The sequence below is a fragment of the Tiliqua scincoides genome, chromosome 2 (genome assembly GCF_035046505.1).
Source record: "Tiliqua scincoides isolate rTilSci1 chromosome 2, rTilSci1.hap2, whole genome shotgun sequence".
NCBI classification, from domain to species: Eukaryota; Metazoa; Chordata; class Lepidosauria; order Squamata; family Scincidae; genus Tiliqua; species Tiliqua scincoides.
In genome coordinates, this window is record NC_089822.1 from 62,462,701 (window position 1) to 62,573,080 (window position 110,380).

At 43.6% G+C, this 110,380-nt stretch overlaps 2 protein-coding genes and 3 pseudogenes across 2 annotated transcripts; 4 read left to right on the plus strand and 1 right to left on the minus strand.

Annotated features, from left to right (window-relative positions):
- Positions 1–948: 948 nt before the first annotated feature.
- SLC35D2 (solute carrier family 35 member D2) lies at positions 949–23,532 on the plus strand. The gene is made up of 12 exons (XM_066617744.1): positions 949–1,073; positions 6,731–6,764; positions 7,627–7,713; positions 9,265–9,332; positions 11,306–11,377; positions 12,759–12,827; positions 14,500–14,602; positions 15,492–15,584; positions 16,087–16,154; positions 17,307–17,385; positions 19,253–19,335; positions 19,421–23,532. The coding sequence occupies exons 3-12, from the start codon at positions 7,627–7,629 to the stop codon at positions 19,521–19,523; spliced, it is 825 nt and encodes a 274-aa protein (XP_066473841.1). The 5' UTR covers positions 949–1,073; positions 6,731–6,764; the 3' UTR covers positions 19,524–23,532.
- On the plus strand, positions 9,368–9,484 carry LOC136642813 (5S ribosomal RNA; annotated as a pseudogene).
- Positions 23,533–31,428: 7,896 nt separating the features above from the next.
- HSD17B3 (hydroxysteroid 17-beta dehydrogenase 3) lies at positions 31,429–49,182 on the plus strand. The gene is made up of 11 exons (XM_066617944.1): positions 31,429–31,582; positions 33,245–33,291; positions 34,614–34,689; positions 37,791–37,898; positions 38,950–39,017; positions 40,711–40,746; positions 43,153–43,187; positions 46,816–46,897; positions 47,059–47,124; positions 48,064–48,213; positions 49,084–49,182. Exons 1-11 carry the CDS (start codon positions 31,429–31,431, stop codon positions 49,180–49,182), a joined length of 921 nt encoding a protein of 306 aa, XP_066474041.1.
- A 3,924-nt stretch (positions 49,183–53,106) lies between these two features.
- LOC136642544 (5S ribosomal RNA) lies at positions 53,107–53,226 on the plus strand (annotated as a pseudogene).
- A 33,866-nt stretch (positions 53,227–87,092) lies between these two features.
- LOC136642622 (5S ribosomal RNA) lies at positions 87,093–87,211 on the minus strand (annotated as a pseudogene).
- Between the last annotated feature and the right edge of the window lie 23,169 nt (positions 87,212–110,380).

Sequence of the window (110,380 nt, forward strand, 5' to 3'; positions counted from 1 at the left end):
CTGTACTGAAAAAGAAGTCTGCTGCTCTTCTAGTGTATATGTTTGAATGTTTAAATACTGTTGTATCCAAAATAGTGACTGTACTAAGCAGTCTTATACAGTGTTTCTCAAGGTTTGTCCTTCACATGGTCCACCTGTTCAAAGTACCACCAGAAGTAACTGGTGGTGACAGTTCTGGGGTGGGAGGCCCGATATGACATGACAAACACCAGTAAAAGGGTCAGGGTGGACAGGAAGACGAGCATGGAAAAGCATGCTTTGGAGTGCTGCCTGCTGAGCTGTATCTCCTACCACTGCTCTTTGCATTGTGTTCCTGGTCTTGCTGCCTGGTGGCAGCTGTCCAGTGGCCCTTCAAGTACCACCAGACCACTGCAAGAACTACTGGTGGTACCTGTACCACTGTTTGAGAAACAGTGGGTCTTACCCCAAGTCTGGCCATTGGTTCATTGAAGTTACTAGTGTTTCTGCTAACTAACTGCAGCTCGCCCCCCCCCCCAGGCTACCTGCAGATGCAGAGACAACTTGAGACCGTTGAGCACGGAAAACGTGCTCTGCCACTAGAGGCACGATACCAACTCGAACAGATGCTCCCCTCCTTGCAAGCGGTGGGCAGATCCCGCTCCCATAAGCGCAGTATCAATGAATGGTCATCAGGGGGCGCCCTAACTGAGCCGGTGTCTCTGCTTGGAAGAAGTTTCAGCGGGAGAGAGGAGGAGGGAAGGCAGGCACCCATCGCAGCCGAGTGGGTGGGGCAGGCGGCCTGGGTGCGATCTTCTTCCTGTTTGCTTTCGCTTCCTCGGCCGAGGAGGAGCTCCAGGCAGGCACTAGTCCAGTGCCGGGGAGCGGGCGCCGCGCGGTCATGCCTTGTTGCATGGCGAACAGTTTGGGACTTGCTGCGCGGGCCAAGAGATGAAAGCCACGCAGGAGGAAGAGGAGGCGGCGGCGGCGGCGGCGGCGGCTGCCACCGCCTCCGCCTCCACTGTCCCCCTGGCCAAGCCGCTTTCCGCCCTCTTCTACGGGACCTGCTCTTTCTTGATCGTCCTGGTCAACAAGACGGTGCTGACCGGTTACAGGTGAGGACAGGTGGACGGCAGCAGGGCGCGATGCCACCGGGGGTACGAAGATGAGGCAGTGGCCAGCCCGTGGACAACGATTCCTCCCAGTCCCACCATCACCAGCAAGCCTCCCAGTAGTTTCTTCTCCGAGCACCCAGCTTTGGCACCAGGGACGGGCGATGGGTGGGGAGGCAGGTGAGGCAGAGCCTCCCCACCAGAGTCCTTCGAAAAGCACCGCTGCCGTGGGAGGCACCCACAACCCACGCGCAACGGCAGCAGTGCTTTTTGAAGGGGTGGGAAGGCTCTGCCTCACCTGCCTCCCCACCCATCCCCCGTCCCTGCTTGTCACCTACTTTGCCCACTCATCTTGCTGAATCACCTGTTCAGGGCCTCATCTCTGCTCCCTCTTGGGACTGATCTTGCCATTTGTCAACACCTAGCCTTCTCTGCTTCCTGTTTCTGTTCCTGGATCATATTGAAAGACAGATGCCCTTATCCAGACTTTTCCAAAATCCAGATTTTTTTTGTCCAAGACCTTTTATTTAAACTTTCTGTAGTGTGAACACTGGAAGGTCATGTGCTCATTCTCACTTCCAGTGCAGGCTGTAAGTTCTGCCCTCTGCTCTGTGGCAGGGCCTAGGAGAGGGGGGTAAAGGGGGTAATTTGTACCCGGGCCCAGGGTCAGAAAGGGGGCCCAGGAACCTAAGGAGGGGGCCCAGAAAGTTCCTGGGATCTGAAATTTTCCTATCTCACCTGAACTTGCTGATGGGCTCTGCATCAAGAAGGCCAGTAGACCTGGGCTTCAAAGACTATTGTGTCTGTCAGCACCCTCCCCCTATCCTATTTTGCCCCCCCCCGTTCTGCTGCCCCCATTGTGCCCTCCCCCTTTGGGAAGGGGCCCAGAAAAAACTTTGTACCCCCTGATAAAATTCCTCTCATAGGCCCTGCTCTGTGGTGTGTACCTGTACAGACAATGTTGAACAATGTCCAAGAGGCCAGCAAGACACCCCTATGGGTAACACTGAAAAGAGCAAGAGGAAGCAGTTCTCATTACGTTTCTGCAATTATTCCAAAATCCAGACAAATACGAAATTCAGACACCTTCCTGTCCCAAGTGGTCCAAATAAGGAATATTCAACCTGTACTGTCATTGCACCTCCCCCACCTCCTATCATAAGGATACTCCATCTTTCCAGATCTCATATTTGCGTTTTGCAGTTGTTTTAGTGGTAAACCTTAAGGCATTCAAAAGATGGTGGTTGCAATTTATGTCAAAGTTAATTAAATTATTATTTTTAAAAATCCCCTTGATAGGAAAGTCCAAGGCAGCTTACAAGTAAATCACTGCAAAAGCAATAAACAGCAAGTTCCTACCAGTTCCTACCAATATAACAGCTACAGAGCAGCAGAAGAGTTCTCGGTCAGTATACAGTTTATGATAGCATATGCAGTAGGTTTAACCAAAAAACTAGAGTGCAGGTGCAAGAATGCACCTCAGTTGTATGTAACCAGAGTTTACCACTTTTGTGGTTCAAGAGAAAACCATCCATTCATTTAATAGGATTTTTTAAGTTCAATTGCAAATTCAAAGTTAAACAATTAAGGGAACAATCCTATCCAACTTTCCAACACTGATGCAGCTGCAATGCGGCTCTGAGATAAGGGAACAAATGCTCCCATACCCTGAGGAGGCCTTTGTGAACAGCCTCCCCACCACAGGATGCAGTGCCTGCCCCATTGGCATGGCTGCCCTGGCACTGGAAAATTGGATAGGATTGGGCCCTAAGGCTGCAATCCTAATCATATTTTCCTGAGAGTAAGCCCTGTTGAACAAAATAGACTTACTTCTGAGTAGGCCTGGTTAAGATTGTGCCCTAACAATCCTAACCAAAAGCAAAGCCTTTTTATTTCAGTGGGGATTTACTTCCAGTCAAGTATACCTCATTACTGCTGTCTAACAGCCCAATCTTAACCAACTTTCCAGTGCCAATGTAGCCACAATGCAGTCTCCAGGGAAAGGAACAAACATTCCCTTACCTTGAGGAGTCCTCCTTGACTTCTCCACCAGCATGCACCCCATTGGCCAGCTGCATTGGGGCTGGAAAGTTGGTTAGGATTGGGATGTAACAATTCTCCGTTTGTTAAAAAAAAAAAAATCTTGTGCTCATAAGAACATAAGAACAGCCCCACTGGATCAGGCCATAGGCCCATCTAGTCCAGCTTCCTATATCTCACAGCGGCCCACCAAATGCCCCAGGGAGCACACCAGATAACAAGAGACCTCATCCTGGTGCCCTCCCTTGCATCTGGCATTCTGACATAACCCATTTCTAAAATCAGGAGGTTGCGCATACACATCATGGCTTGTACCCCATAATGGATTTTTCCTCCAGAAACTTGTCCAATCCCCTTTTAAAGGCGTCTAGGCCAGACGCCAGCACCACATCCTGTGGCAAGGAGTTCCACAGACCGACCACACGCTGAGTAAAGAAATATTTTCTTTTGTCTGTCCTAACCCGCCCAACTCTCAATTTTAGTGGATGTCCCCTGGTTCTGGTATTATGTGAGAGTGTAAAGAGCATCTCCCTATCCACTCTGTCCATCCCCTGCATAATTTTGTATGTCTCAATCATGTCCCCCCTCAAGCGTCTCTTTTCTAGGCTGAAGAGGCCCAAATGCCGTAGCCTTTCCTCATAAGGAAGGTGCCCCAGCCCCGTAATCATCTTAGTCGCTCCCTTTTGCACCTTTTCCATTTCCACTATGTCTTTTTTGAGATGCGGCGACCAGAACTGGACACAATACTCCAGGTGTGGCCTTACCATAGATTTATACAACGGCATTATAATACTAGCCGTTTTGTTTTTAATACCCTTCCTAATGATTCCAAGCATAGAATTGGCCTTCTTCACTGCTGCCGCACATTGGGCCGACACTTTCATCGACCTGTCCACCACCACCCCAAGATCTCTCTCCTGATCTGTCACAGACAGCTCAGAACCCATCAGCCTATATCTAAAGTTTTGATTTTTTGCCCCAATGTGCATGACTTACTGACATTGAAGCGCATCTGCCATTTTGCTGCCCATTCTGCCAGTCTGGAGAGATCCTTCTGGAGCTCCTCACAATCACTTCTGATCTTCACCACTCGGAAAAGTTTGGTGTCGTCTGCAAACTTAGCCACTTCACTGCTCAACCCTGTCTCCAGGTCATTTATGAAGAGGTTGAAAAGCACCTGTCCCAGGACTGATCCTTCAGGCACACCGCTTTTCACCTCTCTCCATTGTGAAAATTGCCCATTGACACCCACTCTCTGCTTCCTGGCCTCCAACCAGTTCTCAATCCACGAGAGGACCTGTCCTCTAATTCCCTGACTGTGGAGTTTTTTCAGTAGCCTTTGGTGAGGGACCGTGTCAAACGCCTTCTGAAAGTCCAGATATATAATGTCCATGGGTTCTCCCACATCCACATGCCTGTTGACCTTTTCAAAGAATTCTATAAGGTTCGTGAGGCAAGACTTACTCTTACAGAAGCCATGCTCCCTCAGCAAGGCCTGTTCGTCTATGTGTTTTGAGATCCTATCTTTGATGAGGCATTCCACCATCTTACCCGGTATGGATGTTAGGCTGACCGGCCTATAGTTTCCGGGTCCCCCCTCTTTCCCTTTTTAAAAATAGGCGTGACATTTGCTATCCTCCAATCTTCTGGCACCGTGGCCGTTTTGAGGGACAAGTTGCATACCTTAGTCAAGAGGTCTGCAACTTCATTCTTCAATTCCTTAATAACTCTTGGGTGGATGCCATCAGGGCCCGGTGACTTATTGATCTTTAATTTATCAATGAGGTCTGAAACATCTTCTTTTTTAACCTCTATCTGACTTAACTCCTCAGTCAGGAGGGGCCGTTCGGGCAGCGGTATCTGCCCGAGGTCTTCTGCCGTGAAGACAGATGCAAAGAACTCATTTAATTTCTCTGCCATCTCTAAGTCTCCTTTTATCTCCCCTTTCCCTCCCTCACCATCCAGAGGGCCAACCGCTTCTCTGGCGGGTTTCCTGCTTCTAACATATTTGAAGAAGCTTTTATTATTCCCCTTAATAACAGAGCATTGCAGACAGTGTGCTACAACAAAATAGAAAAGAGATCAAAGTTTATTAGTAGATCTCTGAGTGATTTGTGGTACATTGACAAGTAGATCACTGCAATGAACTCCTGGCTTTCAGGACACAAGTTTGTCCCCTTGAAGCCAAGCTAAGACAGAGAAATATGCAGGTGAGACCTTCATGGATTGGGCTGTTAGATGGTGGTGTCAGGATTTGTGTTTCGTAGGCACTAGGGAATATTTTTGGACAACCTGAGCATGTACAGATGGGAAGGGCTCCCACTGAATCAGAGTGAAACCAGATTGCTGGTGCTTAGCAGCAAAAAGACTGCAGAGCAATATTTAACTCCTGAGGGAAAGCCAACCAAAATTGGGCAGCATATGATTTAGGGCAGTGGTTCTCACACATTTAGCACTGGGACCCATTTTTTAGAATGAGAATCTGTCAGGATCCACCAGAAGTAATATCATGACCAGAACTGACATCATCAAGCAGGAAAATTTTAACAATCCTAGGCTGTAATCCTAACCACACTTACCCAGGAGTAAGTCCCATTGACTATCATTGTTAAAAGAATATACATATTAGCCTAATAAAGTACAGATCTGTCACTTTTCCCTGAATGCAGTCACATACCATGAACATCAAGTCTATTATATTAAAATATTGAAATGAATGGGGACTCACCTAGTGGGTCCCAACCCACAGTTTGAGAAACACTGATTTACTGCCAAGCAAGCATACAGTTTGGAAATGAGTAAAGGCTGCAGGGGAAAAGAAAGTGGAAAAAATGCGTGAAGGCAAAGAGTCAGGCCACCTCTCCCCCAGTTCTGCTACTCCAATCCAAATTGGTCTTCCTTGCATCTTGTCTGCTTTGGCCATTAGGTGTTTGTTTTAGAAATAATTACATACTTCTGGAGTCAGACTAGAGTAGGATAGCCACAACCAAGAATTCCACATTGGCAGCTGCTCTGGACCCAGGTCACACTTAAGATCTAGAAGTAGAGGCAATGGGATATAGATGTGGGGGTTCAGCCATTGTGCCAAATGGGAACTTGGCGAAAGGAAACAGAGCTCAGAGATCCAGATAGCAAACAGAACAAAGGGCAAAAGCCTTGGGGTTATGCCTTGTTTCTGGTGTTGGACTTTGACCTGGAAGATCCAGGTTCAAATTTCCACTCAGCCATGAAGCTTCCTTGGTAACCTTGGGCCAGTCACTCTCTCTCAGTCTAACCTACCTCACAAGGTTGTTGTAAGGATAAATGGAAGGAAGGAATCATGTACACCACCCTGAGCTCCTTGGGCGAGTACAGCATAAAAATGTGAAAATATCTGGGGGGTTTTTAAGGAGGGGAAAAAACCAAAAGAAAGAAATAAAAAGGAAATACATTATACAGATATTTAAGCAATTTATAGTATTGCATGTGTCACTCATAATCTTGCTGATAGCAGATGTTTCTGTTTGTAATTTTATTGTGTTTTTAAATGTCTTTTTTTCTTACAAGAATGAAAACACACAAAAAACTTGTTTTTAAATTATGCATGTATGCATTTGATAGCAGTTTTGTTTTCTTCCTAGATTTCCATCTCCAGTGTTTCTTGGAATTGGACAGGTATGTTGTGCCATAGAAGGTATTAAGTGACAGGTGTACCTGATAAATGGGCTAGTTCACAAATGTGGTTTTTGCCAGTACAGGCATGCCGCCATATCCACAGGGATTCTGTTATGGGACCCCTTGTAGGTAAAGTGAAACCACAGATATGGGTGAGTGCCCCCCCCCACCATCCTGAGACGAGGGGAGCAGCTTCTACAGAGCTCAGACTGAGCCTTAGAGACAAAAGCTCGAGACTTCCAGTTTTTAAAAAAACCCACAGTGACATTTTAAATGTCTTAAAAGGCCCAGGGAAGCCCCTGAGGGCTGTCTCCTTTTCATGCTGTTCCAGTTTCTCCTTTGTCAAAGGAGAAGCCAGAATGGCATGGCATGGACATAAAAAAGCCACTGAAGCAGGAGGAAGCTGTAGGTGGTGGGTGCAGCTGGGCTTTTCAAGGACCACCAAAAAAGGTCTTGCAGTCTGCATGTTTGACTATCCTATGTTAAATAAAACATATTTCTAGAGGCAAGCCATTTGCCATAGTCATCTTAGTGGATGGAGGGGTGTGATTGACAGATGTCTACCAGTTGTTTTCCCTTGAGTACAGTCTGGTTGCTAATGCACTTTTCAAAGTGAGCTTTGTTCATAAGGTGGGGTTACAGTACGCTGTAAGGTACCAGCTCCACTTTAGAGGTTTCCTTCGCTGGTGATGTCTATAAATGGGCTTTCTGTTAGAGTGGTTGAGAAACTCCTCTTGCCATGCAGTAATACTCTGTTGGGGTGTACATGACCAACAAATAATCTATGATTTACTCTTAGCCTTATGTTTGAAATAGTATTTCAATACTTTGATTATTTCTTCTCGTTTGTTTCTCTTTTTAGATGGTTACCACTATTCTGATTTTATATATATCTAAATTAAATAAAATCATTCACTTCCCTGATTTTGACAAAGGTATCCCTAAGAAGGTAAGAACTGCATAGATCTTAATTTTAGAAAATGAAAGATCGAATCCTATACTCTGTTGCTTGCTTTTTTCCCCCTCACTTTGGCCTATTTGCCATGGAGAATACAGGGTGCCCCCGTATCTTTGGGGGTTCCATTCTGGGACACCCCGTGGATAGCTGAATCTGTGGGTATGAGGGAACACCCCCACCCTCTGGAGGTGAAGGGAGCTATGTTCCCTTCACCTTTGGAGGGTCTTCTGGCTTCTCTGGGCCTCCTAATGCCTTATAAGGCATTAAACAGTCACTTCTGGTCTCGTCAGAGGAGGCACACGCAGGGGGCGTGTGGCGGGGTTGGTTCTGCAGACCCGATTTATGGATAAATGAAACTGCAGATACAGGACCCATGGATACGGAGCTCCCCATACTGAATTTGTCTGTGCTACTGCTTCATTAGAGAGGCCTCAACTAATCACAGAGAGCCTGCAGTATTTCTTATATATTTTGTCCAGCAACATTTTCCTATGATTTATGGAATCTTCACAGTTGTGTTTTCAAACATTGTGGCTTTTCAGCTTTTGCTAAGCTAAAATGTGTGATTTTTCTGACCCTTATTAGTTCTGGAGTAAGAGATTAGGCATATCTCTTATATGCCAACCTCTGAAAAACCAAGATGAAAAATTCTGACTTTTCCTCCTGCAGTTCCCCACATGTCACTTGCGTGATCCAAAATGGAAGTCAATACCATAAAACCCCAGGGTATATGTTTCTGTATCTACCAGTGCTGGCCCATAGCCAGCATACCCCTAAGGTGCATAGCCACACACCTCTGAACTGAGCTCCAAGCAGCTCAGTTGATCCAGATGTTGGCAGTGGTGTGAAGGCCACCAGAAAGATACCACCACTTGGCTAAGCAGCATGGGAGAGCTCTGTGCAGAAGCTTGTCATAGCTTGTGGAAGAACACATGAATATGTGGTCATGTCTTCAGTGGGTCACAAAGTTCCTTCAGTCCTTGTAGAAATGATCAGTGGATCTTAGGTCTGTGTCACATTTTAAGTGGCAGATACCTATCCTGCATTGGGAACAGCATAAGTTTTGAAGCAGAAACAGGGCGAAGACACCCTGGCATGAGTTTATTAAGTTTGCTCAGCTGCTTCCCTTTGAATGTTACTGTGTTTAACATGAGATATTATAGCCCAAACCTATTGGGCTTTAGCACTGGTGGAACAAGCCAGTGCTAACTGCCTTGTGGCAGGCCAAACCGGGCTACATTGTGCATTTTGCATAACATCTAGTTTGACTATATTTCTGGACTGTGCACGATCACCATCTCTAGCCATGTTTACTGACTCTATAAAATGTGAAACAGATGCCTTCAGACCACTTTGTGTTGGGAAGGGTGGCGGAAGTGTATGTTGGTATAGAAGTTGCCCAAAGTTCAACAGGGGTAATCATTTACCTTCAGTCTCTGTGTTATTTTTCCACAGATGCTGGAGTTTAGCTGGTGGCATGAAATAGTTCAAATGTAGCTTTAAAGAGGGCCTAACCAGAATTGTACTTTAATTTTATTGCAGTTGTTTCCACTTCCCTTGATATATGTTGGAAATCATATCAGTGGATTATCAAGCACAAGCAAACTAAGGTATAATAAAATATGTTAATTTAAGATGCATATGTGTCAGCAGCTGTTACCTTGCATGTGCCCAATCTTGTCTGATCTCAGAAGCTAAGCAAGGTCAGGCCTGGTTAGTACTTGGATGGGAGACTGCCTGGGAATACCAGGTGCTGTAGGCTTATACCATAGTCTTTCGAGACTGAAGGTTGCCAACCACTAAAATATGCATCCTGGACAGTATTCACAAAATGGTTCAAGTTAAAAATTTTCAGGTTTAAAGACCGCAGTCTACAAAAAACGCTTTTTCCTAATGTTTCACTTGTTTCTTATTCTGCTTTAGTCCCCCATATTGGGGAGGTGTGTGTGTTGGTCCTTGTAAATAAGTAATTTGAGAAATCAAAACTATATTGTGTGTAGCTACACAATAATCTGAATGCAAGAGATACTGCCACACTCATTCATTGCTTTGGAAATTTCTGTGTAAAATCAGTTTATGAGCTAGGGGCTGCATTTAGGAAGGATCAGTACATTTCGTATTTAGGGAAAGTCAAAACTAGCATTCTGCTTCAACTCCACGTGTTTTATATTTATAATTTTTTTTTCCTTTACGTGGGTGCCAATCTGGGGCTGATTCACGTAGACAGAGGCCTGTGTGGGCAGCTGCTCAGGATACAAACCTTTGAGGCCAGAGTTTGACATCATGAACCGTTCATGTGAACAGTTGTGTTTGTGGAGTTAAAAACCATCTGAGTTGCCTTGGACATGTCAGTCACTTGAAGCAGTTCCAGGTTTTATAAGGCAGTTGTGCTTGATGCAGGTATATACAAATTACATGTATGTTTATTGCAGCAAACATATAAAATCTGAGTGGCAGATGTGCACTCTTCAACACATATATAAATGTGTCAGGAAGCCATAACCCAATCAGGCATACAGATATAGGTGTTCCTGACATTCATACTTCATATCAGAATACCTTGCGGAAGCAAACTGGAAGTCACAGGTGCAACCCCGAAGTAGCTTCCATTTGCTTCTGTAGGGCATTCTGGAGCCTGCAGAGGCCAGTGGAGTGGGTTGCAGGCCTGATGCAACTTGGAAACGCCGTCTCCGGTGGCTCCCAATAATGCTTTGCATCATGACAGGGAGCATCAAGTTGTGACCCACCAAGCATTGGGTCACAGACCACAGTTTGAGAAACGCTTTTTTACATCAATGCTTAAGCTGTTACTTTTTAGTTTTAGGGCCTGAGAATAGAACATGCATATAAATCAGGCACTGAATTTGAATTAAACCAGAAATCTTATATAGCTTAAGAATATAGGAGTGTAGGTTCAGAGTAATTGTTGTTGACTGATGGTGCAATTGTAAAAAAAACTTATGGCCCTATGCCATGCTATCCAACTTTCCAGTGCTGATGCAGCCATGTCAACAGGGTGTACATTGCTGTCTGCAGTGGTGGGGGGGAGCAGTGATAGTCTTCCTCAAGGAGAGATATGGGGCTGCATTGCAAGTGCATCGTCACTGGAAAGTTGGATAGGATTGGGCCCTGAAAGGGAGTAAGCTCAGCTGAGCTCAGTGAGGCTTATTTCTGAGTAAACATAGGCTTGTGCTGTTAGTTGTGGTTATTATGACCTAAACTGGCCCACAGAATCAATCCCAGTGGGTGAATGATGCATGGGAAACCACATAACAATGACTCTCAAGTTATGGAAGGGACAACCTTATCTTACCACAGTTAAGAAGAAGTTAACATATTTTTATATCGCAGAGTCCAAGTTTTAATTTTAAAAATTCTCTTCAAATGATTTTGTTGTTTCATGAGCTTTTGGTGTCAGACTGACATTTGACTATGAGACTGAGCATTTCTTCAGACAAATTATTAATGTGAATCTAATAATTTCTTCCTCAACGTAATGAAAGTAGTTAAGGACCAATAGAAGAACTTGCAGCTGACTCAACCTGAATGTTCTCTCTCTCTTTTTTTCAATTTTAAAAAAAAGTTTGCCAATGTTTACAGTCCTTAGGAAGTTTACCATTCCACTTACATTACTGCTGGAAGTCATCATACTTGGGTGAGTATTTGCCTCCCATTTTTGAAATACCTCTGCAGTCTCGCAGATTAAGTAATGTTCTTGGGGCATCTGATCAGAATGCTTGGACTGGTGCTTTCTTACTGGCTGGCTTGCTGGAATTTGAAGAAAAAATTTGATCCTCTTAGAGAGCTTGTGGGAGCAAAGTAATTCATTTAACTACAGGAGAGATATGGTTAATGATGAATGCTAGAAATGCAGCTGAGGAATGGCTGGTTAGCTCAGGTCAGCAGATGAAATTCAACCCAGCTCTCCCACCACCACCAGGGATTGTTGGTTCTAGATGCCCCCTTAAGGCTACCAGTTGGCAGTTCTAGAGTTGACAGCAGAACTGCAACTAACTCAGTGTACCTCCTGTACAAGTCCTTATGATACAGTGAGAATCTAGACCTCATACCCATGTGCCTCTGCAAATCACCTTATTTTTCCATGTCCTTATGCATAATGTCAGGTTTTGGCTCAGTACAACTTTCCTTTTAGCTCTTCTTTTGCCTCTGACCACACCACTCATTGTTTTCTGATGTCCCTGACTTGTAGCCCTGACTTTATTCCCCTTCCTTTAGGCAGTGGTCCCAAACAAGATCTTGCAATATCCAAGATGGCAGCACCTGGGAGAGCCAGGAAAGTGGGTGCCATCATCTTGGATTGTGCAAGATCTTGCAAGGATCATGTGATCCAAGATGGCAGTGTCTGGGAGAGCTGGGAAGAAGAGGCTGCCAAGGGACATCTTATGGCATCCCTGTGGGAACCACAGTTTGGGAACCATTGCTTAGTGGAAAGAACGACATGCACCAAATGAGGAGGAAGAGTTTTCACAGGAGTGAAGAAGACAATTTGTTTTCCAATGCATTTGGAGTATTAAAATTTTTCCTCTGGGTGACTTCTCTGAAAGTCAGTACTTTAAAAAACAAAAAACAGTTTTACACACCCTTGCATTTGTGGTCTGCCCTGCTCCCCTTTATATGGCTGGATCTGTCCCCTCCTTTGGAGAGAATGGGGTCATTCTTATGGGGAAGGTAGCCTCAAAAGGCCATTGGAGATGTACCTGCAACATCTCTATGGGAGGGATCAAGCATAAGTGGTGAGGGTAAAAGGAATGCAAACTGCTATGCCTTGTACCTTAAGCCTATTCTTGCTTACTCAGAAGTAAGTCCTACTGAATTAAGTGGGATTTACTCCCAAGTAAGTATATGTAGGATTTCAGCCTTGTTCTGCTATATCACAGATCTCTCTATGGTCATATGTAATACTGGTTCAGATAAATGTTTGGACTGTTGCATGTTTTATCCACATTCCTTAGTAGAATTAGAATGTTTTATCCACATTCCTCTTAGTAGAATTAATTGTATCATTGTCTTTGTAGGAAACACTATTCAATGAGTGTTATAGCCAGTATGTTTGCAATTATCCTTGGAGCTTTCATTGCAGCTGGGTAAGGTTTTTAAACTTTTCTCTTTGGTTTAAACTTTAATCTGATTTTTTAGCATAGCTCTAAACAGAACAAAATTGCTTTGCAGGAGATAGGAAACAGGTATTGCAAAATGCTCTTATTTTGCAGCGTTCTCAAAGAATTTCTGCTACATAACTTAAGTTGATGATCATGAACTGGAATTCTGCACATACTGTCCCAGATTTTTTTTTTCAATTACTGAGCACAAAGGTTAGGATTCTTTGAATGGCGGAGTCAATTCAGCTTCAACCAAATGCACAGTTAATCATGCTGAAGTCCCACTGAGGTAAAGTATTCTTAATTGTGCACTGAGTGTGGCCCCAAAATGTTGGGATAGAGGAGAGTTGTAGCAGACTGCAGGGAGAACCTTAACTTTTTTCCCCCAAATGAAAGAGTGTCATTTGTTAACCATTTGTTTTTAAGCTGCAGAATGCTGAGAACTAGAAACTTGTTGCTCTGGCTTCTAAATGAAGCATGCTTTAGGGTTCTGTAAAGCTATCCAATTTTCCATTAGGGGCCATTTGCCATAGTTCATGAAACAATTGTGATCACACTGAGATTCTAGAATACCAAGTGACTACCCTTGGTTGATTATTCTCCAGACCTTGACCTTTATTCTCACACCTTGATCCAAAGAGGTGTGTTATAGACCATGTGTGTGCCCAATGGAATTTCTGACCCACCCCATTTGCAGAGTGTTTCTCTCCCTCCCCGCACCCTGTCACAAACTGCTTATGAAATTCCCCCATCCTCAAAAGAAGTTTGCCACATGGCTTGAGGCAGGGTACTCTTTGAGAAACTCAGGGCCCTCTCTTGGAAGCACAGAACTAGCCACATATTCTTTGAACCTATTCAGATAACTTTGTAACTATTGTAATTACACTACCTGTGTGCATGGCACTCTGCAAAGAACCAGGAGACAGATCCCTGCCCCAAAGGGCTTTAGCACTTCTAGATGGATTGAGTTTGGCACTGCATTACATTTCATATACATGCAAGATATCAAAGAAAACAGTAATCTAAAAATAGGCAAGTGGTAGTTCTCTTTAGCAAAATATTTTTAAATAATTACTTATTTCACTTTCTCTCACTAGCCTCTTCAGATGTTCTGTACATGTGGTTCTCTACTCTTCCATAATGTTGGAAATGGGCTGGCTGCTGGCCTGCTCCTAGCCCTGCCTCCCAGAGAGAAAAGAGTCTTAAACATAAATGTTGTGACATGATTATCCTAGGCAGGAAATGGAGAGTCCAGTTGCAACCCACCAAGAACTGCTAAACACTCTTCATTCATTTACTTCAGTGGGACTTGCAGAGGAACCCCTACACAAGATCATCTCCTGGCATGATCTGGGGTTATTCAGCTCTGGTATTTTAGATTGTATTCCTGATAGTTTACTCTCTCCAAGTCATGGGAGAGGTTGTCAGTCATAAATCAGAAGATTCCCTGAGAAAAACACACACAGTACTGTACAAGTGTTTGTCTTGTTTTGTTTTTCACTCCTATGGACACTTTCAAACTTTCTATTTTGTGCTCAGCTGTTTATAATATTGAACTGTTTTGGGTAACTGCACAAAGTACATTTGTCATGCAAAAGAATGCCCACCCTTGGAGGGCCTCTTTTGTTTGTTCATCCCTACATATAATCTCTTCCAGATCAGATTTGGCTTTCAACCTAGGAGGCTACGCTACTGTGCTGCTGAATGATGTCTTCACAGCTGCAAATGGTGTTTACACAAAACAAAAAATCGACCCCAGGGTATGTGGATGTCCTTTATCCCTTCTTATTTCTCTCAGCAAAGGGTCTTCCTTCCAGGGTTTTGGGCATCTCTTTATAGCCAGCCTTAAGTATTTGAAAAAGTCAGATTCACATTTTGAGATGCCATCTCTGCAAAGGAAGGGCTAAAAAGTCAACATTCTTTACATTGTCACATTTTGATTCCTGGGTGACTTTTCCTAAATTCAACCTTCCCATTAGTGTCATTTGGGGACTTTTTGGTTTCTCAGAGGCCAGGAATATCTGAAGATAGCCTACAGTGGCGATCCTAGCCCCAGTGCTGCCCAGGCCATTGCCAGAAAGTACCGCCCCCTCCCCTTGGCCAGGCTACTACCCCACCACCAGTTCCTCTGTAAGCACAAGCCTAGACTTGTCTGGTCAGGAGTAAGTCCCATTTATTTCCCTGTGACCTATTCCAGGTAAGTGTGTAGATTTTCAGCCTCTGTTTGGGCTGAGGGGCAAGCATGGATGGGCTTTGCTGGAGGGTGGGCAGTCGAAACAGAGTCTTACAGCTTGTTGCCCAGCCCAGGTTTCACATAACAGATATATCCATGGTTAGCTTTCTTTGTTTTCACATTCCATGTATCTTTAATCAAATTAATTTAAGGAGCTTCTGTTTTCTGAAGGTTGACTTCACAATAGGGTGAAGCAGTTGTGCATATATTGTTTTGGACATATAATAATTGAAACTACCAAAGCGGAGGTTGGATAGAAGGTTCAGGGGTAACTCTCCTAGATCACCATTGGAGCTCCCAGTAGGTCCAGAATGACCTTATGCCCCACTCCTACTTTAGATGTTTAATACTAAGCGCTCTATGGATGTTAAATGATCCCTAGCTAGTTTGCCAGTCTGTGTGTCTGTTTTATGCAGGAGCTGGGAAAATATGGAGTCATTTTTTATAATGCCTGTTTTATGATAGTTCCAACCATTCTCATCAGCTTCTTCACGGGAGACTTCCAGCAGGTAAGCAGCATTTAAACAATTCAGGACAGTGTACTGCATTTGTTATTTCATTGCAGAAAAATACTTAGAGGATGTTTTCGGTTGAAAACATGTGGAGCTCCTCAAAGGATATAGCAGGACCACTCTAACTGGATGGGCAGCTTGCCCCATAGAGAGCTAGGTCTTAGTGTCCAAACTGCTTAAAACCTGGAGAAATGGGTGCATAGTTCCCCACAGACCCAATTGCTGAACCACAGAGGGGAACCTCACACCCTGTACTGCACGCACAGTTCCTCACATCTGACCTGGAATTGTTGCACGGAAGCCTGCTTCTGCAGGTATAGAGCCCTTGGCAGGCTTGGAGTTTCAGCCTGAAGGAAACCCTTTGTCAAAAGTGTGATTGTGAACTGTTTTCTGAATCGGTGGTTGTGTGCTCGCGTGTGTTTAAAACTCACTATCTTAAATGTAATGTTTATAGCATCTCAGGACAATTATTCTAACATCTACTTTTTCATATTTATAGGCCACCGATTTCAAGCAGTGGACAAATTTTTTGTTTCTCATTCAGTTCCTTCTGTCCTGTGTACTAGGGTAAGGAGGATTTTGCCTTTACAAAAAAAAAGCAAGGAATTGATTACACAGGCCTACAAAATTGAGGGTCAGAAAAGTTTTTCCCAAGCTTTATGGTGGTTTGATATGAATTTGGGGTATTGATTCCAAAAATGGCATCTGTTTTGCCCTATCATGTCTAGTTTTGGAGACATAGCCTCATTAGTGAATGGTTCAAGCAGCTTCTTCATGAGGAAGCCATGGTGTAGGCTTCCTCATGAGGAAGCTGCTTGAACCATTCACTAATGAGGCTATACTATATCTCCAAAACTAGATGTGATAGGGCAAAATGGATGCCATTTTTGGAATCAGCACCCCAAATATACCCAGGAATTGGTGTAACGTTTAAGGAAGCAAAATGTGTGTTGGCCTGTGACCAGTTTTTCTCATCTTTTGCATCCAGTCTTTGCCTGTCTATAGTTGGCAGAATGAGATAACTGCAGATAACCACCACAACAACCTGAGAAGAAGAAAGTAGATCCTGTGGGTTCAAACAGTGTATATTTACTGGGTTCGACTGCTAAAATAAACAGTACTTTCAGCTATTTACTGTATAACAGCTATAGAATGCCCCAGAGTATTTTGGGAAGTCTTTTTTTTTTTAACTCAAGGAACAGAGATCATTTCCACATAGTATTCTCAGGTTTTGTTTTTTTTTTGTCTTGAAAATTATTGCTCTTCCTTTTCCTTCTTTGCTGTCTGTGCCATAGTGCATGCTTGTTATGAAAGATGCCAAGTCCCAAATTTTGTCATTCATGAAGTAGCACATTAAAACCCTATGAGATGTGGCAGTTTCTGATCTCTGCCGTTCCACTTGACTGGTTGTAGAAATGTTAGGATTATTATGGGCAGAAAACTCCATGCAAGCTCAGTGCAATTTGCATAATTTTATACAAGTCTCTAAATTCAGTTTCCCTTAGATTACACTGGTGCAGTGTAGAAGTGTAAAGTACTACCTGCTTTTTAGGTAGAATATATACAGCCATGCTTAAAGGCAACAGTGAATATCACTGTGTCAATATCAATGTGGAATTATATATTAAGGCTGCAGTTCTGTGCACACTTACTTCTGAAACACACTTACTTCTGAAACAAAACGTGAAACAGGGTGTAAGTTACCTTTCTTTGTTTTAGGTTCCTTTTGATGTACTCTACAGTCCTCTGCAGCCACTATAATTCTGCGCTCACAACCGCAGTGGTTGGGGCTATAAAGGTACGTGAATTAGGAGAATTGATGATGGGTGAGAATGTGAGAATTATGGATGAAACCGTAGCTCAGTGAGAAAACACCTGTTTTGCCTACAGACAGTTCCAGGTTCAAGTTCCAGGTGGAAAATTTCTTATCTGAAACCCGGAGAGCTGTTGCCAGTCAGTGCTGAAAGTACTGTTAGATGGATCAACGGTCTGACTCAGTATAGGGCAGCTTCAGGTGTTAAGGAAGAGCTAGCCATTGTTCAGTCACCTTATGCTGTAATTACAATTTCACACTTTAAAAAAGAAGCACCATTGTCTTGATAGTGCTGCATCATTTGAAGTTAAAGAGATTTTAACTAAGAAAGTATGCCCTAGAGCAGGGCTGCTCACACTTTTTTGGCTCGAGAGCTACTTTGAAACCCAGCAAGGCCCAGAGATCTACCAGAGTTTTTTTTACAATGTTCGCGCCATCATAACATATAACATTTATGTGTACAATGTATGTTGGTGTACCTTGAGCCCCACTGAGTATAACAGGACTTACTCCTGAGTAGACATGCCTAGGATTAGGCTGTGAGGCTGCAATCCTAGCCACACTTACCTGGGAGTAAGCCCCATTTAGTACAATGGGCCTTACTCCCGGCGTTTCCTCCCAGGCACCTGAAGGGGGGGGGGTCGGCACTCCGCGATCTACTCATTTTGCCTCGCGATATACTGGTAGATCGTGATCCACCTATTGAGCACCCCTGCCCTAGAGGGTTTTTGGAGGATGGAGTATAATTTTGAAGATGAAGAGACCCAATCCCATCCTCCACCAGCCCATAGCATGCAACACTGCTGACGGAGCACATGCTATGGGGGAGCGACTAGACAGCCCAGGAGAGGTAAGTAAAGCTCTTTGGCCCAAATCCTAACTAACTTTCCAGCAGTGGCATAGCTGTGCCAATGGAATGTGTGCTGCATCCTGCAGTTGCATGGCACTCAGAGAGACCTCCTCAAAGTAAGGGAATGTTTGTTCTCTTACTTTGGAGCTGCATTGCCCTTATGTCAGTGCTGGAAAGTGAGTTAGGATTGCACCCTTTGTTACTTACTTCCTCATACTCCTGGCCTCTAATGGGTCTCCTTGAACCTATGTCAGCTGTTTAGCAGTTGTAAGTCTAAGGAGACTTGGAAGGTGGTTTGGAGCAGGGAAGGGGGGGATAGGCTGCTGCCAAGGTGCTCTCCCAAACCACCTCTGGCCATTTGCCCTGACAGCTCCACCATGCATGACAGTAGAACCGCTTTCATACTGTCAGTCACAATGATGGCAAATTATAACATCCACCACAGTGAGCCCCAGATAAGACTGGGCTATGAGAAACTGACTTTACTTGATAGGAGTGGGTGATAGGCATGTTAGATTTGTAGGGAAAAAAATGCAGAGGTGAACAAAGACAATCATAAACACCATCTTTGCCTTTTAAATCATCTCTCATGAGGGCTGGGAGCTTTTTTTCTTTTGAAAACCGTGTGGATTCTAAGATTGCTAAGAGTTGTGTGATAAAAGCCAGATACTGCCTACCCCCAAGCATCAGTGTGGCTATGCAGTTTGTTATGCGACTTGAGACCATGATTTCCTTTCCTTTAACAAGCACTTCCAGTCTGCCATTTCCCTGAGAGCACACACATTTTCAGATAGATAGAGACGGCCATATGTGTTGTTTTTTTAAATTAAATGTAGCAATCACCACTGTTCTTGAAATGGCTTATTACTATTAGAGTTATTTTCATGATTAAGTGAAGGTAGCTCAGAATAACTTTTTTGGTATTGGTAGTTCTTCTCTTGGAAGTTCGTCTAACAGCAGTGACATTATGGTGAAATAGACACTCCACTCTTTTGTCTACAGAATGTGTCCATCGCTTATATTGGAATGCTGTTTGGTGGGGATTATGTCTTTTCCTTGTTGAACTTCGTGGGACTCAACATCTGGTGAGTAGGGTTTTGAATGCACGTTAAAAATCACATGAAGAAGATCTTATGCAGGTTTCTGATGTTTCTATATCTGTGTTCTCAGCATGGCAGGAGGACTGAGATACTCATTTCTAACAATGCGGGGCCAGGATGCTCCGAAGCAACTCCCAGATGAAGAAAAGGCCATACCAGATGCCAAGAGCTAGCAGCATCCAATGGCACAAGTAACTTGTCAGGATGCCAGCTGTTGTAGATGTCAGACAAGCACACGCAGAACCGGGTACAAGAGGAGAAGGCCTCGTCTCTCATTGCGGCTCACGGCATCGGCCAAGATATATATCACTTGAGCAGAGAGTGAGAACTGGAAAACAGCTGACTGCAGCTGTTTTTGTGATTCTTCTGTACCAGGACTAATTGTGGTAGATTTTGCAGTCTCTTCAAAATCAATGGCAGGGGTTGGCAATTCTTTGTTCCCCACTGAAAATCCTTGTGCTTGACCAAATCTGATCATCTTTACTCCGTTTGACTCAGTCGAGGCTTTGGTTTGAAATACGGTGTTGATTAATTGCACTGTCTCACCTGTGGCCATGGGCACCATATAGTGCTAGCTTATGTTTTGAGAACGGCTTACCAGCTCCAAAAGGTTGGGTGCAAAAGTCAAGAAGTCTTTTGCTTATGCCTGAAAACTCAAGGGCAGGTCTCCCTAGCAGTCTAGGTTTCTGTTTCAGAGCATTAGCTGCCTGGATTGGTAGGTTGATCAGTAGGCCAGCTGATGGATGAACGGGGAGGAGCGTGGGCTTAGTAGGATTAGAGCTTTATACAGCTCTAAGATGCTACAACTGAAAGTGCAGGAAGTGTCTTGTGCAAAGGCAGGTACCTTTTCTTCTGCGTCAAGACAGAATCCACCAAGAAATTGTCCATGCAGACAGCCCAGCTTGTTATAATGTTGTGAATGCCCCCGCCACCCTCACTCAGTGTGCTGGGGCCTAGTGTGATCTACAGTGAGCCAAGGCTGTGCATTGTTAGGGATCAAATACATGGAATGTGTGTGTCTGATACCAAATATGTGACTGTACCTATGTGCCTTAAGCAAGGACTACAGGCTTGTCCTCCATGGCTTGGATCATGAATACAGTTCACAAAAAAAGAGCTTCCCCACTTCTCCTTGCCTCTCATGAAAGCATGGTATTGGGGGGGAAGCAGTGGCAAGGGGAAATCAGCGGTGCCTTCCGTCTGTGCACTGACACTCATGTTTCCAAGCCAGCATTTTTGAATAAGGGCTTTCCTTCTTATTGTGCCAATTCTGTTAATTCTTCCCACACAGCTAGTGTCTGCAGTGATAGCAAAACCTTCTCTAATCTTTTCTGTATCATAGAACAATACTGGGGTGGTTCTGCTTCCAGATTCATTGCAAGAAAGCATTGAAGAGTCAACAGAGCGTAAAATGCTATGAAAGAGACAGGGCAGTGCCTGGTTCCTACAGCACAACTCCAAAATCTTTTCCCTTTTAGAGCTGCGCAGTAGTTGTTAATGATGATGGATGAGACACTCAAGTGCAGAACATTCTTGACCAATAAAATGATAAAGGTACAGATACCCTCTAGTTTGTTGAGGATTAAACAACTGGTCAAAACTGAGCCCTTGTCATTTACACTCTAGCTAAGATTCACGAGTGCAAGATGTAGAGTGAGGAGACCTGCATTCTAGGTATAGAGAAGACATTAACTTTTCCATCACAGAGAGAATTTCTAGAACTTAGGACAGTACAGTTGCTGTCATAGGCTTCCAGTACTGAAACACAGTGTTCCTCCTTGATTATGAAAGATCCAGTTGGTCACTAGTTTTCTGTAAGGCTGCAATTTGGACTTACCTCATAACTGATTCCTCTGTCTAGGCTGTGTTTCAAGTTGTCCTCCATGGACATGATTCAAGTGCTTCCTAATACAAAGAATTCTGTTGATGTAACCAGTCACATTGCATAGGAGACTTTCCAAAAGTCATGAGAGGCTTAGAATGGGTGGGATGGGACATGAGAGACTGTGAAAGGTGGAACATGAAAAGTCACAGTGCTATTGGGGCCATTTGGACCTGGGCCCAACTTAAATCTGTCTAGTTGGGTGCAGTTTCTCTTTATTTTCCTAGCTTGAAGAAGGTAAAGACTCATAACTGTGCGTTATGGGGGATGTGTAATTGCTGCTGCCCTGTCTCCCACATCTCCCCAGTAAAATTGCCCCCATTCAGGCATCATGCAAAATCATAATTTAATCATGGCATAGCATGTTGATCCATATGAAACTGTCTATCATGGCTTCCTCACGCACTGTGGTTGGATCAAGCTGGATAGACATCATGACAGATCTCAGCTTGTTCTAAACTACCAACAGAAGTTGAAAGCAACTCCCCTTGCAAGCAAACCCAAGGTTGCCAATTGTCACACTCGATCATGGTTTTGTGTGATAAACAAGGTGTTTAGTATGACACTGCGTTTAGCATTTCCTCAGTCTCTGACCTTTTCTTTTGGAGAGCTGCTTCTTGCAGACTGGGGAAATGCTGTTTTGTCTTATCACGCACCTTATTAAACTAACCGTTCCTGGGAAGATGTGGAAGGTGCAAAGGCCGTATATCTCTCATAATACATAATTAGGCCCAAAGAAAGGAAGAACACATTGCCTTCCCTTAGGGGAGCTGGTTCAATTGCAAACCTGGTCCCTGTGCTGCCTGGGGCCAGGACTGTAAAATGCTGCCCTACCCCGCCCCAAAAATATCACTTCTGGTTTTCTCAGAAAATTATATGTGCTATTTTTCAGCTTTTTGAAGTCCTCAGAAGGCCTTTTGGGGCCATGCCTCCCCAGACCTTAAAAGGCCTTCTCTCAAAAATGGACCCAACAATGGGCCCAGTAAAAAAGAAAATGGAAAAATATAGTGGGGAGGGGAAAGAGTCATGGTGCCCACTGTGGGGTGGCACCCTGGGGCATTTGCCCCTCCTAACCTCCCCCAAGGACGCAAATGCTTTTGCTACATTCTAATTTGGGGGAAAAGTAATACTTCAGTCCTAATGAACGGAACTGTAATTTGGTGTTGTGATCAACAATTGCAGTCTTTTTGCAAGTCTTTTGGTTTTATGTTTGATTTTGGTATGGGTTTCTTTTTTACTTCTTCCTGGGCCGTTTTGCACCATCTGTTTCTTTTATCTCCACTCCTGGGGATTCCCTTGCTTGGAACTGATGCATTCAGGCAAATAGCAGAGAATAAATATATACCATATTTTATGCATGTTATGTTACAGATGCCCCCTTTTAGCTGTGGTTTTTTCTCAAGCAGATGCTGTCTGTTTACTCTCCTTGTCACATCATCTTTGTTTTTTTGCAGCTTAGCTCGTAACTGTGCAAAGCATATTTTTGTGTTGCCTTTTCAAAGGTACACTATTTCAGTTTGAAAGGGGGGGGGGAGGATCAAAGTCACAATGGACCTGCTATAGGTCCTGCTATAGGACCTGCTATAGTCCAGGTTCCTATAGACTTAAGTGACTGAGGACCAAATCTTTCTCTGCAATATTTCACCTGCCAAAAGTTTACATCAACTACATCACTGATGATTCATTACTTGATTACTAAGGATCCCAGGTTGCTTAAATGGTTCAACCTCCTGCCAACTTCCGGGAGGCTATGAATTTGTAAGGGGTATGAACAGCTGAATGAAAAGACATTGTAAGGCTGCAGCCCTATTTGCACTTTCCTGGAGTAAGTCCCATTAAATTCTGTGAGACTTACTGCTGAGCAGACATGCATAGGATTGTGCAAGCAATGTAGTTAATTTGCTGCCTACTTGGCATGCTGGAATGTGTTCAGTACACACTGCCTTCTTCAAATATCCCTCTTCAAGGGATAATGAACAACAGTTGGGTTTACTTCTTTTCAATCTCTGGATCTTTGTGCTCATATATACATCAGATGACTCAGAGAGGAGATTTTGATAATCCATCTTTATTTTTTTAAAAACTGTTCCATTGAATTGCTCCCTCTTCTTACAAACTCCTAAATTCTGGAGCTTTCGATAGGTGGCAGTCTATAAAAAAGTGGAAAGTACTGGAATGGTTTCCATTACTCTGTGTGAGACAATCAACTCTTTGATATTTATACATAAACCAGAAAATTGAAACATCCCAAAATATCCCACCATCTAATTCTGTTATCAGGAGTGTAGCAACTTTTTTTTTTTTTTGTAAATTGAAGGAATAGGTTTGACAATGTTTACACTTGTTCATATTTGAAATTAAAAAAGTTGATTCTCTTTGTGGCCTTTTCATTTTGAATGTAAAATGAATGAGAGGCATCTGTAGAACACCAGTCAAGTGGAAAAAGCCAAGAAACAGCCACAAACATTTCCTTAGATGCATCAAATTCAGGTGACCCATTTCAGGCTTCAAACACAAATCTTAAAACGGGGTCCATGACTCAGTGGTAAGGGCACTGCATGAAGGAAGGTCAATCTCTGGCACCCCCAAAAACATTTTGAGAAGAGGAATGGAAAGACTTGAAGAACTGTTGTGACTCAGAATCAATAACACAGGGTGACTCTATAAGACGTCTCTATTCACAGGAACATCCATTTGTTCCGTGATTTCTGTTCCATTGTATTGTTCTTAAAACTGAGCAAGCTACAAAATCTTGCAAAAATGTAGCAATTTAATCTCTTTTCCTGTATTAATATAAGTCAACATTCAACATGTTTAGGTAACCACTTCTGGCCTGGGCTTCTCAGGTTTTCATGCCTTCTTATGCTCAGCATTTGTCACTGCAGGTAAACACCAATCATAGAGAGGGTGGGGTGTTGGGGTGGGACTGGCACAGTGCATTCTTGTGAAATCCATGTGTATTTGCCTGTGGAGACAAACATCTAAATGGGATAGTACTGGATTGTTCTCAGTTAGTATCTAGATATTTAAAGGGAAAGCCATGGTTCACCAATAGCATCTAATTGTTGCGGAGGAGGCAGCGCAGTGGTCAGTCCCTAAAGCAGATCTCCAAACAGATTTCCTTTCAAAGCTGCACACTAAGTGATCATTTTGACTGGGACACATAAATGCTGAACGTTCAGGACCAGGGCCTGAATTGATCTGTACCAGACACAGACACAGTCACAGACACAGTCACCTCAGGCAGCAGATTGATGGAGTGTGCCCACCTGTCTGCCCCCTTGCTGTAACTGCTCCTCCTCCCCCCCCCCGGGTTGGAAAAGGAAGAGGATGTCTTCTCCACTTGTCTGCATCTACTTCAGCTCTTTCCAACCTAGGGAATTGGATCAATAGAGACTGGTGCATTGCCAGGGAAGGGGGAACCGCATTTGACCTGCTGCCCCAGGTGTCATGAGTTCTTGGGCTGGCCTTGGAGGTTCTCTCTAGTTTGCTATACATAAAATTATTGATGCAAGGCTAGCAGGATTCCCCTCCAAATTTCTAGGAGTTCTTCAAGTTGTTTCAGAATGGAGCCGTCGTTGGTGGGTGTGCTTTTTAGAACACACTTCATATGCACACAGACGAGGAATCGATTGTGTGTGCAGGGACCAAGTACAGTGGCCAATAGCACAGCTCAATAGTTTGTTACAGAAAGAAGTGGAACACAAGGATGTAGGGGTAGCAGCCAGAACTTTTATTGCGGGGATAAGAATAGCAATGCAACATTAGCTATTGGTATGACTGCACCCTAACCACCAGCAGTTTCCAGGCAAAAGAAAGAGTAAGGAAAGAGCTGGAAGTGGCTTTTTGGATGGGGATCAGATGGATCCATCTTGTGCAATGAAGGTTTAACAGTTGTGTACCTGCAGCACCTCTGAAAATCTCTGTTATTCTGTGTCTGGTGAACAAGCCCCTGTCCCAAGGACAGCATGCTGCTCTGATTGAATCACCCAGTTTTGTGACATTTCAGAGAACTCTGACTGGGATTCTCTTAGGAGGAGAAGCCAAAGTGAGAGTGGGAGCAACATGCACGCACACATCCCACGGTGTTTCTAACCATGTTTTAGAAGACGGTTTCTCTGTGCAAGGAACTGAGCGGGGGAAAGAAAAGAGAATTGCTCAGCTTGACGGATGGATACTCAGCATTTAAAGCAGACATTTTCAGCAAGAAAACCTGTGTAAATGAGAAGCAGTAGTTTGCAAGAAAAACGGTGAGTCTCTTTCCTTGCAACTTGGGCTGCAATCCTATACATTCTTGGGAGGAAGCCCCACTGGAACTTACTTCTGAGTAGGCATGCAACTTAGAAAGGTTGAAATGTGATATTCAAATGAAATGTGGCCACGATGTTATTTTCCAGGCAAGGCTTCTCTAAACTAGCCTATAAGAAGGAGGGGTGGGGGTGCCATTGCGCTGAGTGTGGCTTTCCTTCAGGCCTCTGGGGTCCAAGCTCCCTTGACATCAGTTCACTTCCAAAGTACGGCTGGTTGTGCTCTTCTGGCAGGTATCCAGCACCATGTGCACATGTAATCAAGCGTACCGCGTGTCATGCATCCAAATAAAAGAAATAAAAGGTTGTCTGGCAGAGCCAGCCAAGTGTTAATGAAACGAGAGAAGTCTATCGCATGATTAGCTCACACCTACTGGATGCAAGGGAGGGCACCAGCATGCAGGTCTCTTGTCTTGTGTGCTCCCTGAGGCATCTGGTGGGCCACTGTGAGATACAGGAAGCTGGACTAGATGGGCCTTTGACCTGATCCAACAGGGCTCTTATGTTCTTATGTTCTCCAGCCAAAAGAGAATCACATTCAGAGTTTTCCTGACTTGGCCTTGATATCAAGGGTCAGATGGAGAGAAAGGATGGTCAACCCACTTTGGATATTGGACCAGATTATACCTGACACGGTCTTACAGTGCCAGCTTGCAACATAACCAATCAGAGAAGTTGATGTCACTTTAGGGGAGGCGACAGCTTGGACTCAGCGTGAATGGAAATATTTTGTATGGAGAAACATCAGTTCATGTGAGCATGTCCACCTGTTGTCCAAAGCATTACAGCGCAGATGCTGGCTTAGCAGCACCTAAGTCTAACTTTCACTGATCAAAGTCCTTATTTGACACCCAAGTTTTCTGTGGATGGGAACATTTACTACCTGTAAATAGTGAAGTACACAGCAGGTAGTGCTTCAACTGCAGGTTATGACTAGGGTCCAAAGTACTCCTTAGCCGCACCCAAGGCCTTGGCAATGCCCAGTGGATTTTTGACATTTTCTTTTAAACAGTTCACCTTCAGCCACATCACAAACAGCCTTAGAAACCTCCTCAGTCTCAGAATAAGTTTGTGGAACGAGGTGGCAGTTGCTGTTTGAGAATGGTCAAGCCTAAAGTTCTCTTTGGATTGTGGAACTAGTTGGATAGTGAGATGGCATTCTGAGAAATTGATACACTGTAGGTAAGATGAATCTTTGTTTCTCCCCTCTGCCTCATCTCCCCATGACGTTGCTGCTTATCAGATACCAGAACTACAAGGTTCCTAATTGTTATTTTTCCCTTCTGTATAGAGAGAAAAAATAATATGAAAGGGATTTGACCGCTCTGTATTAAGAAATGTTTGCATTTCGCCTCATACTGAGCATGTTAAATGGATGTCCAGCAGAATTATATTTTGCCTTTTTTTGTTTACTTTGAAGTAAAAAGCTAATTGATACAAAAGTAGAGCCAATTCATTTGAAAGTGAAAAATGGATCCTAAATGCACTAAAAAGAGATAATGAAACCTGTCTAGATTAGATGTTGGGGCCTTTTTTTGGGTACTATACTCCTTGTTTTCATTATTATTTTTAAACAGGAGAAACAAATATATTTTTGTATCTAATACTATCAATCATATTGTATTATTTTTCAGGACATTGGTTCATTATTTCTAGTTTCATAGAGGTATTCATTTATAACTGTTCCCTCTTAAAGTAGCAACTTTATTTTATTTTTCAAAACTTGAGTTCTCATTTGTGTAAAATGGGGTGTTCAAACTTTTTGGCAGGAGGGCCACATTATCTCTCTGACATTGTGTTGGGGACTGGGAAAAAAGAATTAATTTACATTTCAAATTTGAATAAATTTACATAAATGATTATATCAGAGCTGAAACTTAAATGGATGAATGAAAGTCTTGCAATAGCGCAAGGCCTATAAAAGGCCTTGCGCAAAGCAAGGCCAGCCTTTCCTTTGCTGCCGCTGCTGCATCACAGATGTGAAACAGCAAGCAGTGGAGGGAGCCCTCATCCCACAGCTCACATGAGTGGTCAAATAGTTGGCCATCACACTGAGAGCAGCTGCATCAGGCCAACGTAGGCTTCAGTAAGTCTCCAGAGGTCCAGAGACATTGGAGGCGGGGAGCTCCATGAGGGCTGGATTGGGTGTCCTCGAGGGCCGCAAGTGGCCCAGGGCCAGGGTTTGGACACCCCTGGTGTAAAAGAAGATTATCAGTGCAATCCTGTGCATGTCTACTCAGAAGAAAATCCTATGGAGTTCAATGATTCATACTCCCAGGAAAGTGCACACAGGATTGCAGCCTATGCTTTCTCATGACTATTTGTTGATTAACGTATAATCCACAATATAGCTTCTTGTTGATCCATTCGTGTTTTAAAATCTGTCTTTTTTCCTATGGGTTTATATGGTATATTTGCGTTATTTTTTAAATGATTGATATTTATTGTTAAATATATCTTTTGCACGTATAACAAAAATGGCAACCTATACTGGGACCAGGAATGGCCTGAGCAGCTGTGTGCTGAATCGGGACAGGTCCACTTTCCTTCTATGAGGAAACTCCCCACAAACAAGCATTGTGCACTTATCCCACCACTGCCGCCTCCGCCTCCTTGCCTTCCTTCTCACCAATCTGGCAGGTAGGTGGATAAAATGAGGTGACGTGTAATGAGGCACAGTGAGCCCCCCTTTTCATCTTCAAGACCAGTGTTTCTCAAACTGTGGGTCAGGACCCACTAGGGGGGGTCGCGAGCCAATTTCAGGTGGGTCCCCATTCATTTCAATATTTTATTTTTAATATATTAGACTTGATGCTATCATGATATGTGACTGCATTTGGAGAAATGTTGCAGACCTGTACTTTTAACAAGCTACTATATATTCTTCTAACAATGATGGTCAATGGGGTTTAATCCTGGGTAGGATTGCAGCCCAGGATTGTTAAAAATTTTCCTGCTTGATGATGTCACTTCCAGTCATGACATCACTTCCAGTGGGTCTTGAAAGATTCTCATTCTAAAAAGTGGGTCCTGGTGCTAAGTGTGATAGAACCACTGTTCTAGACTCTAGAGCAGGGGTCTCCAAACATTTTGCCCAGAGGCAGCATCAAATGTCTGGCATGGTTTTGAGGGCCGAAAAAAAATTTAAATATAAAATTTATATAAATATATTAGAGATGGAATTTAGAAGTGTAAATAAATGAATGAATGGGCTCATTCATTCAACCTCTCTGGCCCTTAGAACACCCTCCAGATGCAACCAGAACATAGTTCCAGTCATATTTGGCAAAGTGGGCCAAGGGCTTTCAGGGGACAAGAGGCTGGCTGCAGGCTGGATAGAGGCTCGCTGCAGGCCGCATCTGGCCCCCTGGCTGGGGTTTGGAGACCCCTGCTCTAGAGCATCAGGGCTGCCTCTTCCATCTTGTTTTGCCTGGTGGAACAAGCAGGAGGAGATGGCATTGGATCTGAAAGTATTAGAAAGGAGGCACGAGATGGCCCTGCCTCATTTGCTTTCTCCCCCGTCTGACCTTCCTGCTTAGCAGGCAAAAGAAAGGGCTGCTACACCTTGCAGCTCCACTGCTGTAATCTCGCTCCACTTCGTGTCTGTGAGTCAGAAAAGGATCAGAGCACTGGTTGAAACAGCTCTTTCAGTGACAGGCTTGAAGAGGGTAGAAGACATGGGGTGCAGCTTCTCCCCCCACCCCCCACTTGCTGCTCAGAGTGGCTACTTCAGTCAGCCTCATGGCTAGGACAGCTCTAGCTGAGCCTGAACAAGTGTTATAGCAATGAGTAATACTGTACCCAGGGCTGATTCTGTTTTTGAACCATCTTTGTAGTCATTTTTTTGAGCAGTGAATGCCTGAAATGCATTGCGATGATATTATCACGTTGTTTTTGGAATAAATATGTCTGTATCTTTTGCGAGTTTCAACTACATTTTTTTCTGTAAGATTCACCAGTGCTTGCATGTTTTATGCATAGCTACTGTGGGCAGATACCATCACTTCTGCATGTTTCATCTCCTTTACTGAAATTCCAGTTTATAACACTTCTCCATCTCCTTGGAGGCGCATTTATTCCAGTTTGGTTAAAATCCCTCCCTTGGAGTCATAGCACCAATCTGATTTGGAGAGTCCTATTTCTTTAGTAGGTATGGAGCCTTCATCTGAACACTAATAAACTTAAATTCAGAGTACTTTTGAATTATCAGCACTTGTAGAGAGGTGTTGGGGAAACTGTCCAATGTATAATTAAGGGCAATATCCTGAATCCATCTGGACAGGAAGGGTAGAACCTGAAGATGCATATTGTGGAGATCACATGCCCTTTATCATGTGGATAACCAGTGGAGCTGATTTGTGGTTAAAAATATAATCCAAACCAGCCCAGTGACACAGTGGCAGACCTCCCCTTGACGTACCCTGGAAGCTGCCCCCCTGCATGAAGCCGCCACTGCCCCCCCCCCACTCACCTGGACTGACACAGAGCCTTGCACAGCTCCAGGAGCAACGGGAGAAGCCATCTCAGTCTTCTTTGTGGTCTTAAATTGTGCTTCCGGAAAACCAGAAGCACAGTTTCTGACCATGTTGGGAGCCTCATTAAGGCTTCCTGCGTGGTCCTGGAGTCACGCAAGTTCTGCGCCTGGGGCATTTGCCCCATTCATCTAATAGGAGGTCTGCTGCTGCAGTGACAAACAGCAGCAAAATTATCGTTGTCTGCAGTCCTATCCAAACTTACCCAGGATTAAGCACCATGGACTATCATGGGACTTACTTCTGAGTAGACATTTATAGGTTTGGGCTCTGAATTACGTGCATATCCTAAGTAAGGGTTCGAATATTCATAAACAGATTTGTTTTGTTTTGTTAGGCCCATCTTTGATCTCTTGGAGTCAGCAGGGATCAAAATATTATACAGGTTGAGTATCCCATATCTGAAATGCTTGGGACCAGAAGTGTTTCAGATATTGGATTTTTTTTCTTTTGAATTTTTGAATATTTGCATATACAAAGTAAAACATCTTGGGGATGGGACGCAAGTCATAGCATGAAACTTATTTGTGTTTCATATATGCCTTATACACATAGCCTGAAAATAATTTTATACAATATTTCAAATAATTATGTGCATGAAACAAAATGTGTGTACATTGAAAGATCAGAAAGCAGTGGTGTTACGATCTCAACCACCTATATGGACAATGGTGCTCAAAATGTTTCAGATGTTGGAGCATTTTGGGTTTCAGATTAGGAGTGACATTCAGATTATTCTCAATATCTCAACTTGTATAGTCAGCAGACATAAGAATCATGTTTATTATTTAGAATATTTATATACTGTTTTTCAATACAAAAGTGTGCAACATGGTTGCACAGGTAAATGAAAACATCGTTCCCTGTCTTAAAGGGGCTCACAAACTAATAAAAAAGATGCAAGGGAGGCACCAGCAATAAACCACTGGAAAAGATGATGTGTTGTAAATGAAGCAGAACATTTGCTCCGTTCGCCTGCTAAATATAAGAGAAGTATCACTTCAAATGTGATTCTTTATCCATCTAGATCACAATCCGGAGACAGACCGTAGTGCATGGAGAGCAAGAATTTTTGTTCCTTGGCATTTTTGTGAAGATGATTTCCATTATCAGCTTGGCTCTAGATCTCATATTTTTGTCAGTTTTGTCCTGCTGTTTACATATCTGAGACGAGACAGCTATTCTTTGTAATGCCTTATGCCGTCTATGGGGAAAAATTCACATGACACAAGCTTTCTGATTAGACAGTCGGTTCTTGTTTCTTTTCTTCTCTGTGTCTGTTGCCAGAACTTGTGGTGTGCCAGAAGGGACAGACAGAGTGGCAATTCTTCCCTTCAACTCATTGCATCTGTTCATCATGGGTGAACTCCTGCAACAGCTACTTATCCTTCTCGGGGGCATCATTTGTCTGGTTTATCTGGTGAAATGCATTTGGTTTTTGAAATACTTCTTCCCGGGTCTCTGGAGTCCTGTGCCACCTTCTTTTTTTCGGTCGATGGGTGAATGGGCAGGTAAAGGAACTATCCTTGAATCTGTATTGCTATGCTTGGACAATGCTTTGCCACTCTGGTATTCACTGGTACTCTTGGTTTTGTTGTAAAAGCAGGAAGAAGTTCTTCCACTCCTCTTATAGATTCAAAAATAATAATTTGATCGTTCAATTAGATTTGCTCTGTATTTATAGGGGGAAACAAAGCTAAGGGGGTGCAGGGGGTAGCAGTTGCACGGGGCATCAAACTTTAGGGGGGCAACAAGCTGAGCTTGGCACTAGTGACCAAAATTATGAAAATCTTGGTATATGAATAATACCATCATGTTATATATCATTGGGAAGGTAATTTAATGCAGAATGCAATGCAACAAACTGCACTGGAATATCTGTATTTGATCAAAAGGTATGGCCAATTAACCAGAAAAAGAAAATACAACTACCTTGTGGAACAGAAAGTGGATTTGCTTAATTCCAAACTGACCTATGAGACTGATTGTTCTGAGTGCCAATGAGATGTTATTATGGTACATGGATAATTACTTTTTATTTATTTACTTAATTAAATTTGATTTTGTCATGCAGGGGGGGCTACAAAATCTTCTTTGACCCCAGGTAACAGATATATGCCTTAGCTATGCCACTGACTGTGGGGAGGCAGCAGAGCAAGTTGGGAGGGGAGGAGGTGGGTTCCTCCCAATTTTCACTTTTTTAAAAGCATGGGTGTGACGTCACTTCAGTTGTGACATCACTTCCAAGGCAAAATTTTCAACTTGGCACCAGGCTACACGATCATTAGCTACGCCACTGAAAACAGGCATGTCCACTATCACTGATGTTTTTACATACAGGAGAATATGACTCTCTATAGCTCAGTTCTTCAAGCAAAAGGCATTGCACATATAGTGCAGTCATGAATGTGAAATCATTTTAATTCAGATCTGTCCAGAGCTGAACAGTCTACAAGGCAAGCTTTGCCTCCTTTGTCCCCTAGAACAGCTTTAAGCCGCCGCCCCCCAATACCAAAAGCTTTCAGTTTGTTCAAATGCACTAGAAATTATGGCTGCTCCCATTTTAGCTTATAAGGTATCTTGCTAGGAGTCAGTCTGAGTTTTGCCCCAGTAGATTTATCCATTAAACTGCAATTCAAAGAAAGCCCCTTTTAGGCATGCCTAAGAGCTACGTCCTTATTTTTTCTTAACTGCGCTCTTCACTATGCATCCGAAACGTAGCTTTTGAAGTCTAACAAGTTTCTGCCAAGAATTTTGACAAGTCACAGATTCAATTGCAGGAGACTAAGGGTGCAATCCTGACTTGCCCTTGGGGTGGCGCAAGTCCCTTGCACTGGCCCAAGAGGATCACAAACGTGCCGTAAGGCATGTTTGCACCTCCTTGGGAGTCAGCTGGGCTGGTGTGCAGAGGCTAAATTCAGAGTGAGCCTTGCGTTGGCCAAGCTCAGCTGACACAAGGCTCTGCAGAAGGCAGAGAGCAGGCGGGGAGGAGGCAGGAGGGAGGTGTTCTGGGGCAGAGGGTGATCCCAGGGGCTGGTGGGTGGGGAGCGGGAGGTGGGGCTAGGATCTGGCTGTTATCAAGAAAACAGGAACACATAAACCAATAAGTTCAAAATGCAAGAAAGAACAAAGCAGCTAAATGTTTTACTTCTTTTTGCCTTTTGTTCCTTCAGTCATCACTGGAGCAGGGGATGGAATTGGAAAAGCCTATTCATTTGAGGTAAGAGGTGTGCATACACAATGGCCTAGTGTGTCCATGGTGCTTTAGAGCATTCAAAAGGCTTCATACATTTTTATGCACAGCGCTGTAAGATACAGTAGCACATCTCTACCTAGCAGATGGGGAGTGGTAGCTGAGATAGTAAGATTGCTCCGGGTCACCTAGTAATTTCATCTGACACATGAAATCAGAGCATGGAGATTTCCTGCACAACGGTAAATTCCTCTTATTGCTAGGACCAAAGTTATAACCCGTCCCAATGAGGATTGTGTGCTCCAGCTCTCAGAGAATCATGGGATTATCCAGGACTGGCCCAATAGCACCTGGTACCTGAGGTGGCATGCCAAAGGCTACCTCCTCCTTACCTGGTGAAAGTCCACTTCCTGGACTGAAAACAAAGAAGAGATCAGAGCAGTAGAGCTTAGAGCTGTCTTTCGGAGAGTACTGCTTTGTTCATAACAGTGAAGCCAAATAAAGAGAAGCTTCCGTGTAATGCCCAAGAACCACAGCAGATAGATAGATAGATAGATAGATAGATAGATAGATAGATAGATAGATAGATAGATAGATAGATAGATAGATAGATATGAGAGAAAAATGTTCTTGATTATGATCTTGAAGACCAAGATGATAACTAGGGTGACATCGTGACAAGTCCTGCTACTTAAGATTATTAATTTATGAAACACCTACATCTATATATCTATATATACATCTACATCTAAATATTTATATATTTATAATATATATTTAAATATATTGTATTTATATATATATTGTATTTATATATGTGTGTGTGTATACATATAAATTTTATATATAAAATTTTATATATAATTATAAAAAATAATTTTATATATAAAATTTAATCTATATAGAAAAAATTCAGGCCTTGTTCTCATGCTTTCAATCTGTAGACAGAATACGCTACAGATGTGAAGGGATGGGGCAAGAACAGAAAAATACCTGTCAGTTACCTAACTTTTTCAACTATAGGAGCATTTTCACACTTTGGCCACTAGGAGTCAGAATTTCCTAGTTCATTAGTTCAGATCAGGCAACTAGAAGTCTACCCACTGGTTGATCCAGCTGCATGGGAGTATTCCAGGAAGTTGGGCCTACCTGGACAAATGCAGCAAGCAACTGAGAATGAATATGTCAATACAGAATGGTCAGGGACTTTTAGTGATGGGGAGTTCTGTGCAAAACGTCATTTAACTAAGGACATTTTACTACAATCTTCCAACTGAAAATGCTTCCGTCACAGCACCCCAGACCTGCAGTTTTAACAGTATTAATGCATTGAAAATTTGTCTTTGTAGTTGGCTAGACGTGGATTAAATATTGTACTGATAAGCAGAACGCTTGAAAAATTGCAGAAGGTTGCCTCTGAAATTGGTAAGTCTCTTTAACATGTGAACACTGTTGCCTTCAAGGTCTCTGTCAACGCCCAACTTTCTCAATATATGAGGGCTGTTCACACATTATATTGTATATGGGTACAGGTGACTGTACTAGTTTATATATGTTTGTGTGAATGACCATATATGCATTCATTGCATATATGAATCCAGGGACTGGACCTCCTCAAATGTTAGTGCAGTTAAATGCCCTTCAGACATTATTGAAGTCATTGCACCTAAATGTTTCGGGGTGTGCAGGCAAGCACTGCCACCAAGCCAACATGCTCCAAAGATCCCCCAACCACAATGAATACAGCATATTTTTGCAGCAACAGACATGATATCTGGGGAGAGATTCTCTCCTCTTTAGGAATCACATAAATCACTGTTCTCATGATTGATGGAGGTGGGTTTTGTAGTGCATTAGCACCAGAGTGGCGGCTTGCTGGTGTGCTTTTGCTGCCCCCTGCCACTCATCCAGATACACACTTCAATAACAACTGAGAAGAGCTATTGTGCAGTCTTAGTTGGCATCCTTCAGTCTCGGAAGACTATGGTGTCACGCTCTGAATGGTGGTTCTGGAACAGAGTGTCCTCTCCAGTGCGCGAAGCCTGGGTAAAGTAGGTATGGAGGATAGGCTGTTACCCATGCAGCAAATCCCCCCTCTCCACGTCGCTGAAATGGTCCAATGGAAAGGCAGAGGCCAATACGGTTGGTTCCAGCGGCGTCGCAGGAGTTGCCAGAACGTGACTGTGCTCAGCCATGAACTGCCTCAGGGACTCCGGCTCCGGATTTTGCCTCGAGGTTGACTCCTGAAGCCTTTTCCATAACTGGATGTAGCCACAAGGCAGTGGAGGTTTGGGATCAGAGTTTTCCTTCTCTCAGATGAGCTGCCTTCCCAGGCTGACGAGCCCCATCTACCCGGTGGCTGTTTAGTCGCCTCTTACAACAAGTACAGCCAAACTGAGGGCCTATTCTTATCCCCAGCCCCCAGGGGATAGTAAGTAAGTGCAGTAAGTGCAGATCCCCAGTAAGTGCAGTCTTACTGAAGAACAAAATGTACAAATAACTGAATGAACACACCCTATACACAGATTGTACATGCATGCAATGTAATGTGTGCATAAATGACCCTATCATTTGCTTCTGTATTTAGCTCCAAAAATCTACTAGTGAGGGATACTTCAGGACAAGTAGGTTTTCAGCAAGCTCACTTATGGGTCTACACAGGATTATATGTAGGGGAGTTGTATGTCTGTACACATACATGGTGGAGCAGCAGCTGACAATGGCTCTTCAGCAAGTCTTCCCTTCAGTTGTTGCTGTGACAGGTAGAGTGGCAGCCTGTAAACACACATGTGATGACTCCATTAACTCACCTTTCAGAGAAAAGTATTTTGCCTTATCCCACAGCCCTATGAACCTTTTTGCTGGCAAAGAAGAGTTGATATACAGGTTCAGCCTATTTATACACGGATTTTTTATACACAGATTTGACTCAACACGAATGGCCCCTGCAAATGAGAAGGAATGTGCTGATTCCTGGAGAAGGGAAAAATGCACCCCTTTAAAATCAGTTTAAAAAACTGAACAGTCCTTTAACAATAGCCTCCTTAATGAGAGAGAGAGGGCAGCTGGCTGACAATCCATCAATGCCTCTCTCTCCAGCGGCCCCTCCCTGCCCCAGCACTTGAAAGAAAGGCGATCACTTTGCATTGGTGAAGGGAGGGGCTGAGTGAAGCTTTCTAAGCTCTTAGAGGTGGACTGGTTGATGGATTGTCTTCTTAATGACTCTTATCTTACAGTCAAAAGGTCAGCAAGGCTGTTTTTAAATCACTGGAGCAAAGAAACGTTGTTTTTTAAATGGATTTGCTATAGTGCATTTTTTGCCATCCAAATGAGTGCTTGGAATGGAACCCACAGGAATAATTAGTCTCAACCTGTAGATGGAAATGTGTTGGTCGTCCACTACATGTCTCCCAGTAAGCAGCTTAATGTTTAAATGCATATCTCTTGCATATGGGAACAAGCAAAGGACAATTTTCAGCATAGTCCATTACATATTTACAGGTACAAATCACTGCTTCCAACATTATACTGTAGGTGGGCATACAGCAAGGTTGTATGTAGGTATACTGAAGGTGGGCATACAGCAAGGTATGTATGCCATACAGGTGGGCATACAGCAAGGTTGTCTACTAAATACAGTGTGAGCAACCTCGAAGTCAGGGCGCAATCCTAACCAACTTTCCAGCACTGACTAAAGGGCAATGCAGCTCCGAGGTATGGAAACAAACATTCCCTTAGCTTGAGGAGGCCTCTGTGACTGCCCCCCAACTGCAGGATGCTGAACATGCCCCATTAGCACAGCTATGTCAGAGCTGGAAAATTGGTTAGGATTTGGGCCTCGGTGGTTTCCAAACTGTGGGTTGGGACCTACTGGTGGGTCGCAACCTGGTTACCAAAGGGTGATGGAAAGATTAGATAACTAATTGCCTCAAGCCCTGAGGCTATTCAGAAATCAGATACTGTAACTGGTAATTACCCTGCAAAGAGCTCAGCTCCTGCAGTTTGTAAGCATGTGTAAATAGTAAGTAAGTAAAGTAAGTAAGGAAGATAAATGTTTTAGGGTCTTTTTCTAGTTGTTATTACTTACAATTAAATGAATATTATTTCTTTCTAGATCTCCACCCTGGGTCCCTTTTTGGGAGAAGGGTGGGATAAAAATAAAGTTTTATTATTATTATTATTATTATTATTATTATTATTATTATTATTATTATTATTATTATTATTATTATTATTATTATTATTATCTCCTTTCTTTAAAGTCTGGTCTAATTAGGTGGGTCCTGACAGAAAGTTATTTTAAAAAATGGATCCTGGTGCTAAAAGGTTTGGGAACCACAGCTCTAAGTGCGTAGAATTAAATGCAAGAACTCATGAACTTTTGCAATGTTAACAGTTTGTTGTGTGTAAGAGTCCTGATGTCACAAAGTGACCAAGGACATGGCAACCACACAGCAGTGCATTAGCAGAGAAATTGTGAGAGAACACAGAAATGAGTTTTATTTTTATTTTTTTTTCAAATGCAGAGCAGACTACAGAGAGAAAAGTGAAAATCATACAAGCTGACTTCACCAAAAGGGACATCTTAGATCATATTGAAAAACATCTTCAAGGACTAGAAATTGGAATATTGGGTCAGTTGCCCATGAATGCTTCGCAGGAGTTCAATTTAGACTGCCAGGAGAAATTATTGTTTCTATGGTTTCCTAATAACGAGTTAATAAAATGTGTATCAGTCTTTGACGATGCAGATGTGAAGAGTTTTGGAAAATTCCATGTATTGGGTATTTCGTTAGGGATCCCCGCAGACAGTTGCTGGCCTGACCCAAACGCTGTTTGTGCTTGAAGTAGCACCACAGCAACTTCTCCCCATCTTCTCCTGTCCCTCCTGATCATGGGGGGGGGGGGAAGGCAGAGGATGGGGGAAGAGACATGGAGGAGTACAGTGGTGGTGGGTTAGAGTATCTTTGTTATAGCCAACCATCACCACTCTAACTTGGAAAAGGAAATGTGGAAGAGTATAGTGGGAGGAGCTGAAAGACGAGGAGTATTGGCAGTGGTGGAAGTGCCACCACCAGATAGGGGAGGGTGGGGTGTGGCGATAGTGACTGAGGCTGGTAATGGCCCTCTAAAAACAGCTGGTAGGTGTGAAGTGCCACATGTCAATCCATCACCCAAAATGGCACGTCACTGCACTTCATTAGTGGGCCAGCTATGGACTTGCCACTAGCTTCCTGTGTCACCCTCCAAGTACTCTCAGAAGGCTGCAGTTGGGTTTGGGTGCCAAAAGCCTATTTGGGTGGCCTTCAGCAAGTAGTGAGCAGCAACAATTGACAGTCATTGAAAAAGCAGTGCAGCTGCCCAGACCAAAATGCACAAGTCTATGTGAATTTGGCATCTATTGTGGCTTCCCAAGTCAAGTTGGCCAGCAGTTGGACTGCTTACAAGACTGAGATTGTGTTGAACATTCATGGAGGCCAATCCTGTGTTATTACCTCAACCTCATCTGATCACCTCATCTCATGTCAGTTGATTTTGCCTGGCCCTCATCAGTTATGCGATCTGTGGCTAGTTTTATATCATGTAAAAATATTGTCTCTCTTCTGTGCAAGTTAAACAGCTACTATACCTTAAAAACACCCCTATTAATTTTCTGATGCTACTTATTGTGCTTCCTTTTATTAGTTAACAATGTTGGAATACTTCCTACCCCCTATCCAAACTGTTTTCTGAGTGGACCAAAAAATGATGAGGTAAAGATCATTTCACAATAGGTATGTATTCTTGAAAGCCATTCCTAAGCCAACACACCCCATTCCTAGAAATATAAATTCTCCCAAAGTAAGTGGACAGAATTTAAATAAACTTTTTGATTAAGGTGTTCAATTCATTGGTGCCTGATAGTCTGATCCAGTGCAAATTCCCCTGCTCTGGTGCAGCAGTGCTGGCATGGCTTGCACTGCAACCTGCGGAGGAATTTTGCAGGCAAGTGCTCTCCCCTAGTGCTTGTCTCCTTGTCCTGGGGTAAACCTCAGCAGCTGAAATGGGGCAACTCAGAATTGTGCAAATTAAATTGCTGGTACAAGTTTGCATTGCCCCATCTTGGCATATTGGGCCCAGGAAGGGGGATAGGATGTGGTGCTTGTTGCTGTTGCAATCTTGCACCCTCCTGGGCCCAATCCACCCTCACCCGCCCTCCATGTTACACCCGTTCTCTCTTCCCCCCGTCCTTCTCCTACCCCTGCACTGCTCGGCAGGAACTTACCTGCTCCAGCGCACACTGCCCGTTCTGCTGGCATGCAAGGACAAGCAATTGTGCTTTATGGCACATTTGTGACAACTAGCACTGGTGAAATACATGCTGTGCCAGTGCACACACCAGTTAGGAATGGGACGTGAATGTATTTTGGTGAAGTTTCATTAGATCCAAACACAGCATTTCCATCAATGTAATGGCCTAGTTGAACTTAGCCAACCACATTTGTTACATTTTCTATTTTTCCTGCAAATCATAGTCCCAAAATTCTTTTTAGACACCCCCATCTCTCTATAAAATCTACACACACACACACACACACACACACACACACACACACACACTCAGAAACCTGCAAGCATGAAGAGAAAAAAGGGGATACAACAGAAGTTACTTACAATGCCCAGTCTTATGGTGGACAAGCATTTATAAGAGGAGCATTTAGAAGAGGATGCACACACACTACCACCAAGACCACCACCAGGCCATGTTATACATTCTGCATAATCTATAATTTGATCTTAAATCACACTGGTCCCAGTGAGTAACTATTTACCCTGAGACCATTACCCTGCTGCCTTCGGTACCAGCCAGATTCAAAAGTTATCTGCAGTGGCTATAGCAGCATGATTGATTGGTAGTGATAGTCGAAGAACATGGAATTGACCTGCCGGTTTTTGAGCCAGTAGGAAGTACACAGCTGCCTTCTGCTTCAGCTTGAAACCTGAAACCTGGTTAGCAGAACAAGAACAAAACTGACCTGATTGGACAGCAGCCTCCCCTTGAGCCCAGTTAAAGCACCAGCTAAGAAAGAGATCAAGCTCATTTTCTTAATACATCTGATTTTCCATTATAATGTTACTACAAATATTGTGAAGAAAGAAAGGTGGCTATGACATCTAGGTGCCTGATGCAGAAAATACAGGTGTTTTTTGCAATGATACTCCAAAGTCTGCTTCCTGTAGTATACTGTCTCACCCTTACCTAGTAAGGCCAGCTTGTTCAAGCAAAGGAGATATTCTTCAAACTCTGTTGAAGGCCTGTCTGCTTGCACCCCTTAAATGACAACAGTTTTCCACCCTTAAGTATTTTCTTTTGAAGATGTGTTTCAGACTGACTCATCTGACTACATTGTCTTTACTACGAAAACCAGCCTCCACTGTAATCAACATTATTATTCTTTCCAACAGGACCTCATCAACTGCAACATTCTGTCTCTCACGAAGGTATGTACCATGCACAAGTTCAGCATGTGTGAAAATATAGGTATTTCTTGTGTGTGAGGGGATTCCACAAACAACCTTTTCCTTGACCAGGTCCAATGGGGTTTACTCTTAGGCAGGGGTTTCAGCCAATGTATTCTTTGAAAACATCCAGGAAAAAGCTTTTCACATTTAAATGAGTTGCTGTGGGCTACTTTACATCTTGTACATGTTGTAGATTCAAATTGTGTCTTTGCCAAAAACAAAAGAAACCATGTAAGTGAAGTGAAGAGATGCCTTTAAAAGAAAGGCATTATCATTAAAACAAAAAGCCATTCTATTGTCATACATGAATATGTCCTTATTGCCAACAAGGACTTGAATCAATTGCCTAGACTACCAACCATATCCCTTTGACCACACGCCATAGACCAGGGGTGTCCAAACCCTGGCCTGGGGGCCATTTACGGTCTTCGGGGATGCCCAGTCTGGCCTGTAGGGAGACCCCAGTCTCCAATGAGCCTCTGGCCCTCTGGAGACTTGCTGGAACCCGCACTGGCCCAACATGACTACTCTCAGCGCAAGTGCCAACTGTTTGGTATGTAAATTTATTTTAATAAATGTAAATTTATTCAAATTTTATATTAGGCACTGGTCTAATATATTAAAAATAAAATATTGAAATGAATGGGGCTTACTTAGTGGGTCCTGACCCACAGTTTGAGAAACACTACTTAGACAATTACATCATAGGAAGCCCAAAGAAGAATAAGAAAAATATAGTCCATATTCTAAGCAGGTATGGCAGCTGAATTTCTAATGGATTCAAATAGGCTGAACCCACAAGAAACAAACAACACACAAGAAACACTCTGCTTGATTTTTTTTCCATCACTCTTTCATAAATGGTGGCTAGTCAGAAGCAGTAAAGAAACTTATGAACAGGGTATGATGGAGGGAACAGCTCCCTGATATTCACTTCCACCTTCCAGTAATCAGAGGTCAACTACCCCTGAATATGGAAGTTCTGCTTTTAGCTACCACAACTCATTGACACTGATCAATCTCTTCTCCATGAATCTAGTTAGTTCTCTTTCCTTGGTTGTCTTTGGAAAAAATCATTCTTTTTAGTTTAGATGGATTTTGTTCTTCGTGCCAGTTGTGACACAACCTAGTCATCTTCTCTCCATCCAGGCATACTTAGAATGTGTTGCCTCGCAATCTAGGCCAACTGATTAACCTGACAATTAACCAGTGCAATGTGCTCTTTAGTTCATCACAACCTCAACCAATCTCCCTTTAAACATGGTATAGAGCACCTATCATATTCACTGGGAATGGAGGGAAAAGTTGACTACCTAAACTCTGCTTAAACTCACACTTAGGCTGCAACCCTAAACACAGTTTCCTGAACAAAATAGAACTTACTTTTGAGTAGACCTGGTTAGGATGGTGCCCTTAGTTGTACAAGTTGTACATGCTCTTGGCAGTTTTCTGTTCACTGAGTTATCTAAATAGCTTGTGTGTTCTTTTTCAGAGCAGCTGCTGACAGCTGCTCATTTGGCATCTGCTAAAAGAGAGCAACAGTTTTTCAAATGCACAGTGATGAGTTGGCTACAAACCATACATCCAAATTTGTACCTGGGTTGAGTTGTTTTAAACAGCAGCATTCCTGTTCATTGGAACTTCAGCCAGTATTGTTATAGTTTCATAGACAAGGCTGGCCCATTCATGAGGCCAACTGAAATGTTGCATCAGTCAGCAGATTGGTGCAGGAGTCCACTTCTGCCTGTCCAATCACCACTATTGCTGTGGTTCCTCTTCCCACTCCCTGGAAATGAAAGGAGGGGAGAGAGTAGAAGAGGATGTGTGGAGATGCTTGTTGAGCAAATGCATCTCTCTAGCCCACTATTCTCCTTCAAACGTCCTCTTTTGCTTCACCCTGTCTTCATTTCCATGTTAGAGAGTGGGAGAAGCAGAGGTTGGGACATCCGCAGGTAAGGGGGAGCAGAGATTGGCATGCCACCGCAGGCACCAAGAGGGCTTGCGCCAGCCGTGGTTACAGAAAGCTTTGATCCTCAGACTGTCCTCCTTGAACTGAAAGGTGTCTCTCCACATTGCCTTATTATTTTTCATCACATTTTCCCCACTGTCTAATTATTCAATTTGCACTGCCTGTGCCCCTCTTCCACAACATGTCCTAGAGGAACATGGTTACCAGAGACTTGAGGTTGCTTTCCTTGTCCCACTTCATTCTGGTTCCTAATTCCTGTGCCTCCTACTCTCTCCGTTATGCACCTTCTCCAGCAAACATTTTTCTTTTGGGCATTGGAGTTGGTGCCTTTGAGTGCATTCATGCAGCATATCTGACGTGGAAGCTGCATAGGAAACATGTTACAATTAAATATGCCTTCTTTTTTTCTTTCTTAGATGACACAGATAATTTTGAAACAGATGGTGCTAAGGTAATTGTTTTGTTTGAAGAGGGTTTTGGTGGGTTTTAAAAAAATAATAATAATAAGCTTTCCAGCTTAGAAACATAAGAAAAACTCTGCAGATCAAGCCAAAGGCCCCTCTATCCCAGCATAATTTCCCACAGTGACCCACAGTATTTATTATAAGGGTGGATCCAGCAGCAGTCATGGACACCGGATCTTATCCCCATTTTTTTTGTGCCAGGCAGTGCAGGGGGTGGGAGAGAGTGGGGAGGGGGTGTTTTGGGTGGTGGAAGATGGATCAGGCCTGGGAAGGGGGTGGGATCAGCCACAGACTTGCACGCCACATCCTAACCTCTATCCCTGGCCTGAGCAGCCTTACGTGTACTGCTCGGATTTGTACCAGCTAAATTGCTGGTGCAGCTCTGAGTAGATTCATAGAGGTGGCTGGAGCTTGATACAGGATAATATCCTCTTACCCTGAGGTGACCTCCAGCCTGCATCTAGCCTGCACTGGATATAGTGCAGGCCACTGTGGCCTACCTGTTCCAGCACAGGTTAGGATTGGTCTGTTAGGCTGTGTCTTACTAGAAATGAACATCTCTAGTTATGGACATGATCCAACATGATCAAGTCTTACAAAACTATGCAGTGGCATAGCTAAGGGGGTGCAGAGGGTAGCAGTTGCACCGGGCATCAAGCTTTAGGGGGGCAACAAGCTGAGCTAGGGAAAAAAGTGTGAAAATCTTGGAATGTATGAACAATACCATCTATATATCATTGGAAAGGTAATTTAATACAGAATGCAATGAAACAAACCACAGTGGAATATCTTTATTCTATCAAAATTTATGGCCAATTAACCAGAAAATGAAAACACAACTGACTTGTGGAACAAAACATGGATTTGTTTAACTCCAAACTGACCTATGAGACTGTTTGTTCTGCGTGCCAATGAAATGTTATTAGGATACAGCTTGAAACGGGGAGGAGGAGCCAAGAGTGGATGAACAAACATGTCTCCAGGGGCTCCTTGGAGAGGGTCTGTTTTCCCCCAAAAAACTGCAGGTCTGAAGAGGATCTGAAGATCTTTATCAGGAGAGATAAGATCTTTCCATGGTGCAGGTATCTGAGAGTTTGAAAGCCCAACCGGGAGGGCTGTCTTCTCAGAGACCTAATTGTCAGGGACAGTATTGGGGGAGGTGCAGTGTCTGCAATCAAGCTGCTGGCTCCGTGCTAAGATACCATATGGAAGAAAAAGCATGAAGCATAAAGTTTAAGTTGGAAATTTAAGATAAGTAGGTGTTAATATTGTCCCCAGCTTTGATTGACTGATTTGGCTAAAAGCCCTGGATACACCGGAGGCGTTAATGAGAAACTTTTTAAGGATGTTGAAAGTGCTCTTTATCTTTGTAGTGGAATAAATCGGTCGTGGATTATAATTATAAATATAATTTGGTGTGTGGACTAAAATCCAGAATTACTTAATAACAATTTTTTATTAGACTTGAAATAATTTGGACATAATTTTTTGGAAATAATTGGAAATTGGAAATAATTTTTGGAATCGGAAATAATTGGACATAATTTTTTATTAGACTTGAAAGAGTTTTGTCTCCTTGAGACTGTTTCTTTCATTTTGTTTTTCTCCATTAACCGCACTGTTATCTGTAAGAAGAATTCAAAGCATGCCGGTCTGATAAAATGTGGTGGAAGTAAGGAGAATAATACGCTGTGGACATCTTGTGGATTAGAGAGAAATTGCAAGATGGAGCCCCTTCCACATATTTGGATACAAATGATGCTGACAAATATGGAAAAACTGCTCACAATGGGAAGACAGCAGTTGAGTTGGTTTTTGCAGGTTCATGCCAGTTTAGAGACTCTCTCCCATCAGATGGATGTGTGCAAGGAGCAACTGGAAGATGCAAAGAAACAAGCAGAAGATAAACAAGATCAAGGAAGTGAGAAAGCAGAAAGGAAGCTGGCGAGGGACGAAACCAGAAGACTGGACACAGAAAAAAGTCTACAGGATGGAGAGGAGGTGCAGATGGAGATCAAGATAGTTAAGCTGGTCAGAGTAACATGGGTGCACAAAATACAAAATTTGTTGGAACAAGAAGGAGAAAATATATTCCAGTTAACTGGAAGAATGAACATATCTTATATAAGAAAGTGTGGATCTTTTAGATTTTGTTATAGTGATAAACTATTAAAGATGTTACAGGAGAAAAAATGGAAAGTAAGAAAGAAAAAGAAACCTGAGGGTTAACCTGAAGGTTAAGGAAAATTGGAGGATCTTATTTGATTAATAATAATGGTCAAAATCTATTCTAAAAAAAAAAAAATACGAAATTGATATGAATTAGAATGCATTAAAAAAATTGGAAGTGTTAACGTGTAGATGAATTGTTTTATATGTGGTTAATATGTCGAAGAAAAAGAAATGTAACTAGATTGGAGAATTAGATTGGAGTATTGGAAAATTAGATGGGAGAATGGTAAAGAATACATTATAAGAGATGGGTGGTTTTATAATAGTTTGGAAATTAGATCATTTTTATTTGATATTAATGAGTAATTAAATTAGTTGAGATGATAGAAAGTGAATATTTAGAAAATATATTATAGGGAATTAGGAAAATTTATCATATACAAGAAATATATAAATGAAGAGTCAGAAATAGATGGAAGAATTATTTTATATGTTATATTTTGGTAACTAGATTATTTTGTTTTAATATTAATGAGTAATTGAAGTTAGTTTATGCTTGATAGAAAGAGAATATTTAGAAAATATAGTATAGGGCATTAGGGAAAATTTATTATATATTATATAAATAAATTGATAAATTAATAAAAGCTTGAAGTAGATGAGTAGTAGATTAGGAGATATGATATGATCAGTTAGTAAAGGTATATGGTATTTAGCACTCCTAAATGTATGTTATATGTTTGTATGTTTGTGTGTGTCAATTAAAATAAATACATAAATAAATATTTTTTAAAAAAGATACAGCATGGAACCAATAACTTTTAATTTATTTACTTAATTAAATTTGATTTTGTCATGCAGGGGGCGCTACAAAATCTTCTTTGACCCCAGGATGTAGATAGATGCCTTAGGGCGCAATCCTAACCCCTTATGTCAGTGCTTTCCAGCACTGGCATAGCGGTGCCAATGGGACGTGTGCTGCATCCTGCACTTGGGTGTCACTCACGGAGGCCTCCTCAAAGTAAGGGAATGTTAGTTCCCTTACCTCAGAGCTGCATTGCCCTGATGTCAGTGCTGGAAAGCACTGACATAAGGGGTTGGGTTTGCGTCCTTAGCTATGTAACTATCTGGGGGGACGCAATAGAGCAAGTGGGTGGAGAACTGCTGGGGGGAAGAGATGGGTTCCGCCCAATTTTCACTTTATGAAAAGCCTGGGTGTGATGTCACTTCCAGTCATGACATCACTTCTGGGGCAACATTTTGAGCTTGGCACTGGGCTACACAATCATTAGTTACTCCACTGAAACTATGCATGGTGTAGAGAAACTAAACAGAGAGTTTTTCTCTCTATTTTTCAGCATTAAGATCAAAACAAAACTTAAAAGTCTTGGGTGAAAAGAAATAATTTTCACTGAATTTTGCTTTTCATTTTTTTTTTTCCAGAAAAAAAGGCCTTATTTTGAACCTTTCTTCTGCATTAGGCACCTTTCCATGTCCATTGTATACCATTTACTCAGCTTCTAAAGTAAGACTTTTTTTATTTCAGGGTGTGTTAAGTTTAGTGTGTCATGTAAATAGGCTTGCTTGATCTTTGATGTTGGGTGTTTCAGTAATTAGGAAACATGTAAACATGCGCAATCAATGTGGTTTCCATCTCACTCAGTATGTTTAATTTTGTCAATCTAGGTTTTTGTGTACACATTTTCCAAAGCACTTCAAGCTGAATATAAAGAAAAGGGAATTATCATTCAGGTGATTATTTTCAATCTGTTGTTGACTAAGCTCAATCCTCTGAAAGAACCTGGGGAATCTTGGGTCTTTATCATTCCTTTTTTCCTTCCTCATGAAGGAATGCATGAGAAGCTTCATTTTATGAGCGCTGGAGCAGCATAGTAGCTAAGAGACTCATAGCCCAATTGTGTTCACCAGCTATGCCGGTGCAGCACTGGCACAGGGTGTCACAAATATGCCATAAAGCATGTTTGTGGCAACCCATGAGTAAGCAGCACCAGTGGGAAGGCCTGCACCATCCTGCTGGTGCCAAATCGAGGAGTACCACTTGATGGAGCAGGTAAGCTCCTTACTAGTGGTGCATGGGAAGGGTGGAATAGGTGTGGGGAGGGGGGCAGAGCGGGGGCTGGGATTGGCAGCACTGCCCTATGCCACACCCCTGAGGGCTCAGGGCTCCCTGAGGCTTGGAATCTTCAGAAATAGCAAGCACAAGCCACCTCCTAGCTGTGTTCACTAGAAGTGGCTGCACCTGCTATTTCCCTGCACCTCCTGCTGCTTGCCCTAACACACAGTAAGTAAAAGCGCCCCTCACCCCCCCTCCCAGTGACACGATCCTGGGGATCACGCCGCTGCCCTCGCTCCACCCCAGCAAAGGCTTACTTTGGGAGTAAAGCTCCCAAAAAGTTTGATAACCACTGATGTAGAGGATTGTGCCATGAACTACAAAGAAGAACTTCCTGAAATTTACCTCCTCAATGAACTCACTTGCATCATGGTAATATATAAGAAGTGTTTTGCGTGCTCACTACATGCTACGCAAATGCTAAGGATTACTATTCATATATTTGTCCTTTTGTGGCAGACTCTTTTTTCACTACTGTTTTCTAAGTCTATAAGTTAAAAAAAAGCACTCAGGGATTTGTTGATATTGTTATTGAATGTTGTTATATCCCATTTCAGGTGCTGACTCCTTTTGGTGTGTCTACTCCAATGACACTGCATGCAAAGCCTAACCTCTTCACCAAGAGAGCACAAGATTTTGTGAGAGAATCACTAGACTATGTTACATTTGGTGATGAGTCATATGGATGCTTAGCCCATGAAATCTTGGTAATTAATAGATAATAATTATTAATTAATAATTAATTCAGATGAGAAATTGGTACGGTGTTGTGCTCCAACACTAGCATTTAGGGGCTGGTAATGCTTTATAAATGCTACTGCTAGTAGACAAGTGGTTCCCAAACTTTCTGGGAGAGTTTGGGCCATTGTATGTCCTTGCCGGGAAGGGAAGGAGATGGCACTGGCGCTCCTGCAATCGCGCCAGCTCTGGGGACATTGGGGCTATGTTCAGACCCAACAAGGCCCGCAGATGCCCTCTGGAGGGTGGGGGAGGCCTGCGGGAAACCTCTGCAAGCCTCCTCGCACCCTAGAATTGCTGAAAAATTCTCACACGACTCACTTCCAATTTTGTGATGACAACCGGAAGTGGGTCGCATGAGGATTTTTCATTGCTGCTGTCATGGTCACCCCGCCCCTTAAGGGGGAAAGATCAGAGCTTCTCAGGCTGGGTGTCACAACTCCCTAGTTTGAGAACCTCTGCTTCTCGTCGATGCATTTGTCATATAGTCCACATGTGTTGACTGGTTCATGATGGGCCTCTCTGTGGCGTGCACTTTGGCAATTGTTGAACCAGACTAACCACTGACACCAGTAAACGTTTTATAGCACAGCAGTGTATAGCATATGCTTCAACAAAGTCTCAATCCAGCACTGACTGGAACCTTACCCTGATTGCTGGTTTATCATACAATAACTTTCCCTTCCACTTTATCCCTATTAACATTGGTTTTAAATAAATTTTAATCTGCCGTTATTGTCAGAAATGTGACGCTGGTGACCTTTTCCCAGTGTGATGAAACCGGTCTTCACGCCTGAGTTCTAACATGTACCTGTATTTCTTTTATATACTATCTAAAGGGACGCTTCATGCAATGTATTCCTTTGTGGATTCTCCACAGTGATAGAATGCAAGAGACAATCCGAAACACGTTGTCAGGTTATCTGAAAGAGAAATAGAAGAGCAGGTGACAGAGACTTTTCACAGAGAGACTCTCATTTGTGGATTCTGTTGTGATGGTTTGGCGATGAACTCAATCAACTTAAAGACTTTTAACAGATGTAAAAAGAAACCTTCAAAGTCACTGATACTCTTTTAAAGAAAAAAAATCTTGAGTTTGCATAAAATAATAACTTTGGCCTTTGCTATTCTTTTGCGGTCTTTACATTGCAGCTGGTACATCTGGCTTTTTTGATTTGATTAATATCAGTTTTCACAAGATTATTGTAATATTGTTTCACTGGTGCTGGAAGAACTAGTGACCATGTGGAAAGTTTGTAATCTGACGAAAGGATAATGCTACTAAAGATGAAGAGGTTTGGATGGTAAAGGATGGAAGAATATCTGGGCAGGAACTCCCAGTATTTGCCAGCTATATCTAAGGGGAAAGGGTTTTGGATACCAGTGCAAGGCTGGAAAGAGCTGGACAGTATTAGATCTTAGCAACCCTTACTTAGTAGGAATGTCATCTGATTAAAAAAAAAAACCTACTTGATTAATTGCATGTATTTTAGCCAATTAATCACTCAAATTTATTTGGTGTAAAACCAATGTGTTTTTAACCCCATGCAAATGTTGGTTCTGAATGAAGAAGCATTCATAGTTTTTAGATGATGCACACTTGAGTCACAGCAGCTTCAGTGCCAAATTATGAATGAGACCTGGTAAAGTGGCTGGTTCAAGTTGGTGGATTGGTGGGAAGCAATGGATGCATTCTGCAGACCTTGCAGCTGCTCTCCCACCACCACTAGCCATCTGTCCCTCAACCTCTGTCAGCATCTCCCCAAAGATGCTACATAGGTCATCACTTTCCTTTCCTTTACAGCTTCCTCTTCTGCTTCTCAGGCTGAAGAGGTGGCAGCAGAGGTAGCTGGGAGGCAAAATGGGGGGTTGTATATGGGGCCAGCAATCCTGTCTGGCATCCCGTCCTGAATCTGCAAGAAGGGGAAGTGACCTTTTCAGCTTGCTACCTGCAGTTTTTATATGAAACTTAAAGATTTAAGATTTTATCTGTAGTTTAAAGATTTTATCTGTACAGGTTGAGCCTGTTTATCCGTGAATTTTCCATTCGTGGATCTGGCTCCACGTGCATCCCCCATGCATCCCCCCAGACTTGGCCCAACCTGAGCCCTCTGAAGGGCTTTCTGAAGCCTGCAGAAATCATGCACGTACACTCGCAGCCTCTGCAGGATTCAGAATGCCTCCAAGAGGCAAAAAAAGTCACTTTCAGTTTTAACGAAAATCCGTAAGTTACCTTTTTAATGCCTTATAAGTCATTAAAAACATCACTTCCAGTTCTGACAGAAAAAATGGAAGTGACTTTTTTTGCTTCTAGAAGGCATTCTGAAATCTGCAAAGGCTGCAGGTGGACATGTACGGCCTCTGCAGGCTTCAGAACGATTCCAGATGTGAATGGAGTTTGGCTCCATTGATTGATTTGGAGTTGATTTGGAGGTCAGGTGGGCTCTGAAAACCATAGATTTTGTTATTTGTAGTTTTTGGTATCTGCAGGGGGTCTGGGAACAGATGCCTCACGGATGCAGAGGCACCACCTGTATTTATGATAATCTGCTGCCAATTACACATTTTTAGTCAAATGAAAAATTTTAAATTGATTAATTTAACCCATTAATCAATTAAATATTGCAGCCCTGGTACTTAGATTTTTTTTTCAGCAAAGGTGAGGTTGTGACAGGTAGGTTTAAATCTTTGTAAAATAAGTTTTGGTAGAAGCTCAGGAGATTGCTGAATATTTGTGGACCCTGGAATTCACTGACAAAATACAAGACCAGGAGATGAAGAAAACAAAATGATTAGATAAAAAATATATTGGAAATAAACCAGTTCTGCCCAATTTTGCAAATTAGAAGAGAGTGCTCTTAATACAGTATTTTTCTAAACTTTGAAATAAGGTTGCCATCCCAATTTAATTTAGCTTTGAAAACCTTTGCAATGCTGAAATTAAACTTGTCATCTAGCAGCGGATCTATGTTTTTAAACAGGCGTCGTTGAAGCAGAATCATGTGGCTTCAAAACCCAGACCAGACTGCATTATATTAAATCAATGTCCCTAGCATAAACTAATAAATTTACCATAACTAATGTCCAATAGGGATGATCTAATAAATATACTTTATGACACTGTGGTTGCTCTTGGTTTGGTTTTGCTTTTTAAAGCCGTACAGTAAACATGTAAAATGCTATGTTTGTGATGAAAATGTTCTTACTACATCCTTAAATTGTGGAACTGGGATAATCATAGGCAAATCATATTTGGGATCTGGTTTAAGCAAGGCTTTCTCATTCATCTTTGGTCCTGGTCTGGTTGAAACCGCACACTGGACAATATTTATTCTTGTGCTCTTATCAGATTAATTGTGTTGCAAAACAAAGAAAGGTCAGAAATCTGTTTCTTTGCTCAGTCTAGTCAAAACACTTGTAGAACTAGCCTGATGTAGACACACATTACCCCTGAATGTATGGAAGAGGAGAACAGAAGCGCGCTGGCTAGCCATGCCTCCAGACACCCACGAGTCTGCAAAGGGCAGCAGTACTGAATGCAAGGAGGGTTCTGCCACCTCAGATGCAACCCTAGTGAGCTGGCATGCTCCTAATTTTGCACCACCACAATATGTTTGGTGAATTCACAGTGGGTATCATCTGCATACAACTGCTGTGTTGGAAGAGAGAGAGGGACTAGCTGCACTTGATCTACTACCAAACTGTTCACACCTCTTTAGGAAGACCCATCACACACACAACGAGAACCACTTTCCACCATTTCTCTTCTGATGCAAAGAAGCAAGATGAGGGTTCATGGTGTGCTGTGTCTCAAAAAAGGAGAAATAGTGAGGCACTGAAGAACTCCATAGACAATGTTACATGATCTGTCAGCTGACATACGAGCCTGCATCAGGTAATCACCATCCAACTAATCAACATCCAACCATACTGAGCAGCAGGTATGCAGATAAACTTTATGGCTCCCCCCAATTCTTCTTGCAAAACCAGAAAGTTACACATAGCACCAGGTCTGTGAACAATTAAGCTCACCTGGAATTGTTTTATACATGAGTAGAATAATTTGGCAAAATATATGTGCATGTTATTGCTTATCAGCTTAGATGAGTGAAGTACAAGGCCCCCCCCCATATCCATGGATCCTGTATCAGCAGATTCAGTTATCCATGGATCAGGTCCAGACCCCCCAGCATGCCCCCCATGCCCCTCCAGAGAGGCTTCCGAGCCCAGCAAAGGCCGGGAGCATCCATCCCTGGCCTTGCCAGGCTCAGACTGAGTTGTATAGCTCAAAACACTTCTGGTTTCACTGAGAAACCAGAAGTTTAATGCCTTATAACTGCGGTTTTCAAACTCGCAGGGAGTTTGAATCCCACAGCAAGTCTTGGCGGAGGACCTGCAGGGCTCCTCGGGCCAGGGAAAGTGAGAGTGGGGCGATCGCGCTCTGCCTTTGCAAAACAGGAAGTGGAGTGCAATCGCCCTACTCTCACTTTTTCTGACCTGCAGGCACTCGCGCCCAGCTCCCCACAGCCAGGGACGGCTGCTGCAGGGACTGGAGGGTGTACCCCAGTCCCTGCAGCCTGGTTAAAAGCGATTGCGCACTGCTTCTGGTTTAGCAGAGTGGGGCGCAATCGCTCTGCTGTCATCTTCCCTGACCTGGCGGTAGCAGCTCCACTGATATCCTATGTGCCTGGCCCAGACTCAGCACGTCCCCCTGGACACACTCGGATTTATGCCAGCCAAAGAGCTGTTGCAAATCCAAGTAGGCTCATTGGGGACCATAGCACCGCAGAATAGGCAAGAATTTTTTTTTTTTACTTTTGTGTCTGTTGCTGCCTGGTTCCCAGTCAGCCCATGCCATACAAGACTGCAGCAACTGTTACCCTGCAGATGCCCGATCTCATCTGAACTTGGAAGCTAAGCAGGGTCAGGCCTGGTTAGTACTTGGATGGGAGACCTCCTGGGAATATTGGGTGCTGTAGGCTTATACCATAGTCTTTCGAGACTGAAGGTTGCCAACCATGCCATACAGAGAAAGTTGCACCAGCACTGCTGCATGCTATGGGCCAACTGAGGATAGGATTGGACTGTAAGATGCGAATTACTTTGGGGCAGATTCTCGCCCCAGGTAATGCCGACAAAGGCTACATCAGCCCAGGTTCAGTTGCAGTCTGCTTCTGAATACCCATTGTAGGGAGTGTTTCCTCTAAGTTGTGTGGCTGCGTGGTTCAAATTGGAGCCCCACACAGCTCCCACCACGCCGCTCCAGAGTTCAGCAATGGTGTCATTGCCAAGTGTCCTGGAGTTCCCCCTGCACAGCTCTGAGCGGGCCCCAGACAGCCCAGGAAACCCTGATTGCAGGCAGCAGTAATGGGCGAGAGACATAGGCTTTACTCTGCTGCTTGTGTGCTTCTGTGGTGAAGAGGAGGAGCAAAGGGCGAACAAACAACTGCAGCATCCACTTGTTAATGATGTTGCTTTTCCCCTGCTCTCTCCCCCATTGTTTCCACTGGTCAGACCGAGAATTCCTGGGGGAAATGAAAGCTTCCATTTCCACCACCCAAGATGTGGGGAAAAACTAGACAGGAAGAGACTGTTGAGAAAACCTGTCCCCAGTTAAAAAATGGGTCCTGAATCCTAGGGAGATCCCATGTAAATCTGAACAGTAGGTAGAACTGAGCTATCTAGGAGAGCATGGCCAACCCACCATCTGAGGAATTGAAACCAGGTATTAAAAAGACGATAAAAAGAGTTTACTGTACTAAAAGACTGAACATGGCAAAATGAAAGAAGTAAGGAGTGGATGTGGAAGATCAAAAATGGAATGCATCAGAAATAGAAAGTGTGTGTGTGTTTCACAATTAGTACAAAATTTAAAAGGCAAGTGAAAAATAGAATACTACTGGCAAGATATTACCCTATCTTTAGCTACTCACATTGTCCAGGAAGGGGGGGGGGCGAATTGCCTGGGGTGCCACACGTGGAGGATATGGGGGGGGGGGGTGTGTGTGCTTTTTAGAAGGAGGGACATAGTTCCTGAATGCCTATGACAAGTAGGCAAGCCTTTCATTAATGTTTTTGCATATTTTTAAATCTCTATTTTGTATTTATTGTTTTGTAGGTTGCTTTAAGTGCCACTGCTTTGAGGGAGAGGTAGGGAAGAAAGAAAGAAAGAAAGAAAGAAAGAAAGAAAGAAAGAAAGAAAGAAAGAAAGAAAGAAAGAAAGAAAGAAAGAAAGAAAGAATGGGCACAGTGCATCTGATGATGCACTAGAAGCAGCAAGCAAGAGCATCCCTGTGCATGAATTTTAAAACCCGAGGCTTGCTGATGTCATAGGGGCATCTATGTGGATGATTTAGGACCACCTGAGCATCCTATTCCACCTCTTTACTGAACCAGGTGGGCTTGGCTGCTCAGCCAGTCAGCACACACCAACTGCAGCAGGAGAATTGGCCAGAAATCATTGTTTCTGAAGGACAAATAAAACTTGCCTGGGATGCCATGTGGTCCTTCTGTAATGGCAATGAATTAAAAAGAACAAGTTTTTACTTCTAGAAGATGTCTCAGCCACTTTTAAGATGCTTGAGGCATCATAGAAACCTCTGGGGACTTTAAAAGGCCTAAAATGTCGAGAAAAGTAGGCAATAATGAGGGAAAACTTAAGAATTTTTGCCATAGTTTCCAAAAAGCAGCTGGTGAATCTCTTTGGGAAACAAGATACTGGACTAATGGCCCTTTGACCTGATCCAGCAGTGCTTTTCTTATGTTTTTATGTTAATATGGTGCTGTGCCAGGAGTGTGGAAAACTTGCCATCTCAGTGAGGCCTTGTCCACAGCAGTTCTGGACTGTTTACTGCCATCCACTACTCAGCTGGGAATGACAACTCCTGGAATTTGTTACACACCTATGAAACTAGAGTATATGACATCTATCTTTATTACAATAAGCTCAAATAACTTGTGATTTGCTGTCTGAGGAAAATCGTTGACTGGCTCAGCTCAGTCAACTGTGCTATACTTCGAGTTTTGAAGCTCGAATGGCTCTTTATGAGGCTTTCCAGTTACTGAGCTTGCCTCAAGGGGACATTGTTTCATACAGAATATTTGTACTTTGTCAGTCACCAAGATAAGCAGATTAAGGGGAAAGGAAACAGTGTAGGACAAGACTGCTTTTAACCATAATGATGTGCTATCAACTCAACAGATTACATCTCCTTCATGGCTCTTAAGGCCTCCAGTCTCCAACCACTTGCTTTGGCATAATCCCAGTGCAGATAGTAGGGCTTTTGGGGAGTAAGTGGCTTGAGGATTACAGCCTTAAGTGAGTCAGAGTTTTACTTCTAGAGATCAGAGCTGCAAATCTGTCTAGACAAGTAATTTACAGTGTAGTAAATTTTTTTTGTAAGCGCACCATTGATCCCTTGTGTTGTAAACACTCTATTATCATGAATAGCAGAACAGACAGGGCCCTACTGTTTTCAAAGACCACCCACAAGAAAAAGAATGTGATGTGCACTTGGCCTGAAATATTTATTGTGATGTTGCCACATAGCCTGGAGCAGCTTCTGAGGGTGAGGAGCTCAAGATAGGGTTGGCCTTGCAGCTGGAATAGCTGTGTGTGTATTTTTGGGAAATGCCCTATCAGTCCTTTGAGAAAGTAACAGGAGGACCAATGAGACTGATAGATAGTCACGCTGACTGCCTTTCAGGCTATTTGGATGTATCCAGCTAAAATGGCCACATTCAGCTAGTCTTCCATCCCAGATATGACTGGAAAAGCAACAACATGATAATGAAATATGCACTGTCAAATGGTCTCGTATTAGCCGTTGGTCCTTTTGTTACAGCATAACCTTAAGTTACCGGAAGTGAGAATGGACTTAGAGCCAAATTCTCTATTACAATTATGAATATTTGTAAATAAAACCACTATTTTGCATGCTATTGCAAACTCATGCAGGGAAAGTGCCCTACAGGTAGACCACAGCTGCGATACAAGGACACCTGCAAGAGGGATCTGAAGGCCTTAGGAATGGACCTCAACAGGTGGGAAACCCTGGCCTCTGTGGAGGCAGCATGGCCTTTCCCAGTTTGAAGAGACACTTGGCCAACAGACTGAGGCAAAGAGGCCAAGAAGGAAGGCCCATAGCCAGGGAGACAGACCAGGGACAGACTGCATTTGCTCCTGGTGTGGAAGGGATTGTCACTCCCGAATCGGCCTTTTCAGCCACACTAGACGCTGTTCCAGAACCACCATTCAGAGTGCGATACCATAGTCTTTCGAGACTGAAGGTTGGAAATTCAGGGCTGGTTCAAGACATTCCAATGCTTCATGTGTCTTACCAAATGTGGCCTCCTCTTACCCACGGTCAAACCACTGCTTCTCCTCCCAACACTCTCCAGTATCAAAAAGAAAGAGGGGGATGGAGCAGAAGGGGAAAAGTGGAGGAAAGGATTCGCTTTAGTTCCCCACTCTTCTCTCCTCCACAATTCTTCTGTTCCATTCCCCCCTTCCTTTTCAAATCCAGGGACAGGCAGAATGGGGGAGGCAGGCAGACCAATGGATACGTGTGCTTCCCATCAATCTGCTACCTCAGACAGCCTCCTGGATGAATGGACCTGCTCAAATGGCTGCTCTTAACAAGCAGAAGGACTCTTCTGCAGGAAAATCTCATTTTGTTGTTCTCAGGAGACAAATACTGAGACCAGTGGAATTTATGCCCTCACAAGTGTGGCTAGAACTGCCTCCTAAATAACTTAGGCTTGGCCTATGCACAAAATTCTGCATGCCAGGGAACGAGAAGTGTCTGTAGAAGGGTGGAATACACCACTGTACCAGTTCAGACTGCAAGCGAGAGCTTCCAGGTTTGGATGCGCTTCAATTAAAGAACAAAACAAAAACCAACGAATCCCCTGCAAATACAAAACTAGTGCAGCAGAAAGTTTCTCTCCCAGCCCTGTGCCTGCTATGTTATAATTTTTGGAATCACATCCTGCAGTTTGAAATGCTAGACCCTTCTACCATTTAAGCACTCCACTGCCTCAGAACCCAAACCTATGTGTGTCTTCTCAAAAGTAAGTCCCATTATAACCAGTGGGGCTTACTCCCAGGGAAGTGTGGTGCACCATTATCAAAAGTTCTTCCACAAATGCAAGGAGAGTTACATGTGCATAAGAACCCCTCCTGTGAGAGCAATTCTCCTGTGAACAAAGTTTCTGCCTATGGTGTACCGCTGAACCAATTGTATAGATGCCACCTAATGTGGAGGACATTTTTCTGCTTCGCATAAGAGTATGGCTATAACACCATGAACAGCTACGTCTACTGGAGGAATGGCAGTATAAAAATGTAAAACCCGTTGTGTGAGATCACATTGTTACTGCTGGGAACTCAGATGCTGATCAGACATGCCTATGTTTGTGTTGGGAATTCTTGGGTGATCTGTGCCCAGGGGTCATGGAATGAGACTATGGCCTCAGTGCATTGCCACATGGAATTCCCTTCCCCCTTATGCTCACCTGTGTAGGGCACATTATGCTTCCTTCCCCTGTTGACATAGAGGTTCCAGTTGGGTGTTTGTGTGCGGAGGCCTCTGAAAAGTCTGAGAAGACACCTGTTAACAGAAAGTCTTGTCATATAGGATGCGAAGGATAAGGTGGCAATTTTTTCACAAAGACTTCTACTGCGACTGATTGCACCATCAAGCTAGAAGAAGTGGTCAACCTGAAGGAGCAGTTTCTTCTTCTTCTTCTGTGTCATCTTTGGTCTACAGTCCATGGATGATGTCAAGGACTGTTTCATTTCATTGACAGCCCCAACACTGGTTAGAGTACTGGCAGGAATAGAACCTTGCATGACCCTGCTGCATGATACAGCAAGCCCTATCCATTGCTTTCCTAGTCTTAAGGGACCAGACAGTTCTTGCTCTTAATGGTAGGAAACAATGGCTCTGTGGCTGCTTGATAGGAATAGATGGTGTTCCACTCTTGACAATACAGTACAAGCCTCTATTTGTGCTGAGGCACTTAAAACAGATCTTCAGGAATGGGCCATACAATACAATATCTATGTTCATATGAAAATTAGCTTATTTTCCATTGTACCCAATGAGGTATTCTGCACAAATGAAAAACTTTGCATGTTCCTTGACATCAGTTCAATAAAAGAGATTACCCAAAAAAAGATTTTGAATCTCTGCCTTCCTGCTGCGAAATGCATTTCCTTGGCTATCGAGTATGCAGAAAGAATCCAGCAAATAATTCAGTGTTTGTAAAGTGCTGCAAGAGGGCACTATTGCTTCATATTACTATATCCAGGCACTTTTTTTTTTCAAGTGTTATCTTCCTGCCCTGGCCTAGTTCTCACAAGTCTTTACAGCAGGTCATAAACCTGTGTCTCAAAATCAGACTGCTAGGAACAGCTAATGCGTTGGAATGCTTCCCCCTGTGCAAAAAGACTGAACTATGTTTCTTTCCTATCTACTGTAAAATTCTTTCTAGTTCTCCCAATGTATTTATTTTCTCATAACAACCCCATGTCCTTTTTTAATGTTCTATTTTATGGTGTAGGTTTTTTTTGGGGGGGGGGAATCAAACCAGTAAGTCTAAGCTTATTGTCTTTGTGTTCATACTCACTCACTCGCATGAGAGAGAGAGAGAGAGAGAGAGAGAGAAGCATGATTCAGTCACTACTAAATATTTTTAAGTTCTATTGATTTTAGTTATTTTTAATGCAGTGCTATCAGTGTACACAGAGCCATATACAGCAACATAGACCATATAGACAGATCCCCGTATCCAAGGAGCTTAGTCTCAAATAGACAATGGGGAAACACCAAAGGAAGAGAGTAACCAGCGAAGGGAGGGAGAGATGGGGGAAGATGCAATGACATGTTCTTAAGGCTTGGTTCAAGTTGAGATTGAGGGTCCAGGAGGTAAACGAAAGGATTTATAGTAAAGATTGGTTTTGAAGGAAGAAAGATAATTCTGTTGGATTTGTTTTAATATAAAAGAATTAAGGATGTGCTTGTCCTAATTTAAATCAAGAGGATCTTCAACTGTCACCCGATCAAAGAAATTTTAACTGACAAACCGCATGAGTCTCAACTGATCAACCAATTACACTTGCACCTGGCTAAGAACAATGGTGGACCCAGTTTGCATAAATGGAAGGCAAAAGGCCCTGAGTTCCCCCAAAAGGCCTCTCCTGAGGGAAAGTGAAAGTCATGGACAAACTCTGCCCAGTTCCTGGTGGATTCCACCCTCCCCTCCCATGCCCTATTCCATCCCCCTGAAAAGCCCTTGATGCTCAGGAGGAGCTTGTTGTGCAGTGTGGAGACTGCTGACTTCTACTTCCCCAAGTCAAGACCCAAGGTGAGCAGGGCCAGTCCATCCATAAGGCCAACTGAAGTGGTTGCTTCTAGCATCAGACTGACAAGGGGGCACCCACTTCCATCCACCTGCTCACCACTGATCCTCCTCCTCCCATTTCCTGGGTTGGAAAAGGAAGAGGGGGACAACATGGAAGTGTGGAGGAAAGGAGATTGGTGGGCTTGCGTGTCAGAAGTTGGCACATCACCAGGTAAGGGGGGCAGCATTTGGCATGCCACCTCAGCACCAGTTGTTCTTGGGCCAGCTCTTCAGGTGAGAGTTCAGAAGCAAGCATATGTTTGCTTTTGGTTTATGCCCCATGTCATAGCAAGCCTCATCTGAGACAATGTGGAGTTCCCTCTTACGTGAGGAGAAAGTGGGGGGTGCCATTTATAAGCTGGCGCTTGTCAATTGCAGATCTTGCAAGGACATTATTAAAAGTTATAGATCTGCTGTCTGATTAATTAACAGGATATTTGTCAAACCTTTAAATGTTTTCAAATTCATTAACCAAAAGTGCAAACCTATACATAATTACTCAGAAGTAGTCCCACAGTGCTCAGTGGGCCTTATTCTTAGATAAGCATGTATAGGAGTGTAGACCTAACCAATTACTGTAATTAGTGACATGTTGCAGCCTACTTTAAAATGCCTAACATGCTGAATCATCATGGCCTAATTACACACTATTTTGAAGTCATTCTCTCTCTCTCTCACACACACACACACACACACACAACCTGCTCCAACAGCCAAGGTAATGTACATGTACCCCCCCTTCATAGCAGCTGATTGCTGGAGGTTTCAGGGGGTTTCAGCTTCAATTTAAAATGCTCCCTCCCTGCGTTCTGTATGCGTTCTGTTTAGATCAGAGCCATGAGATTTGCCCATTCACTTCTCACATTACTGGAGTCAATCAGCAATGGATTTGTTGTCTAAGCTTTGGTTGACAATGCTGTGATCACTGAGAGAGAGAGGGAGCGAGAGCGCCATGAAATGGTAATGAACTGTGGCTAATTCTCACTGGAGTTGCATTTCATCCAATGCTCTGTTGAAAAAACAATCCACCTACTTACCTTGGACCATCCTGCTTTTCTCTGTGATTTTTGTTGTAAAAAGGAAAGGTGACCTCATATTAACCTCCAATTGCATGCACATTACACACTGTGATTTGTCGGACTTAAGGAGGGATAATATTTGTAAAATTTATCACAACTGTCTTGGAGGAAAAAGAGTACAACTCATTCAACACTCTCACTCTCTCCCCCCCCCCCCATTTTTATCCTGGCATGTGGCATTGAACCTTGATGGAAAAAGAGAAGTAAATTCCTGGGTATTCTTTGCAAGCCAAATTTTGCAAAACAAGTACACAATTTGTTCTGCTACTGCAACCAAAAATGACACTTGCCTTTTGGGCTTTAAAAAAAATAAATAATAATAATAATAATAATAATAATAATACAACGACTACCCACATTCAAAGCAGCAACAATAGGAGACAGAAAGGAAGAAAGTAAAGCCAATCTTCAACATATACAGGCTATTTCCCAGGTCATCAAAGGGATGCTGCACTTGCCCCAAAGTCTCCATACACCCCAAGATCCATCAGCAAATGGAGCAGGGCAAGAACACTAAAAACATGTTTGTGATGTTGTAGCACTCTCAAAATTATGAGCAAGGTGAGTATTGCTTTCTATGAGGACACCATGGTCATGGACATCTTGACATAACCATCAGTGGCCCAGACCTCTGGATCAAACAGTGTTCTGCTGTCATAACTTCTTTTAGTTGCCTGTGATATCTTTCTTCCAGTACACTATTGCAAATAGTTTGTTGGCTGCAAAATCTCTCTGAATCAGTTTTGAAACTGAATGGGAAGGACCTGATGCAGCAGAACACCGTGTGTGGATCATGTGCCTGCCATATGTAGATACTGCGTGAGCATTGCCAGGTCGACATGATTATTCCCCATTAAAAGAATATTATTCAACGTTTTACTGACATCCTCAGCAGTTGCCTGAAGATGGTTAGTTTGTACACCAGATGGGGTGGACGGTGCAGTTTGTTAAGAGAAGCCATTCCAAAGAGCAAGGTGATTATCATCATCCCAAAGCCCACCCTGCAAGTGTCAGGGGATTGGCTTTCCAAAATGGGAGAGGAAGACAAATCGCCATCTGCTGTGCATTGTAGGACTGGCTGGGGCTATTTGGCTGCCTTAGGCAGAATTTCATGTTTGCTGTCTTCCACATCTTGTGCTATTGACACACTCTCACTCTCTCTCAGTGTGTATGTGCGTGTTTCCCCTTCTCAACAGTTTCTTTTCCCTGTTCCATACAAGCAGAATGGAATAAAGGGAAGGGCCTTATTCCATTCCCTTTTCTGTAATGAATGAAACAGTTACGCTCAGGCAAGTAGGGTATCTGCTCCCACATATTAGACAACATTGTCCCAAAGATCTAAGGAGGGGAGACTGTGTTTAGCCTGGAGCCCCTGAAATTCTCCCATGTGTTCTGCCAATTGAGTTGGGTTGGCCCTGAAGTGTTGAGGAGGGGTCATATCTCTGTGGTCTAGCATTAGCTTTGCAGGATCAATCCCTGGCATTCCTGGGTAGGGCTGGGGAAATACCTATTCAGCATAGACAATACTGACCTAGATGAACAGATGGTCCAACTCAATGTTCAAGACTTTGTGAGGATGGTATAGCTTGGGGAAGATCATTACTTCCCACAATATTTCTCTAAGGCAGTGGTTCTCAAACTTTGAGGGAGCTGAACCCCTCACTAAGGGGGGTGAGGAGGGGTGCTTTGCACTTACTTTCAGAAGGCAGGGCTGCAGCAGGCTACAGGAGGTGCGGGTTGCCCTGCACAGCGCTCCTCGAGGCTTGGAACATTTGCTAAAAACAGGTGCAAAGCACCTCCTGACAGTGGCGTAGCTAAGGGGGTAGCAGTGGCACTGGGCAACAAGCTTTACGGGGGCAACAAGCTGAGCTTCACACCAGTGACCAAAATAGTGAAAAAATTTGGTATGTACGAATAATATCATCATGTTATATCATTGGAAAGGTAATTTAAAGCACAATGCAAGGAAACAAACCCCCTTTAAATATCCGTATTCTATCAAAAGTTATGGCCAATTAACCAGAAAACGAAAACACAACTGCCTTACGGAAAAAGTGGATTATCTTAACTGAAAACTGACCCATGAGACTGATTGTTCTGAGAGCCAATGAGATGTTGTTATGATACAGCATGGAACCACTAAGGTGTTAATATGAGTCAGCTCTCATTTCCATGTATCATAACGCAGCTACTCCTGCTAACTGGTAAAGAAGCACTTTTTCAACTGGTGCTCCTCTTATATTTAACAGGGGGAGAATAACCATCCCTCTTCACCCCAGCACAATGTCTCTAACCAATAAGGGGCAAAATTTTTATTTAATTACTTAATTAAATTTGATTTTGCCATGGAGGGGGGCTACAAAATCTTCTTTGATCCCAGGCAGCATATAGATGCCTTAGCTATGCCACTGGCTGGGGGAGAGGCCACAGATCAAGTGGGTGGTGAACCGCTGGGGGGAGGAGGCAGGCTTCCCTCCAATTTGCACTTTTAAAAATGCCCAAGTGTGATGTCACTTCCGGTTGTGACATCACTTCCGGGGCATCATTTTGAGCTCTACACCAGGCTACATGTTCATTAGCTATGCCATCACCTCCTGCAAAACAGAAGTGCTTTGCACCCACTTTTAGTGAAAGTTCCAAGCCTTGGGGAGGGCTGTGCAGGGCTTATACCACACCTCCTATAGTCTGCTGCAGCCCTGCCTTCTGAAAGTAAGTATAATGCACCCCCCTCGCCCCCCTTAGTGACGTGATCCTGGGGATCACGTAGCTGCCTCCCTCCCCTTCCCCCGCCCCTTAAAGGGACTGGGGAAGCATTACACAAACTGGTAGGTCGCAACCCACCATTTTGAGAACCACTGCTCTAAGGAACATCTGAAGAGACTCCTATGTTTTGCTGCTGTTCCTTCGTGCTGAGCATGTCATCGTCAAACATCCTTCTTCACCTAGGCTCTTGGAAGTGAAATGGAAAACTCAATGGAAAACCCACCCATTTGGAAAGGAGAAGCTTAGATTGGAGCACCAATGATTACAAGTGATACATTTAAAATTCTTTCAGAGGTTTGCCATCAGCAGGGTCTGAATAACTTCCTTTGAGCAAAAAGAAAAAAGAAAAACAAACTAGGAGTGCTAATTAATGCCTATGGCAGTGTTCTATCATCAAGAATAGAAACAGGACCAGCAACTGTGTAGTCGTATGAAGAGGTGAGATAACTCAGCAGTGGCATAAGCATGACCCAGCCAAAGCCAGGCAGCAAAATTGTAGGGACACCATGTCTTCCCTGTGCACAAGATGTGACAATTCACTGTCTTGGGACTGCAGGCCACATTTCCCAAAGGGAGAAGCTGCTCTACAGCTGTTGGCAATTAGTGCTTGCTCCAAAGTGTTCCCAAACTGCGCCTGCTGTTCGCCTTCAAAGACTGGGGCTGGAAAGCTGTGACTTTTGGAAGCTTGATTTAAAGCTTTTCCTGTAAAAACTTGTTCAGTTGAGCAGGGAAGGGAAGGGTTGTCTCTCTCTCTCTCTCTCTCTCCACTACAACTTTGTGCAAATGTACACAGAAGTCTGTCTCACTTACATGCTGTTGGCATCCCTGAAATCAAAGGGAAAGAGAGATTCAGATGTCCCCAAAGAGAACAAGGGCTTGTGCCCCAGCTTGCAAATGTGTATGGTGTGTCACCACACTGCAATCAGAGATGCAGCCAGTGTACATGCCAATGGAAAGTGTGAGGGTCTGTAGTAGGAATAACATCATTCTCTCACCTGTGCAAGATACAGAGGGGTCCCGTTCAGACAGGTAACCTGTGAGATGAGACACATAATGATCTTACTGGCTTGGCAGGTTTGGAATACATATCTTTCATTTTTGAAACACATTCAGAACTTTGCAGTAGAAGTTTGAGGTGTGCCGTCCTGGAATTTCAGTTACTGAATAAATGAACTTATACATAACTTGATGCTATGCTTTGACTTTTTTATTGACTTCATTTGGTGGGGGGAGAGGATTGGTGAAATGCATGTCAATTGCCTATCAGGGTTCAAAATGGACTTCACGCAGGAGGCTCTTGATGAAATCTCCAGCTTATTTTCATAGAACAGCCGCCAGATGTACTCATTTTGCTGGGAGCAATGGCCCTTAGAGGTGATGTTTAATCCTTTCCCCTGCATTGTTTCCTTGATCCAAATCATTTACCTGAAGCTGCTATTAGACCTACAGTGGAAAAAACAACATCCTATATAGGACCTCCGAGACTCACCAACTTATTGCAGCATAAGCTTTCATCAACTGCAGTTCAATTTATCAGTTGCAGGTCAACAAAAGCTTGTGCTGAAGTAAATTGGTTAGTCTTTAAGGTTCTATAGGACACTATAGTCTTTAGGACACAATTCTGGAAGTGGAGCAAAAAGAGAAGAACCTTCATGGGTGGGTGTGGGAGTCTGCATGGTGTGGGACACTGTATGGTGTCATGACATCAGGCGTTGCTCCGGGTGCTAGAAGCAGTGGCGTCACTAGGATTCGCGTCACCTGGTGCGGGAGGCCTGCGCGTCACCCCATGCAGTGGGCGGGGCAACGCCCCAGGTAGTGGGCGTGGTGATGTGCCATCCTCCCGCCCACACCAGTTTTTTGGCTGTGCCTTTTGTTAGAACACAGATATTTCAATGTGGTTTGTTTCATTGCATTCTGCATGAAATTACGCATTGATTGATATATAACATGATGGGATTATTCCTCCAAATTCTGATTTTAGAGATTTTGAAAACTTGTAGAGTCTCACACACACAGACCCGTGTCAACTTGTGAACACCTTATTGCAGCAGTTCTCAAACTTTTAGCACTGGGACCCACTTTTTAGAATGACAGTCTGTCCAGGATCCATTGGAAGTGATGTCATGGCCAGAAGTGACATCATCAGGCAAATTAAAATAAATAATTATAAATAATTAAATTAAAATAAAAGAAATAATTAAATAAAGGGGAGCCAGTCCTGTTCCACCAAGTGAATCTACTCTGAAGTAAGTCCTATTTGGTCAATGGGGCTATTCTCATGAAAGTATGGGTAGGATTACAACTTGTGAGCCCAAACCTATGTATGTCTACTCTGAAGTAAGTCCCATAGTGGTCAATGGGGCTTACTCTCCGGAAAGTGTGGGTAGAATTGCAGCCTGTGAGCCCAATTCTACTCAGCCCATGTCTACTCAGAAGTAAGTCCCATAGTGGTCAATGGAGCTTATTCTGTAGCCTGCCTGCAATAACCCCCCCCCCAAAAAAAAAGAATCAGTGAGATTTCCAGCCCTCCCCAGTGCCCAGTTTAAAGTTCTTCTATTTCAGCCATATCAAGATAAAGACTCACCTGGCTTTGCAAGTGCAAAATAGAAAACTTTCCCCTTACCATTGAAGCCTCTTTTTTTTTGTCCTTTTTAGTGGGGGGGGGGGGGGAGGCTGCCTTCTGGAACATATGTTGAGCTTCAGTTCCATTTTGGTGTCCTCACATTCCCCTTTGCCTGGCCACCAGCCAAGGCTTGTCTGCCTACTCACAAGTAAACACGACCATGGGGTGCTTCGCTTTCCATAGGGCTGGGGGGGAGGGACCTCCTGCTCCCTTTTGTGTTTTGGGGGGCTGCATTCATTGGATCAGGACCATTCTGACATCCTTGGAGTCCTTTCAGCCTGCCCTGAGTCCTCTCAGTCCCTGCCTGGACTACGGCAATTTTGCCTACTCGCGAGTAAAAGAGGCCAGGTCGCTTTGTTTCGGGCTCAATAGATGCAGCTGAGAGGGAGGCAGGGAACTCCTTCTTGTGTTTTTGGGGGCTGCATTCAGTGGATCGGGACCATTCTGGTGTCGTTGGATTCCTCTCAGCCTGCCTTTTCTGACGGACTATGGCAAGTACGCCTACTCACGAGTAAACGCACGATATGGTTCACTTTCACTTTCCATAGGGCTCCATACATTTTTTTCTTTCTGGTTTTTTGGCCATAACGTTTGAAAGAAAGGAGCTAGTTCAATTCTGTTTTTTGCATTGCACTCCGTTGGGAATTCCGCATCCAATGGTGTATGGCATGATGGGGTAGCTCCGAAAGCTGCGGAGTTAGCGTGGCCTCCCCCAGGGCGCGTCACCCCCCCAGCGTGTCGCCCAGTGCAGCCCACACCCCACACACCCCCTAGCAACACCAGTGGCCAGAAGCCCTGGATACACCATATCTTGTTCCAAAGTGATCCTCATGTGGATATCCACATATCCAAAGCGATGGCACAGATCTCAGCAAACACACCACAAACCTGCATTTGACAAAAAAAGTATGATCCAAGTGCTTGTAGGATAGTAGTCTGGATATGCACTGATGCTGCAAATATTGCTCATCAGGGAATTTTTCTTAGGCCCCTGTAGTTTAGCTCACTGATTTGCAGTTCTTTCACAAGGTCAAAATTAAGCCAAATTTACTAATAAGCCCGACTTTTATTAAAATAGAGCTTCAGAGTCAAAGTTATGTGGAATTTATAATGTGAGATAGTGGTTTTTGTTTTTCTATATAAAACAGCACATGTAGGGGGGTGAGATCAGGATCAGAAGCATGGCAGTGGCTGAGTCCTAAATCCTCCCTACTGCACTTTGGTTCTACTCATGTTGTGGTCCCCAGCTACTGTTTCGAACAAAAAAACCCACAAGTCCACATTACACAATGTGTGAAATATCTCGTTTAACTCTCAGTGGTGGGGAACTGTCATGAAGGGCTCCTCAAGGTAAGGGAACATTTGTTGCATTGTGGCTGCATTAATGCTGGAAAATTGGATAGGACTAAACCCTTAGATATGGTTGCTCTGCTTTTCCTACCATATTCTTTCAGGATACTGATGCCGGAACAGGAAAGACAAAGTCGATACTGCATTTGATCCCAGAGAACTGTCACTTTTAAAGGAAAATGCAACAGTTCAGGGTTAGCTTATAGCCTAGCAAACTTGCATGCAAGCAGACAGGACAAGAGGCTGGGAAAACAGATTTCACTACTAGATTTTGGTTGCTTGATTAGTTTAATGACTAGTTTGTAGGAAATCCCCTTTATCAAGCCAGGGTTTCCACAACACTTATTTCATGGTGCTCCTCAATTATCAAGAAATCCACCTGTTTCCTCTCAGTGTTGTGTTTGTGAACCAGTGCTAAGTAGGGGGCATAAAAATAAAACCACTTCCACAAATGTTTCACAATATTTTTTTTTCAGTGAAAAATAGAGGCCTGATACTGTTTTTCAGAACTTTTTCCAGAGTATTAGGATCACCCTTTTCTTTCCACAAGGCAGCAAAAATGACTTTTGGCATTTTGGGGTTTTCAAATTATTAGCAGGGTATCCTCCCCCTCCCACTGTAAGTAGCAACTAAACTTTGGCATATTTTGCATGGTAAGGGTCTACACTTTGTATTCCACTTTGATTGCAGCCCTTCTGTTACAGGTCGATAACTGTAATCAACTGTGAGACAAACGAACCACTGTGTTGCTGCAGGCTCATTCACAGCCTCCTTACCAACTAAGGTAGTGTCCTATCCATCTTATCACTCCTATCAATGCGTACGACCTCTTTTGCACTTCAGATGGCCTCCCAGACGCATCTGGAAGTTTTAGAAATTGGCTGAAAATGGGCAAAAACCTGTGGAAACTCACAGAAAATGGGGGGGAAATGTGTTTTGGAAATTTGCCGCAACCTCACATTTCAGAAACTTGCCAAAAACAGGCAAAACCCTGCATTTCAGAAACTCGCCAAAAATGGACAAATTGCTGCGTTTTGGAAACTCACCAAAAACAGGAAATACCTTCTAGATGCCTCTTTGAGGACTTCTGAGGGAGGGGAGGCTGCACACTGCCCCTCCATGCCTCAGAAAGCCTTCTGGTCAATGCACAGAAGGCACTTTCTCTTTTTGGCAAAAACAGGACGTTTCTTCCGGATGCAACTGAGGCATCCGGTCCTTGAGGCCCTCCAGACATGGGCTCAGCACCTTCATTGAGTCAAATCTGCAGGTCCAGAACCCATGGATAAGGAGGCCCCACTGTACCTATGTTTGTGATATGCCTGCAAAACACCTCAGCTGCTCTTTTAGCATATACCTAGACTGCAAAAAGGATTTTTTCTCCAGAGTGTTCTTTCTCAAGGTGCCCCCACCCTGTAGCTCTACTACTGCAAGATCTTGGAGCTGTTTGCTCAGTAAAAAATGTGTGTGTGTGTGTGGGGGGGCTCTTTAGGAGAAGGCAGTTTCTGAGTATGATTTACATAGGGATCTATATAGAAGCACCATGGACAGCACTGAAAGAAAACTAAATGCTCCCTCCCAGTGGTTCGCGTTTGAACCATCTCTGATTCAGGTATATGGAAACACCCCAATTTTTTCTGAATACGTTTTTCTCTCCTTGGGGGTCAAAGAAAGAGGTTGGTACAATGCAATTTTCTGGGAGGGTACAAAAACACACCTCCCGAATGGTCCTGATGCACCCGCTGGCAATAGCCCAGCCAGGAGAGCAGATACCTTAAATTTGTAGGATGTTTCCAGGAGTCACTGAGAAGGGCATCTGGTGAGGAAAGTCCTGATGTTGTAGGAAATGGCTAAGAAATCAGATGGTGAAGGTGTTGCTGGGAGCTGGAAAAAATGCTAATTTAACCCATTTCTGCCCAGCCCACAGGTGTACACATTTGATCTCTGTTGCATATATGCAACATTGGGGCCTCAATGTTGCAGCCTCAACAAAAACTGAGTGTAGTGAGTTTGGTTAGGAAGAGTTGAGGAGGTCACATATTTTCTCCCCACCACCAGCACTTACATGACCTAAACGAGATGTGTTAAGAATCTGTAGCTGTGATTCAATGAATATGGGGCTTTGCTCAGAGGCCTGATGAAGCCATATGCAGGAGAAAACCATGCATACAGCTGAAGGCTTCTTTGAAATTCTCACTATACCCACTTTTCTTAGTGAAGAATTAAACATTTTAAAATGAAATGTGATTTGCCCTTTCAGCAGTATAATCAAAGCAACAGTTGCTGAAAAATCAGAAAACCCTTTCCTGCTGTGCATGTGGTCTGTCCCGTCCCCCACCCCATGCACACACTATTATTATGATTGGGATAATAATACCTCTTGTATTCAACAACAGCTCAACTCAATGGCTATTCCAAGTATAATGAAAGGTCAGATGTCCTAGAATGCTATTACTCAGAAAACGAAGCTGACAGACTAGACACCAACCATGGAAAAAGCCATTTTGGTTATGGTCTATGATTTCAACAGTGCGGTTTGCTACATCTTCTGCCTGAGTTTTCCACCTGGAACATCTGTTGCCCTCAGCTTTGGAGGGCTGAAGTGCTGTTGACTGTTCTTAACATGCCTGTCAATGCAGTTTCAGAAATACATTCACAAACATAACTTCAGGCAATTGGCTGTTTTGGTGTAGGCTACTGAAGAAGGAACCTGCATGGAATTCCATCCAGGATCTCAGTTTTTTCAGGTGCACTGGAGGGTGGGAGTGTTGACAAGATTTAGCTGCGGTCGTCAGATCAAACTATTTCTCAGTAACATACTGTTATGGGCTATTTCATGCAGTATCAGCAGAACTTACTAGGTGGGCTGCTGCGATGATAGATGCTTGACTTTTCAAAATTTGACTTTTCAAAACTCTCAAAACTTTGAAGGAAACGTATCCCATCTGTATAAATTATATTTCATACACTCATATTTTCTTTCATATATATATATATGAAAGAATTGATATTATATTATATTATATTATATATTATATTATATTAGGCAATTGGCCTTATTGAAATAGGATATATATATTTTATTTATTAATAAATTAAATATTTAAAATAAATTATTTATTTATTAAATAATTAATAGGATATATATATATATTATTTATTAATAGGATATATATATATATATATATATATATATATATATATATATATATATATATATATATATATATATATAAAAGGACATCTGCAAGAGGGATCTGAAGGCCTTAGGAGTGGACCTCAACAAGTGGGAAACCCTGGCCTCTGAGCGGCCCGCTTGGAGGCAGGCTGTGTAGCATGGCCTTTCCCAGTTTGAAGAGACACTTGGCCAACAGTCTGAGGCTAAGAGGCAAAGAAGGAAGGCCCATAGCCAGGGAGACAGACCAGGGACAGACTGCACTTGCTCCCAGTGTGGAAGGGATTGTCACTCCCGAATTGGCCTTTTCAGCCACACTAGACGCTGTTCCAGAACCACCTTTCAGAGTCTTTAGCATTACCATACCATAGTCTTTAGCATTACCATAGTCTTTAGTATAGTTAGCATTGCTAACACAGCCTAACACGCCTAACACAGTAGCCCACCAGGATTTCAAACAGGGTTTTCTTTGCCCTAACTAGAGATACTGGGGATTGTGTGGGGGCCTCAAACCCCTGATCTTGATCATTCCAGTACATGACACGAGAGGTTAGAGCCATTGGACCTACATTTCTGAATTCAATGGAATTTACTCCCAGGTGAATAGGTTTGGAAACTTAATATCAGTATAGCCTGGTAGTTCAATCCCTTTAGATTTAGATTTCTTCCATACCACCTGTACTTTGCAGAAGAAACATCTAACCAATACAGCAAGTGGAAATATCCCTCTTTGAAGACCACACATACTGCACTGTAACCAATATAGTAGTTATCTGATCCAGAAGTGAGAATGACTATAATCTACATTTTGCAGCTGCAAAGATTAGAGAGTGCTTGTGGAGAAGTTATCTTCTATTTACTTCCCTCAGCACTCTGTGACAGACCCTTTGTGAAATATACGTGGTTTTGTTTGAAGTGTTGTATCTAAAGGTTTGTCTGTCTTCTCCACATGCTGCAAATTAACTGTTACTGGGAAGGCAAAGAACAGATGTGTGATTAAGTCCCTGGGCTATAATAACTTTTTAAAAATCCATTATGGCTATTCCAAGCTGTATGATGCCTGTGCAAGAAATTACTTTATAGCTCTTCTCAGAACGTTTAGCAGTGTACAGTAGCTCAGAAGGTTTAGTAGTGTACAATTGAAGCATATTATGACTATTTTTCCTTAGGAGGATACTTCTGCACAGAGTTTTCTGTTAGGACTGGCATGCCAAAACTATGATGAGAAAAACTTCACCCCAGTGGCATAGCTAATTGGGTGCAGAGGGTAGCAATTGCACCAGGCAACATGCTTTGGGTGGCAACAAGCTGAGTCTGACGCTAGTGGTCAAAATTGTGAAAACCTTGGTATGTATGAATAATGCCATCATGTTATATAATATCACTGGAAAGATAATTTAATGCAGAATGCAATGAAACAGATTGCATTGGAATATCTGTATTCTACCAAAAGTTATGGACAATTAACTAGAAAATGAAAACACAAGTGCATTATGGAACAAAAAGTAGATTTCTTTAACTCAAAACTGACCTATGAGACTGTTTGTTCTGAGAGCCAATGAGATGTTGTTATGATGCAGCATGGAACCAATAAGGTGTCAATACGGGTTAGCTCTCATTTCCATTTATCATAATACCGTAACCCTTGCTAACTGGGTAAAGAGGCACTTTTTCAAATGGCGCACCTATTATATTTAGCAGGGGAATAACCATCCCTTGTCACTCTAGCACAGTATCTCTAACCAATAAGGGGCACACTTTTTATTTATTTATTTATTTATTCAATCAATTAATTAATTAATTCTGGAGCATCATTTTGAGCTTCGGTTACACAATCATTAGCTATGCCACTGCTTTGCCCCTTAGATTTCTTTCTGTCATAGAGTTGCTAAAGACTCTGCCAGAAGAAAGCTGTGCAGTCCTCCTGGGCTTTGTTCCTGCACAGATGCAGTCAGGCTGGTTTACTCTTGCAGCTCCCCTGACCTCCCCCCCACACACACACATACACATTGTATGCCTAGGACTGAGGCTGCTTGCATTGACCCTGGCAGGTACACATGTTGCTTTAGATAGAAAGGGGTCTTTCCGACATACTTACACATGTAGGGCTTTTCCACACAGCTGAAAACCTGAGAGATCTGGGTTCCCAACTGCATGAGCCAGTCCTATATGTGTACAACCTTTCACACTCATGCTGAATATGTGGTTCCTAGAATGTCTGTGTGATCCATTTAGTGAATGTATGGAGGCTGCATTAATGAATGGCATTAGAATCTGTCCAATCTGTGCAAGCACTATAACTATCTGCACTACAAACAAGAAGGAGTCCATGTGGGGTTGGCATCAAGGGTTGATCAGGTAAGGTCCTGGCCAAGGGGCTATTATGGCCATTAAAGGGACCACCTGCGAGGGCCAACCTCTGGTAGCAATAGCAATGCACAAAGTGTCATCAACAAGCTAGTAGTGGGTTTCTGGTTTATCACTAAGCTAATCACATAGGAAATTGCCACCTGTGGATGGGTTCTGCATGATGCTTGCCTTGCAAGTTGCAAATTGAAGCTTGAAACTGTTACAGAAACCTTCTATTAACACCACTGTCACAACCACTATAAAGGAGAATCCTTTAAATGTTTTGCATGGCAAAAATCCAAATCAGATTTTTCTTCTTTTTTTTTCCTCAGCTCACAAACAACAAGAGCAGTTCTTAAAGCAGAGTTCTTAATCTATGGAGAAAAGTGGGATGGGTCTCACCCACTTCATAAAGGAATCTTATGGGGAACTTTCTTCATTAAAATTCCTCCTGTGAAAAAGTGGCTCTGCCATAAAATGTTTGCCGAACAAAGCCTTTTCGTACAAAAGAGGCTCCTCAGTCAATAGCTCCCTTCTAAGCTGTTCCAAGTCACCCTGACTTCAATCAACTCAGCCCCTTGAACAATCAGTGCAGGAATTAGTCTGGTTTCTCTGGGTCTAGCAGCTGTTCAATATGCACCAATATGAGTCTCTCTTGGTCTGCCTCCATCCAAATTTTGTCTTTCCCCCCTTTCTTATCCTTTTACTATCTCAGGGCCCAAATCCTATCCAACTTTCCAGTACCAGTGCAGCCGCAATGCAACCCCAGGGTCAGGGAACAAATGTACCCATACCTTAAGGAGGCCTCTGTGACTGCTTCCCCAACGCAGGATGCAGCGCATGCCCCATTGACAAAGCTGCACTGGCACTGGAAAATTGAATAGGATTTGGCCCTCACTTGCTAAACAGAGCAAAGGAAGAAACCACTTTCATTAATAAAAAATGAAGAAAGGCATCCACTTCTCATTATTTTTCAACTTAATGGTATATATATGTGAGCTCTGTTATTTCTCTGTTCCAATGTTTAGCCTGTCCTAGCCCCAAGATGCACAGTTGATAGGTGGCATGGTTACATATGGTAGTGATGCTGACGATAAGATTCCTTCTGCAGAATTGATCCCCACAGCTTCTTTTTCTATACATTGGGGAAATAAATTGCCATATGACTCAGGCGATGAAGACCACAGTGCAAAGATATTCCTTCTTCACTGCAGTACAATATGTACTCAGTACAAGAAGATTTTTCCTTGTACTGTTTGAAATGCATTGTGTCGAGTGCTGATGAGGAACCAGATCAAAGAGCACATGAAATTCCCATGTCCTTATGCCTTCAGAAGTGATTAATCATCGTTGTGACATTTTAGTAGGATGAACAGTGCTTAATTAGCTAGGTTTGTTTTGAGCAGGGGTGTATTACTACATTGCTTTTGAGGCACTCCATCAAAAGTCAAGCACTTTTTAATTTCCAGGGCTTCAGCAGGACAGATTCTGAACATAGGGTGCTGCTTCATAGTCAGATCCCCTGATCCACCTAGCTCAGGACTGTCTATATGCTAACTAGCAATATCTAGGAGTTTTTTCCCCCCAGCCTTATCTAGACATATCAGGGACTGAACCTGCAACCTTCTACATGTAAAGCTAGTGCTCTCGCACTGAACTAAATGCCCTCCCTCCTACATTAGCCTGGATTATTCTCACCTCTTTTAATAACAGATTGTGGCTTTCTAGAAAACCTGTTTCCTTTCAGGAAAAGTCAAGCATGATTAGATATGCAGCTATTGAATATTTTCTCTTTCTTTAGAATCTAGAAGTAGGGACTTGGCTCTTCTGGAGAACGACTTCTTCCTGTAGGCAGTGTGTGACTCATTTTGGCAACCTGTTTTGGTGCCTCACTTTCACATTGTCCCCAGTGGAAAGGGCTTGTACAGTAGTTCTGGCTTATGTCCGTGCTTTCTATGAAGCAGATGTGCATGAGTGTAGTCAGACATGCTTCAGTGCCTGTAATTTTATTGCTCAGCAATTCCTTCTGTTAGCATACTTGTGGCGATTTCAAAGCACTGTGGTCTTCTAGCTGGAACACGCATTCAGGCACTGATAGTGAGTTCAAGGTAACACCGACCAGGTCTACTCCTTCCTGCTGGCAGCACTTACTTGGCTAGCTCACTGAGGTTTCCATAGTTTCACAGTAGGACACGGGGCCCAATCCTATCCAACTTTCCAGCACCGATGCAGCCACAGTGCTGCCCAATGGTAAAAGAACAGATGTTCCTTTTCCTTATGAAGGCCTCTGTGACTGTCTCCCCACCATAGAATGCAGTGCATAACCATGTCCACTGGGCCCAGGAATGTATTCATGACACTACTTAGCACAGTGTCAAATCTGGGAGGAACGTTGCCTGCTACAGTAGCTCTTTGGCTTGTGCATCACTTACCATGAAGGAGTGTATAGAAGCTCAGGGGCACAGCTGCAGGACTATAGATGCTGCAGAAGTATGTTTTGATACACACAGGACACTTTCCATTCCTGTGTGAGCCTAAATAGAATGATATGGGCATGCTCCCATATCCTCAGGGGTTCCATTTTTTTGAAACCATGAAAATGCGGATATAGGTAAACGCCTCTCTCTCACCCTCTGGAGCCGAGGGGCAGTTGAGGAAGGAGATTAAAGGGGCAGGTTGGGGGAGGAACCAAGGAGAGAAGGGACGGTTCTGGGAGCACTTGAACATGCTGCATCTTATCCTCTCTTTTCACAACCTCCTTACCCCTTTTCTCTCCTCAGACATACACTACTAGAATGACTGGCCTGTGAGGTGATGTGGAATTAAGTTTAAAAGTGTTTTACTTATCTCCCATTTGCCTTCAAGCCACCACCCTCCACCATAGCATGCAGCGTGTGCCCTTTGGGTGTTTGTTGCATGCTATAGTTTGGTGGGGGATAGAATTGGACTCTGAGTGAAGTAGCCACTTCACAGAAGCTATTTCAAAGGGTTTTTGTTATGTACAGGGAAACATGCCTAGTGAATAATGAAATGCTTCCAACTCTGGTTGTACATTTCCCATCGAGCAGTGCAGATGATGCTTCCTGGGATATTACTGTGTGGTTTCTCCTTGTGATAAACATGAACTTATGGATAAAGATTGGTTGAAACCATCCTAATATTAGTTGGATCTCTCAGTTCTTGGCTTGTAATGTGTAAAAACATGTAAAAGTAATGTGTAAATACAGCATGTAAAATGTGTAAAAATAATTCTTATTACTTTGTTTCCAATCCTGTGCTGACCAGATTGCAGCCAAAACAGGACCACCCACAAAGCAGATGTAGGTTTCCAGACAGGGTGACCAGACATCCTCTTTTTCCAGGACATGTCCTCTTTTTTAGCCTCATGTCCTGGAAAAGAACTTAACTGTCCTCCTTTTTCCTGTGAGCAGGCCCCTGCAGGCAGTGCATAGCCTTCTTGTAATTAATAAATTATATGTAATATAGTTTTAAACTTAATAATAAGCAATATAGTGTTTAAATTAACCACGTGAAATCAACATATGAATGTTTTTAGGTTTTATTTTATCATATCCTACATTTTTCTTGGATGTCCTACATTTTGGGGTGCCTTGTCCTCTTTTGTGATTATTACATCTGGTCACCCTGTTTCCAGGCAGTTAGTAATCTCCAAGGGGTGGCAGAACTTTGAAAGGTAAAAGGGGGGCAAAAAAGGTCCCAAATGGTTTGCTTTCTATAAAGTCCAAGGGTTAAAGGGAGTGGCTACACAGAAGAGTCAAAGAGACAGAGAGAAAGGTAAGTCTGGCTATTCCATGCAGAAGACTCCCACCCACCCCAGCAGAGCACACAATTACACTGAAGTAAGCCCAATGGAACTTCCCCCATGGCAACATTGTGCTGTGTAGCCTCCTCTTGTCTTTGTCAAATCTGGAAATTAATGGATTGTCTTAATATACCTCCAAGTGATTCCTAATTGGCATGCATCTACATTCCATTTTTTTTTAGATAGAGTAAGTACAATCTTAAGAGGATAGCTTGAGTAGGTGTGTATAACTGCACCTGAACATTGATGAGCTGAGAGCACCGTGCACCATCTCTTATAGCCTGAAGGCACATATTGGAGATATATTAAATGTACACTGCCTAATTTTATTTAAACTTTCAAGGACTTAGGTTCTTTCCTTAAGGTGGAGGGAGAGGTAATCACTTTAAAATATTTTGCTTACTTGCACCATTTGGTGGGCTGCTGTGAGATACAGGAAGCTCGACTAGTTGGGCCTATGGCCTGATCCAGTGGGGCTGTTTTTATGTTCTTACAGGCATCTCAATTCAAATAGTAACTTTTGCCACTGTGGTTGAAAAACTATCTTGTTCCTGACAAACAGGGCCAAAGCCTGTTGGTTTCCCAGCCTATTTCTGCTCTCTCTGCCCGGCACTTTGTTCTTCAATTATCTTCACTTCCTAGGTTTGACAACTGACTAAAATTAATTCTGGAGATTTTTTTCTCAACCTGATACAATACCAGATATAAGGAGGTTGGCCCTCCTTATCCACAGGTTCAAGAGCCGCGGATTTGACCTAACGCAGATCATGAGGGCTTCACTGTACCTCCTGGATGCAACTGGAGAGTCTTCCAGTTGTGTCAGGAGGGTGGCCTTCTGAGGCATGAGGAGGCTGCATGCAACCTCCCTGCAACTCAGAAGGCCTGCCGGAGCCTTCTGAAAGGCAGGAATGTGCAGGAATGTGTGTGCCCCCCCATGCCTCAGAATGCCTCCAGAAGAAATTGGAAGGCACTTCCAGTCACGTCCAGTGGTCCTCTGATGGCCCTGACCCATGGATTTGATTATCCCTGGTTTTCTGTATCCGCAGGGGGGATGGGAATGGATTGCCTGCAGATACCAAGGGCAACTCTATTGGAAATTATTGGAGGCCCTGTTAAAATCTCCAGGACTCCTTTTGGTAGTCACTTGGAGATTGATATTGATTCCTGGACAATCCTGGAGGCAACTCTATTGCTTCCCCTCCTCAGATGGTGACCTCAATCTGTAAGTTGGAGACAGATTTCTCCTCCCTACATTCTTTGATTTGTTACATAGGGTTACAAAAAAGCTATGCAGTTACAAAAAAGCTATGCAGTCAGACAGCCAGCAGCAGAGTGGGGGCTATCCAGTGTTCTGCATTGAGTGCCACATGTATGATTATATGCCTCTGGGGTATAAGTCATGGGTGTGTCCTCGGTGCAAGGAGCTCCAGGCTCTCAGGGAACGCGTCCGCTCCCTTGAAGCCTTGGTGGCTGACCTGGAGAAGCGCAGGCAGCCAGAGGAGGACCATGGGGAGACTTCTGGGGACGATCAGGCTTCGTCCCAACATCAGGCGTGCAGCTCCTCGGCTGCCCGGGTGGGAAGTCTCGGGACTGGAGGACGTCATCCTGGAGAGGAGGGAAACAATCCCCTAGGGGGGATCCCTTCTCCAGGGGATGGGCCCGTATCCGAGCGCACTCGGGATACTCCTCGGCGGGAGGGGGGTCGGGGGCTTCTTGTAGTGGGGGATTCGATTATTAGAAACATAGAGAGGGGGGTTTGCGACGGATGTGAGGACCGCATGGTGACTTGCCTGCCTGGTGCGAAGGTTGCGGACATCACTTCTCGTCTAGATAGGCTAGTAGACAGTGCTGGGGGAGAGGTAGCGGCTGTGGTGCATGTCGGCACCAACGACGTGGGCAAGTGTAGCTGGGAGGTCCTGGAGGCCAAATTTAGGCTTTTAGGCAGGAAGCTGAAAGCCAGGACCTCAAAGGTAGCGTTCTCTGAAGTGCTACCTGTTCCACGCGCAGGGCCAGCTAGGCAGGCGGAGATCAGGGGTCTCAATGCGTGGATGAGATGGTGGTGTAGGGAGGAGGGGTTTAGATTCGTTAGGCACTGGGGAACGTTTTGGGACAAGCGGGGCCTGTACAAGAGGGACGGGCTCCATTTGAACCAGAATGGAACCAGACTGCTGGCGCATAACATTAAAAAGGTGGCAGAGCAGCTTTTAAACTGATCCCTGGGGGAAGGCCGACAGGAGCCGAGGGGCATCCGGTTCGGGACTCCTCATCCCTATGGGATGAGGATGGGGAGGTTAGAGAACAACAAGACAAAGGCAGGGTAGGAGAAGAAATTGGGAAAGGTAGGGAGATGGGATGTGATAGACGGTTTGGCACAATGAGAGGATGCGGGGACAAAGGAGCGAATAAGCAGCCCATCCTGGGGCATTCCGTGTATAAATGCTTTTATGCGAATGCCCGAAGTCTACGAGCAAAGGTGGGAGAACTGGAATGTCTGGTGACAAGGGAAAATATTGACATAGTGGGCATAACGGAAACCTGGTGGAATGCGGAGAATCAGTGGGATACCGCAATCCCGGGCTATAAACTCTACAGGAGGGACAGGCAGGGGCGTGTTGGAGGTGGGGTGGCCCTTTATGTTAAGGAAGGGATAGAATCCAGCAAAGTAGAGATTGAAGGTGGGTCCGACTCCACCGTAGAATCTCTGTGGGTTAAATTACCAGGCTTGTGCAGCGATGTAATACTGGGGGCGTGCTATCGTCCTCCAGACCAGAAATCTGATGGGGACCTTGAAATGAGGAAACAGATCAGGGAGGTGACAAGGAAGGACAGGGTTGTAATCATGGGGGACTTCAATTATCCTCATATTGACTGGGTCAATTTGTGTTCTGGTCACGATAAGGAAACCGGATTTCTTGACGTGCTAAATGACTGTGGCTTAGATCAGCTAGTCACGGAGCCCACTAGAGGACAGGTGACTCTGGATTTAATTTTGTGCGGTACGCAGGACCTGGTTAGAGATGTAAATGTTACTGAGCCATTGGGGAACAGTGATCATGCTGCGATCCGTTTTGATGTGCACGTTGGGGGAAGAATACCAGGCAAATCTCTAACAAAAACCCTTGACTTCCGACGGGCGGACTTCCCTCAAATGAGGAGGCTGGTTAGAAGGAGGTTGAAAGAGAGGGTAAAAAGAGTCCAGTCTCTCCAGAGTGCATGGAGGCTGCTTAAAACAACAGTAATAGAGGCCCAGCAGAGGTGTATACCGCAAAGAAAGAAGGGTTCCACTAAATCCAGGAGAGTGCCCGCATGGCTAACCAGCCAAGTTAGAGAGGCTGTGAAGGGCAAGGAAGCTTCCTTCCGTAAATGGAAGTCTTGCCCTAATGAAGAGAATAAAAAGGAACATAAACTGTGGCAAAAGAAATGTAAGAAGGTGATAGGGGAGGCCAAGCGAGACTATGAGGAACGCATGGCCAGCAACATTAAGGGGAATAATAAAAGCTTCTTCAAATATGTTAGAAGCAGGAAACCCGCCAGAGAAGCGGTTGGCCCTCTGGATGGTGAGGGAGGGAAAGGGGAGATAAAAGGAGACTTAGAGATGGCAGAGAAATTAAATGAGTTCTTTGCATCTGTCTTCACGGCAGAAGACCTCGGGCAGATACCGCTGCCCGAACGGCCCCTCCTGACCAAGGAGTTAAGTCAGATAGAGGTTAAAAGAGAAGATGTTTCAGACCTCATTGATAAATTAAAGATCAATAAGTCACCGGGCCCTGATGGCATCCACCCAAGAGTTATTAAGGAATTGAAGAATGAAGTTGCAGATCTCTTGACTAAGGTATGCAACTTGTCCCTCAAAACGGCCACGGTGCCAGAAGATTGGAGGATAGCAAATGTCACGCCTATTTTTAAAAAGGGAAAGAGGGGGGACCCGGGAAACTATAGGCCGGTCAGCCTAACATCTATACCGGGTAAGATGGTGGAATGCCTCATCAAAGATAGGATCTCAAAACACATAGACGAACAGGCCTTGCTGAGGGAGAGTCAGCATGGCTTCTGTAAGGGTAAGTCTTGCCTCACCAACCTTATAGAATTCTTTGAAAAGGTCAACAGGCATGTGGATGCGGGAGAACCCGTGGACATTATATATCTGGACTTTCAGAAGGCGTTTGACACGGTCCCTCACCAAAGGCTACTGAAAAAACTCCACAGTCAGGGAATTAGAGGACAGGTCCTCTCCTGGATTGAGAACTGGTTGGAGGCCAGGAAGCAGAGAGTGGGTGTCAATGGGCAATTTTCACAATGGAGAGAGGTGAAAAGCGGTGTGCCCCAAGGATCTGTCCTGGGACCGGTGCTTTTCAACCTCTTCATAAATGACCTGGAGACAGGGTTGAGCAGTGAAGTGGCTAAGTTTGCAGACGACACCAAACTTTTCCGAGTGGTAAAGACCAGAAGTGATTGTGAGGAGCTCCAGAAGGATCTCTCCAGACTGGCAGAATGGGCAGCAAAATGGCAGATGCGCTTCAATGTCAGTAAGTGTAAAGTCATGCACATTGGGGCAAAAAATCAAAACTTTAGATATAGGCTGATGGGTTCTGAGCTGTCTGTGACAGATCAGGAGAGAGATCTTGGGGTGGTGGTGGACAGGTCGATGAAAGTGTCGACCCAATGTGCGGTGGTAGTGAAGAAGGCCAATTCTATGCTTGGGATCATTAGGAAGGGTATTGAGAACAAAACGGTTAGTATTATAATGCCGTTGTACAAATCTATGGTAAGGCCACACCTGGAGTATTGTGTCCAGTTCTGGTCGCCGCATCTCAAAAAAGACATAGTGGAAATGGAAAAGGTGCAAAAGAGAGCGACTAAGATGATTACGGGGCTGGGGCACCTTCCTTATGAGGAAAGGCTACGGCGTTTGGGCCTCTTCAGCCTAGAAAAGAGACGCTTGAGGGGGGACATGATTGAGACATACAAAATTATGCAGGGGATGGACAGAGTGGATAGGGAGATGCTCTTTACACTCTCACATAATACCAGAACCAGGGGACATCCACTAAAATTGAGTGTTGGGCGGGTTAGGACAGACAAAAGAAAATATTTCTTTACTCAGCGCGTGGTCGGTCTGTGGAATTCCTTGCCACAGGATGTGGTGCTGGCGTCTAGCCTAGACGCCTTTAAAAGGGGATTGGATGAGTTTCTGGAGGAAAAATCCATTATGGGGTACAAGCCATGATGTGTATGCGCAACCTCCTGATTTTAGGAATGGGTTAAGTCAGAATGCCAGATGTAGGGGAGAGCACCAGGATGAGGTCTCTTGTTATCTGGTGTGCTCCCTGGGGCATTTGGTGGGCCGCTGTGAGATACAGGAAGCTGGACTAGATGGGCCTATGGCCTGATCCAGTGGGGCTGTTCTTATGTTCTTATGTTCTTATGTTCTTATGGTTGTCAGTTTGCAAAATAAATAAATAAATAAATAAATCTCTGTTTCACCTGCTTTGTGTCTTTAGGACTTCAGGAATGCCATGTCAGATACATCCCAAATCTTAAGATTTCTGAGACAGGATAATATTACAAGGTGGGTCTTATAAAATTGGGAGAATCTGGTAAAGGGGCAGATCCCCCAGATGACCCAAGATTAATCTTTGCTTCTGATTTGCCTGATGAAAAATGGAAAAAGCTGGAGAAACAAGGTTATTTTGGGCAAATTGGCAACCCTGCCAGATCCGTTGAGGTACATGGAGCAGGACATCAGATGTTGAAGAGATTAAGGTTGCTAATATTATGCAAAGAAATAGGTCTAACTGGAAATATAATGGTGTTTTACAGTTTCCACTGACTTTTGTGCATTTTGCTGACAGTATGGAGAAAGAGGATGCTTGGGTTATTTATTTTCAAGAAGCATAACAGGTTCAAGAGCTCTATGTGCTCATCTTGAAAGAGGCAGGACTGCTCACAGGGCTAGTCTGTTTTCCTCCCTGATAAAAATGCATGCTCCCCTAGTAGCCCTTTGTTCTTGGCTGCCATAAACAACAAAAAAGTCAAATTTTGACCTTGCTCTTAGAAATGTCCTTATTGTTGTGTTTGTTTATCCAGCAGTGCCCCTACACCCCACCTAAGAAGGAAGCCTGGAGACCATCCTGGTGTTTAGAGCCAGCTGTATGAAGAAGAGTGAGAAGAATGAGAGCTCTGAGGGAAGGCAGTGGGGGGAAGAAAGGGGAGGAGGCAAAGGAAAATAAGGAGCAGAGTTTTTGCCTCTGGCTATTAGCAAACAGCCTGTGAGATCCTTTGCATCACACATATACACACACATACTCAAATTGTTGGGCAGCCTGTGACTCAAACTGTCATTTCCTTGCAAGGAAAGAGCCTTCACTTGACCAACGTGGGTGGGCGCCTGTGAAGACACACTCTCTCATCCCATTCAGGAACTAGCCTCTGTCACTGCACTCATGGTAGGATGAATGTTTGTTGTTTGAGTAAATAAACCAGTCAGTGTCTCAGGCTAGCTGTGAATGCCTTTTCCTCCCACCACACGCATCCCTTTCCGTCCATCCCTAGGGAAAAAAAACAGAAGAAAAAAAAGCAGCTCCATAGTAGCAAGTAGATGAAAAAAATTGGAGCAATTCAATGCCACCCACTAAGCTAACCTTCAAACAATCAGTGACCAAATGGTGTCAGCACAGACCCCAGCAGCATCCTGTTAGCACTTGGCTTTTTGAATGTGGAGTGCAGCCGTGGGGTGACTTTGAAAGCATCCTGCTTTAGAAAAGGAAAAGACTGAGAGAAGCTTGAGAAAGCAAATTCCCACAAAATGTGCATGTTGGCTTCCAATGAGAGGCAGCCTAGAGCCTCCAAGTATTAATCAAGATTTCAGCTCCTAAAAGTCTAGAGACTTGGGTCTGACCTCTAAACTTCCTTCCTTGAGATTTCCGTCTGTCTTCCTATGAAAATCCACCACACTTAAAGCTGTTGGCCACAGTTTGTGGAATCTGATTTGTTTTGTTTGACTGAGTTTTAGAAATACTGCCAGGAGGCAGGTTTGTGGCATTTGGAGCTTCTTCTCCTAAGTGTGTCATGGCAAGTGTGAGTCCAAAACCATGGTTGTGCAAAGGTCAGGTTCAGCATAATGTGTTTTTATTGTTGACCAAACCACAAGTTACACACGCACATAAAAATCTGCACTTCAAGCTGAAGCATTTCATTAGGAAACCATATTCTTATCCTCTTGCCCACTGCTACGCTGTCAAAAACTCTAGCTTTCCTTTCCAGGTTAAAACAGCCTTGCAATTTAATGCTAAGATGGAATACCATTCATCATCTTGGACTAACCCCAAAAGTATAACTGCTCCCCCCCCCCCACCAATTTTAATCCAGATGCTATTTTTCACAAACCCTTCCTAAACAAGTAACAGTTTTTTTTAACTGTGGTAAAAAGGGAAAGAAAACTGACCCCTTAAGAACAGAGCCTTATTCTGAAGAAGTAAAAAGCAAGTGAGGACTGTGAGTCCATTCCAGTTTAATTAACATTACACTAGTTACAAATGGAAACAGGTTCCCAAGCTTGTTGTTTGGCTTCTCTCCACTCCAAGGATTCAAGTTTGACTCCTTGTTTTGTTCTAAGGAAACAAAGAAAAGAAAGAACAATGTGACCCTGATCCTTCTTTACCCCCTCAGGCACAAATGAGCCCTTTTAATATTCAGCTAGGCTGTGACATGAAGAGCGCCCATGAGAACAAGCACCTGTCCTCCTTGCTTTGAGCAGCATTTTTGGAAGAGACCTTGCAGAGATCATCTTTACACCAGTTGGGTGTATTCTTGCATTTTTTGAAAACATGCCAGTCCTCTCCATCTTGAAGCTAGGGCTGCAGCTCTACAATAGGCATGCAAAATGCCATGGAACACACACAGGCACACTAACTAAAAAACATTTTCTTGCTTGTGCATGGGATGCCATGAGGAACTGGCATACAGTCTGTAAATCTGTGAGTCTGTGAGAAGCATAAGTCTGAAGTGGTAATTCAGAAGGGGCTACAAGTGTGAAAATCCAGGATTAAGATATCTTTCATTGGGCCACTGATTATTTTAAGTTTGTGCTTCAGGCACAGGCGGTGAGAGCTAATTCCAGTGGGCTTTGCATATCAAGGTGGCTTGTGTGGTACTTGGTTCTACTGAGAATAAAGGAGATTTCTGGGCAGTGGAGTCAGGAGAATCATATCTGAATAGCTTTAAGTGTGGAAAACATTTATCTCATGTCATCAGCCGTTTGGAACTAAAAGGTATATAACACCTCATGTGATAAACAAAAATTTGTCTCCAGTTTGGTTGCATAGAGCTCTGGGAGACAGGAACCAGTATCAAATGCAGAAGATGTTTTGGCCTGTGACTGCTTTTCTGAGGTTCTGAATCCAAGCCTAATAGCAAATACTTGCTATTAGAGTTATCATTTTTTGCTGGTAGGAAAGACTATGGAGAAGAAGGTGGTATCATAGGCAAATAGCTCGTCATTGAAATTTGTTTTATAAGAAGAGAAATAGGCAAGCACAGATTCTTGACGGCAAAAATAAAAATTTCTGTTCTTTCCACATCATCCACGAAATGCATGTCCACTAGTTCCATGATGGAAAGGGACATCATAAACCCTGTGGGCCTTAAGTCTGGAACCAATCTTCTTTATTTTCTTTTGTTTTGGAAAGACAGTACAACCCTATGCAGTCAACTGTATGCATTGATATGCTTGCTGACCATGACTTGGGTCTACCTGCATTCCAACACTTATCTAAAGAGGTAATTGCCAAACACATGGAGGTTTTCTCCACACAACATGGAACAACCCTTTCCTTATTTGATCCTGGCCTTCACAGACAAGTGCTAAACACACAGAGGCTTCCATTTGTCCATTCACATATTGGCTCATCATGAAGGGATAATAACTACATAGGGTTTCTGCAAAGCCAGAAACACCATCAAAATGAAAATATCCTGGCCACAATTGATTTTTACATTGAAGATCGTCATGTGTGTCCCCCGACCCTTCTCAGAAGGTGAAACTGTACATTAAAACAAATGTGTAACATGGCCCTCTTTTTTGTTTATTTGATGTAAATAGTGCACCAGAGGGCCCCCCAAAATGGAGCAAAATAACAGTGTGGGTGTAAGGGGGCTTTGCCCCACTGCAGTCCCCATCCCAACTGCAAACCCCCTGCACACTAATTATATTGAAAAAAATCAATAGAAAATGAATGGAAGGGTTTTTTTCCCCCCCAATAACATTAAAGCACAGAGGGCACTGAATGGGTTGAAAAATATAGCAGGGCAAAGATAAAAAAAACATGTATCCCTTGTCATGGTTCCACCCCATTTCAGGCCTCCTTCAGTGTGCCTTCAGTGTGCTAGTTACATAAAATATACAAAAGACAAAGGGCCGTCTTATGCATTTGTCATAATGTGTAGTTTGGCTGTTAGATGAGTTCACCATTTACTCTGTAGTTCTGCTTATATTTGTTTTCCCTTAAGATCTCCCCCCCCCCCCAAGTAAAGCAGTTATGTTATTATACATTTCCTGGGCAGAAGAATAGAATACAGAACATAGAAGCCACTGACAAACCTCTGTTCTACTATACACCATTTTCCAGTTTTCTGAAGTAAAAAAACAGCAGAAACAAGCAGCAGCCTGACAGCCAAAAGCACAAGTCTGCTAACCACGACCATTGCAATAAGAACTTGTGCAAGCGCATTACTGTATTTGCACAATTTTGAAACCTCCAACTTTGGAACCTTAACTATTTTGACTTCGTTAAACACCACAATCATGCGAGTCAAAAACATAATTAAATGGTTTTCTTTATGGCACTGAAATACTGTATGAATCTGTCTTTTGTGATTCTCAAGTATTAGCTCTAGGGTGATAAAATGAAAAGGAACTGAAGGGACAGATGTGGTAAACAGGTTTGAAAGTTTACATATTGCTTCAAAAACCTACTGAACCTGTTTCAGCAGATGGAATAGTGAGACTGAGAGCCCAGTCCTATGCATGTCTACTCAGAAGTACGTCCCATCAGGTGGCGTAGCTGGAGGGGGGCGGAGCACCCAGTCTGGCGGGGAGCCTTAGCATGGCAGGCAAGCGGACCCTCCCTTCGGAGCCATTCCCGGCGGGGGGGGGGAAACAGAGCCGTACGGGTGCTCCGCCCCCCTCCAGCTACGCTACTGGATGGGGCTTACTTCTGAGTAGACATGCATAGGAGATTGTGACAGTAGGTCGGCAACCTTCAGTCTCGAAAGACTATGGTATAAGCCTACAGCACCTGGTATTCCCAGGCAGTCTCCCATCCAAGTACTAACCAGGCCTGACCCTGCTTAGCTTCTGAGATCAGACGAGATCAGGCATGTGCAGGTCAACAAGCTTATGGAGATTGTGACAGAGTAGAGGAATCTCCTTATCATTCCTTGGAGGAGTAGGAGTGAAACTTCTTATTGCTCCTCTGGAACGTGGGGCTTAACAGCAGTGAGCCAGTCGCTGAAGCTGCAGTCACCCCACTGACTGATCTGAATTATAATGGGAAGCTAAAATTCAGTTTTGAACTAGGATACAAATGTAATTAATAAAAGCACAAAGAGTGCAATGCAAATTTGAAACACATTTGTTCAAAATCCAAATGCAAATTCAGGTCTTTGCTTGTTTAACAATACTCAGCCAGTTTTATTTCAGCTCAGTATTTGGTGTGTCTCATCCTGAATGATAATGGTTCCTAACAGTCCCAAAACACATAGCTTATTTTGAAGCATTTAAGTGGCAGTTTCACTTAAACTCCATTCATTCCATTTTGTTTCCACCTAAAGAAATGTATGGCCTATATTACATTGAAAGTCCAATCCTGTAAGGGCCTTGTGCTGCCAGAACTAGCTTTCCAGTAGTGCAAGTTCCTTGGCAAAACACAACACATCATTCATCACTGCTGGGCAACCACTGCAAGCATCAAGCAACTGTGTGCTGCCTGGAAGAGTCCCAGTTAGAAGAGTCAATTAGGATGGGAAGGAGGCAGAGGATAGGAGGAATGAGGAAGGGAGAAAGAGAGGACCAGGGTGTATTGAAGCTGGGAAGGGAGCAGTAATATCTTATTCTCCCTTCCCTGCCTGATCCACCTTCCTGGTGTATTCAGACGTGCCAGCTAAATTGCAAGTGCAGGTCTGCAGTAAGGCAGACTAAGCAGGGCAGCAAGGCATGTTGGAAATGTTGGTACCACATGGCCTGCAGGACATGGGAGGGGCAGTCCCATTGCCTACCTTCTACCTTCTACCTGTCCCTCTTTGTCCAGAGGAAGGTGTGGTCTTGACCCTACTTCCTTCCTTTTTTTTTTTGGTGCCATGTTCTCCCCCTTTTACTCTGATCTGAAAAGATGCACCATCCCGGAGCTCTTCTGCCAGGCAGCCATCTTTAGCATACTGCATGCAAGGGAAGACAGCTGTAGGGTGTCTCCATTCTTTAAGTGTTAGAACTCCTCTGATCATAATCAGATGTTGTATATATGAATCATAAACTATGCATAAACTTTCTTTTTATGCAGTTTCAATCAGCCTCTTGCCTGTGCCTGTGTGTGTGTTTCTATAGCTGTCAGCCTGGGTGGCAGGGCATTTAAACCTAAAACCAAGGAAAAAGGGGGATCTCCAGTGTTACTCCAGTACAACCCCACATTTTTCCAATAGGGCATACCCTTGAGCAAGGACCAAATGTTCCCTGACTTGGAGGAAAATTTTGGGACTGCCCCCACCCCCGCAGGATGCAGCACATGCTGTGGTGGTATGCCTACATCTGCGGAGAGAGGTTTTGATAGGACTGGGCTGTGGTTTTCAGGAAGATTAAGCCATTTCTGCCTCATTGCATATAAGCAACAGGGACCAAATGTGTGCACCTATGGGCTAGGCAAAAATGGGTAAACAGTTTCTTCCTTTAGTTATGATTCATCTTTACAACTGCAATGGGAAGTAGCAGAACTGTGTGTCTATTTTAATGACTGGGATCCAAGTCTGGGTGGATCAGATACATTCATTCCTTTGCACTGCGATTTATATAAATTGCACACACCTTAATTAGAACCTGTATTGGCCCTCTATCCATCTGCATGGAAGAAGGGAATCTCAGTGGGGCTACATATGGGCTAAAGGTGTTACACTGCTGTGAAGTTCTCACACAGTGCTTTATGCCTCCCTTTTTGTGAGTAGCCAGTTTGGCACTAAAACTCCAAACCGGAAATGAGAAAAAGCTCTGTGGGGACAATTCCTGTGAATCAACATGTGAGACCACCCAGTAATCGTTTCTCAGTTGGGATTGGATCCAAGTCCATCCAACATTTTCCACTGAACCAGACTGACCCTTTGCTAGCCAGACAGCAAAGGGAATACTTTGTGCTTAGAGTGTCTGTCTTAGAAGATTCAAAATACATGGGTGTGAAACTCCCTTGAGCAAAATCTTGGTGTTACATTTGCGTCTATAGAGATTGGTTTGCCTTTTTTCTTCCCTTGTAGTCAAAGAGTTAGTTGAGCCCTTTGTTCTTATGTTGGATATCATATGGCAGGAGAAAGATGGAGAAAGGAGAAAGGAGAAAGATATATCCTCTGGACACTATATCTTAATGATCTTAACTCAGCATGTGTTACAGGTACTCATTGTCAGTGTTCTGAATGTCCAGCTCAGTCAATGGAAAATCTGCTGCAGATCCAGAATGGTGTAGTAAAACGAGTGTGCATTCCATCGGAAATTTAAAACATGTAAACAGGCTGACAGAAATCATCATAGGGATGTGAGAAACTTGCAAATTAACAACAAATGTTGGGGGGAAATGGCCAGGACAAATGCAATGATGTTTTTCACAAGCATGGAGAAGTTATCTAATTCGCTTCTTCAGAAACAGATGGTACACTGAACATTAGATGGGTAAAAACCCGAAAAATCCTTGGCAGCTGACCATGGAAATATAAATGAATGCATGGTGTTGTGCTACGTCTGTCCTTCTTTAAATATTTACTTCTTTTTCTAGTTTTGCCAGAATAGTTTTCCACATTCATCATGGACAGAATTTCATTTTCAGACTGGGATGGGAACTGAAAAGTCTACAAACGACCAACATGATATGGAATGGGTTGTTACTTCTTCCATCACATATGTAGACCAAGCCCAGGATCCAAACAGCATGCATGTATACACACATACAGAGAAACAGAAGTGTGTACCAGGCAGTAAACTTCTCACACAATCTTGGGATTTGCTGCTGGCTGTGTCCACATACCACTACAGCTTACACTTCAGTTTATTCACATGATTATTGCATGCATGTGCCTTAATATGGGCACCAACTACTTGCAGGAAGGAGAAAGTGAGCACAAGCATGAGTTTGTGGTCCTCAGATCTTTTATCTATGCCTTATTTGGGGCCTACTCTTGAACTTAACAGACCTCATTAAAGAAGGATTTCCAAGACCTTTGTACAAGGGATTCTTGAGTCTCTCATTGAGACACTGTTCTTGCAATCTTCTACATGTCAGGAAGAATTTTGTTGCATCTCCACAGTGAACATGAAATTGCTAGCAGTGCTCACTCCTTCCATTTCCTGGATTATGAAAAGGAAAAAGGGAACAGAACTGAAGATGTAGTGTGGAGGACTTGAGAACAGTGGGTTTTGCTCTAACATTCACTGCCACTCAGCACAAGCCCTAAATCTACATCATGTAATTACATCAGTGTAGTCAGATTTCTGTTGATCACCATAGGAATAGATACCAATGAACAGCAGCATATTGAGAAAGACCAATTTGGGGTAGTTTATTTTTGAATATGGTATTTTTGCAAGTACAGTCTCTAGCATCTCCAGGTAGGGGAGAGAGAAAGATTCCTTCTGAAACCCTAGAAGGTTGCTACTTTTACTGAACTATATAGACCAGTGATTTAACTCAGTTTAAGGCACCTTCCTATGTTTCCATTTTGGAGATGGCGAGAGGGTGTTTCTGGGAGGGTGGTGGGTGGAAAGAGAGGAGGATCAGGCTCAGGAGGGGAGTGGGATAGGTGGAGACTTTCCCACTGTATCCCAATGATATTCCCAGGTCAGGCAGTCATAGACAGGGCTTCCTGGATTTGTGCCAGCTATATAGCAGGCACAGATTCAAGAAACCCCATAGGGATGGCTGGGGCATTAGTTCAGATAAGGGGAAATAAATCTCCTTACTCTAAGGATACCTCCAGCTGCCTCCTGAGTTACATTGGATGTAGTGTAGGTTTATGTGGTTCTGCTGTGCCAGCTCAGTTTAGGATTGGACTGTAACTGTACTAACTAGCTTTCCTCAGGGTCCCATTGCTATGTACTTGTCAGCATCAGGTTCTCCCTTGTATAACATAAGAATGAGACTGATAATTCAGAAAGTCCCAGTTCAATTCCCCGTTTGGTTTCTGAGCACTCAAGGTGGTGATGCACATTACTTTGGCCTCAGTCATCTTTCCACCACCAAGTTATATAGCTGTGATATTAGCTTCAACACAGAATCCCTGCACATGGTTTGCTTTCCCTCCCTCATGTGCACATGTTATATGTGTTTTTAAAAAGCACTGCTACTAACACACAGCCTGGTATGGGAATAGGCTGAAAAGCAAGGACCTTGGCAAACAATGGTGGAGGAATGAAGCTGAAAATGACTGTCCAAGGAAAATGTGAGCTTGGGCCAAATTACAGGAAGGTCCGGGGATTGTTGATAGAAAGGAAGAGGATGGTAAGTAGAGCTTTGGATGGATGGGAACCATAGGGCAGAGAGTCAGGGTCTCATAGGCTTGCTAGGTATAGAAGCTGTGCATTGTCCATCTGACCATCATGTATAACTACCCAGCATGTGCACTTCATTGCATACAAACTTCATTATCAGCCATTGTAACTACTTTGGTACAGGATAGTCTACATGATCAGCAGTAGAGGAATAGTGCCACATATGGTGTATATATAACTTTGATGTTATACCATCCCCAGTATTAACCTCTGTAGAGAAAGGGTGCCTTTCACATTCATTTGACAGCTATGAAGCATTTGTCGTTTCAGTTCCTCCGATTTACTCATATGAATGTATAATCTTGACAAATTAAGACAATTTATGGGGACCATGTTGTTTACTGGCACTGACTTTAGTAGATGCAGAGTTACCAGGGTAACCGCCCAGCAAGGGTCGTTGATTTAGAGTCCAAAAACTGCTAGAACACATGCTTGAATTGAAATGCAAGTTTCATGGCTTACAACATATTTACTTTGTTAAACTGAAGTCATTATGCCTGTTCCTGCAGCTGCATCTTCCATCCATCTGCCCTTGAAACTGACTTCCAGCTATGCTTCCGTGACTCATCATCACCACACTCCTGGGTGCTCCAGTTTAGCTGCAACATGGCTTCTACTGGAATTAGATACTTCTGATTCTGTGCCCAATTACCTTTAAAGGAGGGCTTAAAGGTAGAGCACATGATCTGCAGACAGGCAAGTTGCAGGTTCAATCCCTAGCATCTCCAGGTAGAGCTGAGAAAGATGCATTTCCTGAAACCCTAGAGAGCCTCTGCAAGTCAGCGTTGACAATGCTAAATGTGCCAGTGATCTGATTCCATACATGGCAACTTCCTGTACTCCCAAACTAGTCTTCTGATGAAGATCCGCTATATGAATTTTTATTAAGATCTTTTTGTTCATTTTTTATTCTAACATCTTGTTGTTAATTGTAAAATAAGGATTTTACTGAGAATGAAAAATGAAAAGCAAGCTTAAAGAAGCTGTCAGTTCTCTTTTTGCAACTCGTATCTCTAGCGTAAGCAGTTTACTTCATTTCAAATGAAAATGGAGTCCAGAGAAAATGCTGACATCCTTTTGGGAGGATTTCTCTTTCCAAATTTCTTGTTTTGGTAAGAAACTGGTCAAGATAATGTAGCTGTCTCCTCTATTAAACTGAGAAATTATTATGCAGAGATTAATATAAGAGTAGCTTGGCTGATAGAAAGCCAAATGATTTTTTAAAAAGATTTGGAGTTGCGTGCAGAATGAACAATGAACACTCATTTTGGGAGACATATTTTTAATCCTTGATTCATCTTTCTCCCAGTCATGTGTCTCCCCCCCCCCCAATATGTCTTTGTTTGTAATACAATTTTATGGCACTAACCAACTGGTATACTTTCAACATTGCATCATTCTGCCTTTAAAAGAGATGAACTCATTAAAAAAATTTTCATAACATGTTTTAATTAAACTACATGAAGCATTATCCTATAGATGGAATCTTATGTTTCTTAGGAGAATGACACTGACCTAGATACATCATGAGTACTTGACTCTGAATGGTGTAATGGACCACAGGTTTTATAACTGCCTGAGATCCAAACAGCTTGGCATGGCCTGTGGAATATTTGAGTAGCTTTCTTTGAACAGCAACCTCCCCATGCTGGATGACAAAGGAATTTTGAACAAGTCCTTGGTTTCAAAAGCAGCTTGCCATGTGGCATGTGGCAGGAGGGGGCTAATTTTTACTACCACATGCTCAAAGCTGCTTTGGGAGTAGGGAAATAATTATGCAGCTGGATCCTGCCCCATAGAGCTTTACATACAAATAGCAAACTCGTGTACTGCTTAAAAACTCAGGTGTTTGAATGCCAACCAGACTGCAAGCAAAACAGGATCATCTCAAGGAAGAGACTGATTTCTGCATACTTGGGGGACTCTCTAAATACACAAAGTAAAGAGGTTTGGGCTGGTTGTTTCATTTCCCTATCCAACTGATACCATGCATGTAAAGATCTGCGTGTTCATGATACATGCAAGTCCTGGTTCCTCCCTTCCCTTGTTCCCTTGGAGGAACCAGTTAGGGGGAAGTTCATCCAAACCAGCCTTCCATATACATTAGTAAACTTACTTTAACTGGATATTTTAGGGCAGTGGTTCCCAAACTGTGAGCTGTAGCTCCCTGGGGAGCCATGGAAACCAACCAGGGGAGTTGCAGAATCTTCATGAAAAACCTCCCTCCCTATACAACATATAGGATTGTAGCCCTAATGGCGTGCCATGGCCAATAGCCTCATAGGTCAAGGGAGCTGCCAGTTGAAAAATTTTGGGAACTACTGCTTTAGGGGCAAGTCAGTTGAACTTCTCCCCCCCCCCAATTAAGGAAACTGGCCTAAGAATGAAGAAAGACATGCTTTTACAGTTTCATTATTACTTTTTCAACTCTTGTAAGTCACCTTGAGTGCCCTTACCAGAAGAAAGGTAGGATTATATGTAAATTACATGCTGCTCTTTGATTAACAGTGGAGCTCAACATGGAGATCATGTTGTAGAAAAGCTAGCACATCCTGAATATAAATCATACAGGAAATGAAACAAATCTGCATTAGTGCACGCATGCATTTGTACATACACACACAAAGAGGAAGGAAGGAAATGCTACTTTTGAAGATTTGATGAACATGTCAACAAGTGGAGAGATGAATCATCACTTTCATAAGGACGTGAAATAACAAAAATATGTACTGAACAAATTTCGTTTAATATATTCACTCCACCTCATAATAAATGATTTTGGTTTCCAGGCAGCAACCCAGTTGCATCATTCTTCCTGGGAAACTGCCTATGGGGAAAGGGACTCTTTTTTTCTTGAAGAGAGGAATTAAAATGCAGCTTGAAAATAAGTCCACACTTACCCATCATTGTGGCAGAGGGTATTCCCCCCCCCCCCCGCCATGCAGCATTTATAGATGCTATTGCCAAACCATCTGCATTCTGATAAGGGCAGCTTGTGAATGTCAGCCTAATTAGCCAAGTCTAATGTCTGGTTTCCTGTAGAGAGCTTTTGCAGAGTAATTACTTTCCTTGAGGTCAAACTGCTGCAATTATAGGTCTTTAACTAATCGAGATAAACAGCCTTTGAATTCTCACAGCAAGTAAGCCAGTCCCACAGAGGGGCCTCTCATCTTGACCTATAAGAATGTAGGATATTATGACAGGTGATTGCAGTGTCTTTTATTTATGTATGTTTACCACAGTGATCCGAATGCCAGTTGATCTCTCCAGGTCTTTCATAAATGACTGGCATGCAGTAAATCCTGCATTAAAGCAACGGCTGGAGTCATTGTTATGTCACTAGGGACTGCTTAAAGTTTATATTTAAAAAATAAGAAGTATATATTTTGACAGAATGATGGATCTTGGCTTACCATATATCCTCAGACAAACTATAGATGGGGCAGACCCATGGATAATTTCTCTTTCTATCTGGCTAAATAGTTCAATATGTTATTATTGACTGTTCCCCATATTTTAATGTTTCATCTAGTTTCTGTTAAAGGTATGATATTGAATTTCCCAAAGCATTTATCCTGAAGTAATCTTATTGATTTCCATGGGAGGAGAATCATTTTTCCCCATTTAGAAGTGTTTGAAAAGAGTGCTGTTTACTCATAAGTAAGTCAATTGTGTTCAGTAAGGCTAGTATAAACCTATCTTACTCACCAGAAACAAACACCTCTATCCTTAGTACACCCACAGTAGCCTGCTTTCAATGGAGCTGGTGAAATGGTGCAGCCCAATTCAGTTATCTGAATTCAGCTCACCAACAGCAGCTCCAGGTTTTCATGCAAATGGATGAAGCAGAAACCATATTTCTTTGTGCTACTCCAAATGGAATTTCCACCTCTTCCCACTGTGAGATGTACAAGCAAAGATAATTAGCACATCTTAATTTAAAAGAACATGACATCTGTCAGTTCCAGAATTATGGATTCTTTTCACCTTTCCACCCAGCACCTTTAACTCCTGCCAAGTGGGCAAAGAGACATCTTTCAAAGTGTGTTCTCTTATATTTTGCAGGGAAAGAGCAACTGTCCTTCACCCCAGCATAACATCTTTTCCAGTGGCTGAGATTGGTGTCCTTTTTTATTTTAAGGTTGTGAGCTCTTTGGGGACAGGCAACGTTTATTGATTTATTTTTACTATGTAAACCGCTTTGTGAACTATTCCTGCTGAAAAGCAGTATATAAATATTCTTGATAATAATGTTTCAGAGAAACGTGAAGGAAGCACAAGTCATTTGCACTTCCTGTTTTCCCTGCATCAGGTATCAACAACAACCCTACAAGACTGATTTAATGGTAAGGATACTTGAAGTTATAATAATTGTATTCCTATTCGGTTAGCACCTACTCTTTAATTGTTCCCATTCAATGTTTACAACATACAGACTGTTCTTAGGATTTAATTTTTCAGTAATCTGGCAAGTAATTTTATTCTTTTCTCTGGTTTATTATGTGGAGATGTACAGTACTGCTTTCTTTCTGATCATGTGTATGGCATATTATGATGACCTAGTTTGCCTTTGTGCCATAAAACTTATAAATTGTTTCTATAGCCTATATAAGAAAGACCAATGGTCAACTCTTATTATCCTTCTTGTTGAGTTTCTTATTCAACACTTAATTCAATCTCCAGACTATCACACAATGCATCTGACCTTTTTTTAAAAAAGAAAACCGTCTACTTGGATTAACCTTATTATGACATCTATTGTTCCATGGGTACAAATAAAACCCAGTTTTCAACAAATTTGCCAATCACACCTACTTACCTTGTCTTTATATAGTGTTAATTTTATCAGATGTATTTTCCACAGTCTTGGTAGACAATGAACAATGATTGGTGTTACCTTTTGTTTGTTTTTTCTGGATCATCCAATTACCATCCTGGATTCCTTCAAAAGACATATAGACAGTTCTAGATAATCCTTTAACAAATATAAGTAAAGCCAAATATAATTTTAGGATCTTCCAACACATTTTTGTTGAGTTTCAAGGTGGCATTGGTTTCACTGGTGGCTTCCTTTTCCTGGCTTCCAGAAAAAGAGGGAGGCAAACCTCAAAAAGTTGATTGGCCAATATATTTCACTGTGTTGCTTTCTTCACAGGCTGCAAGGTGTACTGGCATTCCTGGGAGGAGGAAAACACCCCGGGGCACCACCCCATGGGGGTGTCAATGCAACCCTTTCCCCCACTGCCATTTGTTTTGACCAGACCTCAGAAGGCCTTTTAAGGGCCGGGGAGGGTACCCATGGCCTCCATGCCTCCCAGAAGGCCTTCTGAGGCCTTCAGAATGCAAAAAAAAAAAAAAATAACATTTCTGATTTTCCAAGGAAACCAGAAGGGACTTTTTGGGTGGGGGGGCAGCATTTTGCAGTCCTCGCCGCAGGTGGCACAGGGGCTACATTTGCAATTAGTACGGCACTGGGGGGTTCTTTAACTGGGCCCCTCAACATTCTGGCTGTTGTGTCTTTTGCACTTTGTTCTCTGATTTCAATCCTGATAGACTGAGCCTTCAGTGGTCCCATCTGAGCTGTCAAGCTGACGCAACAGTCAGCTGATCTGAAAGTCAAACCCAGTACTCCATGCTCTACAAAGGTTGGCTGGGTTTCAAAGCTAGCTCCTTAAACCGAGCTACTCATCAGTACTGTGAGGACTCCCAGCTTCTGCTCCCTTTTCCTGATTGCAGCCTCAGATCATGTCTCCTACCTGACTTGACCTTGTACTTTAACCTTCTCTTCTGGTGTTAATGCCTTGTCCTTCCACCTGGCTCTGTTGATGTCTAAATTCACAAAAACAAATAAACAAACAAAAAACCCACCAAACCAGTTTAAATGGCAACCCTACTTTCATAATTACTTACAAAAAATAGATAACATGGAAAATAATAAGCAACGATTAGCCATTGTTGAGCATTCTTGAGCATTATATGGAATGCTGTGGATGGGGGGGATATAAATCCGTCTGATAAAATAAATATACTAACTAAATATAGAACCAAGAATTGGGGTGCTAGCTTGTATGTCCTGTACTATAAGCGCATCTTCTCAGCAATCATAGTTTGGATGTATTCAGTTAGGATTTATATAAAACCATGGAGCCTTGCTGTGGTCCTAAGAACTGTCTACAATGATCCAGTTATATGGGTTATATAACATATATAAAAGTTATATATGGGGGGAGCGAGAAGAGGCTAAGTGCGCAATCCTAACCCCTTATATATATATATTGGCAACCTTCAGTCTCGAAAGACTATGGTATCGCGCTCTGAAAGGTGGTTCTGGCACAGCGTCTAGTGTGGCTGAAAAGGCCAATCCGGGAGTGACAATCCCTTCCACACCAGGAGCAAGTGCAGTCTGTCCCTGGTCTGTCTTCCTGGCTATGGGCCTTCCTTCTTTGCCTCTTTGCCTCAGACTGTTGGCCAAGTGTCTCTTCAAACTGGGAAAGGCCATGCTGCACAGCCTGCCTCCAAGCAGGCCGCTCAGAGGCCAGGGTTTCCCACTTGTTGAGGTCCATTCCTAAGGCCTTCAGATCCCTCTTGCAGATGTCCTTGTATCGCAGCTGTGGTCTACCTGTAGGGCGCTTTCCTTGCACGAGTTCTCTATAGAGGAGATCCTTTGGGATCCGGCCATCATCCATTCTCACGACATGACCGAGCCAACGCAGGCGCCTCTGTTTCAGCAGTGCATACATGCTAGGGATTCCAGCACGTTCCAGGACTGTGTTGTTTGGAACTTTGTACTGCCAGGTGATGCCGAGAATGCGTCGGAGGCAGCGCATGTGGAAAGCATTCAGTTTCCTCTCCTGTTGTGAGCGGAGAGTCCATGACTCGCTGCAGTACAGCAGTGTACTCAGGACGCAAGCTCTGTAGACATGGATCTTGGTATGTTCCGTCAGCTTCTTGTTGGACCAGACTCTCTTTGTGAGTCTGGAAAACGTAGTAGCTGCTTTACCGATGCGTTTGTTTAGCTCGGTATCGAGAGAAAGAGTGTCGGAGATCGTTGAGCCAAGGTACACAAAGTCATGGACAACCTCCAGTTCATGCGCAGAGATTGTAATGCAGGGAGGTGAGTCCACATCCTGAACCATGACCTGTGTTTTCTTCAGGCTGATTGTCAGTCCAAAATCTTGGCAGGCCTTGCTAAAACGATCCATGAGCTGCTGGAGATCTTTGGCACAGTGGGCAGTGACAGCTGCATCGTCGGCAAAGAGGAAGTCACACAGACATTTCAGCTGGACTTTGGACTTTGCTCTCAGTCTGGAGAGGTTGAAGAGCTTTCCGTCAGATCTGGTCCAGAGATAGATGCCTTCTGTTGCAGTTCCAAAGGCCTGCTTCAGCATGACAGCGAAGAAAATCCCAAACAAGGTTGGTGCAAGAACACAGCCCTGCTTCACACCACTTCGGATATCAAAGGGGTCTGATGTGGAGCCATCGAAGACAACAGTGCCCTTCATGTCCTTGTGGAAGGATCTGATGATGCTGAGGAGCCTGGGTGGACATCCGATCTTGGGGAGAATCTTGAAGAGGCCGTCCCTGCTGACCAGGTCGAAAGCCTTCGTGAGATCTATGAAGGCTATAAAGAGTGGCTGTCGTTGTTCCCTGAATTTCTCCTGCAGTTGTTTAAGGGAGAATACCATATCAGTGGTGGACCTGTTGGCTCGGAATCCACACTGCGATTCTGGATAGACGCTCTCTGCAAGTACCTGGAGCCTCTTTAGTGCAAACAACTTTCCTACAACGCTAAGGAGAGAGATGCCACGGTAGTTGTTGCAGTCACCCCTGTCACCTTTGTTCTTGTACAGCGTGATGATGTTTGCATCCCTCATGTCTTGAGGTACTCCACCTTCTCTCCAGCAGAAACAGAGGATTTCATGCAGCTCAGTGACGATGATCTCTTTGCAGCACTTTAGGACAGCAGGGATGCTGTCTTTTCCAGGTGCCTTGCCAAAGGCAAGGGAGTCCAGGGCCACATGAAGTTCTTCTAGGGTTGGTTCACTGGCAAGCTCCTCCAACACAGGCAGACACTCAATGTTGTTCAGCGCTTCTTCGGTGACTACATTTTCTCTGGAATATAGCTCAGAGTAGTGCTGCACCCAGCGTTCCATCTGCTGTGTCCGATCCTGGATGACCTCGCCTGTGGCAGACTTCAGAGGGGCAATTTTCTTCTGTGTTGGACCTAGGGCCTGCTTGATACCATCATACATCCCCTTGATGTTGCCGGTGTCAGCTGCTATCTGTATCTGGGAACAGAGCTAGAGCCAGTAGTCGTTAGCACATCTGGCAGCCTGCTGAACTTTGCTGCGAGCAGCTCGGAGGACCTGCAGGTTGCGCTCACTGGGACAGGCCTTGTATGCTGCTTGAGCTCTCCTCTTTTCCTCAATGTCTGGTGTCAACTCCTCAGAGTGGGCTTCAAACCAGTCTGCCGTCTTGTTGGTCCTCTTGCCGAATATGGACAAGGCGGTGTTGTAAACGGTATTCTTGAAATGTTCCCATCTGTTGGATGCGTTAGCTTCGGCTGGGCCTGGAAGAGATTCCTCAAGTGCTTGTGCAAATTCCTCCACTTTTCTCTGATCCTGGATCTTGCTGGTATCAATGCGAGGTCTTCCTTCCTTTTTCGTGTGATACAGTCGCTTTGCTTGCAGTTTCACTCTGCTGCACACCAGGGAATGGTCAGTGTCACAGGCAGCAGCCTGATAACTGCGTGTGATCTTGATGCTGGGAAGGCTGGAGCGTCTGGAGAGAATCAGGTCAAGCTGGTGCCAGTGCTTTGATCTTGGGTGTCTCCAAGAGACTCTATGTTGGGGCTTCGTGTTGAAGAATGTGTTGCTGACACAGAGACCGTGATGACAGCAAAACTCTAGCAGGCGTTGACCATTTTCGTTCATCTTCCCAGTGCCGAACTGACCTAAGCAAGTGGGCCACGAACTGTTATCAGCACCAACTCTAGCATTGAAATCGCCGAGGATGAACAATAGCTCTTTTACAGGGATCTTCTTGATAGTGGTGGCCAGATCATCGTAGAATTTGTCTTTGGCTTCTGCTGGAGACGACAGAGTTGGTGCATAAGCACTGATGAGTGTGACAGGTCCTGCTGATGACTGGAGCTGCAGGGACAAAATTCTTTCACTTCCCACAGTAGGTGGGATGATGGATTCCAGCAGGGTATTTCTGACTGCGAAGGCAACGCCATGTTCCCTGGTTTCGTTTGGTGGTTTTCCCTGCCAGAAAAATGAGAAATTTCTCTCCTCGACAGATCCGGAATCTGGCAGCCTTGTCTCTTGAAGGGCGACGATGTCCATCTGCAGTCTGCTCAGCTCCATGTCGATGACAGCTGTTTTGCGTGCATCGTCTATTTCTTGCAGGTCATCAGAGAAGCCAGGTGTCATTGTCCTTACGTTCCAGGTGCCCAGTTTTAGGGCAGGTTTTCTGTTGCATGGTGCAGAGTTGTCGATCCGCTTGTCGGTTTTCACCCTAAACCCCATACACCCCATGAGGTTAACGGACCGTGGCGAGGCAACAGCTTACTGGCTGGGGACTGCCCAGCTTAAGGCGGGCGGTAGCTGCCCAATGAGATGTAATGATCTCTCCCACCGTCGGAAGCAGCCCCTGGTGTCACGCTCTACGCCAATCGAGCGAAGACTTATAACCGGTAAACTGCTGCTTCCCGTGTTGTGCCGACGCCGTATGGCAAAGTTGGAGTGTCCTCTCCAGTGCACGAAGCCTGGGTAAAGAAGGTATGGAGGATATGCTGTTACCCATGCAGCAAATCCCCCCTCTTCACGTCGCTGGAATGGTCCAATGGAAAGGCAGAAGCCAATACGGTTGGTTCCAGCGGCGTCGCAGGAGTTGCCAGAACGTGACTGTGTTCAGCCATGAACTGCCTCAGGGACTCCGGCTCTGGATTTTGCCTCGAGGTTGACTCCTGAAGCCTTTTCCACAACTGGATGTAGCCACAAGGCAGTGGAGGTTTGGGATCAGAGTTTTCCTTCTCTCAGATGAGCAGCCTTCCCAGGCTGACGAGTCCCATCTACCCGGTGGCTGTTTATCTCCTCTTACGGCACGTATAGCCAAACTGAGGGCCTGTTCTTATCCCCAGCCCCTGGGGGATGATGCAGGAGTGGAGGGGCAGAAAGGAAGATTGTGGAAGCAGGGATGGGGCTAATGGAGGATTGGAGAGAGAGAGAGAGCTTGAATAAAGTCTTGAATAAAGACCAAGAAAGGCAGTATATAAATACCTGTATTATTATTATTATTATTATTATTATTATTATTATTATTATTATTATTATTATTATCGTCTGCAATCGTCCATTAGCCCCACCCGTTTCCTCTCGCTGCAACCCTCCATTAGCCCCACCCCTGCATCCTCTCTCTCTGCAATGGTCCATTAGCCCCATCTCTGTTCCCTCTCTCTGCAACCCTCCATTAGCCCCACCTTGTGCTCCTTGTGGTTCCAAAATCAAGGATGCTGCTCTTCTCCTGGCACAGACTTAGCAATGCATTGACTGATTGACTGACTGACTGACTGATTGACTGACAGACTGCCTAATTAATTGACTGACTGATTAATTGATTGCAGAGAGAGAAGGAGCAGGGTTGGGCCTAATGGACGATTGCAGAGAGAGGGAGCAGAGATGGGGCTAATGGAGGATTGCAGAGAAAGAGGATGCAGGGGTGGGGCTAATGGAGGGTTGCAGAGAGAGAGGCAGCAGAGATGGGGCTAATGGACGATTGCAGAGAGAGAGGAAGCAGGGGTGGGGCTAATGGACGATTGCCTAACCCCTTACGTCAGTGCTTTCCAGCACTGACATAAGGGCAATGCAGCTCTGAGGTAAGAAACAAACATTCCCTTACTTTGGGGAGGCCTCCATGAGTGACACCCAACTGCAGGATGCAGTATACGCCCCATTGGCACAGCTATGCCAGTGCTGGAAAGCACTGACATAAGGGGTTAGGATTGCGCCCTCAGGAGGGTTAGTTGCAGTACCACATCAGGGAGAAGTGGAGGACAGCTTTAGAAAAAGGAAACCCCACTCACAGCCAGCTCTCTGGGTGGGCTACACTTATTGTGGTCAGCTGTAAAGTTAAAAGGAAACTAGGACAGGAGAACTGTGACTCTCAGTTATGCCTTCAGTACACTGCAGCACACATGGCTAAAGCACACACTATCAGAAATCGAGAGGACCTCCCTGAAAGGCCAAATGGTGTTGAGGTTATCCTTCTATAAATATTCTGAGACCCAGCAGTGTTTCCCATTTAGTTGTATGAGTGGCTCCCCTCCTTTTGATAGCTTGCAAATGTTTTTTTGGTTTGAGTAATCACAGTCATCATGCTGCATTAAATATCAAAAGAGATGTCTGGAAAAAATAGAGCCAAACACAGTGGCCAGATCCTCATTTATGGTTGAAATGTTCAGAGCAGATGCCAATTTGTGGGGAATGCAAATATAATGTAAATATCACTTCCTCGCTCCCCTAGATTCCAGCAGGCACAATGTGTGCTGGAGTCAGTTCTCCTGCACTGTTGAGAAGTTTATAAACTGCTCTGATATATTATATCTGCAACAGAAAACAATTCATACCACACAGATGCCACACCTAGGGTGTTATGAAAAATAGAGGCACCCAAACTTAGGAGCCTTTCATAAGGGACTCTATCCTTTTTTCTTTTTCTTTTTTTTGAGGGAGGGCTCTCTTACACAGAATTTGTGAACTTGTGAATATGGTAAATGCAGTACATAGTAAGAGACTTTATGCAGAAATTTAAAGAACAGGCGGATTTAGGAGGACAAGAGGGAAGATTAGAAGATATAGAACAGGATCAATGTCAGGAGGAAGAAGTTTTGATGGATAATGGATAAACTTACAATTGTTATTAAAGACAAGTCAGTATTTATGGTTAATTGGAAACCATTCACGGACTTACTGTGCACTGAGGGGAAAATGGATTAAATAAACTATGGATTCTTAAACAAGTGTAGATTGTTTAAGAATTGATAACTAATTTTTGTATGATTTTATAGCAGAACAAAGAAATGTAGTTTGAGATTTCCGCCTTTGCCACTCAACCTGTAACATCTTTATTTTTTAACTTTTTTCTGTTTGTATTTGTTTTTAATATAGTAAAATAAAAACATAGATTAAAAAAAAGAGATCTAGAAAGAGAGGAAAAAAAAGTCATTAAGCAAATGGTGCTAATTCTTCTACACTGTGTGCAGGCCTTAAATAGGACATCTGACATTTTTAGTGCATGGAAATAGTAAGACCTGGACTCCCCCTCCTGTATGACAAGCTACCGCAGATAGGAAGATAATAAAGTTCCAAGATTTTTTCTTTTCACAAGTCTTTCAATGTCAGACAAATCCAGCAGATTACAGTCTGTTTCGGGGATGTCCTGCATGCAAAATGCAACCCTCAGAAGCAATTTATCTGTCTCCTGTTATAATGGGGCTCTCCCAGCTTGATAATTGGGCTCTCTCATACCTTGAAAATATGAACATGATTTGCACATTTTGTCTTCTGTCATTTCCAGCTAATGAATTTCTATGTGAGAAGAAAGTGCTTATTTCTGGCCATCATCTGCTCAATGATGTCATGTTCTGCTTAATGATGTCACTTCCGGCCCTCAGCAGGCACCATGAATGCTAACCTCGGCCCTCTGTATGCAACCTGTTTGACATCCCCGGTCTATTTCTAACGTTTCTTGCACTGAAACTATACTGCTGATAGGTTTTCCAGTTCCCAAAAATAAACTGACATACAATTGGTTATTTCCCTAGGTTCAGTTTTCTGCTCATGTTCTCTGGACACACCCAGGACACTTGGTTCCTTCTTGCTATCAGTTCCTGATTCCATCTTGCCAGTAGGGTTGCCATAGGTCTCAACTCAGACACTGTACCTTTAAATCCCCAGTTAAATCAGGTAGCTGTGGCCTGTTCATGTTTTCCTTTGCTCTGCCATCTTCTTTCTCCACTACCATCTGTGTCAAGCAGGATACCAATATAGCACACAGTATCTCTGGGGGCAGGGGCTGGAAAAATCATGACGGAATGGATAAGCCACAGCTGCCACATTTCTTGATTGAACTGAAGCTTTAATAGGAGTTGTGGGAATAATCGACAGATGGAACAAGTGACAGAATCCATTAGGAATAAATCCTCATTTTCATTACAGTACTTATGTCCCCAGTTATGTTTTTGTTGGGGTCTATAGAGGATTTGGTGCAAAACATAAATTTTGATGCAAAATGTTTGCTGGAGGAAGAAAAAAAAAAGCAGATACCAATACATGGGATTAGGCAGATCATGGCTTTACTGAAGAAACACGGCACAAATGTATCAGTTAAGATCAGTGTGGATAGTTCTTTTCATTCCTCCCTACAACATGGTCAGGAAAACAGATAGCCAGCTGTGGGCCCAATCCTATCCAATTTTCCAGTGCTGGTGCAGCCATGCTAATGGGGCATGTACTGCATCATATGGTGGGGAGGCAGTCACAGAGGCCTCCCCCAGGTATGGGAACATTTGTTGCCTTACCTTGGGGCTGCATTGCGGCTGCACCAGTGCTGGGAAGTTGAATAGGATTGGGCCCTGTGATGTCATACGAACATAAGAAGAGCCCTGCTGAATCAGGCTAAAGGCCCATCTAGTCCAGCTTCCTGTATTTCACACTGGTCCACCAGTTGCCTCAGGGAGCACACAAGACAACAAGAGACTTGCATCTTGCTGCCACTTTCCTTATACCTGGTGTTCTGAGGTAGCCTATTTCTAAAACCAGAAGGTTGCACATACTCATCACAGCTTGCAACTTGTGAGGGACTTCCTTCCATGTCCTCCTGACACCTTGAAGTTCTAAACTATTTTCACTACTCTAGAAGAATATCAGCTTTCTGTTCAGTGCCAGATAGTTTTTCCTTAGGCAAAAGATGAAAATGACACCCTTTCTCCACTGACCTGGATTAAAGCTCAGTGGCAGGCCTGGGAAAGGGGCAGGCGGTAATAGCACCAGGCGCCATGTCTGCAGTCTCTGTTGGGGTGGCACTGCCGCCTCCACCCACCACAGCAGGAAACGAGATGTACTGTTAAAGATGCTCCAAAGATCTCAGAAAGCTCTCCAAGTGCCAAAGAAAGTCACACAAGTCTCTGCAGCGAAGATAAGTATTCCCAAGGGAGGCGGCATGTTGTGAGGGCGGCAGCATTGCAGACCTGCATCCTGGAGTGCCACAGGGTCCAGGTCCGTAACTCTTAAAGCTTACATTTTACCATGCACAGAAAGAGACAGGAAGATAACATCTCCTCCAAGTGGCAATTTTATGGTCTCTTTTGGTCTGGTTTTAAGGTTGCCAAGCTTCCATAATTGTCATGGAATCTCTAGAAATCTGCATTAATCTCTAGGTGACTACTAGAAACAATTTTAGATTTTTTAACAGGGCCTACGGCAATTTCCAAGATTACATCTCTCAGGTTGGAGAGTTAGGGCCCAATCCTAAGGACCCAGCACCACCCCTCCAATGCCACTGTTGCAAATGTGCATGCCTGAGAGACTGCACCGCCAGGTCAGTGCCAGTATGCTGCACCGGCATATGCTGAGCCGGCACTGGGTGGGAGCTTGTCGCATGCCGTGCGGAGCTTGTCCCTTGTTACAGGTCGCAGAGAACTGAGCGGGGGCTGGGGGGAGGTGTTCCGGGGGGGTGGGGAGAACGCGGCACAGGCAGAGGGAGTAGGGCAGGAGGGGGGTGCTCTGTAGCGCTCTGCTCCTCCATATCCAGAACCCTGCATTGGAACTCCAGGCCCAACATGCGCCCTCTCAACTCTGGCAGCTAAATATCCAGCACAGACTTGTGTAGTCCCATTCCAGGGCCCGCTCCCTTACCCATGGGAAGGGGACTAATGCATGCTGACCAGAATGCATTGGATGCAGTAGCAGCCATTTTGGCACTGCTGATCCTCTGGGAACTAGGCCGCTCAGGATTGGGCTGTTAATCTCCAGAAACAGGCCATCCTACATGGTTCTGTTTTAGGCTAACCAGATATGTTCTACAATACATACTAAATCAGAGTGGCCTGAGACCTCTCAACATCTAAAGCAGCACGCCAAATATTTTCTCCCATTACCTGATGATGTGCCAGCTTCTGCTCCTCCCACTCTCCAAAGGTCATCACTCTCCTCCACATTTCCTGTTCCTCTCTGTCCCCCTCTTCCTTTTCCAATCCAGTAGAAGGAGAAGGAGGAGCAGTGCAGGTCAGAGATGGCCCTTTTACCACTCTGCTGCCTGGGATTACTGCTTCAGTTGCCCTCGTGAATGGGGTGGCCCTGCACCATCTGTTAACTATCTGAATTTGCTCTTGTTAGGACAGAATAAATAGTATTTTAAAAATGAATTGCAGAACAAAAATTACAGCTGTTCCAGGCAGGCATGTCTCCTGTAGTGGGGGGTTGGTTGGTTGTAGATCAGGACCTCTTCTTTTTCCACTTAAAGCTTCCACCTGGTCCCTCTTGGCCAGTATCACAATGGATGTTGCCTGGCCCTTCAATAAAGTGACACACACAATGTAGACGTGCAAGGCCATTTCCTCATCTTCTCAAGAACCTTCTCATGAGACTTTCAAGTGGGCAGGCATTGCCCGTGGCCCATCTCTCCACCATGTTGGGACTTCATGGCAAACAGATACCACCTCTAGGTATCTCAGGCTCTCTTCTCCTGTTCCATCCCCCTTAGGTACGTCAGTTCCTCTAGCTTGCAGATCACCAGGGGCTATGGAACTGGGGATGGCTGAGTCTGAGTTAGAGTGCGGGTAGCAGCACACAATGCAACAATCCATTGTTTCTGAGTTGTCTATGAGAGACTACACACTTTCTGTGGGCAAACCTGCTTCATATTTAATGCTCCTTGTGCTTGATGTTGTTCAAAATGAATTTCAGATCACAGTGCACAGCCTCTCTCTCTCTCTCTCTCTCTCTCTCTCTCTCTCTCTCTGGCAAGGCTTAATAAATCTGGGTGAGATAGTGGTGAAGGTTTTCCCATTTTGTTCACATTGTGTTGCGTCACAATGTAATCTGTCCCATGCCTTGTCCAGTAAAAGTAGATATCTTATGAGAGTTGAGATCCAGCTTAAACAATTCCACAGAGGTTGTAAGCTTAACTGGGGAAAATGGAGATGTACAGTTGTCCTCCCCCATATCCACAGTTCACAAATTCCCCCATTGCCCCTCCCGTCATGCTTATGACTCATCAGTCTTCTTCATCTCTCTTCACCTGTTCCCATCTGCATTCCTTCTGTGCTATCTGCTGTCTGTTTACAGCTCTCCAACCTGCATACTGTGAATCTTTGTTTGTACCATTTTATCCCACTTCCTGGTAGCAGGCTGGAGGGCTACCCCCCAAAAAAACAGACGGGAAGTGGGCTGGGGGAAAGTTGGCTGGAGAGCTGCCAACAAAGAAGAACAGAGAAAGCACAACAGCAAGAATGCTACTGGAGTGCCTTGTGGCTTCTGGTCCCGCTCCAGATTGCCTTATGGCAACACTGTAAGCGAGGTTCACTGCTATCCACAGATTTCAGGTATCTGCTGTGGCAGTGGGAATGTAAGATAAAGCGGGTGGGGTAACCGTAATCCTCTGAGCCCTCCAATATGAGGAACCCCTTACGAAGGTTCCATGACAGTTCCTTCCAGTACTGAAATAAGTTTCCCCTTATTTACTTAAGAAATTTTAATCTTTTCCTTCTGTCCCCACTATGGATATGAAGATTGCTTACAATAACAATTATAATTATTAGTTCAATGTATATCCCACTCTATCCCATGAACTGAGAGTGATATATAGTATTTTTGCCCATTGTTAGCTAGGATGCAGGGCTGGGAGGATTCAATCATGCTCCAGTTTCTCCTTTCCACATCTGAACCCGAGTCCCTAGAAAAGGTTGCTTCCTTTTTATCTGGAATAATAACCAGGCAGAACTCTGGGACTCTGGGCAGTGTGTGAGGAAAGGACTGATGTTTATGTTTGTGATGTCGTATATTTGTGTCTTGTTTTGTTTTTTCCTCTGTATTTTATGCCAATAAAGGTCTTATTGAACTATAGTATTTTTTCTATATGTTAATAGATTGGTCCTCAAGGGGTTCACAATCCTTTAAAAAAACAACCCACACAGCCAAAGCCTCCTTATGCAATAACTTTGGTTCTGATTCAGCAAACATCTTTGCATGTCCTCCACCTCACTGGTTCTTCTCACTGGTGTAATATTCATATAACCAATTAAATGGGTTTCTTCCCATATGTATGGCAAAGTTATAATTCCTTTTGCTTTTTGAAATAAAAAGCTTGGTACTGAAAAAAAAGAGGATGGTGGTGATTCCTCACTTTGGCAGGGAAAGGATTTTCTACTTTTTGACGTTAATCAGGATACAAGTCAGGATGCTACCATAGCTGGTAACTCATTGAAAGAAGAGCAGCAGAACACCTGTATATTCTGTTTGTTCACTTAGAAGAAATAACAATAATAATAATAATACAGGCATTTATATACCACCTTTCTTGGTTGTCAGATTTCTCCTCAGACTTTATTCAAGGCGGTTTACAAAGGCAGGCTGTTCTAAATCCCCGTTGGGATTTTTACAATTGAAGCAAGGTTCTATCTTTCAAAAACCACAACATTTCAGATGGATCTTTTATGGTCTGTTGTCACTTTCTGGCCTCCAGATTCCTCCCACGCAGGCTAACAAGCAGCTCCTTCATCTCTCCAAGAGCAGGTGGAATAACTCGGCTTGGCTTGTCAGCTGCTTCAAGTTCTTGTTGTTCACGGTGCCGGTGGCCTCGAACTGGCGACCTTTGGATGTTATCTTCAGGCAAATGGAGGCTCAACCCTCTAGACCAGACCTCCTGCCCATATAGCATGGCAGCAGACCCTTTGGGTCAAACCACCATTTTGTAGAGTGTAAGCTGATGTTAGAACATTGAGGCTCCATAGGCAAACAATAGGGAAAGATGGTATAGGGAGAAGAAAAAGGGAAATTCTATTTCTTCTGGGAAAACACACACACACACACACACACACGATAAAGATTTGATTAGGGCTTTAACTTTAATAAACTGAAAGATTTACCAGGTTCTCAAACATAAGGCCCATGGGATGGAGATTTATCCAGCCCTCAGGCTGTCCTAGCACCACCACCAGCTGAATTCGGCTGTTGAGCTGTGCTGAGGTGTCACTGCTGAAAGGGCAACCCGCATGATAATTGCGATATTTATCGCAAGATATTCCCATATCTTGAAAATATGATCGAAATATGTCTATTTTCTTTCATTTGCAGCTATTTATCATTTGTAGCTAATGAATTCCTAGGTTAGAAAAAGTGGTTATTTCCGATCACTTCTTACTTAATATCACTTCCTGCCAGTGGTGTAGCTAATGAACGTGTAGCCCCGTGCCAAGCTCAAAATGATGCCTTGGAAGTGATGTCACAACCAGAAGTGACTTCATGCCAGATTCTTTTTTTAAAGTGAAAATTGGGAGAAAACCTGCCTCTAAACTCATAAGAGTTGATTCATATTAATGCCATATTTGTTCCATGCTGTATCATAACAACATCTCATTGGCTCTCAGAATAATCAGTCTCTTAGGTCAGTTCTGAGTTAAAGAAAACCACTTTTTGTTCCATAAGGTAGTTGTCTTTTCATTTTCTGGTTAATTGGCCATAACTTTTGAAAGAATGCAGATATTCCAATGTGATT

What these genes read in the sequence shown, in the direction of transcription:
- SLC35D2 (XM_066617744.1), top strand. Translation starts at nt 7,627, where the DNA reads ATGGTTACCACTATTCTGATTTTATATATATCTAAATTAAATAAAATC. An exon ending in TCACGGGAGACTTCCAGCAG is followed by an intron (nt 15,585 to 16,086) that starts GTAAGCAGCATT and finishes TCATATTTATAG; the next exon opens with GCCACCGATTTCAAGCAGTG. An exon ending in CTTCTGTCCTGTGTACTAGG is followed by an intron (nt 16,155 to 17,306) that starts GTAAGGAGGATT and finishes TCTTTGTTTTAG; the next exon opens with GTTCCTTTTGATGTACTCTA.
- HSD17B3 (XM_066617944.1), top strand. Translation starts at nt 31,429, where the DNA reads ATGGGTGAACTCCTGCAACAGCTACTTATCCTTCTCGGGGGCATCATT. An exon ending in GTCGATGGGTGAATGGGCAG is followed by an intron (nt 31,583 to 33,244) that starts GTAAAGGAACTA and finishes TTGTTCCTTCAG; the next exon opens with TCATCACTGGAGCAGGGGAT. An exon ending in GAAGGTTGCCTCTGAAATTG is followed by an intron (nt 34,690 to 37,790) that starts GTAAGTCTCTTT and finishes TTTCAAATGCAG; the next exon opens with AGCAGACTACAGAGAGAAAA.